The following is a 144179-nucleotide window of genomic DNA, read 5'->3' as shown; positions in this document are numbered from 1 at the left end:
ATACGCGGCGACGTCCTATACAAGGAGAACTTTCACCCTATGGCAACCGTTTTCCTGCTCGTTGTTCCCGCTCCTCTTCGCGACGACGTTCTACGTGCATGCCACGATGAACCAACGTCCTGGCATCCTGGTTTCAAGCGTGCTCAGGCAAGAATCAAGCAGAAGTACTACTGGCGAAAACTCACATAAACCGTGAAGCAGTACGCCAGAAGTTGTCGAGATTGCCAGCATCGAAAAGCTCCACCACTGAAACCAGCCTGTCTGCTTCAACCTGTACGACCTCTTTGCTCACCTTTTGAACAAGTCGGGCTGGATTTACTCCGCTCATTTCCCAAGTCTTCGGCGGATAACCGCAACTGATTATCGCCACTGATTACCTCACTCGATACTGCGAAACACAAGCCGTTCGGCGAGCTACTGCTTCAGACGTAGCCAACTTCTCTGTCAAAAATATATTCCTTCGAACGACAGAAAGCTGAGCTAGTTGGTAAGAATTCATTATGCAAAAAAGAGGTGAGGCGTGTAGACTTGTATTATTGAGTGTTGTCCACTTCTCTACTCTTGTGTCCTGTCATCACGCCTCCCCTCTTTTTCGCATAATATTCATTCGACGTGCTATTCCCGCTGTCATCATCACAGACAGTGGTACGGCCTTCACCGCCCAATTGGTCCGATATATTCTGCAGCTCAGTGGAACAACGCACCATACGGCAACTGCGTATCACCCGCAGACTAACGGGTTAACTGAGCGTCTCAACAAAACGATTGCGGATATTATTTATGTGTATGTCGCCACGGATCATAAAAATTGGGACGAAGTTCTCCCGCATGTGATATACACGTATAACACTGCGCTTCAAGAAACCGCCGGATTTCCTCCTTTTCATCTGGTCTACGGACGCGACGTCACCATTATGCTCGACGTGATGCGCCTACCAACTTCGTCTCAACCTACCACACCAGATACAGACGCCTTTCTTCAGCGTGCCGAAGCAGCGCGGCAGCTTGTACGGCAACGAATTCTATCACGACAAAGTCAAGATGCTTGTCGATACAACATGAGCCATCGAGACGTCACATACAATCCGGAAGATCTCGTGTGGGTTTGCACCCCTATACGTCAACGAGGCCACTCAGAAAAATTATTGCACGAATACTTCGGACCCTACATAGTTTTGCATCATCTAATTCCTGTCAACTGGAAGTTATTCCAGCCGAAACTTAGCAGTACTCCCGTAGACCGCGTTCCTCTGACATTGTTCACGTTACCAGGATGAAGTCCTACCACTCGCGCTGACTCCCGCCCACAAACTTTCGGGTGCGGCCCCTGCCGTCACGCCCGTTGTCTTTCTCATTTCTTTTCTTTTCTCCTTGTTGCATTTAAGATCTCCCCAACTTTTTTTTTGGGGGGGGGGGGGGGGGGGACGAGGGCTAATTTTTGTCTAGTCGCATGGAGAAGTAGTCTCTCTTCTTTTTGTTCTTTTTTCGGAGGGAGGGTTCATAGCACGCGCTAGTTACGCTAGATGCCGAGGAGGAAGATGTGTGCGTGGTAGCTGCTGCAGAAACGAACAGTAAACGGCCGTTCGCTTGGAGCTGGCTGCTTGCCTTTTCCTCTCGCGACAATATTCAATATTTATTGCATCTTCATGATTGACAGAGGCCTCCTAGTGTGACCTGCTCATGCAGTGAATCGACGTCCCACCGGCACAACCATATTCTAAATACAAATCATCTCGTCTAGCAAGAGACAGTCGTGGCGGCTCGCATGGTGACCTTTGCGGTCGACGTGTGTGACTATAAAATTCTGTTCAGCGCAAGCGCTGCTCTGTCAATTTCCCAACGCTGCATTTCGAACCGCTGTTGCCTCACTGAGAGCCATCTGCATTTCCACGAAAAGATATCTGAGTTCGGTAATGCTTTAGCCTATTGCTTCGCGATATTGCCATTAACCCTGGACTACGTCAATTGTCACTACGTCAACAGCATATTTGTTCCGCCTTCATCACATGCTGATCTTTTTCATGAAGGCAATGCTGTTTTCGAGGAATTGAGAACGTGGAAGGCTTATAACAGCCTAAGTATAAGTATGAAAATAATAAGTAAGGCTGTGATTTTTTATTCTATAGGTAGGCATGTTTCTGTAAAATGTAACGTTCATTCTCACTGCTCAGAAATAGATCCACTTAACTCTGCTCCGATTCTCGGTGGCCATTTTTCAGAATCATTCCAGTGAGATGACCGTTTCAATGCGATATTAACAAAGTTAGGTGCGATAATAAGACTTCTGAATCGAAACACCCCCCTAATTCTTAAGGAGGTAGAACAGTGGATCTATAATGCCTTGTTTGTTTTGTATCTAAACTACACATTTGGTCAGGGAGAATACTAAAGAATGTAACATCTCACTGCTATTGGCAATGCAAAAAAAATTGTGATGATACTTGAGAATGTGCAAATTCTAAATCCGACAGCCCAACTGTTTAGAAAATATAGAATAGTTATAGTACAAGGCACATAGGAGTGCTAATTGTTGCGTGACTATCACCTGACAAGTGATCCCCATAATTATCTCTTCATGGGGTTACTAAATCTCCATCCGACTGAAGTATGCTATCTTCCAAATTATTCCATTAATAGTGGCTAGCAAACGCTTCACAACAAACTTCGGTGTTTGCTGAACGACTACGATAATTAAACGAATAGGTAAATGCGAATATTATGCGACCTGTACGCCTTCTCTATCGACTGAGAGGGACCTGTAGAGTATATTTGGCTTGTGTATAAATACATTTTTTACGTGCCACTATGAAAACGCACACGTTGTAACGAAGAGCTGTGCTAACGTATGATGCTGATATCAACTCAGGCACGTACCCAGGGAAATTAAGCGGCATCCCTCCACCCTCTCCGCGCACGCCCCGCCTTTTCACACACAGTCCTAATGCGCCGACAAATCAATCTATTCGGTGGTCAACATTTTGCTGCTATTTAGAGCGAAAGCTGTATATCATATATCACCGTTACTTCTTCAGGCAGAGATGCTTGTCAGATATGTTTTCAAGCGAAGCATGTTTGCATGAAAAGAAATATTAATTCATATTGCTGAAAAAAACACCCCATATAGGCGTGAATTCACGTAATGTTTCCATTTCTTGTTGGTGCTAAAAATTTCCCTGCAAATAGAAGTAGAGTTATGTCATTCATGCCTTAAGAGATGACAGAGGTTTACGGGGCACACAAGGCAGCAATGCGCATGCATAAAGGCCTGGGTGGCCAATCTGCTGCCCCTTCGCTATTTATTCATACCTCTATCAGCATTTAAGAAATGTACAGCCTGTGGTCAAAGTCAACACAGGCATGCTTGCTCTCTCAGCAATGGCGACGATCAAGGATGACTACCTTGAGACCGTTTGCTGCTGTCAACATCATTTATGCATGCATTCTCTTTTTATTCTTTTCCCTGGATAAAGAAGAAGCTTGCACAGTCAGTGAGCTATAGCAAAGTAATGTTATTTGATTGCGTTGGGCATGGCCCAAATGTCATTCATGTAGTGACAACCTAGCTAGCTAATGCACAGCCACATTAAAAAGTAAGAGAAGTGCATAGGCTAACAAACAGGTGCACAGTACCTGTACTTCATCTCAAAGCAAACCAAGATTATCAAGCGACTATAGAAATCTAGATTAATATGACGCAAGCGTTGAGGCCCCCTAGTACTTGGAGCCTCAGCAATTGCATCCCCTTATTTAAACAGGCCGCCATTGGAATATGAACCTGGCAACGTTTAACGCTAGAACGTTATCTAGTGAGGCGAGTCTAGCAGTGCTATTGGAGGAATTAGAGGGCAGTAAATGGGATATAATAGGGCTCAGTGAAGTTAGGAGGCCAAAAGAAGCATATACAGTGCTAAAAAGCGGGCACGTCCTGTGCTACCGGGGCTTAGCAGAGAGACGAGAACTAGGAGTCGGATTCCTGATTAATAAGAACATAGCTGGTAACATACAGGAATTCTATAGCATTAACGAGAGGGTGGCATGTCTTGTTGTGAAACTTAATAAGAGGTACAAAATGAAGGTTGTACAGGTCTACGCCCCTACATCTAGTCATGATGACCAGGAAGTCGAAAGCTTCCATGAAGACGTGGAATCGGCGATGGGTAAAGTCAAAACAAAATACAGTATACTTATGGGCGATTTCAATGCCAGGGTAGGCAAGAAGCAGGCCGGAGACAAGTCAGTGGGGGAATATGGCATAGGCTCTAGGAATAGCAGAGGAGAGTTATAATAGAGTTTGCAGAACAGAATAATATGCGGATAATGACTACCTTTTTCCGCATGCGGGTTAGCCGAAAGTGGACGTGGAGGAGCCCGAATGGTGAGACTAGAAATGAAATCGACTTCATACTCTACGCGAACCCTGGCATCATACAAGATGTAGACGTGCTCGGCAAGGTGCGCTGCAGCGACCATAGGATGGTAAGAACTCGAATTAGCCTTGACTTGAGGAGGGAACGGAAGAAACTGGTACATAAGAAGCCAATCAATGAGTTAGCGGTAAGAGGGAAACTAGAGGAATTCCGGATCAAGCTACAGAACAGGTATTCGGCTTTAACCCAGGAAGAGGACCATAGTGTAGAAGCAATGAACGACAATATTATGGACATCATTAAGGAGTGCGCAATAGAAGTCGGTGGTAACGCCGTTAAACAGGAAACCAGTAAGCTATCGCAGGAGACGAAAGATCTGATCAAGAAACGCCAATGTATGAAAGCCTCTAATCATACAGATAGAATAGAGCTGGCAGAACTTTCTAAGTTAATCAACAAGCGTAAGACAGCGGACATAAGGAACTATAATATGGATAGAATGGAACAGGCTCTCAGGAACGGAGGAAGCCTAAAAGCAGTGAAGAAGAAACTAGGAATAGGCAAGAATCAGATGTGTGCGTTAAGAGACAAAGCCGGCAATATTGTTACTAATATGGATGAGATAGTTCAAGTGGCTGAAGAGTTTTATAGAGATTTATGCAGTACCAGTAAGACCCACGACGATAAGGTGAGAGAGAATAGGCTAGAGGAACTTGAAATCCCACAAGTAACACCGGAAGAGGTAAAGAATGCCTTGGGAGCTATGCAAAGGGGGAAGGCAGCTGGGCAGGATCTGGTAACAGCACATTTGTTGAAGGATGGTGGGAACACTGTCCTAGAAAGATTGGCCGCCCTATATACACAATGCCTCATGACCTCAAACGTACAGGAATCTTGCAAGAACGCTAACATAATCCTAATCCATAAGAAAGGGGACACCAAGGACTTGAAAAATTATAGACCGATCAGCTTACTGTCCGTTGCCTACAAAGTATTTACTAAGGTAATCGCAAATAGAATCAGGAATACCTTAGACTTCTTTCAACCAAAGGACCAGGCAGGATTCCGTAAAGGCTACTCAACAATAGACCATATTCACACTATCAATCAGGTGATAGAGAAATGTGCGGAATATAACCAACCCTTATATATAGCCTTCATTGATTACGAAAAAGCATTTGATTCAGTCGAAACCTCAGCAGTCATGAAGGCACTACGGAATCAGGGTGTAGATGAGCCATATGTAAAGATACTGGAAGATATCTATAGCGGTTCCACAGCCACCGTAATCCTCCACAAAGAAAGCAACAAAATCCCAATAAAGAAAGGCGTCAGACAGGGAGATACGATATCTCCAATGCTATTCACAGCATGTTTACAGGAGGTATTCAGAGACCTGGAGTGGGAAGAATTGGGGATAAAAGTTGATGGAGAATACCTTAGCAACTTGCGTTTCGCTGATGATATTGCCTTGCTTAGTAACTCAGGAGACCAATTGCAATGCATGCTCACTGACCTGGAGAGGCAAAATGTGCGTCTGAAAATATATCTACAGAAAACTAAAGTAATGTTTAACAGTCCCGGAAGAGAACAGCAGTTTACGATAGGTAGCGAGGCACTGGAAGTGGTAAGGGAATACATCTACTTAGGGCAGGTAGTGACCACGGACCCGGATCATGAGACTGAAATAACCAGAAGAATAAGAATGGGCTGGGATGCGTTTGGCAGGCATTCTCAAATCATGAACAGCAAGTCGCCACTATCCCTCAAGAGGAAAGTGTATAACAGCTGTGTCTTACCAGTACTCACCTACGGGGCAGAAACCTGGAGGCTTACGAAAAGGGTTCTGCTGAAATTGAGGACGACGCAACGAGCTATGGAAAGAAGAATGATAGGTGTAACGTTAAGGGATAAGAAAAGAGCAGATTGGGTGAGGGAACAAACGCGGGTAAATGACATCTTAGTTGAAATCAAGAAAAAGAAATGGGCATGGGCCGGACATGTAATGAGGAGGGAAGATAACCGATGGTCATTAAGGCTTACGGACTGGATTCCAAGGGAAGGGAAGCGTAGTAGGGGGCGGCAGAAAGTTAGGTGGGCGGATGACATTAAGACGTTTGCAGGGACAACATGGCCACAATTAGTACATGACCGGGGTAGCTGGAGAAGTATGGGAGAGGCCTTTGCCCTGCAGTGGGCGCAACTAGGCTGATGATGATGATGATGATTTAAACTTTTTAATAAGCTTTGCAATGATTGCAGGGATCTTGCATGGGAAGTGGTTGACACAGTAAGTCGTTTTATATTTGGCTTTCTGAATCAGTAACAGCCTAAACATGTACACGACAATGAAACGAAATGCTGGCTCATATGGTGCAAAACAGAAATTGCACAAAAATAGTAATTGTCAAATATTGAATAGTGACACGACGACGTGAGGACTTGTAGCAGCAATATTTATTTCCATATATTTAGGTACTACACTGTAAAAAAATTTTCCTTACTTTACAGAAAATTTGCTGGTAATTTGTGACCGAACACTCTTCCGTAAATTAAGAACGGTCATTTCCGTAGAACGGACAACTGTAAAAGAGAGACCGTAATACAAGATACGAGTGCTTCTGTATCTAGAAAACGGAAGACTCTGTATTCTGAATCTGTACTATAACCGTTAAAGTACGGTGCTTCTCGTATTCAGAAAACGGAACACACTGTATGCTGAATTTGTACTATAGCCGTTAAAATACAGGTGCTTGCCGTATTCAGAAAACGAAAGACTCCGTATGCTAAATCTGTACTATATCCGTTAAAGTACAGGTACTTCCCGTATTCCCGAGCATATCCATTGTTCGAAGAATGTGCCATCGGGGACAAAATTGCCCAGGACGTGCGAGAGTCGACCGAATTTTATGGTGCACTATTTGCTGGGATCAGCCGTGCTACCATCTGCGTTCGGAATGTGCATACGTGACCCACTGTTTTCAGCGGTCTTGAACAGAAATGCAATTTGGTCAACGCTCGCACTTCCAGGGTACTTTTGTCCACGATAGTACATCGCCTTTAATGCAAATGTCATGAAGGCAGCTCATAGACAAAGCAGCAGGTCACCATTGAGAAAATTGTCTAGCCAACACACTGACATGGCTGCAGAGATAAAACACTTTGCACTTTGTGATATGAATGCACTGCATAGCATATATACACAAAGGTGCAACATTTCAGTCCTCAAGTTCTTAGATCACAGAAGCAACTTTATTTTCTTCAATCACTCGTCTTGCACTTCTTCCTGGTGAAAGTTGTTCTTGACCCAAAATGCTTGCAAGGATAAACTTGCTGCTGTTAGGAGAAACAAATAGTATTCGTGAATATCCATCCTAAAGAAAGCGGCAAAAAAGTATAATCACAGAACATGACAAAGCAGTAACTTCTGTGTTAGAAAAACATGTAAGTAGACCAACATTGTTGGAACAAGGGATGTTGCTATAGCCAACATTTCGACATAGGTGCTTGTCATTAGGGTAGCAAATGTTTTCCTTGGCTGTGTTGTTTTGGATTGTGCATAGCTCAGTGGCCCCTAGCCTCATTGGGGGAGAAGAAACTGGTGCATATAATAGGTCAAGAGAAGCCAAAGTGTTAAAATAAAGGAAGGAAGGGTGTGCTTAGCAGTGGTGATTGTGATGGAGCGGGTATGACCACTACTGTCAGTTCTTGCAAAGAGTAGGGGTGACCAAAACAGAAAATGATGTACACATGTAAGCAGTCATTAATCCAGTAGACCTAATCTTCCGAGAAGACAAAATAGGTATCAAGATAAACAGTTTGCACTTTTGGAAAAGGAAAACGAAGAATTAAGGAAAATAAATTTGGTATCAAGATGCATCTGGTTAAGATCACTGTAAATGGTAAATGAAGGCACATTACGAATATATATTTTGTTAAAAGCCGATGAAGAAAAGATATATTAACGAAATATTAAAAAATAGGGACATTAAAATTAAACTGGGTATGACCATAAAACAGTAAAGAACAGCCTGTGGAAAAAAATGGGATGGACAATATGATAACCAGGTGCAAGATTGCAAAACGTCGAACGCTGTTTATATTCATGCTGCTGTTGACGGCTTCAAGTTTCTGTCTTCCTGTGGAACCTTTGTCTTACTTGAACAAGGAAATGGGTCATTTTTTAAACAAGTCAGTTGATATGCAGTTCAAAGCTTCATCATTATTATATTGAAAGAAAATATTATGGTCAGTTCCCCTGGGTGTGCTTTCATTCACCAGTTATTTCCACCGGTGTAAGCTCAAAATTTAATGGTCTAAATGGACCTTAGCTCCTCGCAAACCATTAGCTGGTCTTTTTTTCAACACAGATGCCTGCACATTATATGTGTTGGCAGGAGTGCTAGCGAACTACATTAAACTTGTTGCCACAACCAAAGTGAAACTTGGTAAGAGTGATTGAAAAAAAAAAAAAAAACAGCATTCCACAATATTGATTCAAGTCGTCTGGAAAAGTTGCTTAAGTTAATGTACACCCCCCACCCCACCAGACACAATTATACACCACACTCACTCTCATGGTGTCAACCATGCTATTATAGCACTAGGCATCAAGTAGGAGAATTAGAAGATAACAGGGCACAATGCTTTTTGTTAGAACATCAAATGTGCTTTACATAAATGCTACATTCCAACTAACAAAGGAGCAGCCGATAGTGACCAATGCATACGAAAGCTAATGACATTCTGTGCAGCACAATGTTGACGATGAGGTGTTATGCGCACAAGTGCACTCATTCACACAAAATGACATCCTGCAGACAAACCTTGTGCCAACATTACGGTTTGAAAAACACCACAGTGGAAAGCAAAGAGTGCTAAATTTGTTGAAAATTACTAAAAATTATTCGATTATTCATTATCCTTACTGTTCGTTAAAGATTCACAGATTGTTCCCTATGGGTGCTGTAAACTGCTTTTATAGTGGTAGCAACAATGATCTGTGGCACAGACAAGAATAAATGCTCATGAAGTTTATTCAAGAGTATACCCTACAAATTACACCCCATTTTACATTCCAATGTGGTAGAAGAGGAAGACGAAAAAAACTACTTTCTCGTGGAGGATGCATACCCCAGAACAGAAGAAACAAGTGTACCCTAACCATTGCTGCTGCCGATGCCTGTGCACTAGCAGTTGCATATAATATGGCGGTTACAATTGTTTTTCCACAAGCACTGCAAGCTGCTGCCAGTTTACCAGTACAGAGCTGTAATAAATTTAGGGCAAGTTAAAGCTCTCTAATGGATTCATCTGATATGACACAATTGGAATGCAATATTCTGCAAATAAGTGAAGAGCGATGTGCCATCCCATACAATGAAACACCTTTGAAGAATCTGAATCACCACCTGCACTCTTAGGCAGTTACACCCTTTGGAGTGCCCCTTCTGCCACACAACAATAATCATTATCTGCCTTGATGTGTTTCCTTTCTTTAAAACGCCACGCCCGCTACTTTTCTTTCGGGAATGCTATCATGCTGATAACGCGCATGCCGTTCGTTACTGGAAAGTACAGGGCTCGCAGCGTTAAAGAAAGGCAACGCAACAAGGCAGATGACGATTATCGTTGTCTGGCAGAAGGGGCACTCCAAAGGGTGTAACTTTGCCTAAGAGTGTGGGCAGTGATGAGGTAAAAGAGTGTGTTCTGTGTAAAGTAGTGCACCTGTATAACCTAAAGCTGTGGAGAATGCATTTAGTATCAGCTGTGAAGGTTTCTAATTTTAATTGCACACAGTAAAAACCTCCATGCAGTTTTGCAAAATGCAAACCCCCTATTTTTTTGTTGTTCAAAGGCAATGACACGTAGGGCCATAACACGTACATTATGAGTTTTGTTCCCAAACAATCAAAGTGAATAGCACCACCTTAAGTGTTATGTGCCTTCTGTCTCACATTTTCTGTCAAAAATTGGTAGTGTCAAATGCTGCGATCGGCAGAAAAACGGATTTCTGGAGCAATATAAAGTACTAAGTACCGTGATCTCAGTTCTTTCACTGCTGCTTAAGCATTATCGGGTCTTAAAGTAAAAAAACGAGGAATAAATACACGCATATTTTACGTCACAACCCTCATGAGGCATTTAGTAGTCTGGATTATAAAGGATTCCAGATTTACAACGCAGGACAGATTTTATTCCACTGAAAGAATGGCATCATGCCAATGATTCTGCATTTGGTGCTATATTTATTTGTATTTAGTTCCGTTGGAATGTGTGTGTACTGTCAGCGATATTGCTTGACATGTTTTAGATTGACTGTTTTCTAAATTTAGGCAAATTCGTACTCGCAAATAACCTTGTATGACACCAAGAACTTGCTTAGCAGGAGTATTTCTAACATTTGCAAGATATTAGGCTCTTGAATGCATATCTAAGCCTGGGGTGCACGCCGCCCCCTAATCTCATCAGCAAGTTTCTGGAACTCATCTACAAGGTATGTTATGATGAATGTAAAGTTGCTTGAACGGGAGAAATAGGGAATTTAAACAGGTGAATTATGCAGCATAAGAATGATGTCAGCAAGAAGCAAGCATCAAGAAGCACTGTCACTCAATCCGCATAGACTATCAAACGCAAGAATTATTTGGGATGATTTAAAATTCTGGCATTGGAACGAAATGTCTTTTAATCTATATATAAACTGATTATTCACTCTACTACCACTACCTTTACCAGAAACATTCATAATCATTATCCTATCTATGCCACATCATCCTAGCTAATATTCAAGCCTTCATAAGCTGCTTTTTTTACTGCTAATTCTCTGTGGGAAAGAGGTGTCCGTATGAAGACCATATCATATACTTATTACCCGTTTTTTGATAAATGATAAGGGAAAAACTTCACACCAAAAATGCGTTGAGCTTGAGCAAGTTCTACGTTTGAAGCTGTTGATTCTTTTTTCCCTTTGCCATCATTGACCCACCTGGTTAGCTAAGTAGACAGAAAAGCTGCAGGAGAAAGGTAGGGGTGCCAAATTAGACTTGTGCCCCAGGGGACCTTTTCACGGTCACTGGAGGAACTGCCTGTGGCCTCGGCATCTTCCTTGAGGGCCATGGCCATGTCTAAGAAACCTTGTCTCCACAGGCTGCATAAAGAAGGATAATTTTCTGAGCCAAGTCTTTTTCTTAAAAGAACCCATTTAAGGTGTATTCGTGGCTTTGCACCACAAAACTGACACATGACTGGCCACTCAAGACACTTTATGTGTATTCGCAGGCTTATTCCTTGGAAAAACACTTTTATGTAGCACACAATGAGTAACAGTAACAAAAAAGTGTATAAGGAGGCTTTCATATTGCTCTACAACTTTTCATTGACACATTTCATTTAATTATTTGAGATATTTATTAACTAATTAAGAATTATGTAATTAGGCAGAATGCAAAATATAATCAGAGTATCTCCAAGCGACGGCAAACAACATTACCTTCATTTTGTCTAGTTACATCGCATTTACATATTTCTAAATCTTGGTGCACGATAGTTAAGACACCCTGTAGATCAAAAAACAATATTACAATTTTCATAATCATCTCTTGCGTGTTATTGGTGGCTATGGCTGCTTCAAGTTATTCTTTCAGTACGGTACAAGCAGTTTTGAAGTGAAATTGTTTTGCATCGAGGGCGGTAATCTAGAAAATCAAGCAAAAGGTCAAGTTGTGTTCACTATTCAGATGTTTAACTAAGAAGCTGCAGGAAAAGGAAACAGAACACAACACCTAATAAACAATGCAAAATTTGAAAATTTGAACTGAACCACAAACCAGTTTTTGAAAACACAGAAAAAAGCCAGCAGCTTACGTCGAATACACCCTTGCTATGTACTCCAAGTGAAGTTGTTACCGCAATGCTTGGGCACCATACGAACGTAACAGTCAACAACTTTGAGCAGAATATTAACACCACTAAATGAACTGGCCTTTGAAGATTCTTGATCCGAAATCCTCAACGACTTGTTCTGGCGTTTAATCTGTCGAGCTCAATCTGTATTCTCAAAACCTGGCTCTCGACCATAATTTCTCTAAACGCAACATCAGCTTAAATCTCAAGATAGGGTTGACCTGTAAATAAAGTGGATAATGCATGGCAAACATCATGAACACTCATACATGTTAACCAGAGGGTTCACTCATGCAGCCATGAAATTGTGACGCAGACACGATATATTGAAGCTGGTTTTGTGGAGTGTTTCATGCTTCCAAGGCTTCTTCTCCAGTTGTGAAAGCTGTCTCCACTAGCTAAATAAGCGATGAGAATAAAAAAAGAACTTCAACATGCTCACAATACGTTGGCCATTTGCAAGTAAACAGCAGCCTTTTTTGGCGCACAGGTTGCCTGGTGCAAATCTACTATGCCACAGTACTTGCGTTACCCAGTACCAGCCACTTTAAAATGCAATGTGTTCAGAGCCCTTTCCCTCTGTTTTTTGCTTTGGAAACAGTTTACCATGTGTTCAGTAGGCGTCGAGAAAGGGGACAGAAAACACTGTGCACCAGTGATTTTTAATGTTTTGCTGGATGCAGCACACCGCACCGGATGCAGGTGAAGCCAGTGGAAATGCGGTGTCATGCAGGCGCTTGTCCTGGAAGCAGGGCATATGGTGGACTAACTAGTGCGTGCGATCAGATAATATTGCTGCCGAAAAACTTTTCTTTGTGGTTTTTCACATTTTAGGAGGTCTCTACATGTCTGGTAAGCGCTTTTATGACAATCTGAACCCGTATACGATAGTGTTCTCTTACATCAAGTTTTTTCTCATTTACCAGTGTTTCCATTGCACGCCACTTATGTTAGCTACACTGTAGACACTGCAATGGAAAAATTCTGGACACCTCGAAACACTGCTTGGGTAGTTTATGGCACATCAGGCAGGCATGTTAGGGGAAGAAATGCCACACACCCGTGCAAACGAAGTGCTGCCGCAAAGTTGTGAAGCACCAACTTCCGGGACAAGGTTGGCTTCAGTCGAGGGTGCTCGATGTGCTGTCCATGCCCTGTAGTAGAGATCAGTGGTGTGGACCCTTTTATACTGGCTGTCTTTTCTGGTCGGAACCTTGGCAACAGCTTCCACCATACTTTTTTGAACCTGCAACATGTGCAGAGAAAGTCACATCACTGTGCGTTGATTGTATGGCTTTATTGTTCTACACATTCTATCAAATCATTAAAAAATACAGTTCGCACATTTTTACTACTGTATATAGACAGTCTAGTTGCTAGACACGCGAAACATTACCATCCCTCTGACAGAATGCAACAATAGAAGCGTACACTGTAAAGCTACACTAAAATTTAAATTGATGTGACACCGTATGAGCATACAGTATGCTTACTGTATGCTCTAGCCCTGTGTCAAGTAAAAGTTAATCGTCAATCATTTATGGTGTATTTTTACTTATTCTGGGTCATCAAACTGTACAATCAATGTTCCAAGTTTACACATTGTTGGCTTTTGATTGCCTATGTGATCCGTTTCCTACTTACACATGCAGTAATCCCACTGTAATAAGGAAAAAGAGTTAGAAAAAGAAATGCCATGATAATCTTCCACATTTGCTGAGGGCAGGAACAATGGCCAATAGCATGTGGTTGAAGCTACATAAATACTCAGTTTTCACACAGCTTAATTGTTCAGCAAGTAATAAAGAGGTACACTGTGCGCCTCTGCATAACCAATAAAATCTGACTACTTGACACTGTACTAAGGCTGCTGCTTGATAGTGTTCGGCAGTTCGGCTTTGGTTTTCTGATATACAGAACTGTTTAGGTACCAGTAGTTTACTTTGCGATAAAATGGAACTTGGAGCACTGGTCATTTGCACATAAATAATGCGACAGCAAATATAACACAAGGATAGGAATATGGGTCTCTTAGAAAAAGTACATACACATTATGAATATAATGTGATGTGATGCCACAATGAAACAGAAAGCAACGCATAGAAGTGGACGGCACTTCCATGCCACCAAGGTTATTGGACAGACAGTACTTCAGAAGTGCCCGCAACACAGTCAAAGAAGGCAAAGCAGCATTTCTTTGCGTTCAACACAATGCATTGGCGGGCTAGTTGGTGCGAGTCCATAAATACTTTGTTTAGCGCAAAACAATGGACACAAGAAAGACGACCAGCACAAGGCGCTACTCTCAACTGACATCACTTTATTGCGTCACTCCTTTATAGACAGTAGAACCTAGAAGAACATGTGCAGTGAGCACCATGTGCAGGGACCACCAACAACCGATCACAAGAGCGCACTCATGCGACGGGATCCAAAAAACCATATTGAGCACCGCACAAGGTTAAAGAAGGCACACTAATGCACTGTGACCCCAATGACTGTATGAAGAAAGCTTCCGATAACTCTCGGGCGGTGGTATCACAGCACTTTTTCAAAATCATAGTATCACGAAACATGGCTTTGCACTTCCATATTTTACAATGTTGAGCCAAATGGGAACCTGTGCGTGTTGGTATGGATGGCTTATGTTTGCAATGTTTCGTGATACTACGATTTTGAAAAAGAGCCGTGATACCACCGCCAGAGAGTTATCGAAAGCTTTCTTCATACAGTCATTGGGGTCACAGTGCATTAGTGTGCTTTCTTTAACCTTGTACAGTGCTCAATATGGTTTTTTTGGATTCTGTCCTATGAGTGTGCTCTTGTGATCACATGTTGGTGGTTCCTGCACATGGTGTTCACAGCGCATATTCTTCTAGATTCTGCTGTCTACAAAGGAGGGACGCAATAAAGTGATGTCAGTTTAGAGTAGCGCCTTGTTCTGTCGTCTTTCTTGTGTCCATTGTTTTGCGCTAAAAAAGCAATTATGTATTCCTTGTGTGTGTTTGAAGACAGCTCCACACGCAGTAGCGATTCCAGTATTGCTGCCCAGTGGTTTAGCTCGCCGCAGCTTCAAGTGCCACAAAATATAAGGAGAGAAACCTGCATTATAGTTTTGTTGCAAACAAGAATATAACGTGAAGTGCATTCTGAGGCCAGAAACTATAGAAAAAAATTTCATGATGCACCACTGTGCAGGGTTTTATAGCAAAGTCAAATACATTTAGTGTAAATATCATACTCTGATGGTACACAATGGTGGTAATCTGTAATAATATAAAAGGTGCCTTAATGTTACAACAAAAGTTGACATTACTTAATAATAGCCCTGTAAAATTTAGCATGCAGGGGCACCACTTGGTTAAACAATAGTGATGTAATGTCTATGTACACAAGTATTGCCCATGCATTTCTGCCATTGTCCAAATGGCATAAATGAATGGGTAATACTTGTATACATAGATATTACATCTCTATTGTTAAACGAAGTGGGTAAACTATGTCTGCCTCATACAAGATTACAATTAAACCATAAATTATATATAGTCACCCTAACAGTAACACCTCATTTGAGCTTCACAGTAAGTAGACGTCACCTATTCAAAGTTTATATGTTGAATGTAACGAACCCTCATTACAGCAGCGCAGAGCATTCCTCACATTTCCTTACGTACTCAGAATTCAAGCCATCACCGCAACGCATATGCTACATCGTCACACAGTGCAACTCACGCTTACACTACAGAAATAAACCAAACATGTTTAGGCCACTTGTACTGCAGTATGAGCAATAGTGTCGGGATTATGAAATTCCCCACGAAGTCCTCCAGGTTGCCAAGAAACCAGAACGGTTGGCCCCGTGGTACGATTTCACGCAGTTGTGCGACTGGACATTAACACATTTAAGGAAAAGAGACACTCCTCACGACCACATTATACAAGAATTCCGTGCTCTTCAGGACCAATATCAAAATCAGATGCAATTCTACACTGATGGGTCCAAAACAAAACAACAAGTGGGTGTAGGGGCCGTAACAGAAAATTGGGAAAGAAGTATTCGTCTACCAAAACATGCCTCTGTTTTCACTGCTGAAGTTTACGCTTTATGGGTTGTAGTGAAAAAGATTATCACTGTCAAGCACAAAAACACAGTCATTTACACTGATTCCTTAAGTACACTGAAGGCTCTAAACCTAAAATCTGAGCGTAAACCCCTGTTAGGGGACATACTAAACATGGTCGCACTTAACAAATATGGGAGATCAATCCACTTCTGCTGGGTACCAAGTCATGTTGGGATACCGAGTAACGAAGCAGTCGATAGATATGCATCGATGGCAGCGAACAAAGAGATAACAAACACAACACTTCCATACAAAGATAGCATCCGCACAATTAGAAAAGCCTTAACGGCGAAATGGCAACGTGAATGGGACCACTGTGCTGACAACAAACTACATCTCACGAAACCCATAGTTGGCGAGTGGAAGTCATGCTACCATCAGGAGCGGTTCATCAATGTAGTTTTATGCCGACTACGCATTGGGCACACACACCTCACACACAATTACTTACTTACGAAAGAAGACACACCAACATGCGAGAAATGTCAACAGCCACAAACAGTTATGCACATATTACTCACATGTACGCAGACTGAAACACACAGACGAACACTTTTGCACAAATTATATCAACTACACATACCTTTACACCCTGCTCTAATTTTAGGTGATGATCCGCTAGTCCCATTATGTGACATTTGTAAATTTCTAGACGACACTGGATTTTTACATAAAATATAGATTATTAACAAAGCCTTTTCCTTCATTAACTGGATTTTAAAACACCTCATGTTTGGCGCAGCATAGCCTTAGCCGCCTTTGCGCCATTAAACCCCATTTAACTAACTAAGTAAGTAGACGCCTGTTGATGCCAGCCTCCCCCAATGCTAAACTGTGCTGCATGCTTTACAGAGAAATTATAGTGGTATCACTAAACTCTGAAGCTATTCAGGACTGCAGCATTGTAGAAGACATCTACAAATGTCCCATTTCATGTGTAACAGCCTGAATTGCTTCCACATCTTACCAAGTGCAAATTAAAATTACTTCTCCTTGTTTAGCATTTTTGCCTGCTAGACCACAATCCAATGTCATCAATATATTAACATATTACCTCACAGAACCTAATTTGGCTTATAGATTAACGCCTTCGCATACTGCCACAGCTACACTCTGTCATATGCATTGCAATCATGAAGGAGTGCTTGTCCACCAGCACTGCAATGTCACTAACAAAGATCACCTACACAGCTTGATTCAGGTGGCAGGTGGCAGTCATGATTCAGGTGGCAAATAGCTAAGAGAAAAAAAAAATCCACTCACTTTGAGAGCTACAATACTGCGATAACTTGAGAGAGATGGACCCATTGCAGGCAGCAGACCTCTTCTCAGCTCCAGCACAACAGCAACTTGCCTTTCAGTAAAAGAAAGGGATTGATTAGTAATAAGTTACCTTGTTTTTGCTGAGTATCAATACAATCTGACTTTCATGCATATCCACTCTCCGCTTTAGTAATACAACTGAATTATTCGTAAAATAAAAAAGTCAATGATGATACCATTCGCTTCTCTTGTATGTCCAATTTTTTTCGCACTGATACCCCGTTTACTGCTTGCTTACTGACACGAATGCCTTGACTGCCCAGACATCATTCGAAGCAACACGTCTTGCTGCACTGCAAAAAGTTGCACCGAGGAAACACAGCAGAGCAGCCAGAGGAAAGAACTTTTTTTTTCTGGTCACAATTAAAACGTGCACCCAAGCAAGAAAGTAACGATCACAGGTAGTGAGCGACTGCTATTGCCTCGAACGTTTATTTCCGTATTTTAACAGAAGTTCTTGTATCGGATACAGTATGCTCTCAAGCCAATACAAGCGTCAATACAAGTGCGCAACTGAAAGCAGTTTTATTCTACGCTTTTAACGCGAGTGAGCAAAAGGTTAGAAGTACCTCACGGAAATTGCGATCGAGCCGATCGCGCTACGACTGGAATCGATCTGAAAAGATAGGGTGATCCCTTTCCCCATTCATGCGTCAGTTTTGCCCTAAGAAGTTGCATAGTGGTCTTTTGAAACAATATTTCTGTTCGCGACACCGGCTTACCGCACATCACTTTAACACCTACGTTATGCAAACCAAATAAGATTAAAATGGGCTTACCTCATGAGCAAGTTACGAGTGCGCGTAGACTGTTGAACACCCTTGAGGGCAAGCAGGATATATCCGTGTCCAAGCGCATATGTGCACCCAAACACAGGACAACTTCTTCGATGCCGCAGCGTGCAGAGTTTTGTACACGAAGTGAAAGACATCCAGCGCAAATATCTCCGCGCGATGACGGCAAATGACGAGCGCACAAGCGTACAAAACACAGCGACAAATTCGGAACTTTGCCAATTCGAACGTGCCGAGACCCAAGCAGCGTAACCATCCATCGTTTCTGTTCTTCGCTCCCGATGCGTCAGTCTCTCTTCCTTGGAGTCTTGCTTCACTCTTGAGTACAAATCAAGAGATATTTACGGCAAATTAACAACTTTTACAACACGACACGAAAAATTCCGGCTGACTACACATGTGCAGCTCCGTCGGCCACTCCTAACGGACGCGCAGCGCGCGCTGCCCCCTGGTGCCGCACTCTGTGAGCGCGGATAACAGAATCGGTTTCGTTTTCGCATTTGTGCTCTAGTTACTGTATCGTATCAGTTCAACGAGCACAAGCTATCTTGGCACGCTGGAACGACACGTGCCTTTCCTTGCCCTCTATTTCCACTACCCCCTTTCCCTCGCTCTCGTATAAAATGCCCAGCGCAATAAACATAACAGTTCACTGTTGTCTTGAAACGCCTGCTGTTGGTTTCTTCGACCGGGACCCGGTCGATACAGTTACTGAAACTGCAATATAATTGCTTGACAAATAATTGAATTCTAAAAGAGGAGAACACTTTCTCTCCCACAAGTTAGTGAGTTTTATACAAAGGGAGAGAGAATGCAAGAAGCAGAAAGGCAGGGAGGTCAACCAAAGCGTTCGCTACTGGGGATAGCTAACCCCTGTGCTACAATGAAGTGCAAAGCAATGCACTGCGATGCGTCCATAATCTCTAGTATAGCGATAATTTGGGCTGGTTGGTGCATGTAATGAACGGGTAAATAATGAGTTGTGTCATAACATTACCCATATATAAAGCACATGGAACTAATGGTGTTGCATTCTAGGTCAAAAAGAAATAAAGCTTGAATCGTTACATCTCGGCACTGGGCATTCTTTCTTTCCGTATTATTTTTTTCTTCTCTTTGACAGTACACACAGTACTAGCACGGTAATAGGTCCTTCATCTTCAGTCACCTTCCAGTAGTTTACACACATGTCGGTGCATGTTCGCGTTCTTTATTCTACCGTACAAGAACGAGCGCGCTTACCGGTCTTGGTTCAAGATGAAGCGCCAAATGTTTGCGATTACATCTTATCGCAAGAATTAACACATGAACAGTGAAGATTATGCGTAATCGATGTGTCTCAATGAATGCGCAGTTATTGTCAGAGACGAGATACTTTGTAAATATTAGGGGAATGAGTTAAACCAACTACATTGCAGTTCAGGAATGCCCTTTGACACTTGGGTTAATTGCTTGCCGCATTCGAAAATTTCATCCGACCGTTGTATTTGGATCTATAGGCCGCCAGCCCCCTTCGAGACCATTTGTTGCAAAATGTAAATGCCGTTACAGTCATTATACCACTCCCTGCGTTTCGGTACTGATATAGAGTGCACACAATTTTTGGCGTATACAGAGCACCAATGTCATTCCCAGTGCACCAGCACCTGAATGCTGCAAGCTTGTTTACGCATGCACGTATGTCCACGGCTCTTCGTTCACTTAAACTACAACTATTAACTACAAAGCGCTTAATTTGAGAACATTGCGAGAACACGCATATATTTGCGCATATGATCAGCGAGGCCCATATGCGCGGCAAACTGCGACCGCAATAGAAGATGCGTATATATATTTATACGATCTGTTATTGCAGCTTTTGGTAGAAGGCTAGCTCTCACATTTTGTACGCATCTTCATAATGCGTACAGTTTGCGTGTTCAATAAAATATTGTTGGCTGAAACTTTACGAGTACGAGCGCTCATTCAGACAGCTTAAGTTTTCTCACAATAATAGGGATGTTCGCATAACAAAAATACGGAATTCTGTCTGTTTCGTCCAAAACAGTGTATAGCCGTACATATGATTACAGTGAAAATGTCCGTAAAGCTGAAAACGGAGAGCACTTTCCGTATATTAACGGCAGATTTTGCCGTATTTTTGAAATATGACATAGTGTCCGTATTTTTACCCTGCAGTTCTCCGTATAATGACGGAAATCCTCCGTATAATTACGGAAATTTTTTACAGTGTACATCTTAACCAACTAGTGCAAAAGAGAGCTAACTATTGGGGACAAAGGATAAGTTTTAAATGCAAGGCTACTGATTGTTATACTAAAAAAAGTACTTAAATAGTCTATCAACAACTTTAGAGCCTCGTTGCAAAGAAGCTTTCCAATAAATAATAGCTGCTGCATGAAGAGCTTCGAAAAATCCTGAATAAATTGTTTTCAAAAAAACATGAAAGTTGTAGAATAAATAAACATCATGAAGGCCCAATGTTTTGCGGACACATGTAAAAGGACTTCTTGCAGGGAAAACAGGACAGACTTCTCATATAAAAGATAAATCTGCTAGATCAAGATGTGTGGTTGGCTTTAGGCAAAAAAAAGCCTATGCGAATTTTATGCCAATATGGCTAAAAGATACATTCGTTACCGTGCTTGCCTTTGGGGGGCTGGATACGCTTGTTCACATGCAAGGACTTGTCACATATTCGTTGTTAAAAAACTTCCAATTTATATATTGACACAAAAGCCTCCTCTGACCACAGAAAAAGAATAGAATTGTCATATACTATGCACAACATTTAGAACATCAGGGTACTATTTTTCACATTACGCAAATACTCATGAAAGACAAAACTGCAAGAAACAGCATAACACTTTAGCATAATCCGTAACTGATTATAAATGAGTTTCCCACTTCATGTGGCAAAGTTGCATACGGCAGATGGTATGTGATATCTGTGATACAGAGATGCGTTATTGTATCTGGGCACAAGTATTATACAACTGATCATTGTGGGAGTAAAGAGAGAGAGAGAAAGAAAACATTTATTCGGACAATCGAGGTGGTTGCTCTTGAGGTCGAGTGGTTGGTGCCCTCATTCCAGGACTCCACTGGCCATGGCTGCCCGACGTACTTGCTGGACGAGAGCTTCTTGTCCCGCCAGAGTATCGCCGGTCAGCTGTACCTCCCACCGCTCAAATGACGTGCTAGGCGTCTTTAAGTGTTGAGGTTTGCCCCCGCAGCCCCACGAGATGTGAAAGAGCGTAGGGCATGTGTCGCCGCACCAGGGGCAGATGCCGCGATATGTATGTGGGAGCATTTTACTGTATCTGTGTAGGTTTGGAAATGTGTTGGTCGGAATAAGTCGAGAGCTATTGCATCTTCACTGCTAAGCTTTCTGTGAGGCGGAGGACAAATCCTGCGGTTGAGTCGCTGGATCTCGAGTCGATCGCAGTAATTGGACGGCAGGGGTATGAAGGTAAAGAGCGGGGATTGATGAGACGATTGATCTTGCCCCGCTCGGTTGATTAGCACTCGAGCTAGGGCGTTCGCCCTTTCGTTCCCCTCCAGACCCGCATGGCCCGCGTCCACGTGATTTGATGGTATTCTTGCAGCCTCGGGCCTAGAATCTGAGCCGCCAGCAGTGGTGCTCGTCCGTTGGTAAAGTTACGGCAGGCCTGTTGCGAGTCGGTAACGACATGGGCTTCCCTGCCTACCCTGTCTTCTTGCTTTATTACCTGCGCCGCGGCTATAGACTCAGCCGCGGCTGGGGTCTCTGCCGTTACGGAGGCCGCGAGGGTCAAGGAGTTGTCTCTCCCGTTCACGGCGGCTACCGCGAAGAGGCCCCCTACAGGGTACGCCGCCACGTCCACGTACGTTACGTACGGGTCATCCTTGAATTGTCGGCGCTGTCTGTCGACGCGAGCCTTGCGTCGTCATTCATGGAGTTCATGACTCAAGTGCTTCGGTATCGGATTCGCCTGCATCTTGCCTCTGACCTCCGGCGGGAGTGGTCGTTGCCCATCGAGGGCACGGAGCTCCGTTGCCGTTCCGGTCCGGTGGGGGATGGCTCTGCCCGCCGCCGTGTTCTGTAGTCTGGCCTTTTGCGAAGCCACAACCGCGTCCGACAGCTCAGCGAAGGTGTTGTGGATCCCTAGGTCCGCTAACTTCTCGTTTGAGGTGGTGACAGGGAGACCCAGGGCCGTTTTGTACGCGCCTCTGATGATGGCATCGACTTGTTCTTGGTCGCGTTTGTTTAGCGAGTGGTAATGATACGGCATGCTATACGTTATTCTGCTGATCACCAGATCCTGGACGAGGCGAAGCGTGTCCTCTTCTCGCATGCCCTTGCGGCTTCTGGTAATTCGTTTTATAATCCGCGAGATCTGGTTGGTGGCAGACCTTAGGGTTTGGATGGTGTGGGAGGCTTTCAGGTTGCTATGGATTCAAAAACCCAGAATCCTAGTCTCATTGCCTTCCGTGATCTTCTGGCCCTCAAGGTAGAGGTCGATAGGGCCGGCGGACTTGTAGATTCCTCCTCCGTGCACCCGTATCACCTCGGACTTCTCGGGCGCGCAACGCATCCCGCTCACTGCCGCAAATCTCTCCACGGCCGTCGCGGCCTCTTGAAGGGTCGCCTCTTTTCGCGCTAGGGAGCCCTTGGTGGCCCAGAGCGTGATATCGTCTGCGTACAGGGCGTAACCTAGGTCGGGGATCTTCCACAGCTCTTTGGTCAGCGCTAGCATCCCGACGTTGAAGAGAATCGGGGAGATTATCCCCCCTTGCGGTGTTCCTTTGTTCGGCACGTCGATCGCATCCGATCGAGTCTGGCCAATTCCGATGGTTGCCGTCCAGCCCGTCAGGAACGATTTAACGTAATTAAAGATGCGCTTACCGCAGCTGATGTCGTTCAGTTCTTGAGAATGGCCTCGTGAGAGATGTTATTGAAGGCCCCTTTTAGGTCGAGTGCGAGCAGGAGGTGTTCTCCTCCCTTCGGGATGCCCTTGAGAACTTCTTCCCTAAGGATTAGGAACGCATCTTGCGCAGACAGTCCCGGCCTGAAGCCAAGCATGGTGCGTGGGAAGAGGTCAGCGTCCTCTATGTAATGTTGGAGGCGGGTTTCGATTACCCTTTCGTACAGCTTGCCGAGGCACGAAGTCAGCGAGATGAGACGCAGGGCGTCGATAGCGGGCTTCTTGCCGGGCTTGGGAATGGTCACGATTTCCGCGTGTTTCCACTCGTTTGGTACACGACCCTTGCTCCAGAGTTTCTCGTTTTCTCAACCTTTCGAGCTCGGTAAGAAGGAGCTTGAGTAGCCCATCTAGTCCCCAGGAAGATACAGATTTGTCTGCGGTGCCATTCTCAGTTTCTGTGGAGCAGGAATGAAGATATTTAAATACGATCGCTTGTAGTAGTTCCCGGAGAAGGATGTCGCGGAGCATCAACGAAATCGGCGTATTTTGCACCCCCGCGGACTCCACGCCTCGTAAATTGACGAGTAAGTGCTTGTAGAGTTGTCTGAGGGCTTTTGTTTCGCTAGATGAACGAACTAGAGTCAGCAGGCGCAACATTCCTACTCCCGGCGCGTCTTGTCCCCGAAGCGTTTCTGCAGCATGCCAATGGGGTCCTGGTAATATCCCTTTGTCTTCGGAATATCCGCCACCGCTGAAACCCCGTGTCCTTTAAGAATCAGTTGCAAATATGAAATTGCTCCACAGCGATAGGACTTCCATTGTTATGGACGATGTGAGCAAATTGGTCGCAAAATTTGTTCCACTTGCCGACGTTTCCGGAAAAGAAAACAAGTGTCAGTTTCAGCAGCTTGGCTCCCATCCTTTCCGATGGTGTGGCGACCGTATGGGTACGAACCCTCCGCTGGGAAGGTAGTCGTACTTCAAGTATTGTCCCGCCTACTAATAAGTTTAGCAAGTACACGAGGAGAGTTGTCTCCATAATCTAAGACTGCTTCGTACTTGGTTTGGAAGTCTTCGTCCCTGATAAGACTCTCTGGTTCCGCATTTATTTTGTTGAAGTCAACATTATTTACCTTAAGCCTTCCATAGACGGAGTCAAGCTGTTCTTGCGTTGCAGAGTGGTTGCAAAGCAGGGAATTCGCCTCATTCATGATCCGACCGTTCAGGAATCGCCATGATGTCCGCTTCTCCTTGAGCTTATAATTATAAACCAGGCAGCCCGTAGCTGTTCGTAAGTCACCCTGGATTTCAACAGCAAATCTGTGGAAGACAGCGTATTAGCAGCCTCACAAAGACTCGATCCTGCCGATAAGGTAAAGAAATGGCATTCTAATGCCACTGACTTGAGTGGCGAAGCCCTGGTAGTATTCAACAGTACTTGTTCTCTCGTGCTCACCCACGTGCTTCTTCGTATGTTGACCTGCACGCACGACGCTTGCAATAAAAACAAGACGATAGGGAGTGCTGCTACCTTGATACTTACTATGCAGGTATCCATTTGCCTTCCCACAAGTTGCTTCAGGAATTTCAGATTTATCGAAGACCGCGTCATGTATAGTCAATTTGACTGCAAGTATAGCCTAGAACGAAGCATTGAGATGACGAACCACTTACAGCTCTTTTCTCTGTTTCGATCTCCCGAGGTTTATATGCGATTCTGCTTGCAACAAAATGATACAGTGTACCCGTTCATAACATTTCTTTTATCCTTCAGTTCTTCTTCGAAGTGGAAAGCAAAAAGTGACAAAAAGCAAAGCGCATGTGCCCATAGTGATTTTGTTTGCCTGCGAGCGTGTGCAGAGAGATATGGTAGACGGCATAGCCATGTACCTAGCGCTGCTACCGCCCATCTCGCCAGGCTTTACCAACGAAGGGATGTTCCTATTGTATGGCACCAATGTGCGATGTTGGGAAAGAATAAAAGATAAGCTTTATTACCGCCAGAATATTTCTCCCAGTGTTTTAATTCGAATAGTTCAAACAGAGAGTTTTGAAACTGACTTTTTGTATGGTTCAACGGTTCTTTATTTCTCACTGAAATATCGCCTTGAAGGAAACGTGCAAGCAAGAGGAAACAGACCTAGGGTGTTATGACGTAAAGCTATTGCAAGATTTTCTGTTCCAATTCTGTAATCAGCAATCCATGATTGTTCACAATTTTATTGGGTCACCCCCCCTTCGCCTGTTTGTCATGGGAAGCCACGTAAACCGCGAGAAGACCTCTCAGATATTATTATTATACTTGCACAGTTATTGTGGGTGATTAGATCGAACGAAACAAAAACAATTATATCTGATTCTCCGCCTTTTTTACCATTAGCGCTTTGCTGTTAGTCAAACGTTTTCGGGCGGCGCCCACTTCGCCTGCCTGCTACGTGACGTGGCAAAATCGCGAGAACTCACCGCGTCCAAGTGACATGTACGTGTTAAGGAGGCAACAATATGCCGAAGAAAAATCAATCTTTCTCTCAGTGACCGGAGAGTGCCCCGTTCCGAAAGCAACAGAATATGGCTGGCCGCTGATCGCTCTGGCACTGGCCAGTTGGAGCTGCTCGGGAGCATGGAATCATTTACGTGTAATAAAAATTATTGCGTGGCAGTATAACATTACCGAGCCCTTTGGGCACGTATGCGACGTCGCTCTGCCAACTCCTCGCTGCTGTGGAACCATTCCTGGGGCATTTTTAACCTTTCGTTGCACGCCGCCGCGGTTTTCGAGTGCTTCTCGCCTCTTATCAGCCAATATTATAAGAAAAACTGCCCAATGCAGGCAATGTTGCTCGCTTTAAAAGCAAAATAAGCTCCATTCCTATAGACAAGGAGCGCGTTTGATTCGGCTTTTTAACAACGCCGCGGGTTACCGCCCGATGCTCGAGTCGGTGGTTACTTAAATTTGACGTTAGGAGATTTAAATATAGATAGCTCCGAGTGGTTTCAAGTTATGGGGCCCCTACTTTGAAAACGATGCAGTTTACGCTAGTCTGGTGTTCTGTGCTCGATGTATAGCGGATAAAACTGGATTGCCAGACCAGTTGTGATTCTCGAATTGTTGTTGCAGACCGTGGTGATAAGATTGCTACTGCTATCCCTAGGCGCAAGCCAAAGCTCCCTTTGTAATTCTGGATTATAGGTTTATAGCCACGTGGTCGCGGGTCATTTTGAAGCGTTAGTTCGATAAGCGCTTTATTCTTTGCCCAATGTACGGCCCTTCGTCCAAGCCCACCTACATTCGGAGATGGAGTAGACTTACTCCGAACACAATATCTGGCTATGCCGTGGCAACCCACTAAAATAAACAGCTCTCCGAAAGTCTTTTTACCAAAATATGTACCTTTTCTTTCTATCTTCAAGTTGATTTGTATAGTTTAAATTAGATGTATTACGTTTCGTCAGAAAGAGTATGTCTTCATATTTGTCTCTATCTTGGCGCACACGGAATCTTGTTGTAACCACATGCTCTAATGCCCTTGGTCGAAATGTAGCAACAAACAAATGAATAAATGGGCTCTACAAAGCCTAATGAGAGACTGCCATACAAGGTTGAATGGGAATCAGGTACAAAGTAGAATAGTTATCCTGAACTCAACGCTGTTTTCGTCGAGCGCTACTCTATTATGTGCCCGAACACTGTGGTGGCATGGCAAAATGTGCCGTCGGGCAAAATGAAGCGCGATAAATATGCGCTTCACGAGGGCGCAAATTAATTGCTGTCATGCGAGTCTTTCCTACAAAGTAAGCACCAAAGCCCTTGAGTAGGAATCCGTGGCGGCACCAGCTGAATTCAACTGTCGTGAAATAACATTGAGTCCTAATGGTGAATTTCTGTGGAATTGCAAATTTCACGGTGAAAGTATAGTTTGTGGCAGAGATCGCCTCATTGTTTTAAAGCGGTTGACTGCATATGTAAGGGCTGGTGTATTTTCGCTTTGAAACAGCCGGAGGTGTTTAATAAGGGTGATGCCGCGGTGAATCAGGCTGCGCTGAGTCGCAGACGGCGCGTATCTGGGTCAAAAATACTATTTTTGGCACATTTCTGTCCATGCGAACTGCGAGCCCCATATTTTCCTTTATTGGTACTGCAGTATGTGCTGACATCGCATAGTGTCAGAGGATACTTTTTCAGGGGTACTAATTCCACAATTTTCTTCAAATCTGCAATGTGTTGTCGCATGCAGCCAATATAGTTAGTCCAAGTAAATTCCTCTTTTTCAGAAACTCAGGCATACGACTGCACTCGGAAGGCACTCCAAAGGCATTTAGATGCACACCGAATGCGTTCAATGGCATCAAATTAGTAGCGCCGTCTATTGTGCGCTCCCATAGGTAAAAATTCATAGGAAATTCAGGAATACGACTGCACTCGGAAGGCACTCCAAAGGCACTTAGATGCACACAGAATGCGTCCAATGGCATCGAAATTAGTAGCGCCGTCTATTGTGCGCTCCCATAGGTAACCGCTGTAAACGTTGCGCGTTATACAAAGTGTACACAGAACAATACCTATCCAGTGCAGAATATATTCATTTTCATCGCAAAGTGATGCAATTTGCATTACCTGAACAGTCACAGGTGAGTTCTGCCCCAGTGTTATGTGAAGCTCTTTGCATGCTTGCAGTTTATGCTGTAAACGCTAAGGGTTATGCACATTTGTAAAAAAATAATGGCGATTTTGCCCGCAACTAACCAATCACAGTGACGACAAAGCTTAGCGTCCTAGTCTAGCTTCGTCCACGGTGTTCTTAGAGTACGCGGAGTTGACATGGTGTGACGCAGCGCACGAGACGGCTGCTGCTGCGTAGTAGGGAAGGGGGCCTGTCGTGTCGCGACGCTGGCACTATGAGGAAGGTAGGAAACGGTGCTGCCGGCGTTGCGCCTCGATGGCGAACGAGATTAGACCAATGAAAAATTGCGAAAGCCGCCGACGTTTGTCAGCGCTAGAGTTACCTTGAAATTTATTATCCCGTTCCGCTCAGACCAGCTGAAGATACAAATCCGCACATTCTAACTTGAACACGAAAAACATGAGGGTGCGAAATGCAATATCGCACCAACTCTGCCGAGCACACTACGAAGTCCTTGTAACGTGTACATTAAAGGCTCACGAAGTACATTGAATGCTGGTAAGATGGTAGCCCATCTATGCGTATTATAGTCACCGTAAACCAGTCATCTATGTGGTGTAGTGAATAAAATCATGGCATAATTGCTATAAATAAGCGCGCATCGAGAGCGGTAACACAGCGTCATTGCAAAAGCGCTTCTAGTATGTTTTTTTACTTGCACGAGAAGAAACATCAATTTTGAAGAAAGAAAGTAATTCTAACAACAGAGACTTAAAGCACTTTTCTTTTATTTTCTTGGCTAAAGTAATTAGGAGCCACTTTTTCCAACTTGTCATTTCAGCTTCGCACAGAATGCTTTGCAGAACCCCTACGTACACTAGAAGTCTCAACATAGTGCCAGCAGTTCACAGGCCCGTGTCTGGCACTGGCCCGCAGCTTCAAGCCCGAACCCGGCCCAGGCTCGAGAATACCCAGGGCCCACTAAATATCACTTTACATGGACTGGGCCGGGCCCGGGCTTTCGGGTAACCCAAGTCCCGTGCAGTGCCCTTCAGTTTCGGACATCTAAGCGGGCGAAATACATCGTACGCCACTGGTAAACATATGGCTAATGCCATAATAGGATGTTCTCGAAACATGCATAAACAATGTCATAATTTTAAGTAAGAGATAAACAAATATATTACCTTTGCCTGTTTTAAACTGTAATAAATGCAATTTACAGAATGAAGATATAAGTTCCTTTCCTATAAATAAACAATATTTTATGACTTTCGCCAGGCTTTGCGAAGAAATGGGCACCCTAAAAATATTGCTTCTGACAATCATTACAACAAATTTGTTTCCATTAAACGCAGTAAATGTTACACAACTTAATTTAACAGCTGCATAAAATCAAAATTTTTCATTTCAGGTGTACTGTACAACCGCATTCTTTCCAATATGATTCCATTTCATTCGTATCTTTTTTTCCTTTCAGATTGACATACTATATTCGAGCTTAATTTTGTCTTAATTTACCAGCACTTGGCACTAATGTAAAGCAGACATAGGAAACAGGGCCCGCATTTGTAGTCAGTTCTGTGATAAAAAAATCTAAGTTTCTATTTTGCTATGTTGACATCATGTTACAACGTGCATTTCGTGTCCTTACGCCTCGGGATTTGTCTGAAGCAAAAAAAAGAAAGTGGTCTTTCTAGATAGCACTGCATAGTGTTAGAAACTAACGTTTCTAATGTAGTCACCTCCTTATGTGACTGTTCATCTCCTCATCACACTGGCCACAAACTTTAAGTGTCACGCCAACGTGCTCTACTGCTGAATTCTCCTTCTGCCTTTATTCCGCGCACAGCATCAGAATGTAACGGCTTGTCCAACCAAATCGCTTCAATCACCTGTACATGAAGTTTCCTGACTGCCATCGCATTACAATTTTCCAAGTTTTATAACGAACCCCTTATATATAACCCCTAAAGGTGGAGGTGTAAGCACGGCAAGCAATAGTGCACAACTGGAACAATTTCTGTATTTTTGTTGAACTTACGCCTGTGGCAGTCTTCAGTGTCAGTATGGCACAACAGCTGCTGACTAAAGCAGCTTTAGCGTTTTGGCAGCCTTACAAGGGTATAGTGAGACATTCCATGATGTTTCATTTAACGAGGGGGCACACAGAAAAAAACGTAATAGTGTAAAATAAACGAAAGTATTTAAAACAGTTTCTGATAATTAGGTGAAGGTATGAGGTACATAACATCAACACAGCAAGCAATTTCAACCCAGATCACCCAACTAGTGTTACGCAATCTGTATTAGCGTGCTAAACAGAGCATATTTTTGCTGACCCTTTATTTTTTTTAACGGGTTTTCCAAATTCAAATCAGTCGCCTTCATTAGTGCATTTACAAGCAGTGATCACGCGCGAGATTGATTTACTTTCACCTATTTGGTTCACGCACGAACTTTCTCAAATAAAAATGACTATATATAGTTACCAATCCACAGGAAAAAAACCTAGCAACATCACTCGATCGTTCTATCGCAGATATTTTACCCATCGCGTTTCTCCGCCTTCCCTGCACGCCACGAATTGCGCTTCTGGTGCAAAATTCACGAGACAAAGTTTCGCAGCTGCAAAATGAGAGCTAAGTTCGTGAAATGCGTGAACGCGTAGAACACATGTTTTCGTATTGCTGCGCACGTGAGCCAAAATATATCCAAGCGATTGTGATCACAGCGGATAGATCCGAGTCACATACAATTCGAAGAGAGAGATGTGAAAATATAAAATTGTAACTTCACTCGACTCGCCGCCGCACGGAGAGAGCGACACTTGCCTCAGAGCCCGCTTGCCTAATACCATCGCTTGTCGAAAAATACCCTTAAAAGCATCCGGGTCCCTGTACAGATAGAAAGCCAACAAGGTAGGTTCCGACTTTACGATAGACTTTGCTGTGACCTTATATGTTCCTCAACCTCTCATGGCCAATTTCCTTGCTCTATGAATTATGTCGGCTAAGAAAGTATTTTGTGAGGCAAAAACAAGCGAAATTTCTTTCGCGGCATTCCCAGTTTTCCGGAGAAATATGTACGGTTCTTGCACAAAAAAAATTCTTGTTTTCCTCAAGGTGAGGCACTGGTAGCAATAGCAAGGTTTATCGGGCCTTTGATAACTTATACTTTCGAGGCCTGGTTGCTCTGTCACATTTTATCTTCCTTGCATAAACAGGCTCCGAAAATATAGACTAGCTGTAGAAAACCTTACGCAAGTTGACACATATTGTGCGCAATATTTTTAGACTTTCATATTCACCAGCTCTCATTCTGTCCAATGGCATGCCGAAATGCTATGACCATATGAGTGCGATAAGTATTTCCTAACCTCTGCCGCATGCATCCTCAATAAACTTATATTTGATTTAAGAAAACGTCACGTTATTGTCAAAAGCCAATGAAAAAATTTTGCTGCATGTCTTTAGATTCGGCACTGCGCCACACATCTACATAATGCCACGTGACATGTTGTGTGAGATGTGCAGCTATTTAAAACGATCTAATTAGCCTTTATCCTTATTTTCGGACAAAAACTGGCCCCAGTAGAAATGTTTTGAAACAAGCGTCCCGACTTCCGTCTGTGCTATATATATATATATATATATATATATATATATATATATATGCGTGTGAGTGTGTGTGTGTCATTGAAGAACGCGATGACTGGAGAAGTGGACGACGAAGAAGCAGGCGTGCTTTAGAATAAAAGTCACAGCATGTCTCTTCCTTCTGACATTTGCACAAGTCGACAGAATCAACACTATCACCCTATCATGGCTGTCCCGTAGCCTCTGCTCAACATTTCGAAGTGCAAATGAATGCCAGATGTCCCCGTCGAAAAGTGGCTTCTTCTTTTCTAAATTAATGCGGCTGAAGCATCTCTCCGACGCAGCGCAATATGGTCAGGCGCTTCAACGAGTAGATCGAAGGGGAAGCGTCCAGGTAGTACCTGACAGAGATATTAGGCAGCGGTGAGTCATGCGAAGACATCATGAGAGACATGCAATACCACTTTGTGACTACCAATGGAGATGCGTTCCGGCTTTTCATTCACTGCCGGCTGAAAGGAGGACAGACCATCAACGAGTACTATGACTAGAAAAGACAACTCGGTGCCTTGGCTGACTATAGATAGTGCCACATGATCTCTGGGTTAGCTGACGGTGTTCCTTCTGGCGTGGAACTAGTGCTAGCCGGACTGTATTTCCCCTCACCATCAGAGCGGCTCACCGCTGCCAAAAAGGTCGAGATTTACATGAAACCAGTGAGGGGGACTTTCCTTTAGTTGACCTCTCAGCACAATTCCAAGAGAGCCACTTCTCTGCAGAAGACCGCCACCCTCATCTTTGACATCTAGCCAGCGTGTTCCAAAATACGAATGTAGATACTGCTCACCTGCTGCGTTCCCTCGACGTTTTCATAGGCACAATGAATGTCCCCGCCGCAGCAACGTGTCTGCTATTGAGACTGCATCAGGAAACAGGGAGAGTGGCCCAGAGTTTCACTGTCATGAATGGGAAACCAGTGACTGCTACTCTTGATACAGGAGTAATGATCACTTGTATCACTGAGGCTGTGTACCGAAAGCTCAGACTTCAGTTGATGAGAGACTCTAGCATCACCGTTCAACAAGTTACATCAAGCATCTCCGACTTTGGTTCGTGTAATTATTCAGTTGCAGATTGAAAACATCACGAAGAAAGCAGATATGCACGTGCTACAAGGCACAAGAACACAGTTGATTCTCGGCCTAGACAGTGCCTTGTACTTTAAGCTTTCTGTAAGCTTGGAAAGCAAGACAGTTACACGGGCACGTGATATTTTGAACGTACACGACCAGAACCATGAGGAAAGCACTAAAGCGTCTCTAATCATGACCCTGAAAAAGGAGAATATGGCAGAACGGCAAGACGGTATGCTCGAATGTTTTTAAATAAATATGAAGGTGTCTTCTCGAAGTTTCAGACGTATATTGGGTGCATCTCCACTGAACAACGTGGGATCGCACTTACCAATGCTGTTCCAATTCATCGAGTGCCATACAGATGTTCGTAAACAGGCAAGGCAGAAATAGAAAAAGAAGTTGACACCCTTGTTAAACAAGGTGTTCTGAGGCCTTCATTCTCCCGCGACGCCGCGCCTGTCATTCTAGTGAAAAAGAAAGGTAAGGGACGCAGTCGTTTGTGTATTAACTAACTTCAGCTGAAATCGGTAAGGGTGCCCAACTATCAGCCAATTCCGCGGATTGACTATGTCCTTGACCACTTCAGAAATGCAAAGTTTTTTTACTACATCGGATGTAAATTGCGGACACTGGTATGTCTGAATTCATCCTGACGACGTTCACAAAACTGCATTTGCCACGACTAATGACCATAATGAATGGTTCAGGTTAAAGAAAGCTCCTGTTACATTTTAAAGAGCCATGAAGTCAATAATAGCAACACATCGGTTCACTAAGGTAATTAACTACTTTGGCGATGTTGTCGTATACTCAGAGACCTTTGACAACCATTTGAGACATGTCGTGGGAGAACTGAAAGCTTTTAAAGCCGTGAATGTAAAACTGGAACGAAAAAAGTGCGACTTGCTACGTCCAGCATCGAGCATTCGAGCCACAAAATTTCACAAGGAACTGTGACTCCTAAGCAAAGCAAATTTGCTGCGTTACTCAATTCTAGAATACATAAACGACAGAAACACCTCCATCGTTTTCTCGGCACTATAAACACTTACCGTCAATACATCTCTAATTTCAGTGATATCACTCTCCCTCTCACAAACCTGCTCCACAAAGACACTAAATGGACGTGGACGAGCTTTTCTAGAACTCAAGAAGCGCATAACTGAAGAACCAGTGCTTCACATATACGACTCTCCAAGACTGTGTACTGCGACGCACCTGGTGAAGGAATTTCTGCCCTGCAGAAGGACTCTGATGACAGAGGTAATGAATATTCCGTTGCCTATTATTCCTGTAAACTACTCAAGCAGAAACTACGCTATCGCAGAGAGAGAATGTCTTGCCATCGTGGATGCGATTGATAAATGGCATTGTTAGCTTCATGGGAAGCTTTTCACTCTTATAACCGATCATTCTGCGCTACAGTGGGTGAAGAACGTCAAGAATCCTCAAAGTCGGCTTTTCGGTTGTCGTTAAAGTTGCCCAATGTATCGCGTGAACATTATACATCAGGCAGGCATACGCAATGTTGAAGCTGACAACCTTTCCATAGTCCCTGTAGTGCAGCTTCTCTGACCGAGCGATCTTCAAAAATGTAGCAACGAGCGCCCCATAAGAACGGACTCGCTACAAAACGACATAGCCATCGTCAGAAATAAAGGCCTAAGGAAGATACGCGTGCCTTATAAACTGCGCCCATTCATTCTTAGGAATGCTCATCAACATTTTGGGCATGTCGGCATGAAGAACGCATTGTCACTCCTGTCTCTACAATACTATTGACCAGATATAGTAACCGATATTCTGATAACAACCGATTGTAGATAATAATAGATATTGTAGCAAATACCAGAAATGCAAGACCGAAGCAAATAGGTATTGATCACTTGAGTTACTGCCTCCAGTTGAAGAACCCTTTGATCTCCTTGCAATGGTCACCATTGGAGGATTTTCTGCATACGGCTCATCAAAAAGGTTCATCTACTTGGCCTTTCACAATGACCCTCGCTATGTATGGGCGTTCGCTCACAAAAATGAAAATAGCGACAGGTACATTTCAGGCTTAAAAAGCACATTTCTGCTGGCAAAGCACGAAAGTTCCTTTCAGATAGTGAAACAGGATTAACAGCAGGTAAATTTAAGCAGTTCCTAAAGCATAACCGAATCTATCAAGTCTTCAGGTCGTCTCATAATCCCTAATGCAACGGTATGAACGATCGGTCAACTCAAACCATAGTCACCAGAGTTAAATATAAGATCATCGATGAGCCACAGAAGCCTTGTGCTAAGTTGCTATTGGATGTCATCGACGAATACAATAGAACACCTCACGAAGTTACTGGTTACAAACCTTCGTACGTGATGTATGGAATTTCATCTTATCTAGCCATATTGAAGCACCGAGATGAAACTGTTGAGTAAGCAAGGACAACTGCGGTTAAAACTCGCTCGCCTACCACAATAAGAACAAACCGATATATAACAGGAAGTTTTTCCCGTTGACCTTCAAGTCGGTGACTCAGTACTTTACGAGACACCATGACATCCCCAAAACGGCAATCTGAGTTCCGTCATGGAGGGTCCTTAGGAGATCTTACACAAGGTATCGCCAGTGAACTATGAGATCAACCGCGCAGTGATGCGTTTAGACAGAGACGGCGACATTGTTCACGTCAGCAAATTGTGACGTTATTTTGCACATTCTGAACTGAGACTTTGTCGAGAAGAGTTGGAAAACGTAACGATTGAAGAACTCGATGGCTGGAGAAGCGGTCGACGAAGTGCGCGTGCTTTAGAATAAAAATATGGCGTCTCAACCACATCACGTCCCTTGCTTCTGACAGCATATATATATATATATATATATATATATATATATATATCAGTGGAATATGCTTCCTCGTAAACGAAGATGACGGCGCATGCGAACTGCAGCTATCTCGAATACTGCCATATATAAGACGGCCACGGTCTTGTTAAATATGATAAGGAAACTTATATGATGCTTGATAGCGATGTCACATCCGCACCACTTATTTTTGACAGAAGCCTACATAAGCCGATTTAGGTGACACATAGTGCACTAAAGCCATAACTATGGGCGCAATGACCATGAAAGGCGCAAGAAACCCAGGCGGGAAGACCATGAAGAGCTGGTTCTTCTGTACGTATTGCACAAGACTTTGTGACATCACCATGTTTCTCACCTTTAACGCTTGCAGCTTAACATCACCGTTCGTTCTTCAAAAAAAAAAGCAGCAACTGTCGCATGTGGGCTCAATATTCACGACGAGTGTACTAAAAGTCGATATGTGCTAACCTTACTTCGCGAGTTTGCTGAAGAATAACTTCATGCACTTTTCCTTAAAAAAATGCATTTATGTTTTCATTTCAAAGAAGAGTGAATTACGGATGCAGCAAACGGCGCGAGTTTGAATCTTAGTTGAAAGGACTCAGGCGGTACTTCTGAATAAAGGAAATAGACGGACTTTCGCCTTCACAACAAAGCGCACTAGAAAATACGTTCGCGTAAAGTGTGTCTGCCTGCGTAAAGTGTGTCTGTCTGCATAATGCACGAATATTTTTGCTTTTAGGAAACGTCGCAGATGTCTTGCTAGGCTCTGCCCCATCCTACCACTGCGAATGGCTTGTGAAATTTTCGTCAAGGGAGGCGGCCAGCTTCACGGTGCATTTGTTCACATTACTTTTCCAGAACTAACGAGCCAGCATGCAGATGTCGGGATTCTCTGTGCTCTTCCTGCTCGCCCTGTGTAAGTTGCCGGTTTTCAACCAATTTCTGAAGGCCCTCCCGAGAAGCATCTGGCCCCGTTTCCTACCCAACTCTTCCCTCGCGTTTGTATGGCTAGACACACGAAGACTAATGATAAGACAACTCATATTGTGTACATCTCGTCTACCATTTCTTCGAGGTAAGAGGGAGCACCCCACAAGTATGGTCATTTTATATGTTACGCACTTCCTCATTAACATCTGGTCAACACCACGCATTTGAATTTCTCTGCCGTTTTCACTGCGGAGAGGGATTATGAACCAAAAGAAGGGCTTAATGTGTCCGTCTGTTCAAAGCACATCGAAAGACATAGCGAATTCCGCGGGTGTGTGGTACATATAATCACGTTTTATGGCTACTGCCAAAATTTGTCTGCAAGATATTTTGGAAAGGAACGATCTTCCGTTACTTGAGTACCCAAACCTGTCAAATTTCTCTAAACTATTTCCCAAAATGTGGAATGCCAACTTGACGTAAAGCATGACGTAAGGTATAAAGGCTTGAAATATCTGGTTCGCCTAGACCAAGATGTCAGTTTAGGCTCAACTGTCCTTCTTGAAGCCCTTCGGTCCAGGGCTATCAGCGGGAACGTAAACATGTCTGCAGTAGAGATTAGTAAAAGGCGATCGGTGGTTTGGTGACAGAAAAGTAGGGAGGCCACAAACAGAAGCGCACAAAAACAAATTCCCAGAAGTGGTTCATAAATTTTCACGGTGTGAATTCTTTGTGTGTTTTTTTACAATATCGGAAGAACATTAGGTAAAAAATAATAAGTGCTTGGTGGCGAAACCCACCGCCCCGTTTCAAATGGGACGCCTATAGCATCCACCCATCCACAACCTTGTAGGCCCCTTCTACGCGGCTTACTGATGGCAAGTATATATTCCGACAAGACTGAGTATATATGACGCGAGGCCGATTCCGCCAACTACAAGAAAGAATTTAATGGATAACTTTTTTTTTTCAACGAAGAGCGGTACATACGCAGTGGCCCAAGTTGGCCCAAACGAGGTTCATTGAAAGGCGGTACATAACCAGTGGCACACATCTAGCCACTCAAGGAGGCTTAAAAGAGGTTAAAATAATGGTAAGAGCGGAGAACATAGGCAACTGGTAGGGTGCAGGTAGGCAGGAAAAGTGGACTCGAATGATGGGAAGCTCCGGCGGCGTTGTCAATGGCGTGATATACGATGGTTGATCCAGAAATAAGGTTCCCATCAATTTTAGAAATAGACTACCTTGTTTATTCTTGTAGAAATTTACAGCATTGGAAAAATGAAACATTGCTATACTTTTCTACAAAATCGCCATCTTTTTCTGCGCATTTTTGCAGATAGTGCTCTAATTTCTGTATCCCAATGTCATAGAACTGTGCCACCAACCGTTGAGGAAGCGTTTCACCTCTTATCTGACTTCATCATCGCTCCGGAAGCGTTAGCCACTGAAATCTTCCTTTAACTTGTGGAACAAGTGATAATCACTAGGCGCGAGGTATGTACTGTACGGTGGGCGGGACAGTCCGCCCAAAGTTTGCCAAAAGTTCCTGGGTTTGACGGAAGACGGGAGGTCGGGCGTTGTCGTGAAGCAGCGTTACACCGGCTGCCAGTCGCCCTCGCCGGCGGTTCTGGATAACTAGCCTGAGTTTTCTTCGTGTTGCACAATAACTCTCTGAGTTGATTGTTGTCCCACGTTTCATGAAATCGATCAGCAGCATCCCCTTACGATCCCAAAAATACTAACTATGACTTTGCCAGCAAAAAGAGATTGTTTAAACTTCTTTGCGACTGGTGACTCTGGGTGACGCTACTGTTTGGATTGTTGTTTCGTTTCGGGAGTGAAACTCCCACGTTTCATCTCCCGTAACAATCCTTCCTTATCTTCTTGACACTTTTGAAGAAACTGACGAGAACAGTCAAGGCTTTTCTTCTAGTGGTCTGATGTCAATAGCCGCGGTACCCATCGAGCACAACACTTGTGATACCCCAATTTTTCAGCCAAAGCTCTTTCACTGTACCGTAAGAACTCCCAGGAATCTGAGCAATAAGTTCACGGACGGTGATCCTCACGGACGGTGATCCTCCCGTTTTGAAGCAATTCGCGTTGGACCATCTCGATAACCGCCTCCGTAATTGACGATCTTCCACTCCGTTCTTCATCGTGGACTTCCTTCGGACCGGCACTAAACTCCCTACACCAGTTTCGGACGTGTTGAACGGACCTACACTTGTCGCCATACACCTCTTTCAAGTGACGATGAATATCCACGGGTGGAGTCCCTTTGCCGTGCAAAAAGCGAATTACAGAACAAATCTCGCACTTGGGGGATCAACAATGGGAACCTCCATATCAGACGGCTGCTGAGGCAAAAATGAGCGACTCAGCAAAGCTCGGCCGCGGGGAACTGAGAGTGGGGGAACAGCCGCGCGCAGCAGTGTGGCTGAATTTCGCCTCGCACCTTCCCGTGTTGCTAGAGCTCTTTGAGAACCCTATTTCTGGATCAACCCTCGTACGTCTGACGAGGTGACAATAAAAATAGGTAGGTTGACCTTCGGGCGTTCTCCATTCTGAAGGGTTCTGAAAGTACAGACGAAGGGTCTGAGTACCATGAAAGGTGTATGACCGAGCATCCGGACGACTTACTGAGCACACAGATGAGAGGCCGACATTCGAGAACTCTTGTCTTTCTACCGCCTGAATCAGGGATACTGATGGCATCAATGGGTCGTAGGTGTGTGATGGAAAACGGGTGATTGAATGGGTGCGGGAGAGGCAACTTCAAGCTCGCGACGGACAATGCGCGTGACGTTGCCACAGGTGAGCCGCTGGCAGGGGGAATTGCATTATAAAATTGCGGCTGGTTCTCGAAGCCGGGCGAACTGCTGCGTTATTTGGTGGCTTTTGGCTCGCTCATATCGCAGACATTCTTTAATTATGGTATCGACAACGTAGACGTTTGCGTAAACAAACAGGTTGTACGCGTTGTCTACAACGCCATTTAACACGTGCGCAACTTCGTCCGACTCAGACATGTGGTGCATGCAGCAAAGAGCCATGACATCCTGAATGTAAGCGACGTACGCTTTGTAGACATGTGAGTTCCAGTAACCAGTTGTTTTTATTGCGCAACTATACGGACACTCCAAGGGCAATTTTTGCCGTCGACGTCGCCATGAGTTCCGCATATATTTCGGTATATGTATGCTGTAGGCCATTCCCTGCGATAATGCCTGCGGTATAGGCAGGTTATATTGCCACACCGTTCCGTCACTAAAGTTTGTCATGCATTCGTCACAAAATTATTCGCCAAAATTTGTAAAATGGTTACCCACAAACAAATGTCATGAAAGAAAACACCGACCGGGCATGCCTCTAACCTTAAGTAACAATCATCGAAACCATAACTGAGCTCAAACTTTAGAATGGTGTGCTTTAATTGACGCGGCTATTCACTACCTCCAGGATGGGGCCACGAAAGAAATTTGAAACACCCGATACGGAAAAGTGGTGGGAAAGTCGCTAAGAACGACGTTGGTCTTAATAAACATAAATGAACGTGTCCGATAGCATGATTCAAACAGAGGGCCCCTAACACAACAGCTCGTTTTTTTTTTACTTAGCTTACGTTTGCTTCAGTTCATCCCACCCCTAAAGCTACAAGTCTTGCACTTCGCGTAATAATCTAACATGTTGCTATCACTTTCGTTGCTTCGCCCGCATGGCAAACCTGATTTTTCTGGCATCAAGCTTGCAACTATAGATGTTGCTGAATAGGTAACGGATCTGCTGCTCGAAAGTGCCCCAGCTGTTAATGTCAGCTTTGTGCGTCTTGAACCATACCCGTGGTGTACCACCGAGATAGAAGAGAACATTGGCGAGCATGAGGGTCAAGTCCCACTCGCAGTTTATGCGGACACGTTCATAAAGGTTGATCCAGTTGTCAATGCCAAGGTCACGCAGTGATCCCGAGCAGGAGTCAGAGTTATGTAGGTGGGAGCCACGGGAGGTGTATTCGGTGGAGACGCTGTTGCTTCGTCGGAAGACGTGGTCGCAAGTGCGATGAAGTGGCAGCTGGAGAGCTCCGTACTGGAGCAGGATACAAAGCGGACCTTCACCAAAAATGTAACTAAAGCAAACGGAGGGTCTAATTATGTACAGGGTGTATATACACTGAGAATCAAGACTCGCAACAAAATGGCGGACACCAGCACCGGTTGTCTCCTTTGACGTTCAGTAAGTGTGTATCAATATAAAGGAAGCTTACGACAACGTTGAAAGGGAAATGCTATGCGATGTTCTCGAGCACGAGGTCATAAGTGGAAATTTTGTGGAGGTGCAGAAGGAGATACATGGACAGAATTGAGTGCAAATCATATGGGAAGGCCGGAAATGCAAAGGACTACTGGAGATCAAGAAGGACTGCAGCAGGAATGCCCTCTCTCTCGATCTCCCTTCATTGTTGTTCACGCTTTAAGTAAAATGCATAGAAAGACGATTGGAAACATTGAATTAGTTTTTTATTTACCTTATATCTGTAATGGGCAAAGGGTGAAACAAAGAGATACATGCAGACTATGTTGCCTTTAGCGGACAATGAAAGGAATTTACACAAACTTGCGAATATATGTACCAATGCAGCGACAAATCTAGGCCTTTAGTTTAGCACAGAGAATTCAGGAATTGTAATCTTTAATGAAGAGACGAGTGATACGGAGTATCAGTTCAACAACAAGTCGTACCCACAGTCAAACAATATAAATACCTGGATGCAAACACAAACGAAGAAAATACTCAAACATCCACCGAGACACTCTGAATATGAAATGTAAGTGTAATGCAGCAATAATGAAACATATAGTACTTGAGGCTACCATAAATATGGGGTGGCGCGCGGAATCTGGAAACCAGTAATGGTGCCAGAGCTAACCTTTGCGAATGCCATTCTGCGGTTAAATTTAGAGATGGTTGGAGTCTTATAACTTAAGGCTGTTAGACCGATTGGCACGTCCATCATCCATATATACCAATTGGTATCGGACATGCCCACTGTGAAACTACAAATGAGGCAATGCAAGGTCACATGGGTTGGGCCTATTTTGCGCAAAGGGAATCGCCCAGAAAAATTTGTTCTGAGAAAAGACCCAGGAACATAGATGAAAAAAAATGGGTGGCTAAAATGTACACATTTATGTACTTCAAGAAACGGGGACATGAAAGGGAGGACATGAAACGCGTCATCGAAAACAAAGTCAGGGAAACAGGGACGGTAAACTGGATGCAAAGGACGTAGACAACGAAAACAATGAATGTAGCCAATACGAATAAAAATTAGGAGGGAAAATTTGTACAACGCAGAGGGCCGTGCCTTGCTATTCCAGGCCCATGCCGGCTGCCTGAGGACTCATTAATCACACATGTTGTGCAGTGTTGATATTCTCAACCTGTGTTTACGTCGGGCAGGCGTCTGAGCAATTCGATAAATGTAGCACGGCGCTGCGTGCGTGGTGGCCGAATTCATTCATGAGCGCTCTGAGGAGTTTTTCCGCTACAGTTAGTCTTGCTAATTTAGAGCTATCGCAATCAAAGTGCAATTAGGGGCTAATAATCACCGCTCGCGGTACACCAGTCTAGAAAATTAAGGTTTCCAACGGCTGTTTCTTTTTTTTTAAGGGATACTTTCGCAACCTACTGTCCAGACTTGTCTTTCAGTGCTGTTTCCATGACAAACATGTTTACTACTAAGGGATAAAACAGTGAAAGTGAGAGCACCTGTGTTGTGCGAAGTAGAACAATAAAGCGTGACAAACAAGTCATGTACATATAATCTCGGCTCATAGGAATTTTTAAAGCACGCAGACCTCTGACTGAAAGGGCGCATTATCAAACTACCTTGATTTCGTTTAATTCCTTATATTTGGCCCACGAAGATTGTTTCAATGGGCATGTACCCGTTCTTCACCAATCCTCAAAAATGTGTATGTGCCACTGTGACACACAGGTGCAGAAACCCTCAATGTTTTTACATGTGGCGTAGTTTTTTGTTCAAGCACTTCAGCATCCATTCCTCTACAAACATCATACGCAGCCTCAGCCCTTTTGACGTTGCTGCGTCGACGTTAAATAGAATTGTAAACGTCGCACTTACATGTATAGCTTTTAACATCGCTTCACCTGTGTTCCAATATGTGCATTTGATCTGCATTATCTTTTCTTCCTCCTATTCCACGCAGTGAGCTTCGTGGCCTGCACGGCCATTGACCAGGCTGGCCAAATCATCAGCGGATTAACCACTGCTCTTGCAAACGCGGTGCGTGGTCTCGCCGGCACTGGCGGCAAGTCGGAGGAGTGACTAAAATGCGATGTTCATCGACCAAAGAAAATAAACCGCATTGCCTGATCAATCTCACTTTATCGTCTTATGTATCGCTACTTAACGCAAGCCTGCCACCTTGTTAGAAAAGAACGCTTTATGGAGGTATGCTATTTTGCAAGAAAACCGCATTGAAAAAATATATATAACCAAACACCGCACACTGCGGGAATGGACGTTATGAGAAGCATTTCGCAGGTAGCTGACTCTCTAGCATCTTCAGGGTTCTGCAAAGTGTTACCAGATGACGTAACGTGTTCCTGTAGGGCGAGCATGCGAATCAGCGTTAATGTGATGGACACGGCAAGGCGACGGCTTGACAACGGCAATGAGAATGGCACGACCACTGATTTATTGTATACTCCGGCAACGGGGCCTTTACGACATGGGTAGGTAAACTGGACCGATCCTGAAGGCGACGCAATGCCACACGTCGTTCTAAGGCGCTAGCAAATTAAGCATAGGGAAGGAAGGAAAAATCGCGCGCTCTGATACGAGCGTAGTATGTTTCTGATTGGCGACTCCAACTAAACACTCGCCCCCTAGCAGCCGCCCGAGAACTAGCCGACCTAGGTTCCACCGCAGGTTCTAAAATTACAGAGTGCACTGCAACGTTGCCTCATAGTTGTCCAATCGTCGTGATGCCGCCACGCTCAAGCCTGAAAAAGAAGAAAATCTGATGTCGAAAGAATGTTGCTGTGTACCATTATGGCGATCATAGCGGTGGAAATACAGCAATTCATCATTTCATCGTTTCCCGAAAGTTGCGAACGACGCGCAATGGAGAGTGACATGGATAAGAAACTTGCACATTGGGAAAGAGGTGACTGAAATTGTTGTGGTTTGTTCGAAACACTTCAATCGAAACGACTTTGTTCCCGCCGAGTAAATTATTGCATTCTTTTTATATATTTTAAATATGCTGCTGGAGTTTCAAATCGCGGAGTGTACTTTGTTTAGGCAGGCACGTTAATAAGCTAGTGATATACGCTTAAACTACATTCGGTTTGGTTGGTTTAATTTTCGGCCGCCGCATTGGTACTAATAATGCTATAAGCAGCAGGAATATTCTCGCTAATGCACTTTTCTCCGCAGGCACCGATAGTAGGAACAGTAACTATCTCAGAAGGCCTGAATTTGATCATGACAGATTTTATGCCACGAGGCGACATGTCGCTCAGATGGCAAGCTTTAGTTTAGAATGTAAGCAGAAGGTGCTGTTTTCTCATTCAGCGCGGTGAGTTGTCAGTTTATTTGTTCGCAAAAAATATAAAAGCAACCGCAAGCAGCGTTCGTTCCAGATTTGGAGCACTCGGCCTAGCCACAGTGCTGCTAGTGTGCTTTCCGATACTGTGCACGCAGTCAAATTTAATTACAACTGGTTCACTTCGTTTGCATGTCATGCATTTACACTTGTAAAAGTGACATCGCTCAAACCAAAACTCTCGCTAAATTTCATACACTTATTGGCAGAAATGCAACGTGGTCCGATTTGTTATTTAACTTTCACGTTTGACGGGTATTTGAGAATTCCTACAGGCAGCGGGTGTCTGCTACGCTCAAGCCTGGGCCCTACCTCAAACACTGCGCACTGCGAACGGGAACAGTCATTAGACTCAGACTTCCTTATCACGCTGATGAGATAAAGATAAAGAGAAAGTACACCCTCACTCACGAACGGAATTCTCATTTGTTTTTATCCCAAAGCGCACTGACCAGGTAACTTAAAGCTTTTAGCCTTGTTTTATCAGTGCACAATATCTGTACTTGCCTTCTGGAAGCACAACAGACGTTACTACCTATAAATTGTGGAAAGCTATGTGATATACTGCAACAGGAGTCACAATGCGGAGTTGGCTATGTAGGTCGGAAACAGCCAAGTATCGTACCTGTAGTGGTACAGCAACGCCGCGAAAGAATGCTTGCACTTTTCGGAGGCCCGCTACCCACAACCACTTCCCTTTTTTACCCTCCGACTCACTTCAAAGGCTCTTTGCCTTTAAACAAGACTGATGTGGCTCGTAGGTAGGCCAGACGTTTGCACGCACACCGCAACGATTTCCGCTGTTTCGCCGCTGAAATCCTCGAGACAGATCAAAATAAGGTAATCGGCGGCAAGAGACCTTTCGGCTTCGATGAATCACCTCGATTCTACACCGAAAATCCCAAGCACCAAGCGAAAGATTCGCCATGAACATGGATATCGTAGCAATGTTTCTTTATTTGGACATCTTTTCCAGCACAAGTAACCGATTCTGGATTTTCCCATACTCTTATGGGCCTAATGCGCACGACATTGGGCAGTTGCAACCAAGTAGCCTGACACGAATAGCACCATTCAACATGTAGTCTTCACTGAAGAGGCCAGAAACGAGGCGAGATAGCAACTTATACCTACCCCGACGTTTCTGGTACGTAAGAGCTATCAATGCTTCGAATTAAAATAATATTGAAACGGGTATGATGAAATGGTATAGCGAGACCATACATCACACGCACCGAACTATAGTGACAGCGTGGGTGTCTCAAGTGTAAACAAATCAAGACCCACGGCACTCAGACTATAGTCTGGTGAAAAGGGGCAGGATTTATACTGTCGTTCGTAACTCGTTTGTCATTTACGGGAGATATGCGGTCTCCTTAGTGTACACGTTCTGAACAACGTTCAGCAAATCTGCCGTAACAATCGAACGGCGCGAACCACGGAAGAGGATGACGGCGCTTCGTCAACGCCTTCATCTTTGTCATAATCATCCTGGCGAGTGCCACTTCATCAACTACTCTGATTCATTTTAGCTGTAACTGGAGAGCCGAGAACGAACTCTGGAGGACCAACCGGACGGCTCCAGCGTTGACACCTCCCAAATATAACACAAGAACGCCGCAACGACAGAATGCCCATACCTCGTCCGCAGCAGCATTGCATGGCACTGCATCAGGCACGGAGTGCAAACTCTGTGACTCAAAGGTCCACGCATGCAAGGAGCGCGACACCAAATTGGATTTAAAGAAGAAAGCTATCCTTACGTCAAAGGGAACTTGTTTTCGCTGCACGAAGCATGGATATATTTCAAAGCCTTGCAGAGTCAAGGTTATCAGCAAGAGATGTAAGCGGATACATGAAACTAGTGTGAAATGTTTCATACAACAGTGCCGCACAGGCACAAGTAACTATCGAAAAGAACGCAGAACAGATCACTTTGCATGCCTCCGAAACTGCACAAAATCCCCCGACTCGAATAGTCCTGATGCTAACCGTCACAGCAGTGACCAAAAGAACGAATAAAAGGAAAGTTTCAAGGATACTGTCCGACAGCGGTAGCCAACGGACATTCATATCCGAAGAATGCTTCAGAATGCTCGAATGCAATGTATTCGGCACTGAAGCACTGTCAGTCAGAGTTCTTGGCGGAACGTATACCAGTAAAAAAAATTGAATTGGTCCAAGTAGTCACACCATTTGAAATCAATTGGACCAAAATGGAATGAATTGGAAGCCGATCGGAGTGCTGCACTTGAATTGGAAAAACCAATTGGACTTCACAGTTTCAGTCGGTCATTCCAATTGCTTCACCAGATGCCATGGCACTGTCCGATGACAGGATGTTGCACAATGAGAATATAACAAATGTTAAGAGCCTACCCAGTCGCTCCGATGCGCATCGATCGTTCGGTATACCGAAGCAAGTAAGGTTCTTCCTATCAAAATTTAACCATCGCTTATACAATCCTCCGAGCTAGGTAGGCCGTTGCGATTCTTACACACTAACGGGAAAATTAAATTAGGATTCTGCAAAATCCAAACCTCCACTATTACTGCGAGGGAAACACTGCGATTGTTCCTCACTATTAAGCTGCAACCTTGGGATTAAGGCTGCGCGCCTTACGCTACACACTACACTTAAAACAGTTGCACCCTTTGAGGTGTACACTTGTCCCACAACAATAAACGTCATTTGCCCTGCTTCAGTTTCCTTTCTTATAAGCTTGGCGCTCGCTACGTTCCTGTCGAACATGCTGTCACGCCGATAACGCGCATACCGTTCGTGACTTGGAAGTACCAGGCTCGTAGCGTTAAAGAAAGGAAATGAGGGCAAGCCAGATGACGATTATTGTTGCGGGACAAGTCCCAAAGGGTGTACATTTTATACACTGTTAAGCAAATTGACACCCTTCGGGGTGTATAGTTCCCACACAACAATAATTGTCATCTGCCTTGCTTGCATTTACTTCCTTGAAAACGCTGCGCTCGCTACTTTCCTGTCGAGAATGCTCTATCATGCTGATAACGGGCATGCCGTTCGTGACTTGGAAGTACCGGGCTCGCCGCGTTAAAGAAAGAAAACGCGGACAAGACAGATGACAATTATTGTTGTGGAAAAAGGGTGTAATATTGCCTACACTCTAAAAACAGTTGCACCCTCTGGGGTGTACATTTGCCACGGAACAACAATCGTCATCTTTCTTGCTTGCGTTTCGTTTCCTAAAAACGCTGCGCTCGTTACTTTCCTGTCGGGAATGCTATGTCATGCTATGTCATGCTATGCTATGTCATGCTATGTCATGCAGAAGTGCGGACAAGACAGATGACGATAATTGTTGTGGCAAAAGGGTGCAATTTTGCTTAAGAGTGTAAGAAAATGGTACATTGGATGTAAAACACCCTTTTTGCACCCTCACTTAAATGGGTGTGCCTGTTAGCAGAACACCCTTACTGCACCCTTTCATTACTTTCCGGGTAATAGAAGGGCGTTTTTTGCGTAACATACGCCTTACATAAATTAAGGGTGCTCGGGTATTTCAACATTCCAAGCAACTAAAAAGAAGTTATACTGACGTTTCACTTTGTGAACGCGCGTTACGCGCAAGCGTATGAATGCCAGTCCTATATAATTGCGGCAGCAATTATTTGGACACTCCAGGCGCATTTCTGCCGTCGTCGTCGCCTCAATGTTCTGTATGAAGTCCAAGGGCGATAATAACGTCCCCGCGTGCCATATGCTGTATGTGCGAGTGAAAGCGTGCGACGGTGAGCCGACGATCGCGGCTCAATCTCGCGTGCGGAAACGAGGAAAGCGGGGAGGGAGCGCGCTGTCTTCGGTCGCGCGCATGGTCCCGGAGGGGGAGGGGCGCGTTTTACTACGCCAGCAACTGCTAATTCGGAGGCCGCGCGCGCATTATCTTTCACGCGCTTTATTTTTGGAAAAACGTCTCGGAATCGTAAAGCACTTCGGCGTTACCTCGGTGGACATCTTTAAGACTATTGTAGTGACATAATAAAATATACTGATGTAAAAAGAAAACGCAGTGTGCATTTCGGCCAAAGACTCATAGCGGGAAAGGTGCGATTCTACTCAGTCGTGTGGGTAATACGTGTCGCTAAAACAAATTTTTGCAGGGGTGTAACGGGATGAGTTACAGACAGAAGAAAACACTCCCAAGGGTGCAATTTTTCCGAGTGCAGCGACTGGTCCCGACGCTGACAGATGAATTAACATGCATTGCTGGTTTTCTGAAGCAGAGATGACAATATTTCCATATATGGAAATATTGTTATAATATAATTTAATATTGTCATAAAAATAATAAAAAATCAGCTGCATAAAAAGTTCCTGTATGTCGAAAACGTTCTTTTTTTGCGCCATCTCAGAATAAAAGCAGTCTAAGGTTTTATACATACTTCTACACATGTTTTAATAATCGCGCGTTTTTTTTTTTCTCAGAAATCGTTTTTTTTTTTTTTGGTGCGAACTTCATGCATTTTCATTGACTTGCATAAATTTCGCAAATTCTCTTGCGCTTGGCGAAAATATTAAGTGCAAAAATTTTCCCCCACCACTAGCGTAAAGTGCGGGCAAGGAGTGTGGAATCAATTTCCTCGAGTAACATACCCTTTTGCGACGACTGGATTACATCACCCTGCCTCAGCATGAAAGCCAGAGTGTACAGCCATTACAGGCCCATTATTTAAAATGACTGGCTTGGCCACCACGAACCACCCAAATCCCGCCCAAATAACTATCTCAATCATTACAACTTCAGCAGCTCTTTGAGACGACTACTACGTGCGTCCCGTCGCTAATTAGCACTTGCGACAGCATTTTCGAGCGCGTCAGTTTTCCTTAGGTCCCACGCTAGGTCACAACCTTTCGCGTTCGTAATTCTATCCGCATACACGTCTATCCTCGCTATTGATAGCTCGATAAATATCAGACGTGGCCTACTTCTTCGTGACATATCAGTGCGTCCACGTTCCACGTCTCCCATTGTGCATTTGCTTAAACTGCTGTTTGCGTTTCGGCATAGCTCGTGAACAGTGCAGTGCATAACGAAAACGCCCATTGCGATGGCCCAGTGGCTATGGCGTTGCTCTATTGAGCGTGAGCCACCAAGTCTGATCCCGGCCACGGCGGCCGCTATCCGATGGGGGTACAATGAAAAAAACGCTCGTGTGTGCTGCGCGTTGAGTGAAGTGAAAGAAAAACTAAGTTGTCAAAATTTATATTGAGCCTTCATGACCCACTGTGCAGGTAGGACGTTAAAGTTCACAATTTCATAAACAAAAGACTGAATAACAATAGACACTTGCGGTGCATAATTTAGCATTGCCTGAAATCACAATGTTTCATTGCATAACAATAACACATTTACTTTTCAAGCGTATCTAATTACCCGCGTGACCAATGCATCGATTCGCACGTAGATTTGTATTGGCATGTGCGTCGGATCTGTATCATTCCTGTGCTTGATCTGTGCAGGGGCGGGAAACTACTTTTCTTTGGGACTACGCAACCCGTGTACATTTAAGTGTCCACCTGGTGGGCATGTCCATTTTGTCAGCTGCTGAAGTTAACTGAATGGACTGAGGTACACATCATGAGACAGGGGCCCCCAACCAATCAGCTTGGAATTGAATAATCCCCTACGCCCCCCCCCCCCTCCCAGCTGATGTCTGAGAAGCGAGGTGTTCTTTCCCACCGTACCCGAGGCAAAGAGGCCTCGATCGTATGCTGTAACCGCTCACGAGGTCAGTGGCTCTAGGTTGCCTGCACCAGGCAGATTTCTTATTGACATTCGATGTAAGCCCTCTGCCATTTGCTCACTTTATATCTTACCTGTATTTTTTAAAGGAAACAAACCAGCGGAGTCCCGGAGCAAGAGCGTTTATGTAAAAAAAAACAAACAAGGAAGCAATGAAACATATCAAAAACATCAAGGTGTGTGCAGAGTCGTTTAAAGGGACATAAAATAGAAACACAGTCAGATTATGCGGGTAAAGCGGACTCTCAAAGCTGTATTCTCGATTTCCTGGTAAGAAGTCAATTATATTACAAAAGAAAAATAAAGGTCAGTTTCCTTTTCTCTTTCTTAATTTCGCGCCGAAATACCAGCGCCAGCACGTCAGTGTGACGTCACCGATTTCAAACGATTTTCTCGTATTCGCGCCATCGTGGTCTCAGCGAAAGTTCTTGAAACTTGGGAATTTTTGTCTTTGACGCTTTTACAAAACGATGCAGTTTATCTTTATTGATAACAATTCGGCCCGAGCAGCCGCGCTAAAGATACACGGAGCCGCAGCGAGCTCGCGCGGGAAACTCAGTGACATCGCACATCCCCCTTCCTTCACTCCGTCTTTCGTTTTTGTCTTTTCTGGCTGACGAAGCCTCCTCTCACAGTCAGAGTGATTGTCGCGGAACTGTAGAAAGCTGATTATTACAGCTCAGCTTACGTTTCCTCTTTAGTGTCCCTGTAACACAACTCGTAGATTACTACCTTAACTTTTGCAATTTTTGTTTACACTAGAAGCAAATGTGCCTCACTGCTTATATTGAGCTGAACTTCTTGTTGGCGGATTTTTAGCAGACTCACAAAAAAAAATGTTTCACAGATTCCGGTGAACTTGGAATTGTAATTTGGCAGAACATATGAAAGAAAATATGACAACTGTTTTCAAACCCAGCACTTGCGCTATATGGCTGCAGTTATCACATGAAAGAATCAGTAAGACCACGACTGGGTAATTAAAGTCGCATCCGACACAGACATACCTTTGCTATATGCAATATTCGTTATAAACATGTATGAATTACATGATGTCGGCAAGAAACATTTTAAATTTACTTTATGTTACTTTTTATATATGCTTTCGGTACATCGAGGTGCAAATCAATTACCTTTCATCTGCATTGAACAATCTTGAATTCCATTATATGCGGAAAAGGCGCAAACTAACACAAGGTGTTTATTTTGAAGTCAATTCACTTGCACACAGTCAACCCAGTAAAGTATCAAATAATATATACCACGCAAATGATTGACTTATCATATACAGAACACAGATGTTCGAATGTTGAGCATGAAATGCTTTTAGCTCCAACGTACTGTTTAAGCGCTGAACTTGCAACTCCAGCTCGCGTTGTCGGTGACCTTCGAGTGACCTTGAGGCAAATGCCAGAGCCGTTATCCCGACACTCAAACGAGAACGTCCGGGCCACCAGTCAAAACTTAACGAAATGGGGTCTCTTTCCCCCAGCCCTTTGTACAGGACCGCATTACTAGGATAGTTACTGCCCAAACAAGTTACAAAAAGATGCTGCTTCCGATATTTTCCTGCTCACAATATCACTCGAGCTGTAACGTCTAGTACGCTGTTTTATTTCTCATTTCCAATAGCGACGTTCAAAAGGCAGATATCGGGCACCATATACTTCACTGTCATATTTTAACGCCAGCGGTCCGCGAGTTCCGCGGCGCGGGTTTTGCGCCGCCTCGCGCAAACCACGCGGCACCACGCTGCATGGCGCCTCGTTGAGGCGCTTCTAACCACCGCGGTGACTTTGCGGTTACGGTTTCGCGCTTCTAATCACGAAGTCGCGGGATCGAATCCCGGCTGCATTTCGATGGAGGCGAAATGCAAAGACGCCCGTATCCTGTACACTGGGGCCACGTTAAACATCCCCTGGTGGTCATAATTAATCCGGAGTCCACCACTACGGCGTGCCTCATAATCAAGTCGTGGTTCTGGCATGTAAAACAGCAGAATTCATTGTTCTAGCTGGGCAGTGCGCTGTCTGCATGGCGTCTTTCGCTGCCTGCCATGCGGCCTTCAGCCCGTTTTCTTCTAGCTGGCCAGCGTCCACATGCATGGACCAGTACGCAGTGTAGCGTGATGCGGTGTTGTGCGGTGGGGGTGAATATGCACTACACCCACTTTAACATTGTGGCTAGTATCATCACCAACCAATCTGCTTTGCCGGTTGCCATTTCATGCTTACACCTACTCTCGATAATGGGAGAGTCAGAAATTTAATTGCATTTAGGTTAATTTATCAGACATGATACAACTGATTTGAACATATTTTACTTCAGGTTGAGGCTGTGCGATAGTACAGCGGCCACAAAGTGCCCTGCCATGATACAGAAAACAAAATGCTGCTCACAACTGCAACATATTACATTGCTCAAAAGATGTGTTAAGTGTGCAATACGTGGAACTTGTCATGACAGCTAGTACCCCATAAGACGTACCATTTAAAGGCAAACCATTTACTGCTGCTTTGTTACAAGCAGCTAGCATCGGTGCTGAATTGTACATTAGCACAACAGAAAACATATGAAAAGAGCAATTTGAAAAGGCTACAACACATTCCATACAGTTTGCAAGCTATAATACATTTAATTCGTGTTCATTCAACAACAGGGCTAGTTTCAGAAGTAGGTAGACTAGCAGAGGGTTGCTTTGGTGGACACTGTACAATCAGTTATTGTGGATTCCACTGACTGTTCGGAATGCAATCGAATCCATGAAACAATAAACCACTAAGATTTTATAGATCCTAATGTATAACCATCCAAAAACAAACTGCTAACTAATCTACGCCAATTATGTTCAGTCAACAAGACAGCAGAGTAAGAACACAGTTGCTACGTCTGTAATAAACAGCATCTAAAATAATTATTAAACTCTTTATCATCAGAAAATGCAGCCACATGCAGAACTGTGAAAATTAATTTTTTTTAAATGCACAATGTTTTGCGCTCTTTACCATCAAACAATAACCGGCACACAAACCTCCGCAAAGAATGAAAGAGTGAAAGATCACAAGCCGAGGGACAGTATCATATATACAATTTCCACATTTATTTCTGGTGGCACTGGACACCTGTTATATCGTGTTCAGTGTTGTGCAGTGGTGCATTGCTACTTAGCCAAACACCCACAGCTTTAAGTACCAGCATGTGCATCATTTCATTTGGTGCCTGCCAAATGCAGTTTTCACGCTCGATTTTGTAGGCATCCCTGCTGCTGAATAATGAAAATCAGAATCTCAGACTTGGGCTGCTATAACGTATGGATTCCTTTTGCTCACAATTCTATTCCTTTCTTATCCTCCACTATTCATGACCAGACGATCCTGGTGATAGGGTTGGAGCACTGCTTCAACCATTGGCAATTTGTGAAAACATCCCAGTAGCAATAGGACTGCTACATTACCCTGACCCTGCATATAAAGTTTTCAGAACTAGCGGAAGGCACGACTAGGAAACGTTTCTGGGCTTTAGGCTCAGTCGAGTCACTCCTTGCTACTCACACTTCAAATGACTGGTCTTCAGAGCTATGAGAGACATCATATTTGACAGTTGTGGGTTAATATTAAACTTCTGGGGTTATCAATTTTATATGCACTCAATGCATGGTACAGGCGTTTTCACATTCCACAATCAAGATGTAGTCATGGCGGCTAGGAACAGGACCTGCCATTTCATGTTCCACGGCAGAATGGAAAGGTTGACTAAGTCCGGCATCTATCACCCTATTATTGCTATATTAACAATAACATATTTATTTATGTACCATGCTTATAAACAGCCAGGGGTCTCGGTAATGGTGCGCTTCAGAAAAAAGAGGCAAGAAATAAAGCACTCGAAAAAAGGTGGGCTGTCATTTTTAAGCAAGCAGTGAGTTATGAGGCGTTTGATCAATTAATTTGTATGTTTTGCCTAGTTTGTTACAATATGCAAATGTCAGTCACATGAGCATGTGTGTATACTAAGATATGCAGTTATGATTGCAGCACTTGTAGTGTTTCTTAATCTTTCTTTTCTGTACAGTTGCCTTCACTGCACCTTTTCAAAATGAACTTAATTTTTGTTAAGCCTATGTAGCAAGCATGAAACTTGTTACAGATTTTGTTGTCAACGCCGGTGATTCAAACACGACATCAAACTTAACAGGCCGCAGAAGTTGGTGGCATTTAAGTGATAGTCATTCATGAATACTGCATAGGCTCGTCATGCCTTGTGGTGACATCCAGGAACTGCAAAATTACTGGCTTATTTAGGAATGAAATATGAAATAAAAAAGGAGATGATTTAAGATATTTTATTTTAAATGAATAGATTCAGCAGGTGATAAGACGAAAGTTAACTGGCAACATAAATTTAACTTCCAGTTCAAAGCTAATTTCTCATTTACATCGTTCTGTTTACTGTGCTATATGATTATACAAAGGACAAAGATAGGCTGACACACGTGAGCAAACTGCAAACTTAAGTCCCTTGTCAAATAACGCGTGCACAAATCCTGAAACATACACGTTGGCGAAGTTTATCAAAGTCTGGTTGCTCACTTTTTCAGAGAAAAAGGGAGCTAAGTCTACAATTTGTGCACATGTATGTCAGTCTCTCTCTTTTGTCCTTTGTACAACAATATAATGCAGTAAACAGAACGATGCCATACTAAGTAGCCCCAGTAGAAGCATTATTTCCAATTTACATTCGCTTGATTATTATGTGTTTGTACAGAAGTACTTAAAATTTAGGTTAGTCCTCAGCACAAGCATCTATTTCAGTGCAGTTCTCCATAACTTCATTTTTTATTCTTAACATGAAAGGCAAACCATAAATACAATAGATGTTTAACTACAGTCAGTAACTCGTATGAGTAAAGATTGACAAACAAATAAAAAAAGTTGGAAAATTTTGCAGGTCACTTCCAGAACAAATATCCAGATTAATGGCTTAATGAGAATGCAATGTATATGATAATGTAAAGTGTTAGCTTATAGCTACGTTATTTATCTGAAAAGTAAATTATGTGGTTTTATGCGCCAGAACCATGACCTGATTATGAGGCACGCCATAGCAGGGGACTCCGGATTAATTTTCGCCCGCTGGGATTTTTTCATGTGCGCCTAAATCTAAGTACATGTGTGTTTTTGCATTTCGCCCCCATCGAAACGTGGCCACCGTGGCCTGAATTTGATCCCACGACCTCCTGCTTAGCAGCGCAACACCAAAGCCACCAAGCAACTACGGTGGATGTGTTATTTATCTAACTTTAAAAAAACTGTGGCATTTTACGTTCCAAAACCATGATCTCATTATGAGGCACACAATAGTGGGGGACTTTGGGTTGATTTTGACCAGATGGTTGTTCATCGTGCAGCTAAATCTCTGTTCGCAAGCACTTTTACATTTTGCCCCATTAAAATGTGGCCACTGTGGTCAGGATCATATCTGCGACCTCGAGCTCCACAGCGCATTGTCGAAAGTTTTGCACTGTAGTGACTTTTTCGCTAGTTCTAGTGAATTTGAGGTGTGTTTAGCTTCTAGAGGATGGTCAATTTTCAACAAATTGTCTTTAGCAGACTTCAAGCTGCTTCACAAAATTATTCAGAAGATCACAGCATACTTTACTGTTGTTTCCACTGTCTGCTTAGAGAATGAAAATTGGCAAGATGATTTTGAGCACCTGCTGTTCTGATTTAGCCCCCCCCCCCCCCTCCACTACAACAAAATACTTGCTCGTATAACTTTCCTTACACATATAGTTTTTTTACACAAAAAGGTCTTTTTTAGGAACGTTAAAAACCCATTTTCTCAATGTAAACAAATGTGAACCAACAAAAAACTGGGAACCTTATTGGTGCCGCTTTAGCTGTTTGATTCGATGTTATATTTGTTCAATACTTCGACATACCTGTAACGCTGCTTCATACTACTTCTGAGAAGTCTCGTAGTAGATGTTTAGCACATTCATAAAAATATTCAGCGGATTCTAGCAGATCCCGACAGTTCTTTTAAAGAAATCTTTGGTATAAGATAATGACAACCCTGTTTATACGAGATGTGCATAGTTGCAAGCAAGAGTGTAAAGATTTTCTCTGTTGTTTTGAGGCCAGGCACACAAGGCGCATGGATACAGACACTATTGCAGGAAGACTAGTCAAACACGCATTTACGCCATTTTTGTTCCAGACAACCGGCAAGAAGCCACAAAGAGAAAATAAAACACGACAACGAACACAGAAGGCATCCCATTTCTTCACAATACTTCGACAATATTGCGCAATGATGCGTTAAGGAAATAAAAAAAATAGAGTGCAGTGTGAGTGTGTTGCCTGCTCTCACATCAAGAAAGGGCAATCCTGGCAAGGGCTTGAAAATTAAGGGGGAAAAGCATAAACTTCGAAAGACAAGAGGGTACGAGATATTACAGATGAGCCTCGTTATAACAAAGTCGCATCTCGCACAATAACTTCATTATAGTCAATATTCGCTATGAGCATATATTTGTTCCATGACACTATTGGCTAGGAACCTATTTACTTCGTTATATCCGATATTTCGTTATATCAAGGTTCAACTGTTTAGCAAAAGTTATTACAAAGAGGAAAATAAAAAAGCATAAAAAATAGAAACAGACCACTGGGACAAAAATGAGCAAAAAAGAGATTGGGATGGTGAAATAAAGTAAATCTGATGTGCAAGTCACTACTATGATAAAGTTCTGTGCAATACTTGCAATGCATGAGCAGCTACACTTCTTCCAAGCATTGCAACCTGAAAAGCTTGATAGTAGCATGTAACAATGTCTACAATATATGTCCAGACAAGGTTCTATTCATTGCAGCTGAACACTGCTCCGCCAGCAAGAATCAGTTTTTCACAAAGTGTACAAAAACTACAATTTCGCATACCTCGGATGCTTTTAAAAATATACTACAGCCGACTTCTATACTAATTGCACAAAAATTTGTTTCAAGTACCACACGTTCAAACTGAAAAGAAACTAAAGAGAAAAATAGGTTCAGTGGTGCAAATTGCGCTTCATCAAAACCACAAAAGCATTCATGTGACAGGAAGCTTGAAAAGTAGAGAAGCTGCAAAAATGAGACAGATGGTGCAGCCACCTTCAAGTCACGCTATCTGGCCATGACGTTTTGAATTTTGATGATGTTAGCTGAAGTTGGCTAAACATTTATCAGTAACAATGAAACACATTGTACTCTAAAGAAGCCAAACACTTGGCAAGTTTTGCAAATTTTTACTGCCGAACAATGGCCCAAATAGGAGAAAATACCTTGAAATCCACGTTGTCAAACTGACATACCGGCACTGGTGTTTCTGCATGTAATTTAAAAAACGCAACTCTAGCCTTCATTTTTCTTTCAATAATCAACCAAGCGCTGCGAAATCAAGAAAAAGAGTTTTCAAGAAATAATTATTGTTTCTCTTTAGTGTCTCATTATCATGCATGGGTGCACCTAGAAACTTTTAACATAGTCAAGTTTGAAGGTGAGGAGTATAATTTGCAGATCTTGAATTTATGAAAGTCTATTGTAAAACCATTGCTTTTGCAGTCAGGCTCAAGTAAACCCAAAGAATGTCAGTCACAAAAACAGCACTTCATGCTCTTTACATTGTTACATCCTATAAAACTAATGTAAGCCTAAGTACACAAGCACTTTTGCATTGTGCTATCTCTGGAATAAGGCTTGAGTGGCTGAGACTTGACAATGCAGCTGTATTCAGCAGCAGAACACTAATACCACCTGAGCCACTAGGGAACACGACGACAGCCATAGCCACCTGTAGCTTTTCAATGCCCGACCAGTGACTGGGAGTCACATAAAGGGCACCACTTTCCTGATGGCTGGTTCCAGTTTACAGGGGCACTGTTAGAACCATGTCAACTCTCCCTCAGTGCACATCATGCTGAAGCAAAGGCATGGCAGCAGTGTCTGTACTCTAATGACTGGTACAAAATGCCTGGTAACTTGATGCCACTACTGTAGGCCACTAGCTTCCATGCATTGTGCAGTGATTTAGCAGGCACTATGAAAATACAGGCTGCTACGTTACAGAAAACACAGCGTTACTTCCAGCGTTCCCATTGGTTCTTATTTTAAAAAATACTAAAGAGCCTTTAAAGGCTTCTTTGGTCCAGACGAAGCGTTAGTATTAAGGACAGCAGCAATACAGTCGAACCGACTTATAACGATCTATCGGTTTTAATGACCACATCCAAGTGCATTTACGATTTTCCGACCCTGCCTATTGAGACTGCTTCCAGATGCCATGAACATTCTTCAAATCGCCATACTGTTGCAACGAACGCTTCGAACCCAGTCACGGTAAAAAGAATGCGCACACGAAATACAAAGACACGATAGCGTGCCCCACACCAGTCAAACCACGACGATGATACTTTCAGCCTTCGAAAGGAGTGAACGATTGCCACGCATGGGTTTCAAAAGCTGTGAAGAATTAGGTCACTCGCTTTTCAGCACGTCTCTAGGGAGGAGGAGGTGTACAGCATAAACAGTACGGCACGTGTGACGGTGCGATATCGGATGCCACGATGGCGGTTTCTGCGCGTCTGTGCAGCACCACATTCATTACGCCTATTTCAACGATTTTCAACGACCATCTATGTCCTCCCACCATGGGAACAACGGCCGCTCAAGCGTTACGCGTTGCCGAGTGCTGATAACGGTTCGGGGTGACGTTGTAAATTTCGAACATAGCATTTTCCTCGTCCGAAGCGACCTAGATAACGTTACTTAACAGCTCTTGTGTGGCTAACGTGCAGTCGTAGGGCCGAGACCACGATGTCCGAGACCTTAGCAGAATGGCGGCATGTCGCAGTAGTTTCCGAAGTTTACGTTCTGGCCAACTAGAATGCTTCAATTTCTTATGCAGAATATGGTCATGTCCCGCTGGTAGTAAAAGAGATCACAAGCTCTCGAATAAAAAATGGCGGCTGTGCTTTTTGCAGTTTCGAAATTACAGGTGATCGGAAGTGGGCGCCATTTCGAAAGAGCTATAGGACGCTGCATTTCAAGCTTTAAATGGACATTTCTAACGGAAATTTGCAGCTAGGCGCAGGAACACACCGGGAACAAAAGAAGTGGCAGTTTCGCCCAAAAGGCGAAGCATCGATTGTGATAGCGAATTAGTGGACAACTATACGAAGCAAGGATAGTAGTTTTATCGGCTGTGTAAGCTTGTAAACATAGGCACACTAATTAAATTGACAAGCATGGTGTCACGCGCACACAATCAAGCATAAAGACATCTCACTCGATCACCGCAGAAACTGCCTATCAAAACACTGGCGTGAGGAAACGCGGCAGCAACAGCAAGCGAAGTGACATTCGTGCTTTCTATCGCTTCAACGCAAAGTGAGCGCCGAGAACACACATTGCGGACAAAGCCACACGACACCGACGCACCTAGACTCTGCCCCCAACGCAGGTCGCTCTCAAGATATGGCTGCACGACTGCGCGTAGCCGCCATGTGCGCAGTTGCAGCTGGAATAGAACGCCGCCCCTCCCCCGGTTTTTCACAACGTTGGGTGCCTTGCGTGCGATGGAAGAGTGCACGCTTCTTCACTTTCGTCTCTTTCGCATGGGTGAAATTGAGCGGCGATCGTCGGTCCCCCTCACACCCTTTCACTCGCACATACAGCGTAGGGCACGCGCCGACGGTTATCATCCATGGACTTTATAACGAGCCTCACGGCGACGCCTACGGCAGAAAAGCGCTCGCAGTGTCCATATAATTGCTATCGCAATTAAATGACACTGAAAATTTGGTTTTCAGGCCAAAGTGCAGCCGAATTGTAATTGATGATGCCAGCTTCAGTGCGGTCACTTTTTGAGCGTTTTCAAGGCCGGATCCATATATAAGTAACTACGGATACAACAACCACTTCTCGCGGAACTATCGAGCTCGTTATAAACGAATTCAACTGTATTGCAGTTCACAGCTTCAAAGAAGATATACTGTCTTCAACTTTTTTCCTATAGCACTACAAAAAAAAAAAGACACAAAGAAATAGCATAACATGTGAACCACCACAAGTTTGCTAAATGTGCAGGGCTGGCTTAAGCTCTCATACTGAACAAAATTTACAATCAAATGTCCAAACAAAATCAGCTGGCTTGAAATATAATTCAGCAATATTTAAGCTACATTGAAAGACACAAGGGCCTTAGAAAGGGTGTTCTGATATTCAAGAGTTTCAAAGGTTACAGAATAAAATACACAAGACCAGAGAGCAGTGGGAGACCGCATTGCTCAGCTGTGCACCGGAAGACCGACTTAGGCAATCCAGCAGGCCGAAGATGCCGCCAGGGCCCAAGGGCTCGAGGCCGTCATCTAGGTAGAGAGGCCTAGGTCTCAAATCTGCTGTCTTAAAATAAAATTTATTTCTCCTCCTCAAGGGTTACTATGCATTCTATGTTTCTCATCACTGTAACAGTAAATTCACCACTTGACACCAGGTCTACTCCCCACCAGAGACCAGTGTGCATTTCTAGTGGCAAAATTAAAACAAGCGTGCACATAACAAAAGATACATCTCGCTAGTAGCATTCTCATCTTTTCTTATGTCATGCGCAGGTGCATACACAATCTCTATCATCCATCCCTTATAAGACCTGAGTCAACATTTTAACACAGTTTCACAGTCATGTTAGCTCAGGAAGTATGACTAGACAGACACATGCAAACAATGTACAGTTTTGCCCAGCAATTCAATAAGATAAATGCCAAGGGCCCAAGAAAATATGCTAAATATAACGGGATTTGTTGTTTTTCAACACAATAACATCAACACTCAAGGCCACCCAGCAACATATAAAATATAATGAAAAACACTTGTTAACCCGGCCGATGTTTAATTGCTGCTGGAATGACTGTGCACCGCAGATACGAGAAGATGGGTAGGCCTGTGTGAACATGGAATGTATCAGACATCACTGGGCCTGGTGAAAATTCACTGCAGTGGTAAAATTTATAACACATCCTCAGGCTCCAGATGGAAAGTCTTGACTAGGCAGCACTGAAAACAGCGCACAAAAATGACTAGTCACGAATGTCTCCTCGAAGCTGCTCAGCATACATGCTTGGAGCATCCAGGCCGAGACGGTGAGTCCTAGATCCTGCAATATTTCAAAAATGAAATGGCACTAATGTCACAATTACTGTAAAATGCCACATATAGCGACATCATAAACGTAAAGTCAGAGGCAATTTTGGTTGGCAAAATAGGGAACATGCAAAAACACACATACATATGCGCATGCATGCACACATAGCTTTGGTCATATCTTCTAAGAAATAAGCAGAACCAGTACATGGACCAGTGCACTGGCACATCAATTAAAGATGATACGAAAATTTGACACCTGAAAATTTTGAACAAAGAGTCGCAGTTATATTAAAGCCTTGTTATGATTATGCAACATCCAACACGAAAATACCTTTATTACATTCAATAACACACATGCATATGCGCATGCATGCACACGTAGCTTTGGTCATATCTTCTAAGAAGTAAGCAGAACCAGTACATGGACCAGTGCTCTGGCACATCAACTAAAGATGATACGAAAATTTGACACCTGAAAATTTTGAACATAGAGTCGCAGTTATAGTAAAACCTTGTTGTGATTATGCAACATCCAACATGGAAATACCTTTATTAGATCCAATACTCAATACAAGCATACTAAATTTTTTACACGCTGCTGATGACAGTTTATATGCTCTTTGTTATATCTGATAATTTCTTACACACTTGGCAATTATATCGAGTCTTGACTGTATAAGTGCTATCTTACAGCGCATGCTGCACATACAGTCAAACACGCCCAAATAAGATGACCTGTATAACAAAGGATTATGTCCAGGCTGAATTTACATCTCACGTGTTGTAAATTTGGAAAAAAATTGGAAATGACGAAACTAGCATTTCAATGGGCGAACCTATGCCTTCAAAAACAGGCTACACTCAAAGAATGGCGATAGCGGCGAACACAGTTGGTGACCGGCGAAAATCTGATCAGCGGGTCAAGCGTGTCGGCTTTTACACATGGGTAATTGAAGGTTCTAAAGTAATCACTGGTGCCCACGTGGCTTACAAAATATTCTACACAGTTCATGTTGCACATGCAATCAGATTACACAAGCTTCAGTGACAACAAACAATGGGCAGAAACATCGATACCATTTGAGAAACTTCCGATACATGCAGGCGCATCCTGCGCTGAGCGATAACATTGGTTAGACGGTGAAAAGCGGTCACCCAAAAAAGATAAACAAGTACACGTGTCAGTATGGTGAATGCCTCTAGAACAAGAATCAGTACAATGAATCTGCCTGTACATAGAAGAAATTTAAGTGCCCCGAAGGCTGATTCGTTGCTTTACAATGAACTCCACCAAGCAGTGTGCCTGTGCCTTCCGAAGACATCACTGAGCTGCGCTTCACGCTACTGGCAGCACTAGCAATGCACTTGTAAAGCGTGCCGACATCATCAAATTTTACACTTCTGCAGTACTGCTCAGGAATTGCTCAACTCGTACGCTGCTTGTAGTGATACAGCAGTGGGTGCAGTGTAGTCGAGGAGGTAATAATATTGCACTGACGACTGATGACGTCTTTAAAGCCTTCTTCATGGAAAGGATACACGAAGGCAACAGTGATGAATCATTAAACAAAGAATTTTGACAGCAACGAAGGTCATAGCTGCATTTGACAATCTGCAGCTTTACCTGGTGTGCTTCCACATTTTGCTGCTGAACCTGCCATTAACCTCAGCGCAATGAGGCCAGCTGCTGTCGCACATTCTACTTGACAAAGTATTAAAAAAATATAAGGACTTAGTTTACTATATCTCTTGAATTCCTGATAAATAAAGGTTTTCTTTTCTTGAACATGTTTAGCCTGCTCTATTCTGGGCAGTACAATGCACAATATTTACAACGAAGTCATGTGTATAACAAAGGATTTTGGAGGCCCTAAGCACTTCATTATAAAGACATTAGACAGCACACGTATATTGTAAATGTACACATTGATTGTACTCAATTTTAGCATACAACATTGTGGCCGTTTATATGGATACACATAAAACTCCTACTGTCAGGCTATGCGCGTGTTCTTAATGAGACCTTAAGAAGGGTGTTCCAGAAGGCAAATGGATGGCCATGATGATAATGATGACATTTTTTAATGGCCATCCCCTTCGAATCGAAGGGCAAGATACGTAGTCACCAAGCCTTTGTAATCTATTCCTGCATTGCCATACCGCAATCTAGAACTTTGCCTATCTGCTTTATTTTGTAAAGCCACCTATGATTAAGACGATTCTGCCCCCATGTCATCCTTGCTATCAGAGCACAGCTATTTGGCACTCGTTCCTGCGGCGACCATCGGCGGCGGCGTAAATGAGTACAGCGAAACATGAAAGAGCGAACACTGAGAGGGATATGAAAGACGCAAGCCGCAAACGGTGGAGACCAATCAGAGCAGCCCCTTCGGTGACGTGCGCACGGGAAACTGATGTCATGCAGACCCGCCCAACCACTCGATGCGTACTTGTAGCTGGTCTAAGCCAGACCGCTTGTTTCGTACAATCGTCTGCTCGCATCAGCTCTCACTCGCACTTGTTTGGTTTTCTTGGTTTGGTCTCGTTTGCTCTTCTTTAGATTGCCATGGTTTGCAATTGCTTTGTAATCTGACTGTAAGTGCGATGCGACTTGTGTAGCACTTTCTGGAAGCCACAGGGCACCAGTGATTACAGTGAAACCTTCGACTAGCCATGTTTAAAAGCCGATGCGCGTGACTCTCAGATCAGATTTTCGACAATCACCGACTCCGCTATATGTTTCACTCAAATTCTTTTCCTCAATATATCACGCAATAAAACACATAAGTATTGTACCATATTTACTTGAATCTAGGCCGGCCCCGATTCTAAGCCAACCCCCGAATATCCGAAGCCAGAAAAAATGAAAAAACTTAACTCGAATGTAGGCCGAACAAAAGAAAGTGAGGACAGCATTCACAAAATGACAACAGCATTTATTTAATTTGAACAAGCCCAGCTCACTCTACGTCGTCACCACCATTAGCCTTGTCCCTATAGCCCAGACCACACGTACACTTGCGGACATATGCAAGCTCGCGTCCGCGAACCCACACATGTGCAGACAGTGCAGATTCGCACGCGTCAAAACTCAGCACAATGTAGGTGAAGAGCTCCTCTCTCTTATTGCGTGCTTAACTTCCTTATCACTGTCATCTCCTCGTTGCGGCACACACAAAAGCGTCTCTGGTTGCCCCTTCCAACGACGGACATTTTTTTCATCAATGCTGAAGTCCCGCTTGGCTTACTGTGCCTCTGCGGCTAGCACAACTTTTTGTTTGAAAGTGGCACTATAGTGTGCCACATTAACACCATGCTGCATGCCGATACCATAGAACCAACTCTGATACGACACAGGTCAAAGCACCGACATCGCTCGTGTACTTCAGCTGGCTAATGGCCCGGCTATTAGTGGTTGCGATACTGACTTTTCTAGATGGTGCTAGCTATGTACCATATTTATCATTTTCAGTTATAAACAGGCGCATCTTTTAAAATCCTTGAACCTAAGCCGACCCTAGAGCTTTGTATATTATTTGTAAAAACTATCGATTCGAATAAATACGGTAACTGAAGGTGAATTTCTTTCCAGTAATACTGTAAATATATCTTGCTTATCTTCCAACCACTGGCCAGTGAACACTCTCAACAGGTTTGAAGTGCAGCCACTGTGGAAGATGGATGTTTTCTACCATTTTTTGCTGGGTGCATGTCTTGGCATACCATTACAACATGATAAGTTGTCACCGAAATTTCCCTGTGAGGGTCAGTGAGGGTCGAATGAAACTGAAGCAGCATGCCTTCCCATTCAAACTAAACGAGTTTCTTTCGACTGCCAATATATGGGTTCTCACCAGGAGTTTCCAGTGCATTTGTGTGAAGTGAAAGCCAAACTGACTGAGGACAAGTTAATCGGAGTTGACTAATATAGATCAGAGCACGTTCGTGGCAATGGTACCATATTTTGTTAAGCCTGGCTGCAGCAAAACAGGTAACTGATATCAATAATGCTGATGAACCATTGCAAATACTTTGTGTTAAAAGACAGATGAGAATAGCCAAAAGCCGATTGTACCATTTATGTTGTGCTGTGACAACAGCAAGTGCAAGACCAAAGTAGGATCGAAATGAATGGCGTGGGAGCCGCAATGTTGTTACAATAGCTACACAAGCCATGCAAAGCTTGCAACGCTAAATCCAAATGTTAGCATGTATACAAAACCAATAAACCTCTTCATTCTGCACATGTACATTTTGGACACATTATTTCATAATGCATGCAGGGCTTTGCACACAATATACTAAAATGTTTAGCAGTGACAGTCTTATGACCACAACCTACAAATATTTTGTGAAATGAAAGCTACTTGAAGTATTTTTACTGAAGTGTAACACGTAGTATGCTAATTGTGCTTCCATTCGCATTTCCACTGCTTACCCCAGCATCTGAGGTGTTTATTGAACTCTCAGCAAAGACGATGTCATGGGCTAAGTACAGCAGGCAATGAGGATCGTACACAAAGTTTGTCAGGCAACAGAATTTAGCAAGGTGTATGAAAGTAACTGTGTAATCAAATCACATTAAAAAAAAAGAAACAATGCAAATCATTCAGACGAGTCACACTCATATGCCTCCGTCGGCAGTAAACAGTCAAATAAAATTGAGCATAAATTCTGGTTCCTACACAAATTGAAATTCTGTAGTGCTGTGAGATCAAAATGAAGGAGGTAGTTAATATTTTTTGGTGTTAAGTTTGTGGTTGTAAGCAGAGTGAAGAAAATGGACAATTATACTGGCTAAAATGCAACTACCTAGCTCCAAGTGCTCCACAAAGGTGAACAGGCTCTGCTGGGCAGCATCCCACACAAGAGCCTGTTTGTGTGCATGTGTCTGCATGCATGCACGCATGTGTATGCACTAACTCCCTAAAACATCTAAGTGATCATGGTACACACTAACAGATAGGCGTATGATGAGCCACTACAGCGTAAGTGGTAAGCCAATACATTAGGCTCCATCGGGAATGGGTCGGGGATTTGTCAGAACTACGTTTTCATTATTACCACATTTTAAGCGGGCACATATTGAGGCTCTACTGCACTTTTTCCTGTGAGTCACACCCGTGAACACCTTTCCGGTAGATCTCTCCTAGACCAAAGGCCTTTGAAGTTCCCATGTGTCAAGCATATAAAGGACGTTCAAGGTCTTTTCCGGTTTCCCTTATGGGGAGTCTACTGTAAAAGCTAAGTGGCAAGGATGTTGAGAAGCTCACCATATCCAGAGAAACAGCCCCCACTAGTCGTTGAGAAGCAGGGACTTCTCGACAGCAGTGGCAACTAAGGTGGCAGAGCTGGCGGCACTGGCGCCATTGTCGTCAGCTGTGGAGGGTCCCGAGCCGGCTGAGAGCAGTTCGTCATCCTCTTCGTCTTCTTCTTCCTCATCCTGGTAGGGGCTGACAGAGGGGTCTGGGTAGTGGAAGGTGGAGCGTGACAGGTCCACCTCGATGGGGAAGATGCAACTGCCCTTCATCACGCCGTGGCAGTCGCTGTGGTACTGGGACAGTGCAGACACCAGCCGCTGCAGCTGGAACACTATGTCCTGCACTGTGGACAGTGGGAAGCAAAGACAAGCAGGAAGAACAACAGCTTTTAAAGCAAACAGCTGACAGCGGCAACAACAGCTTCTACAGCAATAGCTGACAGCAGAAACGGCTCAACAGTTAACAGCAGGAACAATGGCTTTTACTGCAGCAGCTGAAAGCAGGAACAGCCTTCACAGCAATAGCTGATTGCAGGAACAGCTTTCACAGCAATAGCTGACAGCAGGAACAATGGCTTATATACCAATAGCTGACAGCAGAAGCAACAGGTTTTACAGCAGCAGCAGCAGGAAGAACAGCTTTTATGCCACACAGATTAATTTAAGACCAGATTTTTTATCCAGCTAGGGTTATTTAACTAGCACCCAATGCATGGCACATGAGCATTTTTGCATTCGCCCCCATCGAAATGCGGCTGCATGGCTGGGATTTGATCCCGCGACCTCAGGCCATAGACACCAAGCCACCATGGCAAGTAGCTGACAGCGGGAACGTCTTTTGCACGAATAGCTCCTGCGGTCTAATCCCTCAAAAAAATTCTGCAGTTTTATGTGCCACAACTGCGATATGTTTATGAGGCACGCCATCGTGGAGAAACGCTGGATTAATTTTGACCGCCCAAGGTTCTTTAATGTGCACCCAATGCACGGTACATAGGTGTTGCACGGTACATAGGTATAGCACGGTACATAGGTATAGCGCCGACTCCTTCGTGTCATGCTCGATAGCACGAACGATGTCTAATTTTCTTCTGTGCTGAGGGCGTCTTTTTTACCCGAGCTTCAGCAATAACACGAGTCCTTGCTTGCACGACGCTGCAATACTCTCTCACACGGCGCTGAAATGATGTTGATGTTGAGGTGGCTTCACACACAAACGCACAGGGCGCATGGAGGTCGTTGTTCTGATCTGTGAGGCCTGTTGAACTGCAGAGCCACCTGATGGAGATGACATACTGCCGTGTTTGCGCTACGAAAAGTGGAAACACTACGTGATAACCGATACATATGCAATAAGCTGGTACGGTTTATGTGGATACAAAACACATTATGTTCAATGGCCGCTGAGTCGGGGATTTGACTTTACTACTTTTAAAACAGAACTACTGTTTTAGCGGATATGGTTTAACGAGGTTTTACTGTATTTAGATAGGAGCTCCCGAGCTAAAGCTTCCTTCTTAAGGCTAGTTGTATTCCTTCATGGAGGAACACAGCAACAAATCAATTCATGCTGCGTTCACCATAAGCACATTAGTGCACTGGAGCTCGCCATCTCCGTATGAGAAAGCAGATGAACGGCAGGGTCTGTATTTATTACCAGCCTTGGTCTCCTCACCATTCCTAACAACCAAATGCACCCTACAACAGATGGAAGGAAAGTGAGCACGAACACGTCAAGACTAGATGACAGACTTTCTGGCTGTTGCTGTGAAAGCTGCAGCTGCTGCTGTGAACATAGTGCAGACTCTGTAAGAGTGGCAGTTTCTTGTCACAGCTCAGTGGCTGAACAGTATAAATGAAAAGATTTTCCGAACTCCAACACCATGATGAAATTCGGCGGTTCTGAGCACATCTCTCGAATTCCTGTAAAAAAAAAGAAAAGAAAGCAGAGGCATTCACCTACCATGCTTCTGGTCGAGCAGCTCGAGCTTGACGAGCACATCTGAGCGCAGCTTGGCGAAGCGCACGCGGGCATCCTGACGGCAGCGCAGGATAAGGCGGTACTCGTAGTTGCCTGTCTCCACCCGGTAGAGCGGCTCCTGCAACGCCTGGTAGGCGTACTCTTCATCGTCCATCTCCTTGACCTTCAAGCAGTACGACTGCACAGCAGAAAGAGGTGTGGAAGGGGGAATTACACAATAGTTCACACGCCATCAACTTCATCTTCAGCACTTAACCAAACTCCCGAAAGAAGCCCTGTCACAACAATTTCAGCTTATCCCGTAAGTGCATTGAAGGAAAGCCCAAACACCCTGAGCCATAGAAAAAAAAAGAATACTGGCAAGCATCTTAGCAACCTGAATAACTTAGAATAGTACTTGTTTCTGTGAAACAGCTTCAGTACACAGGTGGTGGATGAAATCATGGTGTCGTGATACATCGGTTTGCACTGTTCCGAAGGTTGCTGCAAGGGCTACGTGTGAGTGCAGCCAGACGAAACGTGCACGGCCTTTTCGCCTATATCTCACGAGCAGCACCATCACAGCTAGACTTATTGCAACATGATTTTCACTTTTCATTTCAACAACAGTGGTAAGGTCCCAGTCAGGATTTGGTAATGCCTGCCATATGCACTCCAACCCATTCTTATTCTTTAAATTTACTCTCATGATCAGGATACCCTGCAAGTAATTGACCCAGATAAACATGCTCCTGTAGAGACTATAGAGGCTGACCGACTGGCCCTAAATATACTGTTCGTCTGTTACAATCACAAAAATAGATGTATATACGGTCGCCCACTGTGGTGGGCATGATGAGAACTAGTGGAATCGATAAGAACTACTGGCAGCTAAACACGAGGTCGTGGAATCAAATCCTGGCAGCAGCAGCTGCATCTCAGTGGGAATGAAAAGGGGCGACGAATGACGCAAACAAAAGACTTGTGCACCATACATTGAGCAAATGTTACCGAACCCAAAGTGGTCAAAACTAATCCAGAGAACCCCACCATGGCCTCATACAGTTGGCTGGAGCTCGGAAAAAGTATGTACTAAACAGTAGTACTGTTTAACCGAAATAGCATGAGAATGACCACTTACATGTCAAAAACTGAACTCAGAGAGAGTGCGATGAAAGGGGAAAAAACATGCAGTATTTATTCACTTCACGGGACAAAAATGTTATTTTTGTTTGATGCCTTGGAGGCCTAACAGCGACAACAGCGGCCTCAAACTTACTGAAGCTGAGCTTTTCAGCCAGCCCCCCTCTTCTCGGCAAACGCTCGCATGGCAGATTCCTCTTTGGCATTACGTATTCTCCGTGCATGCGCGCGGTAGCACTGCACAAGTCGCGGGGCGCCTTTTTCATTGCGGGCTGCTGTTCTCGTCTCAACGATTGCATTCAGGAGGCTGGCCCAGCTTCTGCCACTGTCGGGCTTGAATCGCCCGTGCTGCCGCTTTCCGTGTCGTCCTCATCACTGTTGCTAGCCGACACTTCGGTAATAACAGAGGCAATGATGGTGAAAAGTCGGAAACGCTTAGCTGACATCTCTTCGCGGTCGCAGCAGTGCTGCAGAGCAACTTCTTCACATTCCAAATGCCATACACTGCACTCAACAGCAGATCCCTGTCCCGTGCCAGCGCTGACTTCCTCGTGTCACGTTCGATAGCACGAACAATGTCTAATTTTTCTTCTATGCTGAGCATCCAGCGTCTTTTTTATCCGAGTTTCGGCATGACGCGAGTCCTCGCTTACGCAATGCCACAATGCTCTCTGGCATGCCGCTGAAATGATGTTGATGTGGCTTCACACATGAACGCACAGGGCGCTTGGAGGCTTGTTGTTCTGATCTCCGAGGCTTGTTGTTCTGCTGGGCCGCCTGATGGAGATGACGCACAGCCGTGTTTGCGCGACGAGAAGTGGAAACACTTCGTGTTAACCGATACGTACTCAATAAGCTGGTACGGTTTATGCGGATACAAAACACATTATGTTCAATGGTCGCTGAGTCGGGGATTTGACTTTACTACTTTTAAAACGAAACTACTGTTTAACGGGTACGGTTTAATGAGGTTTTACTGTAATAATATTCTCTTTTTGGCACATAAAGCCCCAGAACATTTAGGTGTATATGAATTATGTACTATATCAAAAAGATATACAGTTAAACCTCGATATAACGAAGTCAGTAAAACCGACAATTTGCTACACTATATCAAAATATTATATTGAAATTCAACCTTTTATGCAAATAAGTACACACGCCGATCGATTTTTTTACAAGGAAAGGGGCCGCAGATTCTTACAAATTATCAGGCAATCAAAAAAAGCAAACTTGAACGAAAAAACAGTTCATTTTGATTAATTTTGGAGTCGGCAAAGAATGATACTGTTTCATGTTACGTCGACGCTATCTTCACGTCAGCGGCATGAATTAAGCGAAGCCAGCCACATTTCCACGTGCACTCCACCCCCATGGCTGATAGCGTCACCCACAATGGGACGATGCTATCATGAAAAGCGCCGGCAGTGGGGAGCGAATGCTTCGCTTACCTCTCGCTCCAATGGGTGGCCGAAACTCGAGATTATGCAATCTCCAATACTATACGCGCAGGAAGACAGCTTACATGATGCCACACCGTTTCGGCACGCCCACTCTTTGCACACGCAGCAGATTACCTTTACAGCAGGGTGCGCGGCTGCGTGTGCATTCAGCCGCGTTTACAGCCACGTGCAGCCAAGGCTGAAACGCGCGCCAGAAATTAGGACGTGTGCAAGCTTATCCCTCCCCTCTCCCCGCGATCTCACGTGTGCTTGATCGAGTTACTGCGAGTTCGCACCTTTCCACCTCTTTCCCTTTGCTCACGCAGAAAGACTATGCTTTTTTGTCTTACTCTCACACACTTTCTCTAGCACCTAAAGCACACAGTGCATGGGGTGCGATAGGATCTTATCGCATTTATCTTATCAACTTTACACGGAACATGATGCGGCTCCACTTCAGCGGTCGCTCTTGTTGTGCGGGGCATGATTTGAGAGGTGCATATGCAGGCAGCCACTTCTTATTCAATCGCTTGACCATCTGCATCCACGGAAATTTAAATTTGTCTTGGTATTCTTTTGCGGCTGCAGTGAAGTTTCGTTGTATTGAAATCGCATACAAACACGCTTCATTATGTTGAGGTTCTAAATACATGGTGCTCTATGGAGAAGAGGTTATGAAAAGCAAAATACTTTGTTATATCGAGAATTTCATTATACTGAAGTTCGTTATATCGAGGTTTAACAGTATAAACATAAGCACTTAATGTCTAAAAACTTCTCTCTATGTAAGGCAAGTCATACACTGCACTAGATGAAGAAGAATTGAGCAGCAGCTCTTAATGCCTATAAAGGTCATTTAAAGGTGCTTCCAGAAGAGAGAGAAAGAGAGAGATTTATTATAGATAAAAAGCTGAAAGGCCAAACTTCCAAGATAGGCGTGCAAATCTGCAAGCCTGCCATGTTCAGACGATCGAGGCGTAGCTGAAGAATGCTGATTGTGGGAGGGAGGTAACAAATATACAGTACAGCCTCATTTATACGTCATGGGAAGAAATGCGTGAAAAAGACTTACTAACCGAGAAAACATATCATCAGAAGTCACTAAAAAAAACTGACAAGCTCAACTGTAGGTGACATCAACGTAATGTGAAGTGTTGTGCGAGTTGTTGCAGCACGAGACACCGACGTGCGCCAAGAGCTGGTAGGGCACAAGTGGCCCGAGAGGCACATTGTCGTTTTTATGGCTTCTCCGACCTTATGTTTGTGCTTCTAGAATTCGACCTAGGTTAGGAGTTTCTTTAGGCGGAGCATTTTGGCGGGAAGTTTTGATGTTCCAAATCAGTGCGAATCACTGCGGCATGGGAACGTCAACACATGTCGACCTGGTAGGGCCCAAGCAACTCGAGAAGCTTGTTGTCGTTTTCCTATTCTGTAGTGTTTTAAGACTGCAATTGGAAACCCAAACAAAATCCATCTGGTGGGCGACAACAGAATACAATGCATACAATGCCACCAGCGCGTTACATGACGCTCAAGTAGTGCCGCCTGCAGCAGGGAACGGTCGTGCATTTGGGTTATCGTCTATTAAAAGCGTGCAGTACACTTCCGATGACATTACAGACCACACACTTTGAAACAAATAGATGAAGATGCTTATTGCAATAGGGTTGGCGGCAATAGCCATGAATGTGGTGTGCAACGACCCAGGAGGAGATTTGCTGGTACCGGAATAACAAACTTAGTGGGCACCAGTATTTTCAAGTGAGATGTGCAGGCAAGTATTACTTGGGAGCTGCTGCAGCAGGCGGCTATATCCTCGATTGTACGCACCTTGCGCTTTTTCTTGTTTACGTGGGATCTAGCAGCCAGAAAACTTATCATATGATCGCAGCTTGGTTACCTACCGTTTGTTGGTGCTGAAAAATTGCGCTTTCCAAGAACGTATAAATCGATAAACAATAACCATAACTGTATTGATCATTTTTGGTGTTCTCAATGGTGAACATAGTCACCGGGAAGTTGCATGCAACGAGATTGAATCAACAAGGTTCTACTGTACATGTTTGCATCCCTTTGAGCACTGTAGTCCTTGCCAAATATAAGTACTCATGGCTGAATAATGCAACTTGTTACATGTAATTGGTTACTGAGAAACGTAATTGAATTACAGCAAGCTTAGTGAGTAAGCAAATTATTCATTAAATTACAAAGTTATCAATAAACGTAACTGATTACAAGTAATTGATTATAGTATGTCATTCAGTATGTACAAGTCTACATATCCCACACCATGGACAAGGCATTCAGCAAGCAGCAGTGAGGTTAAAAAAGTTAAATATATATGCAGCTGTTTGCCAAGTATAACGATCATCTGTAGCTGCTAAAAGTTCTATATGTGTGTCCAAACTTGTCTCTCCTTTCGCAAATGTTGCAATTGTGAGCACGCATTATACTAAAGGCAGGTTTATGCGCAAAAATACTTCTTAGCCTTCGAAGGGAGTTTACGTGGAGCCACTGACCAGGTATTCAAACTTTGCATCTGCATACTTCTTGATGGTCAATTTGGTGTCGGGTACAGCCTTGTTCAGGTACGTGTTCAGGTCACTCAGCATCTGTGGGGAAAGCAGCAAAGATAACAAGAACATGTCACAATGAATGGATAAAAATGTACACATGCAATACAAAAACTGAGCCTGCCATAAACATTATTAATTCTTTTTTAATCAAACAGGTAGGCACATTGTTATTTCATTTGCTTAGCAACTGAAACAATGAGTGGTAAGAATCAGTAATGCAAGAGGCTTTATTTTGAGTTTACATATAGCAACTAGGAGTGTGCAAGGAGTGGGCATGGCATCTGGTGCGCGGTCTATGTGCACGTTTAGTATTGGACGTTGTGTAATATCGAGTTTCGCAGACATGCTGAAACGACAGGCAGATGATGATTTGCTTGCCGCTGCCGGTGCTTTTCATGGTAGCATCCCCTCCCCCCCTGCTGGTGACACTATCAGATGCAGGGGCGGAGTTGATGCGAAGTTGATGCAAAAGCATGGTTGGCTTCGCATCGTACTACTGATAAAGACACTGTAACCCCACACGCAACTGTATTTTTCGTCATCCACTCTCAAATTGAACAAAATACCTTTTTTTTCTCACTCAAATTTGCTTTTTCCCATTGCTCAATAATTTGGAAAATTTTGCAGCGCTTTCTGTGTAAAAGAAATCCTTTGGCCAGTGAAGTTACTTCAGTCAAAGGTTGAATTTCAATATTTGATTAAATTTAGACATAAAGAAGCAAACTGCCAATTTTAATGACTTCACTATATTGAGCTGTACCTGTAATGTTGCTTCGTTTGTTAGTACATGTATGACACATATTATGTATATTACATAATAGTTCTGCGGAAACCCGCAAGGTGGAGATAATTAATAAAGGAAAAATCAGACTCCACCATTCATAGCAATTGCTACAAAGGAAACCCATACATGTTCCTCGAAAGAAAAGCCTCGCAGTTGAAGAAAAATTTGTCCTGGTCCGAGACTCGAACCCGGGACCACCGCCTTTCTGGGCAGCCGCTCTACCATCTGAGCTAATGAGGTGGCTAGCAGATGGCAGGGCGAAGTCAAATTTGTCAACAACTCGAAGCAAAGACAAGAGTTTGAGTTTAACATAATAGTTCTGCAGAAACCCACAAGGTGGAGAGAAGTAATTAATAAAGGGAAAATCAGACATCCACCTGTTCATAGTAGTTGCTACAAAAGAAACCCATATGGATTCCTCAAAAGGAACCCATATGGGTTTCCTTTGCAGCAATTGCTACGAACATAAGTCATCTTTTTTCCATTTACACTTCGCTTTTCCTGAACATTTCCACATCGCAATTCCAAACACAGTTAATTTCCCCTATAATTTCCACAGTTATACACTCGAGCACCTTTACAACGAATGCCTCTACAATGAAATCACCTGTATATAAAGAAGGAATAATTCTGTCCCCGTTCTCTTGTGAGCGGTACAATGCGCGAGCTTTACAATGAAATGACCTGTACAACGAATGATTTTGGAGGTCCCAAGGACTTCTTTATAAAGGTGCTCGACGGTATTGTCGGTCGACTTCAAAGGATTGCTAGTAAAGCAAGAAGTGGTGATGTTGATGCACCTTCCAAATAGGCAACATTAAACCCACTTTCCAAAAACGCAACTGCAAAACTTCTGGGCACCAAAGTGACGGTGTACATGGCACTCACCGGTCGCACAGTCTTGAGCAGTTTGATGCCATACTTCTCAATGCTGCGGTGGGCCTCGCCAAAGCGGGTAAAGGCTTCGCTCGCCCTCGGCTGGGGCTCGCGGACTCCGATCTCGGCAAAAACGTCACCGAATACTGCGAGCAGCCAGTGCAACAAAAACTTAGGTCCAATGCGACGCTGCAAGACAGGGTGTATTTCATTGTTCAGTGAAGGTATCTTAGGTTTTACGCTGTCCATTGCCTTCAACCATCAGAGCTGATCCCAAACGCGATAAATAGTTGTCAAGCTGTCACGGATAACTTTTAAATCATTAAATGAATCCTAAACACGTTATCCATTGTAAAATCCTGGCCAAGATTGTTCGGTAAAACTAACCACAAGACTCACTTTCACAGCCAAGAAGCCAATATATACACTACATTGGCAGACAGCATAGAAAACAACCTTGCAGCACTGCAACGGAATGTTGTCAATGTTGTTGTTGCTGTTGTGTGATTTGTGTGTTTATTTATTCATCAAAAACATACACTGTGTGGCGACACACTCCGCGCATATTTCTGCGAACCCTCCATCTTCTTATCATCGGGCCCAGCATAACATAGCTGCACGCTGGACTGCGTGGCCAATAAAACATAGCGCCACCGCCACCTCACTCGAGGTATACGTCACCAACGGGGGCTATAAGAACAGGCTGCCTGGCAGAGAAGGACCGCTTTCTACCTTCTGCTACTGGGACGAACGTAGTGTTGGTATGCCCGTCCGCTGCCATCGTTAGTCGAATAAAGAGTCGTTACGTTCTTATGTTGAGATTCGTCCTTCAGCAGACACGACATCCCACATCTGGTGACCCGGACATGATGTGGGATGTGGGAAACCACACTGACACGGATCAAGCAGTTCATTAGATTTAAAAAAATGTACATGTTGATTAACCATTTTTTGAAAAGCTTACAGAGGCAACTCGTAAGCAGTACTGGGTGGTAGCTTGGCAGCAGGATGGATCTTTACATTGCTTCAGAATTGAAAAAACAGCTTCTTTCAATGCAGCTGGAACATACCTAGGCATCAAAACATTACTAAAAAGTACTAGAAGTGTCCTCAGTGCTTGTGTGTGGTGTTTTATTTATTATATCACACATTATTCTGTCGGCTCCCAATGCAGAAGCTCTTACATGTGTTCAAGGGAGCTCTTAGCTCAGCAATACTAAAAGTTATAAGGTTTATTTTGTGTGCATTTACCATCAAATTCCTTTCGCTCGGCTATTTATTGGTGCTCACGAAATAATACTGGATTGAGCTAGACAGACGCTTGAAGTGTTCACCAAGAGTGTTGGCCTGGTCTTCTAAGAGGCTTCCTTTTTTATTGACCAAGGGCAATGGGTGGGTTTCCTGCCCCTTTAGCCTTCTTAAGCCATTCCGTACTATGTACTCCTGTGTTTAAGATGTTATGGCTAAGAGAAACATCTCCCAGCTTGTTCCTCGTCCAGTCTACCTTTCCAGTGATTTTACAAGTTTAAATTCAACAAGATTTTCTGACATCAGAGAGTGACGCAGTAAGCCCCACACTTTGTTTTGTTTCTTTCGCCCCAGTCTGCAGTCCTCATTCCACCAGTCATTTACATGAGAGACCACCTGTTTGTGGAATAAATCTTTCAGCTGCGTCTAGAACAAAAGCGGTGAAATGTGCTATTGCACCATCAATACTAAAATCATTGATAAAATCTCGTGTTAAGTAGGTTGACTCTTTAAAACGCTTCCAGTCATCTGATGTTATGTGCCAACAGGGGGCTTGGGGTGGACTGTCACGTTGCTCTACTAGGTTCAGCATTAGAGTGAAGTGGCAACTCCCAAATGGATTCTTGAAAACTTTCCATTCTATGTCTTGACAACACTCCATTATATGTAAGGCAGGAGGGCTGCAATGCCAATCACTATATCTATGGAAGAATATTAATTGTGTTGGATATTGTAGTAGGTGGGCTGTTTTTTATGAAAGAGGCACACACCAGAGGTTATTGGAAAGATTTCCCAAAAGTCACTCCCTCACATTACTCTCTGGCTGGGAGTGGGGCTCTCTCAAGAGGAAGGGGTGCACGGGCTTCTGTTTCAAATTTTATCCGTTATTGCGCCGTGCAACTGTTTGATAACTTTGCAGGCAGAAAAATCAGCATGTGACCTATGCACCATGATCTGTTTGCAATGCCCAAACCTGGTGAGGGGCCCTTTAACACATGCGACGGAACGTCCATCCTGCCACCTCCAACCTGGTTAAGCAGCACTCACTGCGATATATGTGGCACATGTCGAAGAAGGCCTTGAGCATGTGGTGGGTGTGCTCCATGAGGCCCTTGTATATCTGCTCGTTCCTCGACAGCTCTTCCAGCTTCTTGACCAGGCTGTCTGCAAAAGTGCCACAGGGAGAAGATATCGCATGATCAACTCTCATTCATTCTAACTCCTAAAATTCACTGGTGGTGTTTTCAGTTATCATTAACCTAAAGTGCAATAAAATTTTATACGTAACAGAGTTATGCTGACAGATATACTGCATGTGAATATGCCACAACGAAATGCAACACGCAACGCCACTCCTCTTCAAAATCAGCGTGAATGAATCGGTGCCTTAGCCAGAAGAGTAGTTTATGCCTGTACTTATCGTGGCTAAACAGTGCAAGGGAAACACATTGCCCGGGGATAACTGAGGCTTATGAAATTATCAAAGCGATTGATGAGTGCGTAAACAGGGCTTCGACCATGCTGTCACCAAGGGGGGCGGCTTTGCTGGATGGGTCATGCTATGCAGTATATTTTGTTTGTTTTCGCATGTTTTTGTGTGACAATGGTGATACCCCACTTGTATATTATTTGTGAACGTCCAGAAACTTCAGACATAAGCCAGTGCCTTGTCGCATCCCTTCTGCCCCATGTAGGCGATTTCTTGCACTGTTGAGCCACAATTAATTTGTACCAGCTAGCTCAACTCTCAGTGCTGCTATTGTACCTTTATCCTTTATGTAATATTTGAAATGAAGCACAGTTTTTACCATCTTGGACTCACTGACAGGGAGCGACGATGAGATAGCCTACACCATGTCTAAAGAGTACAGTGACAGGAGTCACGTCAATGCATGCTCGAATGCGTTTGTCAAAGTTGGTGAATACATTGTATACAAGGTGAAACTTGCTTAAAAGAAGGCACAGTACATGAGCTAATGCAAACCCCTTGTCTTTCAATAAAATACAGTCGAACCAAGCCATAACAACAAAGATTTTTAACGATATAACAGTCAAACCTTGATATAACGATATATAAGGTGCTATCAAACCTCAATATAATGAAGTTGTGCTTGCAGTGAAAAACTACATTAAATAGAGAATTTCTTTAATTTGACGTTTTACAGTTTCAGCAGTAAAATCACCCTCACAAGTTCCCAGAATATTCCTGGTAGATAGCATCTGTTATTGAGTATTTGTAAACAAATCACAAGTAGGCTGGGCCACTATCGTACTAGCACACATATGAGTGCCAGCTCATGCGGCGCAGATCGTGCCTAGAACAATGCATCAACATGGCTCATGGAATCCGAGATTTGTCTGTGTTGCATCATGCCGTAAATCTTGGACGCCATGGCTGACCCCGCTCAGTGCCCGCCGCCAGCACCCACAAATTAAAAGCAAAAGTGTAAGAAGATAGACATTTCTGCTGAACAAAAAAAAAAAAAGAAGTCCAGTTTTGGCACAAAAGCAGAGCATTGATGGCTTTCGCCATCAATGCTCTGTCTTTTGCGCAGCAGTGTTTCCTGCCTGCCGCATCCTGGCGCACGTGCACTGATAAAATCTTTGCAGCACAAACTTAGCATGCGGAAGGATGCTTGAAATAACTTTTGCCTCTACCAACATTTTGATGGTTCTTTTTGCTTCGTTTACTAGCCATACAGGCTTCAAGTACAAATACACCTCGATATAATAAAGCAGGTATAATCGCCAATTTGCTTCGTTATATAGAAATTTCATTGTACAGTAAAACCTCGCTAAACCATACCCGCTTAAACAGTAGTTTCGTTTTAAAAGTAGTAAAGTCAAATCCCCGACTCAGTGGCCATTGAACATAATGCGTTTTATATCCGCATAAACCGTACCAGCTTATTGCATACGAATCGGTTAACGCATAGTGTTTCCTGTTTTCGTCGCACAAACACGGCGGTGCATCATCTCCATTGGGTCGCCAGGCAGAACAAGCCTGAGATTGAAAGCATGGATCAGAAAAACAGCCTCCAAGCGCCCTGTGCATTTGTGTGTGTAGCCACATCAGCATCAACACCATTTCGGCGCCGTGCCAGAGAGCGTTGTGGCATCGTGCAAACAAGGACTCGTGTCATGCCGAAGCTTGGATAAAAAAGCTCAGCATAGAAGAAAAATTAGACATCGTTCGTGCTGTCGAACGTGACACGAAGTAGTCGGAGTGGCACGCAACAGGGATCTACTGTTGACTATGGTGTGTGGCATTTGGAATGTGAAGAAGTTGCTTGGTAGCGCTGATGCGACCGTGAAGAGATGCCGGCTACGAGGTTCGACTTTTCGCCATCGTTGCCTCTGTTGTTGCCGAAGTGCCACCTAACGACAGTGATGAGGACAACACTGAAAGCGACAGCACGAGTGATTCAGGCTCAACAGTGGCAGAAGCTGCACATTCCGTCAGCCTCACGAATGCAATCGTCTAGGCGAGAACAGCACCCTGCAATAAAAAAAAGCGCCCAGCGACTTCTGCAGTGCTACAGCGCCCGTTCACGGAGGATATGCAATCCCAACGAGGAATCTGCCATGCAAGTGTTTGCCGAGAAGACGGGGCTGGCTGAAAATTTGGCTCGCAGCTTCAGTAGGTTTGAGGCCGCTGTCATCGCTGCTAGGTCACCGCGCATCAAACAAAAATAACACTTTTGCTGAGCGAAGTGAATAAATACTGCATGTTTTTCCCCTTTCATCGCATTCTCTCTGAGTTCCGTTTTTGACCGGTAAGTGGGCGACCTCATGCTATTTCGGTTAAGCAGTACTACAGTTTAGCACATACTTTTTCTGAGATCCAGCCAACTACGGTTTATTAACGAGGTTTCACTGTAATGCAATAAGTGGGTTTGATCTACTGTAGTACTTCTGAATATTGTTATAAGTGAGTTCAGCTGTACTGTTATTAGAGTTGACTAATGTGGATGAAAGCTATAAAAAACTAGCAATTCTATAAATCTGCCAAGACAATCGTTTCCTCATAGTGAAACACCAGATAGTAACTGCATTTGGGTGTTAAAATCAGGCAAAGCAGCCTTTCAGCAGAAAATGAAAGGCTCTAAGTATACGTTCCAGACCCAAGGGTAACCAATTATAAGTATGGTCTTCGTATGGACATTTCATACGAAGAATGTGCAAGACTGGCCTCTATGAAGTTATACATAATGACAATGACCAAGTTTCCTGACATGTTCAGTACCATATTAAATATAGCGCACTGCACAGCCACTGTAAACTAATATAAGTTTGCACCCTTCGAGGCTTATCTTCTCCCCGAACAATCATTATCATCTATCGTGCATGGCTTTCCTCAATGCTGCACGCCTGGTACTTCCAGGTCATGAATGGCAAGTGCATTATCAGAGTGACATCAAATTCTTGACAGGAAAGCAGTGAGCATAGAGTTTCCAAGGGAACACAAGCAAGACTCGATTATTATTGCTTAGGAACAAGATACACCCCAAAAGGTGTAAGCTTTTTTTTTTAGAATGTAGTATCAGTAAAGTGATGTTAAATCAGCTTTATTTTAATACAGCTAGGTCTGCAGATGAAATGTGACAACTGCTTAGCATCAAACATAAAGTCTTTGTTTTTTTCTAAGAGCATAGTTTAAAATATACACGGAGAAACTATGTGCATTGTCAGTACTGTACACCTTTGTCTGGATAAGGATATTAATTTTATTATATCAGAATGCAAATTTTCCATAAGAGTGCACCCAATCCCAACCTCTATCATGCTACACCGTCCACTCACCATTGCAGAGGATGGCCCGACTCAGGCCAAGAGCGTCTGCAGTGGTAGAACTCATGTTTTCCACGATGCGGTGCTTGGCTTTCTTCAGAACTGGAATGGCGAGGACATGACTGTCTTAAAGCAAGCTCACTGAAACAATTCCTGCAGTGTTGATAGGCTACTGAACACAACACCAGAGTGTCTTTTAATAATTGTGAAGCTAACTTTCCTCTGAGACAGTTCGCCCAACTAGAGGTGGCGTAGACATTTTTTGCAAACAGCAAGCACAAGCACAGTTTGCCTGTGTCATGACATGGAAAATGTTGACGTGGCTCTCGTGATGAGACCACGTACAAGAGACAAATGCCAGCAGGTGCAGCCGGCACTTTGTCTTGATTTCAACGATCACTAGTGCAACTAGTCAGTGAGACAAGTGTGCCGCGCATAGAGACGAACTTGCAAATTATGAAAGGTATCTATTAAGAATCCGACAATTGTGGCACTACTTCTAGTTGTAATGTGTGTAAAAGAAGTGGCAGTCCCCACAGTGTGACATGCACAACACAGCGCAACTATGACAAACCCACAAGGCACGTGTTTTGCTAGAATGCCCGACTAATAACTCTGAGTATCTGAAAGCCTGCCACCAACAAACACTTTCAGAACTAGTGAACAGTGGAGAAAAAGCCAAGAGCTCTTCCCCACAACCAAGCTGTGACATAATAACCTAGGTACTTTTCCATACTATCTGGGTAGGCGCCTACCGTATTTGTTCTATTACAGGGCAGTCAAGATCATAAGGTGAGGGTGCAGTTGGGAGACCCAAGAATGAGAACTTAACTATGCACAATAAAATGCGGCGATATGGAGTAGCCGATAGATTATTCAGACTCAGCTGGGATCGCCAAAATACCAAACAGTCAGAATAATCGGCGCAGGCTACATGCACAAAAGGACAGTGCTGCCTCACCTGCCAAGGCTTATTAGTTGCTAAAATTTACACTGTCATTTCAAATCTGGACTACCAAGAACGTAGTGTTGCTGTCACCCTACTGAAATATGAGAATGAATCAGACAGTCTTCGCCCTCATTTTTTTATTAGCAAAAATGAGGTACAGTGCAATCCACTTATAGCGATACCACATATAACGATATATCGGTTATAACAATGGATCAGGTCAAAGTAACAATTTTATTTTCTGCATTAGGTCTATGGGGGAAAAAACCATATATAACGATATGCTATTCACCACTTATCAAATATAACAATCAAAATACTGCCATCAGGACAGCGTTTGCCATGCAAAATAATCCTGACATAAGCATTGCTTGGTTTCCCTGAAACGAATGATGCTGAGACGAGGCGATGCTCACCGACGCGAGTTCGTATCTGCCGCCATTATCGCGCAGCGCATCTCGCCCCGCCCGTATCGCCCACACACCAGAGAGAATCGTGAGTTGGTGCAACGTGCCACAAGATGGTGCCAGCTGCTTCACGTTATTGCGCCTCATGCGTCGCTCACAATCACACCGAAAGAGAGAGAGAAAAGGGGAAAAAAAAAAGGTGAACAACAAAGCAGCGCGGTGAAAAACTTCACTTTTCTTCTGGGACAGCCAAATTTTGAGCCTGGAGGAGGCTGGATTCAGCGTTTTAAAGAGCGGCATTGCATCGTTTATGAAAACGTGGTAGGGGAAGTGGCATCCTTGGACATGCAGGCGAAGCAGCAGTGGCTATTGACAAAGCTGCCCGGCGTGCTAGGGCGTTATGCGGTCAAGGATATTTACAACTGTGACAAAACTGCTCTTTTTTTTTCAAATGTTGCCGTCGAAGACGCACGCTTTTAAAGGAGATACATGCCCTGGCAGGAAGCCGTCTAAACTTAGGGTGACTGTGTTCCAGTGCGTTAGCATAGACAGGAGCCACTGTCTCAAGCCTTTCATTATCAGGTGATCCAAGAAGCCAGCATGCTTCAAGAATCAGCACATCCCCGTCCGCTATTGCAGCAATAAAAATGTGTGGATGACCCGCGACTTGTTCGAGGAGTGGCTGCTAGAGTTGGACAGCATAACTGAAAGTCAAGGACGAAGAGTAGTGTTGCTACTGGACAAGTGTAGTGTACACAGCATTAACCCGAAGCTGACATCAGTCGAATTGATGTTTCTGCCTCCCAAGACAACGGCAAGCTTGCAGCCGTTGGACGTCGGTGTGATAGCCAACTTTAAGGCTTTATATCGGCGGCGCATGCTGGAGTGGCTAATCTTAGTCACTGACCGCACAGCTCCTGGCACGTTGGGCCATGCAGACAGGCCCCCTGACCTGAAAATCAGCCTTTTCAAGGCTCTTCGCTTCACCTATGGTGTGTGGTAAGCAGTCCACCATATAAAACTGCTTCAAAAAGGCGGGCTGTGTGTGCCAGGACGAACCTGCACCCTCTCCCCCCCTCCCCCCCCCCCCCCTTCGCTACTGATAGTGAGACCAACACGGTGGATGCTGCCGACTTAACCGAGCTCTGGGAGCATGTTGCTACTAGTGACACAGGTGGTGCATCGATGGCGGAGTTTTTGACTGCAGACAGTGCTGCCTCGTTTTGCGATGAGATCATCGACGAAGCGATCGCTGAAGGTGTGCTGTCACGACAGATGGAAACGTGCGACGGTGGAGACGGCAGTGACGGCAGCAGCAACAGTGACAACGAGATTGACAGTGGCTCCTTGGCCCCGACCTCGATGTCCATGCAAAGTGCACTGTTGTCGATCGACTCCTTAATTCATTTTATGCATTCGGAAGGATTGCCACCAGTGTTCGTGCAGCAGCTGGAAGCTATGCATACCGCGGTTGTGAAGGTGAAACTGCCGCGAAAGCAAGTGCAGATTTCAGATTATTTCAGCGCACCTAATGCTTGACAGGATCTTTGGTGCTATAAAGTTTTGTTTTTCACAGCCTACTTTCTACAACATCCATTCTTTAGTGCAACTGGCAAATTTGGAGCTACAAAGGTACGTTCGGCGGCTTTTTTTTACGGCAGTCCAGATACAGTGATCATCGGTTATAACGATCATACTTTTCATACTTATTGATATCGTTATAAGTGGACTGCACTGTACATACAGGTAATTACAAATATACGTACCGTTCTACGTACTTTACACTGTTTTTCCACATAGCCCTCACACCAGTTCAGATATTAGTCCCATCGCAGCACTAAATTTAATATGCCCCTGTGCCATGTCGTCGTCCATCAGCAATGCACATGGCCTCCATGAAGGCTCACTGTCATGCGAGTCTTCGCGGCCTTTTGCGAACTCACACCACCACTTCACACTTCTCCCAGCGAGACACCTTTCCCCATATGTGGGCTGCGCTTCCCTGTGGATTTCGATGGGCGTTCATCCCTTGCTCCATAGAAATCGAATCACACTTCGTTGCTCGTACGCCATGGACGTGTGAAGCACAACCACCATCTTCAATAACTGACAGCAGCGTCGTGCCACGAAGCTACCAGCAGATAAGGCCGGGCTGGTCCAAGAAAAGTCCACCGCTGGGAATGGACATGTTGACGTCGCACTTACAGCACACACTTTGGCTAAAAAGATAGGGGCAAAGACTTCCTGATTTGCCCTCGTAGCAACTGAATTTACCAGCCTCGCATATAAGGTGGGGGGTGACTTCGAGACTAAGGATAGTGGAAAAAAGAAAGCTTCACTTTATATTCGAATAAATATGCTACTTATCTGTCCTGCCATGTTCCACTTGTTTAGAAACAAGCAGCTTACCTGTAAACCTGCTCTACTACTACAAGAATTCAATGAGATAAGTGTCTACCATTGCCTCTGCCAGTAGTGACAAGCCCCCAACAAGTTTGAGCAGCGGTGCGAATTTCATGCATATCCTAGCTTCTCATCGGAATTAAACTACAGTGGACACCAAATGAAGTGGCTCTGATAGAAAGAATGGCAGGTGCTTTATTTCTGCTTGTGCATCACCATGCTAGCAATGTCGCAGTGCCCGCGTTGATGTTACCATAAAACCAAGGGTGCACAGGGACACTGTAGGTGCCTTATTGGCAAAACATGCGTGGTGCTGTGCGCTGTACGCACTGCGAGTTGGGTTGCCACTGTCCGAAATTTAGCGGGCCCCACCTGACCTTTGAGTAAAAGTCCCAGTTACCAAATCGACCCAGTCAGTATGGCTAAAAGCCCCAACTCTTGCTTTTTTTTTTGTTGTTGCTATATGAAAACCAAGCAACCAAATTTCCTTTTTATGATGCATAACACATTCGTTTCTCAATCTTCTCTTGTCTTGTGTTGCCCTGTCATAAACATAAAGGCGATTTAGATTTTGCTGTGGGTTTAGTTTGTCGTAGACCATAACTGTTCTCAGAACGTCTACCTGTATTTGTGGCCTCTCGAGCCAGGCGACTACTGCACCTTCTTGATTTTAATCGTGACATAGCAGGACTAACAATTGTCCAACCTTGTCGTACACACAGTCTGGCGGCTCCCGTCAGTGACAGCATTAGTTGTAGCCAATCTCCCCCCCACCCCTCTGTGTTGGCTTTATCCACTTGGGAGTTGGCAATGTTCAAGCGGACAAAAACTGCGAGTGTTAATTTTTTCTGCACTAAACACAACACAGACGCGTGCATAACCAAATTTCAGCATGTGCTCCACATGCATGTTTGTACTTGTAGTACTACAAAAAGAAAACGAACAGGTACCAACTAACCTACTTGCCAGATTTTGCTGATCACATTCTTGCCAATGATAAAATTTCACTACAATTTGGGCATCCTTAGTACGTTTGTAATGTGTGCTCATCTGTAATTATGATGAATGCACAAGACGCATTGTGTGGTCACTGATCAGAAACCCTGTTGAACAGTCAAACATGTTGCTATGTTGCGACCAAGCCAGGTGCTTCCAAACTCATCAATGTTAAAGCAATGTGAAAATGCTGTGGGCCGAGACGCGACCCAAGTGCAAGTGGCCTAGGACAAGCCGTTCCCGTGCCCCTAATTTCACCACAGGCTCGCAGCAACTTGCTCAGTTGTGACCTCCTTGCCAACTCACCGATGTCGAGTGTCTTGCCCTGCTTGGGGTCCGCGTGGAGCTTGTTGTAGTTGATGGTCACTTCTTTCTGCTGGAGTGAACGTGCAGGGGGAGAAAGAGAGAGAACCCCCCAAGCAGGTGACCCCAATACCGCCAGGGAAAGAAAAAAAATGGAAAGGGAAAAAGAAAGGAGGGCAGGCCAGGGTGCAGGGCAAGGATGGGTGGGGAGTGCACAAGACCAGTTTGATCACCAAAGAACGCATGCACGGTGCAGTACCTGTCGACACTGCATCATTACAGTACATCAACTTACTCGCGACGGAAGTGGCAATGTGCAATTCCTGACCAGAAGCGAAACATGAGTGAGATAACCATGGGCATTCCTTAGCTGCCTCCTTTCCTAGAGTCATTCCATGCTGTGCACTGCTAAAAGATGCGCTGCCACCAGATTCATTACAGTAGAACCTTGTTCATACGTACCTAAAAAAAAGAAAGATGCAAGAAAACGTACTAACCGATAGAACGTATCATCCGAAGCCACTAAAAAATTCAGAAGACTCTACTGTAGTTGACATCTATGCAATACAAAGCGTTCCATGAAGTCTTGCAACACGAGGCGCCGATGCATGTTGATCTGGTGGGGCCCGTGCAGCTGTAAAGGTCTACCGTCGTTTTTGTAGCCTCGGAAAGCTTATGTTCACGCTCCTCAAATTTGGCCTGCGTCAGCAACTTCTTCGGATGGAGCATTTTGGCAGGAAGTTTTGACGTGCTCACTTGGTGAGAATCATTGCAGCACGAGACACCAAAACACGTCGAGCTCGTGGGGCTCGACGAGCACACTGTCGTTTAAAACGGCGACGAGAAACAATGAAATCCAGCTGGTGGGCATGGCAGGAATACGATGCAGCCAGTGCGAAACGCGATGCTCATTTTGCACTGCCTACTGCGACGAACGGCAGCAGGTTTGGTTTATGGCCTACTAAAACTGTGCAGTACACTTTCAACGGTAGTATGACAAACATGCTGTGGAACAGACAGGTGAAGGCGCTTATCGCAATGCATTGGCAGCAATAAGCTTCTTGTGGAAATTCGGTGCCATGCGATGACCTGCGAGGAGATTTGCTGGTACCGGAAGAGGGAATTGAGTGTGTGGCGGAATTTCCGCATCAAATGGGCAGGCAAGTACTGCAGGAAAGCTGCTGTTGCGCGCACCTACTGCCCTCGATCACATGTGCCTCGAACTTTCATGCTTACACGGGATCTAGAGGCAGGAAAACGTCTCATAGGATCACAATTTGGCAATCTACTAAAATCTGGAGCAGAAAGAGTGTGTTTGGGAGTGTATTTGGGAGTATATTATTATTATTACTATCGGGAGTACATCTGTGCTGGGTAATTTTTTTCAGTTCTCTAAAGCGAATGTTGGTGCCGGAAAATCGTACGAAACGGGATAGCATCAACAAGGTTCTACTGTACATTGTCTAAATACAAAAATACAAAGTACCGCATTTCCATGAGCACACCACTATAATGTAACGAAGGCTATCAACAACTCACAAAATTTTATGAAGGTCAGAAAGTTTGTTGTGGAAACTTCAAAGGAAAATGTGGCAATATAGTATGCACGGGTTTATAATAATGCCCTTCGGTTATCCACTATTGCAAGGCATGCTTGCGAAGGGCCATCTCCCCATGCACTGGCATTCTAACAGGCTGCAGCAAGGAAACTGTGCAAACGTTGTAAGGCTGTGTGGACATACACCTCCTCGTAATAGACCATTGTGCAAGTAGACTTAGCTCATAGATAAACCGTCCCTACTGTACTGCCTCACTGTACCCAACTCTCTAGATTAGAGTTATCTGTTAACTCTCTATTAAAATTATCTCATTGTTCCTCAACTTGCACCTCCTGCAATTCAGATGCTGGCTTTCTTTTTTTTTAAAGCACAAAACTTGCAAAAAGAAGAATGAAGTCTGGCACTATTAGAGCATGGTTTTGAATATAACGCACAGCACTTTCTTAGACTGGTAACAATAAAAGAAGAGAGACAAGAATGCAAATATTGCTTGAAATTTATGAATATACAGTACTTTTCAAAAATAGAAAGAGATTTATAATACATGTATAAAACATGCTTAACATAGCATTGCAGCTCTAAATCTTACAAAAGAATGCTCACCCCCCCATGCATGCATTCGTCGTAAGATATACTCTTTATGATGCCATTTTCAAAGCAGCATTGGCTTATTACTGCACAGTACTGAGAGCAGTATCCTCTACGTTTCCCTATACTGCAATCCCATAACCATTTCACCTCAGCTTCCTTTCGTTTGACAATTTCATTACCTGCGAAAACAAGATTACCAGGTGGAATTGTCATACCACAGTTCTAGTTCTGTGCATACCACATGTTAAAACAAACTTCACGCATGCACAAACTAATTAAGGGTGCCCCACAATTCTTAAACAGTGCAGCCCTATTCCTGCTGCATCAAAGTGCAATTATGACATCAGATACCTTGAAACCTAGCAATAAAATGCAGCATGTGCTTGCAGGTCTCAAAGTCATTATGCCACAGAGTGCAGTGTGCATGAGTTTGTTTGCATGAGTGTATAACCTTTGGCAAGAGAAACAACGCCACAAGGAACATGAATGCTGCCAAGTCATGCCAACACTAGTGGTGCCATGCCAACAGCCCTCTGAGCATTAAAAATGAGGCCTACATGAATATTAAAAATCTTTAATGCGATTAAAAAAAATATATATATATATATATAGGTTATTGTTTTTTTCAAGGTCCTATCGGTCGTGAAATGTAATCCACAGTGAAAATTCAATGGCCCTGTCTTGCGCTGTTTCTCTAGTATGCCAGTCGATCGCGCGAGGTCGCGGTTGTCAATTCTGAGCGCGCAATAAGCACATAAACATGCCTCGAACAATACAGTCTCCCACTACGTGTGAAGCGTGCCACCATTCGATTTCTGCATACTGAGGGGTGCTATGCAGCCAAAATTCATCCGACGAATCAGTATGTGTATGGCACAACGTTCATGAGTGACAGCAAAGTGCGGCAATGGTGCAAGAACTTTGAAGCAGGACATACAGACATTCATGACGCAGGCGGGCAGGGAAGGAAGCGAGGGTCAACCGACGATCCTGCTTAGCGAGTGGATCTGGCAATTAGAGAAAATTGTTGGTTTACAATTTCTATGTTGAGTGATTCATTTCGTGAAATTTCACGGTCAGCCCTCAATGCCATTGTGAGACAATACAGTACCGCAAACTCTGTTCGAGGTGGGTCCCCAAGGTGCTGACCAACCATCGCAAAACACAGCTAATGGGTGCAGCCTTAACATTTCTCCAGCGCTACCATGATGAAAAAAACTTTTTTTTAAAACAAAAATCATCACAGAGGAAGAGACATGGGTCCATTTCGAAAGTGAAGACATAAAAGAGCAATCCAAACAGTGGATGCATTCTGACTTTCTGAAAGCAAAGAAGTTTAGGCAAACCATCTCCAGCAGAAAGCTGCTGTGTTCTGGGACAGCAATGGTGTTCTGGTGAAATTCATGGGGACATGGCACGATGATCACTGCAGCCTCATACAGCATAACTCTTGAACATCAATGAAAGGCAATTCAGAACAAGCGAAGTGAAATGCTGTCATCAGGCATTGTCCTTCTTCATGACAATGTGCAGCCACACAGTGGTACTGTGACGGAGAAGCTCCTGCATCGTTTTCAATGGGAAGTGTTCGATCAGCCACCACATAGCCCTGACCCGACTCCCTGTTTACCATCTCTTTGCTCACATGAAACACTGGCTAGGGAGACAGGAGTTCGACTCAGACAACAAGCTGGAGACCAGCATACAGAGAGAGAGAGAGAGAGAAAACAAGGGTAGGAAAGGCAGGGAGGTCAACCAGAACAGCATCCGGTTTGCTACCCTACACTGGGGGTGGGGGAAAGGGGAATAGAAAGAGGAAGAAAGGGAGAGAGGAAGCACTGAGTACGTGTGGGAGCGACACCATACACAAGGACACTATAAACGGTCTGTTAAGCCCGTGCACTTCAAGTACCGCACTAGTGCACGAATCGCTTTTCGAGCCAGTGACGGGTGTGGCCACGGTCCAGCATACAGAATTTGCTGAAAGCACAGCCGGCTGCCTTCTATGATGAGGGTACGGGAAAGCTGGAACAACGCTGTGACAAATGACTCAATCCTAGTGGCGACTATGTAGAAAAGTAGCTGGAAAGTGTATCTAAATGTTTCAAATAAAAAAGTTTTGATTTTCACTGTGCTCTTTATCTTATGATCGATCAGCCCTTGAAAAAAAAATAAGCCTTTGTACAATCGAAGCTGCTTATTACAGCATGACTTGTTTTAACAATACTTGGATGTAGTAATGAGCAGCTGCTACACTGCTGAACTTCTGTGCTTGTTCCATGATAAAATAGACCACTTACTACAACAATGTTCCCATGCCGCATTACTGGGTCTTACAATTAAATCTGGGTAGTATGGATACACAAGCATTCCCCTCTTCTGTCGTCCCTACGCCTCTCCAATCATGATGGTATCAAGTACCAAGGAGTATTCCCGACAGGTTTGTCCCATCAACAACAACATGTCGGCACCTGCACAACTCGCCAGCTAACCAAGTTTTCTAAACCACAATGTATCACCAACTTGAGTTTCAATGCTCAATTAACAGGCAACCTCCCTTCTTTAGCTTTTTTCCAAAATGCTGTTCGACACAGCACGCTAATTCTTCACAGCAAGTCTCTGCCTGCACACTAATACTATATAGGCCACATGCAAAAGGAACCACAAAATGCTGACCCATAAGGTGTGGAATAGAAAACTGCACCATGATCCATCATAGCTTTGTTTTCAGTTGTCTCCAGTGCAGCATAAGCATGCCTGCAGCAACAGCCTTCATGTAATGCAAGGTGGTTCTTGGCATTTAAACATGTGAGTTTTTCAAGAAGTTACAGATCAACCTAAGCGCTGCCAGGAGAGTTGCACATCATAGAACCATAAAATTTGATGATGTTAAAATTAATGGCATTAAGCAAGGAGTTGTTATTTCATTTTTAAGAGCCAAGGCTGGGCAAAGGACTGCACTGTGTGAGAGTGAAGTTTCATATGAATGAGCACTACATCCCCTGCACCAAGACATTTTTTCCTGCCACTTGCCTTGACACCCTGGATCATCTTGGCAACCTCGACCTTGGTCTTGCCCTTGACGGCAGTCCCGTTGACGCCCACAATCTCATCGCCAGACTGCAGTGTTCCGTCCCGGGCAGCCGGCGTGTTGTCAAACACCTGTGCCAATGGAAAAAATCAGTTCAGGCCAGGTGATTTCCAGGTTCAGGCCAGGCCAAGCACAAAGTGTTTTGAGTGATTTACTATATCTGATTTATCGATTCCTAGACTCTTATGGTAAAAGGTCACTGTGGCCAAGTTAAGAGAGTGTAGCAGGAAGAAAGATAACTGATGATATAGTATTTGCAATTTTCTTGAGTATTTTATATCTGGGATGCTATCAGTCATCTTTACATAGCAAAGCAGAAGCTGGTGCTTCTGCAAAATGCTTCTAAGTATGTACTTAGCTTTTGCCTTAAACACTTCCTTTGCACCTCAAGTAAAGTTAATATTAACACTCTGCTAGATCATGAGGAGAAAACTTGTTATTTACTTATTTATTAAATTGTTATGCATGCCTACATTGCCCATAACGTGTTATTGTAGGGAAGTTTAGTTACAACCTAATACTAGCACACTTAAAGTACTAACATAAACAGAAATGAAACATCACCAGACCTACGCATGGGCTGGGTGCTTAGGTGTACACGGCGACTGTCGGTTTTATACTGCAATCATATGCCGCCATCCAAGAGGTTCACCGGACCAAAAAAAAGGGCTAATGGCTCGCTGCTTTACAATAACTCGGGTGATGCTCCACATGTGATCTCCCCTCTGCCCCCAACTGCTCACCTGCACAACGTAGAGGCAAGGGCAGAGGGGGGCACCTCCCCCGATGCTGATGCCAATGAGGTTGCTGTCGTCCTTCTGGATGACCACGCTGCCAGAAGTCACTGTCATGCCCCTGGATTGTGCAGGACGTCGTACATGAATATACACAACTGACTGATCTCCAAATGCACTGGTCATAACTTCCCAATCGCTGATAGCCGTCAATGCAGCCATCTGCTTAGACATGCTCATAAAGCTTGTTGGGAGTTTACTTTTTCATCGGGTATCAAGACTGCATATTGGAACGCAGCTATCAGCAATTAGTGAGGTACAGTATGGGTCGATAGGGAGCATGTTGAATTCAGGGCAGTAGTGGAAGATAGACCACAATATGAATAAGGTCTTTTGTTGTCGAGTAAAGCTCGGCAATACCCACTTTTGCACACCAAAGAAGATTTATCAAAACTGAGTTAGAGCTTATCTGTCCCCGAAGATTGCCTCTTTCGTAAAGGATATTAAATGCATGTGACATAAAACTAATGAATGCTGCCCACCTTGTGTGAGCAAGTGGCCAAGATATATTAGATTAGTTATATTATTCATATATGAATATGAACTCTTTCTTTTCTCTGAGCACTCAAGCACAAACTGGCATATATAATATATTCAGCACCTGCTGGCCGCCAGAGAAACAGAGCTTGTCTCGTTTTTTTTACTCGCCGTTATGCGAGTACGACCAATGGCCCGTGATATCGCACTTCCTGCATGTCACACGCACATAAATTGTGGTACTGCACTAGGAAGTGAACACGATGCTGACATTGCTCTGCAATGCAAATAGCAATTGTAACACTGAAAGCACATTTACTCAACCAGGTTATGTTCAAACAAGGGTGGAAGATCAGATTAGTTGCTGTCCCACTGATTTTGTTGCGAGAGTATATGGCATAAAACAGTAAAGAAAGGACAACAGACAAAGAGATGAAACACCCGACCGGTATAGGATACAGAGAAATGCTTAAAATGCACATGACAATGTATGTCAACAAGGGCTTGCAGGACGACGAAAAGAAGTTCAAGTCTTGTGAAGCATGCTCATGTGCATTAATATACTTTTCTACTCGTTACAAAAAGTGTGCAGAGCAAAGTATAGAAGAGTGCCAAACATGTCTCTATTTGTTGATTTTGTTTACGTTGTTTCTTTCAAAAGTATAACTAATGCCAGCCAACAAGGATTTACACAAATTAATTTGTCACATAACTTCTGAACAGCTCTCTATTATATATGCCTGTGAGTGATTTAGCTTGTTTAGATAGGTTTGTGTCTGAAAAGAAGCCATTGGCTGTCTAATTCGTTTTAAAAAGTTACCAGGAGAATACCAAACTTTGGGCTTACGGAACACAACATGCAGACTTGACCCCCAGTTTCCTTTTTAATAATAACACCCAATACTTCCTCCACACCATCTCCTCGAGTTTCAAAAAATATGAAAGATGAAAATGAAGGACTCCACGTGTGAACGGCCAGCTGAATGAAAACAGGGGTGGCTGATATTCTAGTCGAGGCTAAGAGGAAGGAATGGAAGAGACCAAATGACTGCTGGCCCATTAAAGTAGCAAAATGGGTGCCAAGGAAAGGAAAATGCGCCCCGCACCCTACGAAATGAACTTTAACTGTGGGGTTTAATGTCCTGAAGCAACACACAGGCTATGAGGAGCACTGTGGTGGGGCCTCCGGATTAATTGGGACCACCCGGGTTTCTTTAACGTGCACCTAAATCTGATAGTACAAGCATTCTTGCATTACACCCCTAACGGAATGCAGCCACCACAGCCTAGAGTCGAGCCCATGACCTTGTGCTCAGAAGCAAAAGAGCCACCGCCACTGCTGTGGTAGAAAATGCAGCCAGGAAAAAGTGAAGATTAGATGTAGTTGGCTGACACACAACAAGGGTAACTCGAAGGAAATCATTTGGAGAAGCCTTCAGTGAGTTTGAACAGCCTGTTCATGATAATGAGGGAGAGACGCAAGGGTTAACTGCAAGACAGCCACGCATGCACGGGCCGTACCGGCATGCTTGATCCCAAACACCTAGCGATGTTTGCCATACAGAAAAAACAAAACAAGCACCGCAATATTTAAAGGCAATGAGCTTGCAATCCTGGAATCTTTTATAGTGGCACCTACTTATCAAAGCCATTTCATCTAAAAACCAGAAAACACGATCACAGTGATGAGTCAACTCTATAATGTTTCAGAAACATTTCAAATGTCACAGGTTTTGGGACTGTTTCGAGATAGTAAAAACAGTGCATTCAAAAGACAAAGCCTCTCTCACCCCGCAACACAGGCATGCAAAAACGCAAATGAAGTATGCAACAACCCTCATACAGCTTTGAAAACATTGTCGGGCAATTAGGTTGCCCATGTAATACCCAGTAAGGACGCCGCCTTCTTTTCAACATGCATTCCCGAAGGACCATATCCACTTAGGATCTTCACACAGAAAGCAGCAATGAGTTGTCAGTTCCAAGAGCAAGGCAAGTCTCGCATTTGATGTGGCTTTGCACAGGAAGCACAAAAAAAAAAGTCCTAGCTTGTACTGCGTCCAAAACAGCCCCTCACCAGGTTTGAGCATCGAAAATAGCCAAGCATGGTGCACAGATCACACGCTGACAATCGTGTCTGCAAAGCATCAAACAGCTGCATGCCACAAGAACAACTGCAGTTTCAAGCAAAATCCCATGCATCCTTCCTCTTAGGGGAACCCCACTTCCTGCTAGAGAATGAAGGTCGCACATATAAATGCCTCTACGTAAAGTGCGCTGCTGTAAACGTCACTGATTATAGCACTTGACTTCGCAAAATGTGAAATGAAAAACAGAAAAAAGAAAGATGAGGCAGAGCTCGTGATGTTAACATGGCACGGCTTCTCGGCTCTGGTATCGGAGAAGGCAGGTAAGGAATGTCACCTACAAACTAGTCGAGGCAGAGGGAGAGCTGTATTAATAACCGAAATTTCTCATGAGGCTTGGTGAGGAACTGTTTAAACACTTTCCTTCACTCTGCACCTGAAAAGGAACTAAAGGCTTGATATGGTTTGCAGCAAATGAAGGAGTAAACGAGGCCACTCTTTACTTTTCTTGAAGAGGACATGAAAGCACACATTCGCTTATATCGAAATCAAATCAAACTATGGGATTTGTGATGAGCCAAAACGGAAGGCGGCTGTGAGGGACACTGTAGTAGAGGTTGCGGGGCCTTTTAACTATCTTTAACCACCTGGATTTCTATAACTAGCCCTCAACTATACAAACGTCCTTGCATTGTGTCCCCGTTGGAATGTGGAGAATGAAACCTTGTGCTCTGCAACATAACGACATAGCCATCGAGTTAAAGCAGCAGTCTATACTTAAGAATAATTATTTGCATGCATTTTTACAATTCACGAGCACCTAGATAACAAATATAACGTGCTGGTGCAGGCTTGCTGTAACCGGGATTCGGTGTTTTCGGTTTACATAAGAAAAGATGAAACGAAATAAGTGGTACTTCTTTTTCCAGAATTAAGTTTTCGTCGAAAAGGGCCAGTGAAAGCATATTCAGCCGAACTAACACGGCAATTTGGCACATGGCTGCCAGCCCCCGTATGCTATGATGCAATGAGCCAGGCAATGTCAAGGTCACGTGCCATTCTGCCACAAAAGCAACGTTTACTTCTTTTTCTTATTTGCATCAATTTTACTTGTCACTGTGACAAAATGCGGAGTGAGGCAGGGGGGTGTATACAGAGTGGGCATTGAAGCCCTAAATTGTGTCCTTGCAGTCTTTGCACTGCAGCCATTGCAGTGGATGAATTGGAAAAATTCACTTACGGTAATGCAGTGTCGCACCTACCTAGTCATTTCTCTTTCTGTATTATGCGCTGAAGCTCTGTGCCTGCATAATATTACAAATAAAGCCTCATGATTCTTGCATAATCCCATCGCCATACAGTCTTGTGCTCCTGCTGGACAGCTTCTCTAAAACTTTCTTGTTCTGTCAATTTGATGCAACTGCAGCTATACAGCTTGTTTCGGTGTCACGAAAACTAATGAATAAGGTATTCACCAAAGAAAGAAATGGAAAAAGGCGGTGAAAGTTCAGGATAAAACATATGCGCAGAAAAACAAATATTTCTGATGGAAATATCAGTGGAGAAAAGAATGCTGAATTTCGGGAAAATAAAAGCTAGAGAGAAGGGAAACACAGTCGAGGTTGGCAGAAGACTAGGTGGGGTGATGAAATCAAGAATTTCGCAGGCACAGCACAGAGGCAACTAGAGATTGGACGGAGAAGCCTTTGCCTTGCAGTGGACTTTACATAGGTTGATGACGACAATAATGACAATGAACCCTAGATATAAGGCATTAGTGAGGATGAATGTTTATGGAGCACAGGCACTGAGTAAAAAGCAAAATTTCCTTGCCACCTAGGGATGTGGCCTGAGGCAAAACAGCACTACTGTGCTGTTTTGTGCGCACGTGACAACACATGCATGCACGGGTTGATTCTGCGCTGCTCTCCTAGGCAGCAAGGATATTCAGCTTTGTTTTTTGTTTTTTTTTACCACTGCTCACAAACTTTCGTACCCCACAGATGACTGGCAAGTACTCTGGAATTTAGGCTTTGTGACACCTGTTCTATGCCTTTTTTCTGTGTTGATTCTGTTTCTCTACATGCTTGCAAATCACATCTCACAGGCAAGCTAGCCCAAATTAACCCTTTAACTCCCAAGCTATTTTGCAAAACTGTACAAAATTCCCTCCTTTTTTTTATGCAAGCAAATTCTTCTGCATTACATTCACACTCGAGAAGTATACAAAATTCTAAATTTACCTGTTACATTCACCCGCAATATAAATGAAACACCTGTTCAAGAAGAAGAGGCTTTCATTCAACACACACGTATCACTCAAGTGTAACTATCTAAACAGATGACAGCAGAAGCAATCAAAGCATAGAAGAATATTTTAAAGCGGCAAAGCTCAAATGCACAGAAAGAACCCGGTAGACAAGCGCAACTATGGCAAGCAAAGCAGAAGAAGCTGTAGCCTGGACAAGTACAGCTCGGGCTTGGCTATAAAGGGTTAACCGATATGCTCAACCTCGCGGCAAGTGGTGCTTACAGTAAAATTAGATTTGGCGACTACCAGTCTAAGTATGTTCCCAGGTTTATTGCTTTTGCAATTGCCCTTGTGCACACAAATATACACACAGATCACAGAGTAAGTGCAAAATATCACCATAGCTTCCAAGCCGTCACCACATCCATTAACTGCTCCATCTCCGAACACTCTAGGCAGCCGACACACCAAGTCAGACACCTAGCCAAGGAGCTCCTATCAGTTTAGTTCGGAATGCCTCGGTTTGTTATGCCCACATGCGCATCAGACAACTCTTCCAACCAGCCGTGAAATCACGTCAACAGCTGCCGAAGCTACAATGTACGAGGAGCACCTCAGTTAACTGACAACAATAGCTTTGCAGTTTTACAACTAGAAGCAGCACCTGGGCTATGGGAGACTGAATAATGGAGGGCTCCAAGTTTACCAAGACTCCCCGTGGTTCTTTAGCAAGAAAATGAATGTTTGCAAAAGATCATTTCTGCACGGTGATACCATACATATGAACTGCCAACCAGGGTATTTAGATGAACAAAAAAAAGGTATCCAATCCAGACAACCGAGGTAAACAAGAAAGCAGCCTAGTCACAAATAAATTATCACGTCAACTACCTGATGCTCAGCACTAACAAAGAACTTCGCTGACAACACATAAGTGGAAGTGTTACAGAGAGAGAGCAAAACATTTCATTCTGGCCCCCTGTCTGGGGCTACAACAGGAGGCAACAAATAACTAATAACTACAGGAGGCCTTTTGGGCAAGAAAGGGTAGAAAGACAATTCAAATATGTATACATGTTGCAACACTGCCTCAAATTTCCATCGCCACATTTCTGTGAACAGACAACAAAGGTGTGGAAACCATAAAAGAAATTAAGAATTCTATATATTTTTAATGTGGAAATAATAAGAAAAAGGGAAATGAAAGTGGATAAAACAACTCAGTGCCGATTAAGTGGTAAATGTGAGAGAATATGTCACACCTATTTGAGGTCCCGGATCCATGATCTAAACCACGTACGCCACATTGCAAAGTGTTGTTCAGAAGCTCACACAACACACGTCCTGCCTTCTCAAGGAGCAAAGTGCAACTGACGGTGGTCAGTTGCACCGTTCAAATGGGCACAAGTGCCTGGCATTCAGCTTCCTTCAGGGGCGACACGCTTGGGAAAGAAGTGGCGCCCTAAATTCCTGTTGCAACCCTCGCGAGCACAACAAAAAGGAGCTTTGGCCCACTCCCATGGCAACAATTTCCCATGTGGTGCCCCAAATGCACCTACTGAGGTGGGGACACCCCCAGGTTGGGGACAAACGCCCCTTTCCAAAGGGAAAACAGCCTTGTTGAAGAGCATCCGCCACGGCTGTGAGAGGCAAGTGCTGGGGACCAACCGGTAAAATAGACACAGGCATGCTCCCAGCCTGGTGCTCGGCCATTATAGGACCTCAATGCTTGGATAGGGGTACCCCAACCTGAAGGCTTCCTTCCCCACCTCAATAGGTGCATTTGGGGCACCGCAAGGGAAATTGTTGCCGTAGCGGCAGCCTAAACCTCCTTTTCCCTAGACACGGCTAAGCCACGCACGGTTAAATGCGGGAGCATCCAACCCCCCTTGTGCTTGGGTCCATGGTGTAGTAGCACACCAAATGCCTGCTGCTGCAGATGCTCCTGCCAATCCCTTCTCCTCCATATAATGCATGCAGTGTACTACCATTCATCAACTGCAGCAGCCATCCTCCCATCCATTTTCTTGGGCATTTCTGCATGCATACCGGATAGAGCCCTGGATGTTAGCCAGCACGGCTCATGGCTAGGGCAACGGATGTGCAACGTCCTTTCAATCCCGGGCGCATGGAGTACACGGACACATTGATGTGTCCCTGCACATCATTTGTGCGTCTTTATGTCCTGTCTACTTGCACTGTGAAAATCGTTTTTTAAAGATTAGGAAAAGGGCCTCGACATGGATGTCAGACCATTCGGGGCGGCACTTGGTTCATGGTATAGCTTTTAGTGATGACCACATTACGACCAACCTGTGCCAAGCTTCCTGCCACACACTTTCCCACTAAAATCGCAAGAGGAAAACCTGGTTCTGCAGTTATTCGGCCACAATAGAAACAGTGGGCAGTGCAAAAATGTTACCACAACTTAGCATAGGTTCATTAAGAAAGCAAGCTCCAACTTATTTTACTGTTATTTGTGGGTCAGCTATGTTGTGAGATAACCCGCTGCGGTTGCTCAGTGGCTATGGTGTTAGGCTGCTGAGCACGAGGTTGCGGGATCGAATCCCGGCCGCGGCAGCAGCATTTGGATGGGGGCGAAATGCGAAAACACCTGTGTACTTAGATTTAGGTGCACGTTAAAGAACCCCAGGTGGTCGAAATTTCCAGAGTCCTCCACTACGGCGTGCCTCATAATCAGAAAGTGGTTTTGGCACGTAAAACCCCATAATTTTTTTTTTTATGTTGTGAGATAATTGCACATGTATTTAGAGCAATGGAGTGTTTTCTGTTGACAGCTGCTCCATTCTGTTATATAATTTCAAATGCTTAAGTACTAATTAGGTATGAATACTTTAAAGATTTGGGTGGCTTTTGGGCAGTGGCACTCAACATGGGTTACTGCTTTAAATAGGTGAAAGAATTCTTTTTTTACTTGTAATGTTCTGAAACCAATACAATGGCTGTATTTAGAGAGCAAATCATGATCATTACCATAGAGCAAACATGATACTATAACAACATTAGGTACAGAACAAGAAACAAGAAGGACGAAGATTAGACAAATACATGTACTGCCCATGATTCCCAGGCTTGTTGAACAGCCATATTGATCTAGTGGCTGCACCAGTTTTCTTTCTAGCAGCATCATTATGAAATTTTATGCTTCCCGAATAGAGTAAGTAGTGCATGTTTCCTTACACCACTAGATTATGCAACCTGCCACAAGACTGGGGTAACTGGAGATCACTGGGAGAGGTTTTTGTCCTGCACTGAACATGAATAGGCTAATGATGACGATGATGAATGCTTTCTTCCACTCTCAGCACTCTCACTAATGTGTGAAATAGCTGAAAACTATCGCTTCTGTATTCTACATGATGGGCACTATTCTTCCAGGAAAATTCTTTAATGATCTTTCACTATGCTTAAATGTCATGTGACATACCATCTTAGATTTTTTTTTTACCCTGTGCGTTTGTGACCTGAATACTTTGTGCACAACAAGATGGTGATTTTGGCTTGTTGGTCAATGTTCAAAGTGAAAGTCTTTCAAACATAGCCACAGAAAACAGAGGGTTGAATACGCAAATAAAACTAAGCTTGATGGAACCAAGGTAATCTTCAAAATGTCCTGCTTTCCCATAACCACCTCCTGCATCATGATATCCAAACACAGCAAAAACTAAACCGAAACTGGCTGTAATAAAGCTACAATATTAAATTATTTAGGGCACTCTGAGGTTTGCCAGTATATTTTCTAAGATATAGAGGTACCAGACCTTCATTTAATCTAAAAAAAAATGAACAGTCTGAAATATTATGTGACTACGCTGTTAAAAGATGTGAGTATCCTTAAAAATTCGGTTTTCAATAACTTGTGCACATGACGTCATGGCTGCCATATCGCTCAGCTATGTAGTCAAGAGTTCAGTGGAGTGCCGTCTACTCAGGTACAACTATTATGAACAAAGCAGGTAAACAAAATATTTCAGATCTGTACGGATCCATTGTCCATAATACCGGTGATTGTGAATAGTGGATTCGATCAAATCTCAAAATGTCATTTTTAAAATTTTTTTACTATGGTCAGTGACCTACTTCATTCCTAACAATAAGGGAATCATTCATAGACTTTACACACTGCCAAAGATAAACCCAACAGGAACGAATCAAATAAATGTGCAACCTTTTCCCGTGCTAGTAGTTCGCTAGCCCCACAAGGACTTAAGTGCAAACAAACTACAGCAGTGTCATGCTGTGGGGTTGCTGTTCGTTTGCCTGTAATTGTTCATGGGGGTCTTCAATGCAAATGTACAGTCTTTGTCAAATATCCTAAAATCACTGTGCCTGTGGCAGTACCTGCCGCACAGCCACCTAGCTGGGAGCCTCTGTGGAAGAAAAATTTTACTGCTCCAAAGCCCTAATTTTTGCGAACAGCACACCTAACATTCTTCTAAAACACCAGGTGCACCACTACAGAAGCCCTGCAGATGGAACTGCTCACAGACCTCGTTACTATTCAGAAGTGTCCTTAAACTTTCAAAAAAGACTGTACATGACTGCACTGCACATTTATCCCTTAATTCATTGCGCCAAATATGGCACGAAGAAATGCCCATTGCCTGCCCTTGAACTGCTGCACCACATACAAGAGAGAAGCACAAGAAGCACGGCACCATATCAAGGCCACATGTAAGAACCCATGAAAAAGCACTAAAGCTTTATAATCAGCTCCTCCACCCTCTTAAACTTGGCCACAATGTATTCCATGGAGAAAGTGCAATTCACGGCAATATCTATACTTAGAAATGGCTAAGAACAATGGAGATAATGCAGCACATGCTGGAGGCTAGCGTTCCGTAGGTACCGTGGAAGATTACTAGCCCACTAACCTACATCATGGCATGTAGTGAGTAGAATTAAAGAATCAGAAAGAAAAAAAAGGGCAGCATAGAACTCTTAAGCTGCCCACATCTGGAACCTCACTGCACAAAATCCAAACTAACTTAAGCACAGCAAAAGCGAAGCGACTGTTCAGTTCCAAGAGTTGTAGCCCTCCATGTGTCAGTGAGACAGGCATCAATACCGACATGGGCCCCTTGAGATACTTGGACGAGATGAAATATCTAACCCAATGCATCCTACAGCCATAATACATTTCGCTGCCTAATGTAAGCACTGCTTCAATATCAGTGGACATGGCTGGGTTAATTTCAACAGACAGATAGTAAAGCATGCCTCTTCTGTTTGTCAATGCAGAAAAATACACAAGCAGGCTTCCCTTTGTGATCATCTTCAGTATTTCGATCATGTCAGTTGAGTTGTATGCACTGATATGTTCTTTGCTGACAAGCAAACAACGTATTACATGCAATGCGGAGAGGCAAGCAGCAACGAACAAAAGGTGGACAGGTGTCCCAAAGCATCTTCCGCAATCTAAGCAAATGCATCTCAGCAGATAGCCAAACAAGCATACAAAGATGTTTCTATTACAGTCAAGGTAAAGATAGCAGGGTCATCAACAGACATACATGCGGTCCTCCATTGTGAAGAAGAAGGTATCCGTCGAGTCGTCGGGGTCCTCTTGGGGTACTAGCTGGTAGCCACACGCCACATCAGACATAGCATGCGCCTGCTGCGCCGCCACTACGTGCCAGCAAACAAGAGAAAAATAACAAAACAAAAGAGGGAGGGGGGACGGGTGGAGGGCAAGGATGCAAAAACATGTCCGTGCACGTAACAAGAAAGCACACACGCTTTACGTTACCCTCGAGGGGGCAGACGGCAAAAACAAAGCGTAAACTGCAAAAGAATGGGATACAGGGCATGCACTAGTGAACAAGAACAAGCAGGAGTATGTTGGTCAACCTTAGAGAGGCGAGAGATCTGTGCAGCACAGTCAAGTTGAGAGCCCGACCTTTCTTTGGAAAGCAAAGTGAGAAGTGAAAGAAGGCCCTTACTGGCCATGTTCAACAGAGTTTCACATGACAGCATGCTCCTTAAGCCAAAAATGGGCATGCAGTTGAGGCACACCCACAATACGTAGAGGCCTACATGCATTAAAGGTAAAAATTAGATTTTTTAGTTTCTTGGGAAGATTATAGCACACAATAATATTTGCCAAATGGTGTATATGCTGCCACAGAAAAGCGATTAATGAATTTCATGTGTAATGATTTTACGCCAAATGCCTCATCCATTCAATGTGAACCGCCCAACGACAAAAGTATGTTACAAGCTTTGTGACGACAAGTCGGTGGCTTGCTGCCTTGTGATAAGCCATCAAAGCTCATCTGTCATTAACCTTGGCTTGCCTGATGAGGTAAGCCTGTCAAATTATTCTTGCTCGGTGCAGTTTGTAAACCAACAGCACAGTCGCACTGCTATGTCAACACAGTATGCTCATCGTTAAAGGTCCACTTCTACAGATGCAGTGGGATAACATAGCTAGCAGTATTATGCAGTCGCCTTCCCAGCAATACAAGCGAGTAGTGCGGGAAAGAAGTCTTTGGCCACCTACCCAAACGCATTTTTGATCCTCGATTTATCACGTTTTTTCATGCCTAGTCCGAAAGCTCAGTTATTTGAGACTCGGCATGTCATAAGTACGCACTTACAATGTGACGCGCAGTTCCTTTACTTCCGTTTCACAACGGGCAACAACAACCAACAACTGTGCTGTAGTGACTCATGTTCGAACGTGACTACTGCTCGCGAAGCAAGATTATATACTACCTGAGTGCGGGCGTTCCCGAGTCGATCAACCACGGTAGCGGCGTACGTAGCCCGCAGCAAGCGAGGTGCCAACTCGACACATATACATCGCGTGTACGCGGCAGCAACGGCTCCAACACGCGCGCCTGACAGTGGCCACGGGTGTAGTATCGCCGCCGACATCTGAACTTTGCGGGCGAGGCGGCCGAAGCAAAAAGCAAGAGCAACAAAACATCGCCAGCAGCCGCACATGAAACACAGCCGCAGCTGCCTCGATGAGAAGGAGGCAGCTGTCCAAGCTCGACACGCCGCAAAGCGGAAACGTCACGAGTTGGGCTAGCATAAGGTGCCGTACTCGTTACGTACATTTTGTCCTCCTCGAAGTAGCAGTTTTCTTCAAGATCCAGCATGTTTGCGATGAGGTTCGACTCCGCGAACGAGCCGACAACGAGAAGAGAGAGTTTCAAGACAGCCGCACCATTCGCGCAGCAACCTTCGGCATGGAACACACCGCGCCGTTCCTCCTTGCACCGCCAGCACCTACGTGCGCGTACGCAGCGCAAGTAGCGCAAGACCGCTCGGGAAAGGAGGGCGTGAATTTTTTTTTTAGTTCATCTCTCTAGTGCAAAGGAAAATCGAAACTAACTTTTGTTTACTTTCGTTAGCTTTAAACTTCAACATCAATTGTTTAATAAAGTGCTTATCCGCCGATACCTTCTTATGTACAATTTTATTTTGGCAGTTTGATGAATATACTGTTGGCAATAATACTGAGAAGAGAATCAAATAGACATTTGTTGCGCATTTTTGCATGCCAAAAAAATCTGCTATTTACTTCTTTTACAAATGTTGCTTTTTATGCTCTCTCACGTGGAGGAAGGAAATGCTCTCTAATCTTAATGGCCCACTCAATTGTCCAATCTTTAAATTGTCCACTGCTGTCCATTCATCCAGCTGGTCCATCATTCGCATCTCTATAATTCGTATATTGCTTTTGTCACGTGACCTCCAAGCAGCGAAAGAAAGATGGCAGCGAAAGCGGGCGCTTCGAAACAAACGTCGAAAGAGCCAGTAGGCGACGATCATGTTGAAGTGTTGGATGACAACGCTGAAATAGACTCCGATCCTCTAATCACGCGGACGACGACGTTTAAAGTGGTAAGCCGTACCCGTTCTTCCAGCTTGGTTTGTTTATCCTCTCGAATGACTTGCAAAGGTTTCTGTGAGCCATTGCGACTTCCAAATTATAGAACAAGTACACATGTCATGTTCTTTAGATAGGTAGTGAATAACAACCTCGTCGCTGACAGTGGATGGTGCTACTGAAATACTGACGAGTTGTTTCCGTCATTGACGATTTGCGGTACAAATGCTGCCTTGCAAGTATCCGCTGTAAACCAAAACTCTTGCCCACAGGTTCTTTTACTTCTATGTTCAAACGAGAAAGGCCATTGCCATCTCGCCCCCGCACATTGGTTATCGTTCTCAACGCTTTGAGCTTTCAATAAAATTAATTCGCTGGTGCGTCTGGCAGTAGTGTATCAAAAGGGAGCTGCAGTTGCCGTTTCGTTTTGCAACTGAAGTTCCTTCCCGAGATGTCAGTGTAACACTTCGTGTAAACCCAATACACAAAAAAGCCAGTTAAGCCAGCGATGGTATCCTGCATGCGTGGCCACTTGCTGCAGATGTTGTGTTATGTTTCGTTTTTATTTGTGGGATATGAGAAACCCAAACGACACCTCAGCAATCTTATGTTTTTGACCTTCACGCTCCATCTGTAAAGCAAATGAGGTCACGTTCATATTGTGACTTTCGTATGAGTGGCCAGATTTGTCCACTCTTATGCACGAAAACTTGCCAGGTTAAATCGATGCTCCCTTTCCCATTCATTTTCCTTGCTTTTGAGCACTTATGAAGAAAGCTAACCAATTATAGTGTATTAATTTTTTTATTGCCGTCCTGTTCACTACACTACATTTTAAAATTAGCAGGCAATGCTAGGAAAGCTATGGAGATTTCTTATCCAAACTCACATTCGCGACCAAAAAATTGTGTGTCGTAAATGAAAAGAAATGATGCTATGTGCACTACTCTCATAAAACAGTTGCACTCATTGGGGTGCATATTTGTCCCACAACAATAATCATCTGCCTTGCTTATGTTTCCTTTCTTGAAAAGTCAGCACTCACTACTTTCCTGTCGAGAATGCTGTGTCATGCTAATAGTGCACAAGCCGTTCATGACTTGGAAGTACCGGGCTCGCAGTGTTAAAGAAAGAAAATACGGGCAAGGCAGATGACAATTATTGTTACGGGACAAGATAAGCCCTAAAGGGGGTAAACTTTTTTTAAGAGTGTACGGAGTGTGCCCATGCCGGAAATGGCTGGGATGGATAAATGGATGGATGGATGGAGGATGCATGTTACGAGCGTCCCCTTTGTAACGGGGCGGTGAGTTGTGCCACCAAGCTCTTGCTATTATACTGCCTAATGTCCTACGTGGGCTAAAAAAAGAAAAAGACGCACAATGAATTCCCATAACCAAATTTTCTGACACCCTATTGCGAACTTTGTTTTTGTACGTCTCAGTTTCTTGTCGTTTCCCTACTTTTCTTCCACCAATCTTCCAATCGCCTCTTACTAATTTCTACTGCGGACATGCTTACTTTCTCCCTGCTCTCGCTGAACCCAAGGGCTTCAAGGAGTCCAGTGGTGCCTAAGTCAACCGCTGGGCAGATATATTCACATTCTAATTAAACATGCTCCATCGTTTCCCTAGCTTTATCGCAGCCAGCACATGCTTCTTCTTCCTTCTTATATCTCGCTTTATAGGTGCATGTTCTAAGGCATACAGATCTTGCTTCGAAAGGTAATGAGCTTCCCATTGAGTTATCATAATGCAATATGAGGACTTATTATAAGACACTAGGCACAGTCTAGTTGCACCGGCAGTGCACAAATGCTGATCGTGTGCACAGCCGACGCAAGAGCGTTTTCTTCGTCCTCCTCTTCACTACAATGGCTCCCCGGGAGAGAAGAGGAGCAATCCTGGTGACTTACGGCGTAGGTAGGATGAGGGGGTCATAGTACGGCTTAAGTCAGTTTACATGAACCATGTCACGCCTGCGATGCCTAAGGTCGGGTGGTGTGAGATGTGTGTGAGGTGTGAGATGACGTGCTTGATAATAGAAGCCAGACACATCTCAACATTCGGCTCTGCATGGGTCAGTAAACCTTCCATTTCATTATCCTCAATAGAGCTCAATTATCGTGGTTTGCGCTGAACGTGTACATGTCTGTGAATATGTGAGTCAAGAAACTGCTTACATGTGGTTCCCAGGTTAAATTTGTTTGTTCATTTTTTACCGAAATTTTACACGTGATGTATGACAGTTCGAGGGTGTATATATAGTGACGAGAACGGGAAAATAGATCTGTTGTAGAAAGTTAGCGCTGTGTGTGTCAGATGTGCCTTTCCGTTGTCCTTGTTCAGCTTGCACTGCAACGAAATAAGAAGTTGGATGGTTGAGAGGGAAAGAAAGGGGGGATGGGCAGCTGTAGAGACGGCAGTAATAAATAGACTTAAAAAAAAAAGGCCGCATAAGGATGCGTGAGGTAGACAAATGATGGTGGAATAAGCAGGGGGAAAAAGTACAAGATTTGGAAAAAGTCCCAAGCTGCACTGCCGCTGTAAAGAAGGATATAGCAAGCACTCCTCCATGTGGAGGGTCAGCAGGTCGAAGGATGTGCACTCGGGCGGGAGGTATTTGAGTAACGGACCAACTGTCCAGTCTTTTCCTCTCTCTTTTACGTGGGAAGCCACGCGCTGTCTTACTTTCACAGGTGCATGGGGGAGAGGGAGAGTGGAAGGCCTGGCAAACAGAGTGTGTGAGCAGGCCTCGTTCGCAAGGCTGGAGCTTTTGGATGAACGTGTTGATTGTCGGGCTTGTGGATTGTTACCAAAAGCCGCAGTTTTTGACGACCTTGAGCAGTGGTTGTATGGGTTCACATGAGCTACCTACAGTCCTCGGTGTATTTGGCGGCTTCAGACACAGGCATGCATTCGGAAGCGTTGGGTCGGTATGGGAGCAGTGTGTCCATAGTATACGAGGGCTCTCATCCATACAGCAGAAAAAAGGGCAAGAAGCCAGTGGTAGCTTGTGTGGCTGTATTATAGGCACACATGATGAACGGCAAAACAGTGACCCAGAGACAGTGGTCCGAGGCGACGTACATAGTCAACATGTCTCCGACTGTGTGGTTGAACCTCTCAGTCTGCGTTTATCCGTTAACCGTTTATCTGCAGGTGGTGGGCAGTAGACTTGCAGTGAATGATGCTGCATGCAGCGAGAAGTGCTTGGATTACTTCGGACAAGAAGACACGCCCCCCGTCGCTGAGCAGTTCGCATGGTGCGCCATGTCAAAGAACGAAGTTCTGCAAGATGAAAAACGCAACTTCACGCGCCTAGGCTGCTCGGAGTGCGGCAGTCTCAGCGTAGCGCGTCAAGTGGTCGACACCTACAATTATCCATCGGTTACCCGAGCAGCTGCAGGGAAGTGGCCCAAATAGATCTATGCTGGCGCGATCGAACGGCCAAGCCGGACAGGGCAGCGGCTGTAGCTCACCAGGAGGGCACTGTGGAGTTTTACGCCGTTGGCACACCGTGCAAGCGCATACGTACTGGCGCACGAAGTGATACATGCCATGCCAGTAGAAATGCTGCCTTAGCCGAGTGTACGTTTTCAGAATGCCGACGTGGCCATTGTGAGGAGCAGCATGAAAATAAGTGCATATATGTTGCAACTCATGTGTCGTGGTATCACAAGGAGCCATTTGCGACCATCAGGCAAATAATTTCTGTGGTAAAGGACGTCGCGTACAGCAAAGTAAGCGGCTTGGGGATGAAGTGTTCTAGAAGAGGGCATGATGGATGGGTCGTGGAGGAAACTCAGCATAGTTGAAAGCAGGGGATCCTTATGCTGCTCGTCCAGCATATCAGCGACGTTGAAGGCTGACATGGATGCAAAGAGCGGAGACACTGAAACCATATCAGAAGGTATCGGTGATCGGAAAAGCGCATCAGCGTCAGAGTGCTTTGTGCCCGATCGGTAGACAACGTGGATGTCATATTCTTGTAAGCGAAGTGCCTATCGGCCTAGGCAACTTGACGGATCCTTCAACGAGGACAGCCAGCAAAGGGAATGGTGGTCGGTGGCAATGTGAAAAGGGCGACCATATAGGTATGGATGAAATTTGACGAGAGCCCAAATTATGGCCAAACACTCCTTTTCTGTTACAGAGTAGTTGGCTTCTGCCTTCTTTAAAGTGCGACACGGATATGCGAAGACATACTCGTCATAGCCGTCTTTCCTTGTGCGAGAACTGCACTAAGTCCGATGCCGCTGGTGCCCATGTGTACCTCTGTAGGCGCTGTGAGATCGTAGTGTCGAAGAATCGGTGGCGAAGTAAGCAGGCGACATAGTAGCGTTTTCTTCGTCCTCCTCTTCACTACAATAAATTGTTTCTTTCCTGATTTTGTCTTCCTGTGAGTGCCCAATGCGAGGCATCCCACTGTCCTTTGGTTGCTATCGAGTCCTGATTGTACCCCTGATTTCAAGCAAACAACCGCATTTCCAAAAGTAAGTGCTGGAACCATTACACCTTTCCACATACCCCAGAACACCTCGTACCTATTGTATCTCCATAGTGCTCTATGCTTCATTATTGCTGCATTTCTCTTCCCCTTTGCTGTTATTGGTTTTTCGTGTGTTTCCATATATCTGTTGCCTTTGTTTATACATATACCAAGATATTTATATTCTTTTATCCAAGGTATTTCCTGGCCCTGTATTGCCACTGTCTGTTCACTGTTTTCATTGAATACCATTACACCTGATTTTCTAATGCTAAATTTCAGACTTACACTCTCGTCTTCCTGTCCACAGACGTTGCAAATCACTTTGCTTGTTAGCTAGCAACACAATGTCGTCCGCATAAAATAAACCTGCAAGCTGCTGCTCTACTACTGTACCTGTCTGTTTGTACGAGAAATTAAACCCAATATTACTTCTTTCTACCGCCCTCTCCATCTTCACCATGTACATCATAAACAGAAGTGGGGATATAGGGCACCCCTGCCTCAGTCTCTTGTTGATATAAACTTCCTCCTCGCTCCTCATCCCTTCCCATTCAACGCAAACGGTATTTTCTAGGTAAATCTCTCTCAAAAGCTGTACACAATCGTCGCCTAAGCCTTCCCCTTCCTGAATATACCACAAAATGTTGCGGTCTACATTGTCATACACTCCTATAATGTCTAAAAAGGCCACATTTAGCGGTCTGCATTCTGCTTTTGATATTTCAATACACCGAGTAAGAACAAATAAGTTATCAACTAAACGCCTACCTATTCTGAAGCCATTCTGAAGCTCTCCCAAAATGCCATTATTCTCTGCCCAAGCTTGAAGCTTTGATTTGCCTGCATTGCTAGCCTGTATATTACCGATGTAATGGTCGACGGTCTATACAAGTGAATTCTATCCTTCTCCCCCTTGCCTTTATAAATTAAATTCATTCTACTTTGTCGCCAACTGTCTGGTATTCGTCTATCTTTTAAAGTTTTTTCCACTGCTTTCACCAGAGCTTCCTTACTTTTTGGTGCTAGTTCATTAATCAGCCTAACGGGAACGTCGTCAAGCCCTGTGGCTGTGCGCTTAGGAATTTTCTCTTCGGCTTTCTTCCAGTTGAAATTTGTCAGCACCAGCTCCTTTTCCACCTGGGTCTCTTTCATGCTAATTTTTTTTTTAAATACAACCTTGTCATTGCCTTGGAAAGATTCAGCTGTTATTTTTCGGATGTTATTTAATGCCGCTTCCCTTTCCAGTTTGTTTCCTTCTTCAGCTAGGATATGTTGAATTGTTGTTGACTTCCTGCCTTGTAATTTTATGTGGCTCCAAAATATTCTAGGTGCGGCCTTCTTTTTCTCACGTATTTCTGACAACCAGCGTTCATGTTCACCTTCTATCTTTGCTTGCACCAGTATTTGAACCATAGACTTTTTCTCCCGGTATATTTCCTATTTACTGGCCACTTCATCCTGCGGCAACTGTGCCTTCTTTGCCTGCCTGTGCTTTCGGAATGCTCTCTGTCATTCGGCGATCGCTTCTCGTATCTCCCTGTTCCACCAGCGTTTCGGTTTCTTTATTCCTTTCCAACGAACATGTTGTTTCTCGTTCTGTATTTCTGTCGTTATTACACTTAGAAGCTCACTGTATTCCCACTCTTTATTTGGCCATTTGCCAAGTTCTTGCTCGACTCTTGTGACTATATTTGTTATTTGTTCAGCGTTCAAATTTGGGCTGGCCATTTTGCACACCTTTCTCTCTTTCCCAACTACATATCCCATTTTCAATATGAATGTGTTTATGGTCACTCCCTATGCTCCTATACCCTTCCTTGTCAATGAGCATTTCTGTCAACTTATCATGAATTCCTTCTGTTATCAAACAGTAATCAATGGTCGATTGCCGGTTTTCCACTTCCCATGTGATCTTCACGACGATGCAGCGCCATCTACAAAATGGCAATTCTCGCATTGGTAAAACTTACTATCGTTTTTAACGCATGTGAGTATGGGGATTAAGGTTGATGCAAGTTTAGGTTAGGTTAAAAACAAGTTGGGGATAGTTTGGCTTTAACAAAATATTACTGAAGCTCCCGGCTTGGGTGCGCGAATGTAAATGTCTGAACTAGGCTTGGGATTCCCGGTGAGTGTACGTTTCGATTGTCAAATTTCTGTGCTGCTGAAACAAGCCTTACACGCAATGTGGCAGCATCGCTGTGTGGAATCTGTGCATCGTGCACGCAACCATTTTCGTCAGGAGCGCACTCCGTGGCGCGCATAGCATTGTTCATGAAAGAATTATACATTTGCATCACATAATGTTATGTAGCATTATGTTTCGAGGTTTTATGCCACAAGATATGATGTATTTATTACATAGAAGGCATCTCGAATGTGACCCCATTTATGACCGAGCAAATGCAGTAACACACATCTGCGACCAGCTGCTACAGTGCTCATGACCAAAACATAGTATGTCTCATACTGGAAGCACAAAAGTGTTCAAATAATGTGCACCTTTGCATAGGCTTACGTCCTCGAGTTGTAGTTTTGGTACAGCCAAACCCGGATAGAGCGCATTTTCAATATTGGACATGCGGAACTTACCAACCCGATATTCCTGTAAATAACTTCTTCATGATAGCGAACTGGACACTGGATGTATTGAACTGAGGGGTCGCTGTTAGGTGTGAAGAGCCACCCCTACCGACACTTCATGATCCACTTTTGCAATGGATGCGCTGTGTCAGTACTGTGGGGGCATTGGAAGCGAACAGGAGCAGGTCTGTGCAATCTCTCGCATCAAGAGTTCCATTCTTAGTGGTCCACAGAAACAAGGCTCAGGGAAAAATTGCTGCCTACTATGCATACTTTTGTTTTTAGTGTATGGATTCCTTCCTTCCTTCTTTTCTGCACCGGAGATAACAAATCCACATGTAATGAATGCATCACCAAAGTTCGTGTAAGTTTGTTGTAGGTGAGTTTGGACATACTGAATGTCCTGATATATTGGAACTGTGTATAGTGCACAAGCCAGTTCGTTATAACCGGGTCCAAGTGTATATGAAGTAATTGTTCCATAAAAAGCATTATAGATCAGAGACATTGGTACTGTGGAGCATGCATACATGCATACATATTGGGCCAACTATCTTTATATTATTTTTACTATGTGTCAGTAAAGCTGTTTTTAACTTCAACTTGCATAGCTTACACATGATTGCTTACTAAGTATGAAAGTGAGTGTAGGGCGAAGCACACTCTTTACAGATATATGACGTTACTGAAAGTTCATGTTTTGCCCCCTTTCTGACTTACTGAGACCTGCACTCATGGCAAGACTGTCATAACAAAAAGTACAAGAGCTGTTAATCTATTAGGATAGGCTGTCTAAAAATTTCTCTTTGTCTTTCCATTAAAGGAATTCAGTAGCACAAAGGAAGAAAATATCACAATAATTATACGCTGCCATTCAACAAAATCTCACTTTGCAGGATTCTTTTGCTGCTCTTTCCCAGAAGAAGTTAAAGTGGCATTGTCCTTTGGTGGCCTCTGTGATCCCCTCCAACGTGTTAATTGGTGGCTGGTCACTTGAGAATGTGCAGCATGTTAAATGCTCACATGTATTTTGTACTTGCGGGTCAGTACGCATGTCAGCCTAGTGTAGTGATCGCAGGGCGCATCATGACCCTCTTACCAAAAGCAGAGGGTATACATAGCGGGATAATGAGGGAGAGAAGGCAAAATAATGTGTGGAGTCCTCGAGTTTCATGAGAAGTGGCAGTAGATGACCAGTTTATCTCACCTTGAAGGCGGAGAAATGCAGAGTGGAGGTATGGATAGTCGCTGTGGCCCTGGAGGACTAGCTCCATGCCCACGACCGAAATGAGGGGATGACGCTCACAGCTGGAGTTGCCGTTTAAGCTGTTTGGAGAAAGGAAAAAGGTGATCACGTGAACGTGTTACTGCTTAAGATAGTCTGAGGGTTTAATTATGATGATAATGATCATTAATGGCATCCCCTCTGATGTGAGGTGGTGGCACATAGTCACCTAGCTTGTGAGACCTAATTAGGTTTAAGTATTTATTTGAATTCAGCATTCTGCCAATCTCTGCTTTAATTTGTAAAGTCACCTGCACCTGTGACAACCTACTTGGAGTGTGCTAGAGTTACTGTATGTGGCTCCCGTAGAGCTTCTGGTTGAGCGACACCCTATCTGCATCACACTTAGGCTCACCTGGAGCAGAATAGCACGTCCTCAGAGATTGTTGGCAAATGCACTGCTCCTGTGATGCACCGACGACTTCGGAGGCTACGGCCAGCAAAGACGACACGTGTTCAAATATTAACGAGCAATTTGTATTCAGCAAATGGTGTACTTTGTCATCAGTAGGTATTGTTTTCTCTATGCTAAGTTACCAAACCTGGAAGCAAAAGAAAAACAACAATTTTGGGGCGAGCATTTCACTTTAGGCAAGCTTGATGTTTGCTTTTAATGTCCCCTTAAAACAAACTAATTTCTTGCCATATATGAATCCAATGCAGAAAACCATCCAAGAGCTGATGAAGCTAAACTTTGAAGATGACAAGACAAGGAGTAAGTAGTATGCAGATGTTGCCTAAATATGAAATTATTTCCTGCTTCTTTAGTTTATTTTGTTTCAATAATTTCAATAGTTGCTCTGACTGTGACTTCGGAGTTGTTGAGAACTTGCCTTTGTTCTGTGGCAAAGCATATAGTATATATAGGACAGGTGGAACACTGCTTGAAATGTCATTTCTTAAAAAAGATTTTTGAAAAAGTATTTTAGATTCTCACCTGTTAGGTCATTATCATTCGTGTCATAGCATGTTGTCTTTTGGCAGCACATTGCTAATGACAAGGCATCATGTTCACCACTTGCCTGAAATAGCTGGACATAGGGGCTATCCTAACTAAAGGTCGCCAAGAAATAACAAAAATAACAGAGGGCTTATGCAAATGGGTTGTGCTGTACTTTGATATGCACAGTTCATGCATTGAGTATTAATTTTTTACTGTGTGTGAAAATAACTATTTAAATTAGTTTAATTAGCTAACTTTTACTCAAATTACTTAATTGATGTGGTGTCAATGCAGAAGTTGTTGATGAATGTTAAGGTATGTCTGACAACAGCATTTAAATCCCAGCACGTGTCATTGCGTTCACACACCAGCAAAAGCAGAATTATCAAACGTAAGCTCTGCGATACTTTTGGCAGCCCCATTCAGGGCTTTCTTGAACTTTGAGACAGAAAACCCCATCAATTATCATTTGGAACATAGTAGCGCAATATTGCATCAATTAATCAATAAATCACAGTATCACTCATGGGCCTTTTTATGCCACACAGCATTTCTGTTCACTCTAGTCGGAAACCAGGTCCTTCATTAGTATGTGTTACTGTTGTTTCTCATTCCATCCTTGTAGTAAGTGCTGATGCAGTCAAGCTGCTTGCAGAGTTCTTCCGGGTGTTTACAATGGGTGAGTCTCGCTTTCTTCACCTTATACTTATAGCAGTAACCAGTTCTGGGCCCTTTCATCTCTCAATGTCTTTGCAAGTCGATCCATTGCCTGTACTACAAAACTAACCACCTTCATCACTTTCGTAGTTGCATAAAATATATGCACGCAGGATGTCAATAAATGTTTCATAAATGCTTTAACATCTTCAAAGAAGCACCAAGAGTAGCAATAATTCTAACCTGCTAGCTGTTTTGTTATGGCTAGAAATGTGCTCACTGTCAGTGCTTTTATGTTTGAACGTTTTATTTTAAGTGACCCATAGTGACACACACAAAACCATTCTATTAATTTTACTTAATAACGGTGCATGTCACACTGACAAAAAAGGTTGAAAGAAGCATGACAAAGCCAGGGGAATTCCCCGCTTGAAGTGTCTTTATGAAAAAACACTGAAGCGTGAGAGCCCATAGGAGTCACTGAAAGAAATAATAAACAGCACATTGTCAAAAACAACTCTCATCCAAATACAGAGAAATGACAAACGAAAGAGTTTACGTCACGTACATGGGAGCACTGAAGCACAAAATTACCTCTTGCATGAAGCACCAAAGCAATTGACTACTGGTTATCGAATGTTGCTCTTTCTGGCAAAATCAATCTAGTCAATGTTTTTTTTTTTCTTTTTTTTTCGTAACGAATGCTTTTCACCTTCTTAGCGGTGACATGATTCAGAAAAATATTAAGTATAGCTGCATCTAGCTTAGAGGCCGACACAGCGCTATGTTTGCCACCGGCCAGTGCTAAAACGTCGGACTGCTTGGACATTCGCAACAACTTTCCATGTTTCGGGATAGCGTGTGTTGTATGCAGGGGAATTTTTTTGCGACTGCGCCACTGATTTCAGAAGCAAAGTTTTCTTGTTTGTTTAGAGTTTATGTTGTTGAAGTAGTCAGAAATTGTACATAGATTGTACTGATACAAGCTTAAGCTTGTTAAACATGTCCTGTGTGTGACTTAGGTAAGGAGCTTTAAAAACAAGACATATTGCACGCTTCTGAAGTGAAAGAAGTTTCTTTATATTTTCTTTAGTTGTTCCCCAAACTAGCACACCATAGTTTAGCATAGAAGAAAATAGTGCATTGTACAAAATATTGTTAATAGAAAGAGGGAATGAAAAGCAATGTCGACGCATGAGACCAATTACTTTGCACAGTTTTTTTCGTTAGGTAATTGATGTGAGCATCCCAGGACAAATTATTGGAGAAAATCACACCAAGCGTTTTAAAACGTTCTACAACTTCTATTTCGAAATCGTTTAGCAGTAGTCGTGGGATTTCGCAGAATTTCTTTTGTGGATGAAACAAAACTGCTTTGGTTTTACCAATGTTTAGCTTTAATTTATTATTTGTAGCCCACTCATTCTTCGTATTATCTTCATGCACACAATATGTTCCGTAAAGTGGACATAGATGAGGACATTATGCATATGATCGTTTATTTAGAGAACGCGTAGTTTTCTCGCGGGAACGCCGATGCCAGTATGGACACCATTGGCAGCTGAACGAGGCGGTTGTTTACGCTGGTGTATCGAGGGGCCTACGCTTGCGGCCCGTTTGGGATACGAGGCAAGCGGTGCACTTCGGAAGTTAAATAATGAGTCTGCACGACAATACGTAAAAATACACCCATGTTCTTAGGTGCATCTAATTTAAGTAATTACCGATGAGTGCGGCGGGCAGCTTTCTGTCGAAAACAGCAACGTACCGATGTCGATACTGCTCCGTGTCGTCGCCTCTGGCTTTTTGTGTGTACACTGCATGAAATGAGGAATGGTTTATTTCAAATTCGTATGATCAAAACTAAACTACAGAAAATGTCTTTTTTTTTTTTTCATCCTGTTGGCTTAATTAGCTTCATGTCAGTCACTCAGATTCGCGAGGTGCAGACGTATAAACCACACGACTGTGACTTATAGGCTTAAGCTTGGCTGAACGCAATTGGCATCGGCTTAAACTGTTTGCGGATGGCGAAGGCTGAAGTTCGTGCAGCCTACATCTACAGGGAACACAGCTTCTCGCTACAGCAACTTCTCATGCCATGCACCAGCTCACAATTGTCGATTCCTCGATGCTCTCTTCACTGTTGTCTGCATAATCCCGGCATGCTCTGCATGGAACACTCCTGACATCATACACAATGTAGCTTGTAACTGAAGAGGAAGCAGGTAGGGTGTTCGAGGCAATTAAATTAATTTGTAAGAAATCTGTGCAAGTCTTAAACCTGCTTTTTCGAGGACGGGACAGAAGTGTTCAGAGGAACGTATCCAGTGAATTTCATCGACATCCACTGACATTGAAAGATCACTGGAGTTGCCCTTTAAGAGCAAACAAAGGTGTTTGTTGCCTTCCTTCCAGCTGGCCTCATCAGTCCAGACAGCCATGTGACCTGGCTGCCTGCCTTACCTTGTTAATCAGCTGATGCTGGTCATCGGGGTCGAAGCTGGCGAACAGCATGTGTGTTAAAAAAAATATATATTAAAAATTATGTTGTAAAGGGCCACCAAAGCAGCTTTTTGCTGCCGTTAACAGAGGGAGCCATTTCCTTGCATGGCGTGATCTGGCTGAAGCTAAGCATATGATTACTGTATCAACAAAATAATTTGAACACACAATACGAATGATAGCAGTGAGCCATAAGATGTCGGAAAGGCCTGCTTGGGAAAAGCTATAAACAGTGGCATCGACGATCTGCCATGGTATACCTTCTCAAATGAATTTTATTGGGAACAATACAATTGACGCACACACATGCAGATGTCTGTATGTATTCAAACACTTTCTGGGAGCTATCAAAATTTATAAAATTTCTCGTTATTTATTCTAATGGTACTCAAATATTTTCCAGTACTAGTTGCTGTACAGAAGGTCAGTTATCACGTGAATTAAAAAGATAACCCAAGAACAATTTGATGGAGCAACATCCGAAGGTCATATTTTTGCACAACAGAACTATTTACTCCTATAGATAATATAAATGTTTTATAATACTTTTTAGCACATCTGTTGGCACACATGTGAAGTACTTGGCAACTCAATTGTCTCTTTGCTCTTATTCATGCAGAAGCGGTAGAAAGGGCCACTGAGCAAGCAAAGGTACGAGCTTCAAACTTGCATATTGTGGTACTCATTGGGTGCTGTGATTGTACGGTGACACTGCGTAACACTAGGAAGGCCTTTGCAGGCTGTGTGACAGTGCCCACAGAAACAGTTCATGTGTATGTGTGTGTGTGTGTGTGTGTTTTCCTTTTTTTATCCTTTTCTCTCTCTCACCTATCGCATCCCTCTGTCCCTGCCCCAGTACAGGGTAGCCAACCGGAGATAATCTCTGGTTAACCTCCCTCTCTTTCCTTTGCCTTTTTCTCTCTCTCTCTCTGTGCTTTCTGTCCCTCCACATTGGTGTAGATCTTCACCTGGTCTCTGCATTAAGTAAAAGCACTAGAATGCCCTTCATTTATGCATATAACGAAGTCTAATTTTAGCAGTGGTTCGCTATTTGTTAGCCTTTTAACAAAAACTGCTGCAGTTGTGCACTGGAGAAGCTTAGTGGCTTTGATTCATAACTGTTCTGCATGACTGCAGATCCAGATATTTTTTTCCTAGCAGCCTTTCTGCCTTGGCTGACTTTGAACCATACATCCTTGTCCAGGGTGCCCCATTATTTAATGGTACAGTGGTCTGAACTTTCGATGGCCTGTTATTCTGTCTGTAGTGCTATAAGTATACTGTCTTGTATTTTGTACCCCTCTAATTGTGCTGGACTACACCAAGTTACCTTATTTTGCATTATTGCATTTCTCCTCTGAATGGCTGATCTTAGTTTAGTAAACTGTTGTATAATCTGTATTTTCGGCTGTTGTTACTGCAACATGCATTGCTTATACCAGCATTTTATGCGAATGGTGAATGGGTGTTTACATATGTATTGCTGTAACCTCTCTTCTGCTATGCTCTCTTTTGATATAAGCAGTATTCTTAAATGATTAACAAAAGATGCCTGCTGTGTCTTCAATGAAAAATTGATGTTCTTAAAGGAGTGCTGGCCGAAAATTTTCATCTCATTTTTTTTGCTTTATTGGATGTAAGCCCATTATGGAGCTAAAACACTATGAAACCTCAATTCACTGACAGCGCGAAGACTAATGAATTATGCTACCTTTTAATGCGGCCAGTTCAAAACACATGCCAAGCACCAAAGGAGTCTCCAAAAGATTCTGAAAGAAGTTTCATCACGTCATCAAAATGTGCTGTGGCAGACCCATGGTACCAGATACCATTGACGCATGCGCAGACACTATGACCATGTTGCTGAAAGCCGAGCCCATTTGGCACTTAGCAGGACATGAGGGGACAGTGTGTCCCTCTGCGTTTCGAAGACAAGTGAGCCGTTGGAAGGGCCAATTTCGCAGCTTTCAGTGACATGCTCATGGTATGGCCTTCAACCATGGCAATGGGTTGACTCACATACCTTTTAGTTTATGATATCGCGTTACTGCCACATCTGGTTTTGGTGACGTGGTGAGTCTCCTTTTCCATGTCTGAAGCCACGCTGTGCTTGACACACATTTTGAATGGGTCGTGTAAAAGTGGCGGTGTTGTAGTTAAATGTATGTGGTGCTCATAAGGAATTGAGGATTCGTACAGTAATAATGGAGTCGGCAGCTATCTACAAAAGTAAGAAAACGTGAAACACAATTTTTATGTCAGTACTACATCAAGAAAAGGGCAAGAGTGGAAGCTTTCCTGTGTACTTCGTACTGGTGGAGACTAAACCTCTACACTAGGGAACCCCCATGGTGCTCCACTGTCGGGGTGTTCTACCGCCGAACACAATGTTTCAAGCTTGACTACCAGTTGTGGTGGCTGCATATATATAGGGGGGTAGAATGTGAAAATCTTTGTTTAGCAATCTTTTAAATGCTAACAATTGAGTTAGCTAGTTGAATTCAAACTGTAGCCATCTACACTGGCATCTTTTGTAGTGCTGGCAGTGCTTTGTAATGCTGAACCCTCGTCAATTAAATAAGCAAATCAGCATAGCCTCTTCACGGTTTCAGGTTCAGTGCGACAATGTGGTTACGACGGAGCACCTAGAGAAAATTCTGCCGCAGTTGGTGAGTATCGTGCTGACACACACTTTACCACAGAATGAATGCGAATTGTTTGGAGATCATTTACGAAATTAGTCTCAACCTGTTTCCAAGGAGGTCCAGAGTAGTTTTGTGGAATGTCAAAACTTGTCTGGCTAGTAACGGTTTGTTATTAGTACATAGTAAACCACCAAAAATTGTAAAATGGGATCTGTTTTGATGTGGAGCACTGCATATTGTATTGCTAGCACCTTAATCCAGAAAGACTATTTTTCAAATTGTGGAGCAAGTGGTTCGTGCTTCAGATTGCAGGATTCAAAGGAACTATAAATAGCTTGAAGTAATGTCTTGCACTTTCTCACAATTTTGTATGACTATGGATTCATGGACCAGCATTAGCATATGTAATATTCTGGTAAACGCTCCAGCAGACTCTGAACCCAGCAACCTGTTACAGTGCATTTTGTGTCCTGGAAAGCAAGACTCGGGTTGAGCGCAGGCTGCAGTGGTAGCAACATCTAAAGCAAACCACCAAACTTACAAAATGCAGAAAGGGTTCAAAGTTAGCCTCAGCCATTTTCTAAAACAAGAGTCAATCACTTTGAAAGGTTGGCACGCTAGGTTAGCAGGTACACAGCTCACTGAGTGAAAGCCGGCACTTGAAGCACATGGATACTGCCACTTCTTGCACTACCAGTGGCCGCTGGGGTCACTGAGCTCATACCTCATGGTTTATGATGAACACCACAGCCTTTGTGACACATTGTGACTGCGTTTCGTTCCCAGTGATCACCCAGTGCTTATTGGGACTGAAAAGCGCTGGCCACCACGCAGTCATACTGTCTGTCGCACTTCAATCGTAGAGCACTATACATACCTGCCTACTATTACAATTTTATTGTAAAGTGGCCTATCTTTAAAGCTTTGATTGTTCTAATAATACCAGTAATCTTGAAATTTGCTATTTGCCTCCTGTTTTGGATAAAAAGATTTCAAGAGATTACAAATACAGTCACCAGCCGATTGTTCAGAAGCTGATTTATCAGATCTCTTTGAAAGTTTGAACTTACACGCAGCACCGCCACCCACTCCAGATAGTGTATATAACAGCAACCAAAATTTCAGTTGCTGTTACATGAATATCTCATAAGCTTTGTGAATATTGCCGCTTGTCTGTGTGCAGATCATTCTATAGCTATAGGGCAGAGCACCTGTTCACAGCACCTCTGCAGAACTGAGTGTGTGAATTTTACTGTGAAGCTATTAAAGGGAGCTCCGCAACAGTTTGCGTGTGGCAGTGAAGGCCGGCATGTGACGGCATGGTCATATCAAATGCAACGTATCTCAGAGTCCCGAATTTGCTTTGAAACATGTAATGATCAATGATTGTAAAAAATAAGTTACTTTGTGTGTATCTCATTCGAGTAGACCACAACTTATAGGTGTTGTCTTTTTTTTAACCAGGTTTTCGTAATTATTGTTTTTAAATCGTGTTATACTGGTTTCACATTGGTGGTTAGCTAGGTATTTGTATGGCTGTGGCAGTTGACGCTGTAGGGCAATAGCAGCAACTGCTGCTGCATTTGAGCAAGGCCGTGTGCCAGCAAATAGACCCCTAGTGCTTCTAAAGGCTGTGAAAACAGGCCTAGTACAGCTTAGCTAGCTAGCTTTGATGTGTAAGTTGTCAGATTGGCAGACTTCTGTGAAGTGTTTTTTTTTTTTTTTTGATAATCTTTGAACATCTTGAATAAAAATATTAATAGTATTTGTCAGGAATATTTATGTTCAGCTTAAGCTCTGATAAACCTAATATCATAAGTAACAAAAATTTTACTATTTGTCAGGAAAGTTTAATTGTGGCTTGGACTGTGGTATATTTAATGTTTGAGGGCTGGCAAGGTCTGCATGTTAATACAGCGTAGTGAATATGAAGGCAAAGAAACAGTGATATTACTCCATGTTAGGCTAGAATGCAGATCATATTACATGCTCAGTGACCTGAACATATGGGCCCGTTGGAACACTGGGCAGTGCCATTAAACAGATGAAACTTGCTGCTTTGTTGTGTTGCCCATCTCCGTGCTAGATGTTTATTGTCCAAGGTAGATTCTTGGGCAGAACCTTGAATGTGAAGTAGTCTTTACTGAGTCGGCCATTGTATTCCATTCGAACATAACTAGCAGTTTCATACAAGGCACTTATTTCTTCCTCCAGAATATGGCTTTCATTTTAAAAAAAGTCTCTAAATCCCTGCATCTCTCTTCAAGTATTGTTTATTTGGCATACTCTCCTGTATGTGTTTCTCAATTGAAACGTTAATTAAACAAGAGCCAAGTAAGCTACACTGGATGGCAGATCATAGTTCTTGATTCTCATCCTAGTCGGGTGTTTTTCTTTAATTTAGAAATTTTCATGTTAAAGTATGAGGACTGTACATGTTCTAGCTTGAGTATGTATGTTTGAGGGAAATCAATGACCTCTAACTTGTCTGTGATGCTTTGTTTGTGATACTAACTTTATGCATTAGCTGTTGTAGTAAATGCAAGGCATTGCATTTTCTTTTTGTCTTTTAGTTGCTTGACTTTCCTTGAAGATTGTGCCAAGCCAGTTCTGCTTCCACTTGTGCTGGACAGCCGGTGTTAACAATGTAGTTGAAGTTTCCAATGCTGGTGATGCAGCAATATTGAGTACAAGTCGTCATTGTCATCATGTACGTATTTGTGTTCACAGTCTGAACTACTGAAATAAAATCCCTTTGTAACCGATCGTCTTGTAGTTCTTTTGTGTCTGAGATATTAATTATAATGGTGGAGAAGCTGTGCTAATTGTGATAATCTGCCCCATTTCATTAATGTTGCAAATGAGAGAAACTGTGCCAAGAGGAGCTGCGGTCAAGAAAGGTGGCAAGAGGATATGCGAGCATTGTGCCATCTCATGCCATTCACAAGCTGAAGGGCCCTAACTGACATAAGTGCACTTCTTTACATACTGATTCATATTTAGTTGTCTGCCTTACTTCAGGGGACTAGTATATGTCGGATATTGCTGCCAGGGACTTTTTTCTTTATCATTACACTTGTCGTTTAAAATCTCAATTTGCTCAAGTATCTTAGTATGTATTCTCTATTTCAGACATAGCGGGCAGCGCTATGAAGGCTAGATACTTCCTATATTGCTCGCATTTGCAACCAAAAATGAGTCATACATGAAAGATTTATCATGTAATTGGATGTAATAATAAGTCTCATATTTGTAAAACATGATTTTAGGGCACTAAAAAGAAGCGTGCAAGTCAGAAACACAACGCCACACAGTCATACGTAGTGCTCTGTGTGTTTCTCCCTTGTGTGTGTTTATTTAGCGACCTAAAGTTATGCTTGCCGGGTCACACCACCAGCTTGCCCAAGAAGACGATTTATGAAGTCTCATGCTTTAGGTGGCCTAATGTAAAAATAAATGGAATGTGTCATAGAACTGAATCTTTTACAACCATGCAAACAAAGTGACATATTTCTGCTACCAGCTGCCACAGCACACCTTTCATGCATGCCGAGCTTAGAAAAAGAAATCTCCCTGGTGGCTCAGCTGGAAGTCTAGTCCAGGGACCACGTTAACAGGAAGATTTAGGATGGTCTTCAAATGGTCCAGCATCCTGGTGGTGTTTACCAGCCAGGTCATGCCGCTCGTGTTGGCTTGTTAACATGGCGCTGAATCTCGGTGCTGTCCTGCCTGGTGCTAGTACTCTTGACCAGTCCTTCGTAGCTCGGTGACATGATGTCCCAACTGGCATGATAGTCTCGGGTGATGAAGCGACATTATGGAGTTCCTGAGCGCTCACGGCCTCTGTGCCTTTGCCCAGTCGTGTTTATTAACATCCATTAATGGCTGCCAACTTCGTGCACACTAAAATGCAAAGCTAACAGCACTAGAATGCAAGATGCATAATGTACTCATACAATTAGCCCAATTCAAACCCCAAACATTACTTAGGTGTTCTGCGTGAAAGTCGTATTTCCGCACAGTTTTTGTGTGGTGTCATAATAGAGGTATTATGTGTTTCTCCTTATCCTGGGCCAATACATTGCATACTGTAAGGACAAAATTAGGGGGCACAAATATGTGATATATCCTAACCTTACATCCACAAGGTATAGTAGTTTTAATTGTAGTTCCTAGTTACACTCGAAAGCGTAGCGTAGCGCATCAAAAGCAACTGCACTAGCTACAAAAGGAGCTAGTGATGGAGACTTTTATGGTCGCACTAGTACTTGTGTAACTTTCGAAGTGTTTCCTGCTAACTGTGAAACCTATGAAAGTGAGTACAGCAGCACCGCCGCCTATTAAGATCTGTATAATCACATCTAAGAGTGAACGAAACTTCGAAATTAAGCCGTACTGTGTTGCTGGGATTTTTGTGAAATGACCCGAGCGCGTAATGGGAAAAAAATGGCTGCGGTCGTGAGCAGCGTCGTCACTATATTAATGTTAAGGCGAAAACGTGGTGCTACAAGCGGAAAATCCAGCAGAGTTTCCAAATATGGTACAAAAAGTCATATGGTCGCAGCAGATCAATGAGAGGTGCGTACCGCGTGGGCGCTGGGTTCCTTAAAGCACCACCATATCTCGCCGTAGTGGCGGTGCCGGCCATGAGGGGGCAAGAAGTAAAAAGTCGCAGTTTCGCCTAAGAGGCGAAGCATCGATTGCCATAGCAAATTAGTGGACAGCTTTAGGAAGTAAGGATAGTAGGTTTATCGTCCGTATAAACTTGTAAACATAGAACACTAACGAAATTAACAAGCATGGTGTCACGCGCGCACAAGCGAACGTGAGTGCATATCTCATTTGATTGCCGCTGAAACTCTGTGAAAACGCTGTAGCGAGGAAACGCTGCAGCAGCAACGAGCAAATTGACCTTCGTGCTGTCGCTCGAATCAACGCAAACTAAGCCGCGAAAACAGCTCAGCACAGACTCTGTACCCGTCTCGGATGGCTTTCCAGGTACAGCTGCCAAGCGTAGGTATATCTAAGTGCCCTTGATTTTACCCTTTCACTTGTTCGTTAGGCACTTGGCTTTCATCACGCCCTTGGATACTGTGAAAGCAGTGAAAGTATGGTTTGTCGACTCGGTAGCCGAAACTTTGGGTCGCCGAATACGTACAAAACAGGGCACGTTAGGCCTAGTGATGTAGCGCAAGTGCAAAAATAATCGCAGGCCGGCATGGCGACGGGCTAGCAATGAGTCGCGGGAAAGTTGCTGCTACTGTATTTGCTATGAGGGGGGGAGGAGAGCGCCCCCACGGGAATGACTGGCGCTGCAGTCGGCCTGACGTACGTGGCATGAGCGATCATGCGGGCACAGCTGCCGCGTCAAACTTACCACGAAGGTTTCAATAACGCCTGGAAAGCCTGGGCCGCGCTGTGATCCATAAGTTCACCTATGATAGATAAGATAGTTCTAAAAGAATTAAGAAAAATTGATTGATTTCTTGTGAATGGACATCCACTGTCCCCGTGGGCGACCAAGTCTCTAGCTACTTAAACCAGCTCCGAAAGCTTTCGCGCAACAATATTTGCTTCTGTCCTGTCATATGATCATATGCTGCTACCGAAGTCTCCCGGCATGGTGTAAATACGTGTCGCCTATTGGTATACCACGTTTGTAAAGAAAAAGAGAAACGGGGAAATGAGACAAGAATGGAGAGAACAGCCTTGTCCTGTCTGCTCTTTATTGTCCTACTTACCTCGGTGTTTTTCTGGAATAGCCGTATATATCGCGCTTAAACTCAAGCGCATTTGCAATACGCCGTGTTTTTAATTTCTTTTAGATAACTTTTATTCACATTGAAAGTGCAATGAGGATGTGTAGATTGATGTTTTTGGAGACGGGGATACGCATAACTTACACAGAAGATCACGGTGTCCAAGTAGGTATAATTGGAAAGGTTCTTCAATTTTTTATTCGTTCACATTGTTACATGCTGAAATTGTTAAATTAGACAGTTATGAATTGGTGCTTACATGGGGGTAATCCTAAGGCCACCTGTGTCTCCAAGATGCGATACGAAAGATCACATTTCGTATATACTGCAGTTATTTTTTTTTTTATTTCCCCAAGATTGTCCTAATAAGAGTTCGAAGAATAACAACTGCAACGTCAATGCACATCTTACCATATTCTATGGTCGGACAATCCGGAATTAATGCTACAGCCACAGAATTTCTGCTAAGCAGATATGGCTTCACTATGTCTCCGTTTCTATTCGCAATTTCAACAAGTAAATAAATAAAAAAGAATGTTTCGACCTTTAGGCGAAGCGTCGATTGCGAGAGTAATTAGACAACTATACGGAGTAAGCTTGGTCGTTTTATCAGCTGCGTAAATAGCTGTAAACATTTGCTTACTAAATTAACGAGCACGTTGTCACGCGCACACAGACAAACACGAACGCATCTCACTCGATGACCGCGGACACTGTCAGAACGCTGGCGACGCTGGTGCGATGAAGAGTGGCAGCAGCGCCGAGCTTAAAGTGCATGCGAACTGTTAATATTCGCATTTCCTTTTTACAGTTTTGTTCTGTTTACTGCTGGTGGCTTTGCAATGACGCAGTGAGTGCGACAACCGTCAACGAACTTCCTGCTCTTGCGTGACGTAGCGTAGGCGTGAAGTGCGAGATAATGCAGCAGGCAGTGGCGGTGGAGTGCCGGTATCAGCGGCGTTGCCAGAAATTTCGATCGAGGGTCAGGAGGTGATAGGGTTGGCCCTACCGCCAAAGAAGAAAAGAAACGATAAAGGTGATATTGGACCACGTGACAAGACGTCTTTGCCTGGCAAGAACGTTTTTTGATTGGATAATATAAAAAAAAATAATGCAACTAAAGGAATGCAGTGTGGACCACAAGAGGGAGAGAAAGAAAGGAGAAGAATGGCAGGGGGGTCAACCAGGCGAGCGTCCGGTTTGCTACCCTGCACTAGGGGAAGGGAACGGTGGAGTGGAAAGCGTGAGAAACGGAACACTGTGCACGCAGCAAAGCGCCTTGAAATCCGTCAAATCCAAGAAAGTGCCCCGCCGATACAGTGCGAGCGCCTACTTTGGGCGTCTGGTGCCCCGGCCGAATGACCTACTGAAAAAAAAAATTGCTAGGCTTCGTCCACAGACCATCATGCTTATACTGCCCGACATCATACACCGGCGAGACGAAAAAATTGCCGGCATCCCATCTTACGATGAGTGTCGATGGTAATGCGTTAACATTGAATCAATATAGCGACACAACGTATTGCCACCGTCGAAACGAATTATGCATGAGACTGCAGCGAGACTCCTCTTTCACGTTTCCCGAAAACGCCCGGCACCATCTAGGGCTGCCGCCGCGGCTAAGCCTTGCGTGGCCTCCTAAATGCATGGCGCCTCGAGGCTTGCAAAAGCTGAGAAATTCGTCAGGCGGCAACCGATCTCCTCTCGGGCTCTTCTCTCTGGACACGATCGATGCACCATTTATTGGCACTGGCAAGTCCGCGCGTGGCCTCCGAGACGAGAAGCGTGCATGGCGCACCGGTGCCTGCGAACGCTGAGAATTGTTCGCTCGGTTACCGTACACTCAGTGACCCAAGTTAGCATTCATGGCGCAGCTTGCTGTAGCGTTGGCGTGAGAGAGAGAGAGAGAAGTCCTAAGGGAAAGGCAGGGAAGTTAACCATGGCTGAGCCCGGTAGGCTGCCCTGCACTGAGGAAGGGGGAAAGGGTGTGAGAGACGTTCATTGAAAAGTGGCGCATACCCAGTGAATTTGTGGCCCAGCCTGCTAATGGGTCGGGGTACTGTCCTTAAGGAACCCTTGTGACGTGATTTCAATTCAGCTTAGCGGTGGCCGCACGACCACGCTTATGTGCAGGTGCAGCGTGTGGGCCAGGCATAACGTCTCTGGCTAGAAGGAGCGGCGATGCGTTTCCGAGCAGTTTGTGTCTGTGCGCTGTGATAGGGTCAGTAACTTAACGTTGCCGCCATCCTTCGAACAAAGGTGGCGAACTGTTTCTGCAAGGTGAACCAAATGCACAATTGCAGGATGGTTTACGGCGCAGTGGTTATCTTGGTCGCCATGCTCGACATCGCGGCAAAAGCCACCCACTCCTCCACTGGATGCGCCCTTGGCCGGTATATGCTGGGGACAAGACATTTTTGCAGCAGCAATGGCATTATTAAGCGCCGTTTACTTTTTTTTCTGGAGGACCATTGGCAATTTCGTGCCTCGTCGTGTATCTCAGACGAATTATAAGGGCAAGTAGGTGTCAGTCTCTATAGCTGTTCCCGGTGATCTGAAGCGCCATGAAAGAAGTTCTTTCAGATTTGAAAGTACGAAAGGTGCTTTATTTCATTTGTTTTAGAGTCGCCACCTAATCTGCACGAGATAATTATATCAGCCTGTTGATGTATGACAGGAAGCATATAATACTAGTTTATTCGTAAGTAAGAGCCTAACCAGTTTGAGGTGCGTTTTCTACACCGGTGGCTGGATTGCATGGTGCGACTGAAGGGTATATAAGGAGCTACATGTGAAGTCATATTTGTTTTTTATTGATTAAGTTATTGTTTGGACACCAAATTGGCCAGTGAGAAGCTCCATGGACCTTGGCATACGTTATGGTGCCGTGCTTTATGTCGTTGCAATGAAAGGACATTTAAAACTTTACCTTTCTTTATTCATTATGCCTTGGGGCAAATTCTCCAGAATAATAATAATAACAGAAAAGCTATACTCACAGTCGAGTTGAAACGTAGCAAAACCTGTGCAGGGGCCGTTTTGAGTCAGCCTGTCTGCCCATCTATCTATCTATCTATCTATCTATCTATCTATCTATCTATCTATCTATCTATCTATCTATCTATCTATCTATCTATCTATCTATCTATCTATCTATCTATCTATCTATCTATCTATCTATCTATCTATCTATCTATCTATCTATTATTCCGGAGTCCCCCACTACGACGTGCCTCATAATCACATCGTGGTTTTGGCACGTAAAACTCCGTGATTTATTTCTTTTGTCGTGGTGTCGTCGTCACGCATTTTACTCCTATCCAGTAGTCCATGTTCTCTTATAACTTGGGCCACTACCGTAAAGACTCGTGTAAGGGCCGAACCTCCAACATGGCAGCCCGAAAGTTCGGGGAAAATTTCTGTCGAGAAGCAATCGCGTTCGGTGTTCCGATGCCGCGCGCGTTGCACACTTATGCGTGCCCCTACTTGATGGAGAGAGTTGAGCGTTAACATCTGATACAATGGCATATTCGGGGATCCGGGGTGTGCAGTGGTCGCCGCCATTTTGTCCAAAAGGCACGGCCCTGTGTAACGGCCGCACCTCATCAAAACTGCGAAAAATAAGTGCGGCCCTTACACGAGTCTATACGGTAGGTATGTGTTCGGGGCCGTGATGCCACTGGAGTCGTTGCATAGTCGTCATTCCAGGTTTGTCATCCGACTCTTGTCATGCCGTCGTCGTCACGGCTTCGTCTTTGCAGAGTCTTTAAGTTTACGGACATAATCAGCCGTGCATGCGTAGCAACCGTCCGTCAATATACGTAGTCCCTCGCTTCAGGGAAATTAAGTTACCTCGCCTGGAATCCACGTGGGGGTCATTGCCCCCTGCTATTTCTTGGAAGTGACGTGGCTGCCCCACAGGGGCGCCACCAGAGCCACTCGGAAAACCTGCTTTTACTGTGGAATAAAGCCAGTCGACTCTCCGTTCTGAACCTGTCAAAACGTGTCTTACTTGCATCCACTAACCCGAGCTCCCAAACATGCATTGAACGCAACCACGTTGGAACCCGGCCGCCACCAGCATGACATTCGCGCAGGTTGTTTATTCTTTCGCAGCCGACGGTCGTTTGTGTGCTTAGAACTGTGCTGGGGAAGGCGAAATTTTGCAGCGGTGCCCAAGATATATGGACATCTAACGGAGAAGTTTACGTAACGGGAGACCAAGCACCCGGCTCACTGCGCGCGCGTCACTCAGCGGCATATAGGCGCGTTCTTGTAGGGTAACACAAGTACGGACACTGCCGGAAGTGGCGGCATTCCCGTTGCGTTGTGAGAGATACACAGTTGCATATGCATACGTATGTAACGGGATACCTGGAGGTCACGTCGCGCGCGAGTACGATTCTGCAGCTTGTCCTGGCTTACTGGCTCGCGGGGCGATTTATGTGTTCGCGGTGCATGCCATTGCACCGAGCCGGCTGCACTGAGGCGTGTGAACCTTGAGCAGGAGGATCACGTGGCGTTCGTTTAGGTGATTTTGGTCGGTGTCTTCTAAAAACCTGATTGGAAAAGGGAGGCGGTCACAGTGCGCATTGTTAATGGTCCCGCCTACTTTAAAAAAAAAAATACTGGTAGAATGCGAGCGAGGATACTTAAAATAAGGGTACCGCCCCAATACGCAAGGGCACTTATATGAGTGTGTAGACTCGAGAAGTGGGGGAGTGAGCGAGCCGATAACCGGCCTCCGCTAAGCGACATATGCTGCAATGTACTAATAAACCTATCCATTCCTATGTTGGCCTCCCTAAGTGCAAAGTGTCGCCGGACGGCGACGACGACTCTAGACAATCATTTGTCTGGAAGACCTGGGAGGAGGTAAACGGTCGTCGTCGTGCCGTCGTAGTCGCGCTGTCGTTTTACATTGTCTTAACGTCATCCAGTTGTCGTCAAGTGGTCGTTGTCATAGCGCCTTTTTTGTTAAATAGACGTCAAACTTTCTTCGTCATTGTATTGTAATCATACTGTCGTCATTCAATCATGATTATACCACCCTTGTTATCCAGGAAGTAGCTATCATACCTCCACTGTCAGACCGTCGTCGTAACGCCGTCGTGGCCATGCCATCAACGTCACTCCAGCTTCGTCATCCGATTCTCGTCATGCCATCGTCATCACACCATCGTCGTCATGCAGCTTTCGTGATACAGTCAGTGTCACGACACTGTTATCTTACAATCGTCGTCATTGTATTGTTCTCATGTCATTGTTATGCCATCATCGTCACTGCACCGTCGTCATGCATTCGCTGTCATACCGCTTTCGAGATACCGTCCTGGTCGTTCAATTGTCATCATTGTAACATCGACATCTGACTCGTCATGGCGTCATACGTCGTCATGTCATGGTTGCCATGCCGTCGTCTTCATACCACCTTCGTCGATCTATCGACGTCATTCCTTGTTGGTCATGCTATTGTATTTATGCTGTCGTCATTCAATCGTGATCACACCGCTGTTCTCATGCCGTCGTCGTCAGATATCATGGATACGCTGTCTTACCGCCGTCTTCATGACATCTTGGTCGTGTGATCGTGGTCATTCCCGCTTCATTTGGTTGTCCTCATACCGTCGACGTCACGTCATCGTCGTCATCTTATTATCCGCGTGTTGTCGTCGTCACGTGGTCTTTGTTATAACATCGTAATTATTTAAGAATCGACGTCTTATTGTAATCATGCCGTCGTCATTACACGGGTTTGTCGATCGATCGCTATATCATTCCTTCTTTGTTATTCCATCGTCACTGTGTTGGCATCATGAAGTCCTCGTTATGTCTCCACGCTCACGACGACAACATGCAGAACTTATTTGCTGCTTTGCTCATTTCTGTATCTGCTTGCTGCTAGAGAGCGAATCCCGAAAGGGGAAACAAATGCTAACCGAATGGAGACGGCAAGTGATTTGGTTTTGGCGCTTGTTCGCGCACCTTCCCTGAGTTCCAAAATTTATATTTCCAGACTGCGCATCCCCGGACCAATTAGTAGAACGGTCTGCCTCGAGACCCTAGTAGCAAGGATGTACCCTAGTAGTAAGGACTCTATACAGCAAGGATGGGGCCACACACCCAATTTAGGATTTGGCAGTGGAACTGCCGGGGACTCCACCATAAAAGATGCACCCTGCAGCAGTTTGTTCGCACTCACAAAGAGAAGCCACATGTTATATTATTGCAAGAAACGATGACTTATCAGGCTTCACTCCAGGGATACAAAGCTCTTGCTCTCCGTGGGGATGGCAGAGGAATCTGCACATTAGTCAGTAGCAAGTTTACTTTCGTCGCAAACGATCGGGGTCCGGCCTAGCAAGACGGAGATCTCCCTAGTAGAAGTCATCCCAAGTCAATCCAACATCTCCAGCATTTTTATACTTAACGTATACAGTAGCCCGAGCGATCACAGACAATGTTTAAAAACCATCATCACTAGGGCAAGGAAACTCGCCGGAAACTCTCGACTGGTTGTGGCCGGCAATTTGAACGCCCCCTTTCACGCGTCGAACTACACACACGACACGCTCAAGGGCAGAAGCCTGTGGCGGGAGATGCGAGACTCTCTCTATTGACGGACCCAGCCTTTCCCACCAGACGCGGCACCTCCTCGACCAGGGACACTATCCCGGATCTCGCCTTTGTTAAAAACGCTGGCTCAGCTGTGTGGTCGAATCTGATCATAGACCTCGGTAGTGATCATTACATCACGGCCACCAGCTTACAAGTGGAGCAGAAAAGAAAGAAGGCCTTCTCGGTCCCTGACTGGGACAAATTCCGTGAGGCTCGCAAGGCCCGCGCTGCCCGCGGAGAAAAGCCGGAGAGTCCCGTCCAGTGGTCCTAATTCTGCAATATGTCTGCTCCACCACCAAAACCGTAGAGCCGGATCTACAGACATACAAAATGGATAGCAGGCTAGCACACCTTCCCGAGGCCAAGCAATCACTTCTCGAGAGGTGGAAAAGCCAACGCTTGAATCGCCAGCTCAGAAAAAAAGATAGCCGAGATCAACAAGCAGATTGACGAGCACTACCAAGCCCTGTGTAGGCAGCAAGGGGACGAAATTTGCAATTCAATCGACAGGCAAATGCGCACGGGAGGCAAGTGGAATCTTCTCAAACACTTGCTCGACGACTCCGGCATCAAGTCAAACCAAAGAAGTGTCTTCGCTAAAGCACTCCACGAAGCCAAGAAGTCGTCTTCGGAGAGGACGTGCTGGAGATGCTAGCTAAGAAGTACCTGCCGCTGAAAACTGAGGCTGATAAGGCGGCATACCCTGTATACAAAGGGAAGTCAAGCTGTGCGCTGGACGAGCCTCTCAAAGTCAGTGAAATCCGCCGCGACCCTACAGGACCTCAATGGTAGGTCAGCACCCTGCGCGGATCACATTAGCAACAAGGCTCTCAGAAACCTAGAGGACACATCGATCGAGTTTCTCACAGATGAGATCATTCGGATTTGGGAGGAGGGGATTGTACCGGAGCAATGAAAGTTGGCTAAGGTCATACTCATCCCAAAGCCCGGTAAACCACCGAGCTTGGACAACCTCCGCCCCATCTCACTCACGTCGTGTGTGGGGAAGGTGGCCGAGCACGCCATCCACGACAGAACTGCCGAGTATATCGAGACCAACGACGTTTTCCCTCAAAACGTGATAGGTTTCAGGCCAGGCCTCTCCACCTTGGACGCCATGAAGCTTATCAAGATCCAAATCCTGGAACCCTGCACTCGGGACACGAGAGCCATCCTTGATTTGGACCTGGAGAAGGCCTTTGAAAACATCCGTCAGGAGTTCGTTCTCGACGCCATCTCCAAACTCGACCTATAGGCTCGTCCTTCCATGCCTTCGTCAGGTCTCTCTTGAGCAAACGATGAGCCATCCTCAAGGCTGAAGATTTGGAATCATAGAAAATGGAACTGAGCAGAAGAGGCACCCCCAGGGGTCAGTTATGTCACCGCTCCTCTTCAACATCGCAATGTTCGACCACTCGAGATACCTAGGCAAGGTCCAGGGCTTCGGTCACGCGATCTATGTGGACGACGTCAGTGTCTGGTGCGTGGGTCGCGGGTGGCAGTGATGGACAAGTCGGAGCCGCTCTCCAGGAAGCTGTCGACACTACAGAGCGCTTTCTAACAGACACGGAACTCCGGTGCTCCCCAAAGAAATCGGAGCTCCTTCTCTACAGCCCAACTAGAAAGGGCCGCAAGCCACAGAACTGGAAACACCCCACTGCAATCGACATTAATCTCTACACCAAGTGCGGGGATCCGATTCCCAAAGTCGCGTCCATTCGAATCTTGGGAATGACACTCGAAGGGGCGGGCACAAATAGCATCACCATTCACAAACTAGCAAAGAAGACGGATAGCGTCATCGGTCTAATCAAGCGGGTAGCTAACAGAAGGAGAGTCCTGAGCGAAGCGAATCTGATAAGGCCAGTCCACGCTTTCTTGTTACGCCGTTTCACGTACGTATAGCGGCCATGCACGTCTGGAAGAGGGCCGAGCGAGACACGCTAAATGCCATGATAAGGAGGGGGATCAAGAGCGCGCTCGGACTACCAAACTACACACGCACCGACCGACTCCTCCAGTTGGGTATTTATAATACACTGGAAGAAATTGCAGAAGCTCAAGAAAGGTCACAGATTCTCAGACTCTCCGGCACCAGGGCGGGCAGGCGACTCCTAACAGAGATCGGCGTCCCCAAAGCCACTGCCGAAGACGCCTACCAGGGCCTTTCGAAAGAGCAGAAAGACATCATATCCCCAGCCCCGCGCAATATGTATCGCCAGCGCAACGCAGAAAGATGGAAGGCCAGGGTAGTGGCGCTCCTACGCCGCGCGACAGAACTCCCTGGCGGCTGCTGCTTCGTTGACGCGGCCCAGTATGGCAACAGCAACAATTTCACGGTAGTGTCGATCAACCACAGGGGTTCGACCGTTAACGCCGCTTCGGTACGAAGCACGTCGTCGCGTGCGGCCGAGCAAGTGGCCGTTGCCTCGGTCCTCCTGGACGACAAACATGCCAATATCTTCAGCAACTCCAGGGCAGTCATCCACGCCTTCAGCGTTGGCGCCATGTGTAAGGAAGCCTGCGGCATCCTCGACGGCAAAAGCATCGCCTCCCACATTCTCACGTGGTTCCCCGCTCACATGGGATTCATCACGGGAGGCCCCACCATGCAACCTCAACCAGCTGGCCCACTCCAAGGCGCGAGGTCCCACTTTCCGCGACCATGGAGAACTCCACCGCAAGCCCGCAGTGGTGGAGAACAGAGATCAACCGACCACATGCAATGAAATTACGCAGCACTTTTATATCGGCAGGAGAGACATTCACCTTACCCACAAGAAGTTAAACACAGCGCAGGCATTGACCCTCAGATTACTGCAAACAGGCTCGTATACCAGCCCGGCTTTATTCCACAAGCTTTATCCCGACACTTATGCCAACAGTTCTTGCAGGCACTGCAATGACCTCGCTAGCCTAGATCCTATGCTTTGGCGTTGCCCCTCGTTACGAGGCGCAGAACAAATCAGTGAGGACAAGTGGCTCTCCGCTATAGTTGCGCCCCGATGCCGGGGCGCAACTATGGGCTGTTTAGAGGGCCCACGATGTGGCGGTCGGGCATGGCTTGAATGTCCCAACGTGGAAGCGGCCCGCAGCGCGATGAGTCGCGTACCTCAGGACCTTCATTAAAGTTTTGCATCCATACATTCATCCACATGATGATGATGATGATGTCCTTGATTCAGCTGGTTCTGCTACCTCGTTCTTCTTTACTTCTGTGTAGTCGACATCTCCATACCCATTCGGGTGGTAGTGGCCAAGAATGCTCGCTTACCCCTGTGACTCAAGTCTTCCAAAAGAGCAGACACCCAGGGCCAAATATCCAGTGACCCAAGTTGTATATTCGGCAAGACAGCCGATTATGTCTCCGTCCCCACTTAGCCAGGGGGGTCGGGGACGCAAACAAAGGTTCGCTTTATAAAATGATGTCCGAGGTCTCGTCACTCATAGAAATGGTAATAACTAGATAAACAGGAAAGAGAGGCACGCTACAAAGCCGACAAGTTTGTTATAATAATAACGTTCTTCTTTGCCGTATCCCCTCAGTGCAGGTATGCGCCGTCTGTTAATGTGGCAGCAGAAGAAGAAGCCTGGCGGTGTGGTCTACCGGCGTGCCCTGCTGAGTGGGGAGGAGGCGGTGCGCGTCGACCCATTGTATTCATGGCGGACGCGTCAACTCGGCAGAGGGAGTCGGCCGCTTCGGGCAGCGTCACCCAACATTTGAATCCTGACCAGGCGGCGCCGGCTGAGAAGCCGCTCAAGATCACCAAGAAGAAATCGAAACAAGGACTCAGAAGGTAAGAAGTATTCTCTGGTCATATATCCCCCGTGTATTTTTACAATGCATGGGTCCGCATGACCATGGATCCGCATGACCATGACCAACAATGGGTCCGCATGACCATTCCACTCCTGATCGTTTTACACGTGTGGCGCTTTTCATGGTGCGCTACCTCCTCCTTCTCTTCTTTCGCACACAACTGCGACAGATGTCAAAGCAAAGATGTCATCACACCAAATCCGCCTCATAAAAGGCCAACTGGAACGAAATTTTGGCCCGCCTAAGCCTATTTTAAGATAATGTCGATAACAATTAAGGAGCCTCCGTGTGATATTCGATGTTTGAAATACGAGCGGAAGGGCCACAAATAATTCACAGAAATCGCCTTATCGCAAAATTAGCCATTTTTATACCGGAACGTAAAAGAGTGTCCCCATTACCGCACACCGGATGTGACGAGTGACTTTGAACGAACGGCTTCTCGGAATGACTAGAGATAAGGCGGCTCCTGCGGCTATCGGTGGCGCTATGAACAATCGCGGAGGGGGCGAGCCAGGATTTACGTCATAGCGACAACCTCTAGATGCACGCGTCGTCTGCTTAGGTGCTGTTTGAAGGTTACAAACAAGAAAATTACAATTACCAGCCCTGTGGCTTGGTCAAGAATCCTTCAGTGGTATATACTATTAATTTATACGAGATTTATACGAAATTTATACGAAATTTCTTTGCAGTTGGGCTTTAAAGAGGAACTAAACATTAATATAATGTTAAAGCAGGATTCTATCATTTTCTGCTTGTCATTTTTTTTTTTTGTTCTCGCATTGAATGAAACTTCAAGCACTTCCGACCTTTAAAATATACTGTCAAACATCAGAGCAGCCCAAATCTTCATATTTATTACACGTTTCTCGGAAACAGTTTCGCTTTAGTCGGAGTAGGGAAGCAAAGCAAGGATACCTCATCCATCATGGGAAGAACGGCGCCAGAAGGCAAAGACGTGAAAGAAGGCGACGAAAACCGCTGACTTGCAAATGAAGTCTTATTTCGGAAACAAGCGGGTTAATTAGGGAAAGCAGGAATTACACAACTTAAAAGAATTACGGCACGAAACCACCCTCGATGATTATTTAAACCAGTGCGAAGCATTTATTCCTTGCACGTGGCGTACAGCCTAAACGAACTCAAGTCCTCCCGGAGAAACGCTCGCTACTTTCGCTCGATACCGATTGTTGCATGTGTAAGTAGAGGCCCACGCGCAACATACTGCACCTAGCACGATCAAGCCACGTCTATTTGTGGCGCGTACACCCTTACCGGCGAGTGGAGGAAGGAGGCGCCAAGCTAGTAGCCGCATGCGAGCGCGCATCGGCGACAACTGCGACCTTGGGCAGCCTCGCTTTCTACCTTGGCTCTGAATGGGCATAGAAATGCTTCGAATTAAAAAAAAATCTATGATATGAGCCACCTCACACGTATTTTATAACAAGAGCGACATAGCTGCGGTCACTTAATTCGATGCGAAGCGGACTAGTCAAGATGGAAACCTAAACACTTCCAGATATACGTCTCTTCGCCTTGCGATTAGGTGATCGATGCTTGACTGACACAATTTGTGCGTTCAACTGACATGAAAAACGCGTCCAATATCGCTCTTGGAAGTTGGGCCTTATGTCGATGCAACATCTTAATCCAATCAGATAGGGAAGTACAACGACACATGTGACAATGAACCACCCAGTGCGAGCCTGTTCCATTTCTGACCATGAGCTCATGCTCTTTAATCACGCTTCTGATGCTTTTTCATTGGTGCCCTTGCAATTGGACTGATACGCAGGCACACAAAAAATATTAAGCATTGCCGCCGTCATGATGCATCGCTCCTACCCCACGGAGATATTCGTACAGTTCTAAAAATATTTAATGTCGATTTAGCGGTGAACGCGAGGGAAAGGCGCTAGTACTTTGTCTCACCTTTTCGAGCTACCGCATCCATGACTTAAACCGCGTTTACCAGATTTCAAAGTGTTGTCCAGGAGCTCACTCGACACACGCCCTGCCTCTTTGAGGAGCAAATGCAGCTGACGGTGGATTGGAACAGACCACCGTAAGTCGAAAAAAGAAAGCGATATATATATATATATATATATATATATATATATGAGACCGGGCTGTCGTGCGTCCCAACCCGGGAAGCGAGTGGCGTCGCATCTGCCGCAAACGGTCGCCGGCGAAAGTTCACCAGTGCGATCCGAAATGGATGTTGTGCGGTGGCCCGCACCCCACAGCGTCCAAGGAGTGCAGGGACAAATTTCAAGTTTCCTATATCGTATATATATATATATATATATACGCAGACAAATAAATGATCTTTTAAGCTACTCGTGCCCTCTCTTCCCACGCAGACGCACACGTCTCCACATGTCCGGCTCCTCACACTTCACACTCATACGATTTTTCCCACTTTGGCGCTTCTAGTGGCAACGCATTAAAACTGAAACTCGAACAGCAATGAACGCCTTCTGCGCGTAATCATATCGAATGCGACATGTAACCGCTCTGTAGCTGGTTTTTAGACATAGCGTACTATTTAGTGTACGTCTAGAAGTCGGGATTAACACGCTGTTGCAAATTCAGGCGATCTAGAAACGAAGTAGCGCATTGCGATAGTTTCCAAATTGATGGCGTTTCAATTTTTGAGCACTGAAAATAGACTTAACGACAAATAGCAGGTTGCGCATGTTCACGTGCCACTAATGGCACTCGACCCTCGCGCGGTAGGCGGCATACGCAGAACGCCTATGCCGACCGACCGGCGTCAGCTCAGTTGTCTTCCAATCGGTGGCAGCGTCGCTGTGTGTCCACTGTGGGCGCTATATGAAACTGCTCCCATAGCATTACATGGAGCTTCATCAGCAAAATAACAGTATTGAAGGACCCTGGTCGTATTCTGTTATGTCTATGCCCTATTACAAGGAAATCTGCTGCCAGTTCTTTTTGCCCGTGTGTTCCTGATTGCAATTGCGTTTCGTTAACATAATTTCTACCTTCTCAGTAACGATTTTTAGGCTTTTTCCTTGGTGTCAACCTGTGTTCTGTTAACTAATGCTCCCCTGCGGCAATTAACTCGCATGCAGGGTTGTGTCCTGGACGACCGAGACCGTTGACAACGAGAACCTGAACCGAAAAAGTTCAAAGTGCTGCTGCATCTACGTCAAACCGACCAAGTTCGGGGAGGACTCGGAGGAAGACGTCGACGAAGGGGATTGCGAAAACTGCCGCGGCCACTTCCCCAAGGGCCGCAGATTCCACAAAGATGTCCACAAAGACAATCCGCACGCTGGGAATGCAGACTCTGTCCAACGGCAGCCCCAAAATGCGCCACTCCCTGCGGGGTTGGGTCCGGAACATCCACCTCGGTAACATCAGCTTCCTCCCCACTCATTTGAGTGCATACGACACACCGCTATCCAGGCGCTTTGCCTAGTGGCGAGTGCGTCGGGGAGTTGCTGCGACGGCTTCAAATTCTATATGCGCAACCGCTATGAAATTGTGCTGTCTGGGCTTCAGAAGCAGCATCTTCCATAGTAAGAGTCACAGAGGTCGCCGCCACCGAGAAGCATTAGAAGGTGACTCTGGCAGACCAAAGCACGGCGAATTGGGCATTCAGGTGCAGTGATATTTGACGAGCGTGGTGGGAGCCCAATGTAGTCGTCGTGAATTAGTGACCTGATGCGATGAAATTGCCGCATCTTGCTATCTCTGCTGGGCCGCACAGATATAACTACAAAGGAGCAAATCCAGGCCTTCTGCATACAAGTGCGTATCATGACTGAGTGCACCTACATGACGTTGTTATAAGGCAGCAACACTTTTGGGGTTACGCGGTAGGCTCCATTCACTACAAGGAAGAACTCTTCTCGCGCTAAACATAGGACACTGGGGAGCATCAGGACAAGTTTTCGGTTGGCTGCATACAAATAAACATGGTAGCGCCAGGACTCTGAGCGATATGCTCTAGAAAATTTCATTTAGAACGTAGGTAATTGACGTTCTATAGCGATATGAGGATGCGTACCTGAATACATGCACTGTGGCTCCATGTATGTTCAAAGCGACGATCGAGTTCCTTTTAGAAATTGTGTATTTATGTGACAGCATGTTTCTCTGCCACTGATCGTGCATTTACAGTGACCCTGCTTTCTGCTTAAGGAATTTATTAAAGCACTTGATTATGGGTTATGCAATTTGCACTGAATAAGTACTGTAGTGCGTTTGAAGAATGTTTGGCAGTGGGACATATCCGAACTCTTACAGCGACGCTGTACCTCTAGCTTTACCTACCGTCCAAGAAAATTCTCGTGTCGTTGTGGCAAAACACTCCCCATATGTGGGCCGATGCCGAAGATAGTGCAATACCACCCCGACCCGCGGCGGTGGTGAAGCAGGTGTCAAGCACTCCCCGTACGTGGGCTGATCCCGAAGATAGTGAAATACCTACGCGACGCACGGCGGAGGTAAAGCAGGCGTTAAGCACTCCAGATACGTGGGCCGATCCCGAAGATAGTGCAATACCTTCGCGACGCACGGCGGAGGTAAAGCAGGCGTTAAGCACTCCCCATACGTGGGCCTATCCCGAATATAGTGCAATACCTACGCGATGCACGGCGGAGGTAAAGCAGGCGTTAAGCACTCCAGATACGTGGGCCGATCCCGAAGATAGTGCAATACCTTCGCGACGCACGGCGGAGGTAAAGCAGGCGTTAAGCACTCCCCATACGTGGGCCTATCCCGAATATAGTGCAATACCTACGCGATGCACGGCGGAGGTAAAGCAGGCGTTAAGCACTCCAGATACGTGGGCCGATCCCGAAGATAGTGCAATACCTTCGCGACGCACGGCGGAGGTAAAGCAGGCGTTAAGCACTCCCCATACGTGGGCCTATCCCGAATATAGTGCAATACCTACGCGATGCACGGCGGAGGTAAAGCAGGCGTTAAGCACTCCCTATACGTGGACCGATCCCGAAGATAGTGCAAGACCGGCCCGACCCTCGGAGGAGGAGAAGCAGGCGTTAAGCACTTCCGATACATGGGCCGATCCCGAAGATAGTGCAATCCGGCGGGACTCGCGCTGGAGGTGAAGCAGTCGTTAAGCACTCCCCATATGTGGGCCGATACCGAAGACAGTGCAATGCCGGCCCCACCCGCGGCGGAGGTGAAGCAGGCGTTAAGCATTCCCGATACATGGGCCGATCCCGAAGATAGTGCAATCCGGATGGACCCGCGCTGGAGGTGAAGCAGGCGTTAAACACTCCCGATACATGAGCCGATCCCGAAGATAGTGCAATGCCGGGACGACCCGCGGCGGAGGTGCAGTTCGCCATTAAGGGGCCCACATACAGAGCTTCGCTGGTCATCCTTCTTCACAGAGTGGAAGGGCACTGAGATTTTTTTGCGTAGGGTGACCGCAGATGATTGGGATTAAATGCGAAGTACCTTCAGTGGGGCAGTACATCAGCTTGCAGTACTTGATAACGTCTGCACGTTCCAGGGCGGGCATTCACAGCGCCCTACGGGTATACGCCCAACAACGCTGACTTTGAAATTCATTAAGGAATTAACATGTAGGAGGCACTCATGCGCCAGCTTCGGATTAGAGGCGTTCACGGGTGATAGCTTACCCAGAGAAATTGGGCGCTGATTTAGAGCCGTTCGTGCAGTGGTCCTGTTCCCCAAAGTTCACTTTGTAGGTAGTCTTTCTTCTTTTTTTTCTGTGACATAAGTTCGTCACGGTGTACCACTTTGTTGTCTGATGTTCTCGTTCATTTGGGAGTTCTGATCACCAATATGTCGGTCTGCGATCGGGCCCTTTTTGTTGACTAGGATACTAGTAACGCCTACAATTTAACGCATGATCACACGTGCACGCTATAGACCGGTGCAGGGAACTCGCTGTTGCAATGTATAGACAAGTGGGATTGCGTAGTTGAGTATAAAGAACAGAAATGTTTACCTGTGCTGGCGCACAACAGATCGCACCTAGTGCTGAGACACCAAGCTATGACGTATCCCAGTGGCTAGGGCCGCTGAGCTCGAGGTCGCGGGTTTGACCCCAGCGGTGGCGGCCACATTCCAATGAGGGCGGAATACGAAAACGCTCATGTGCTCTGGACTGAGTTCCCGTTGAAGAAACTGCCTTGTACCGCTACATTTGCATCTGCTACCTGGCGTTCTACCGGGTGTAATATTATGCGAGTGCAATGCAAGACGTGCACGTATCGAAGCTACGCAGCGCGCATGTCACATTGCTTGTCTCCTCGCGCGCTAGGATGCGTTCATGGGGCATTTTACAGGAGCATGCTGGCAAGTGCGGGCGTGACTCAAGTTGTTATCCAATAAGATCCGCGTACTTGCTATGCAGTTGACGTAGCTTTCTTTTGTTCTGACAAGAAAAGTGTAGGGAATGTCCTTATCGTAACGCAACCGTTTTGCTCAACTTCTGGTGCAACAGTAAACTTTGAGTAGAGTTCAGGGTTTTGGTTCGGTCTATGGTGTACGATGCGACCCCACTTCGCCGGTATCCAGTGGAGGCAAGACTTTAAGTACGTACGTGCAACTCTCTCTCACTATCGCAATAATAATAAAGTCTGGTCTGCGGAAGTTGCAGAAGTAGAACGTAAGGTTAACTGGCAGGGACGGCAGTTGCCCAAGTTTAGCCGAGCTGAAGCTTGCAATGTGTTCCTAGCAGCTGGACTTATGTATGTCCTGCAGGTATTACATTGTTCGCGGCTTAGGTTGCAAGCTTTCCATCGTGTGTTTGCTACCTATGCATGGAGCTCACGTGTTGAGGCCATGCGACGTGATAACCAGTTTTTTTTCTCTTGAGAGTGGAGGGTTTGACCTAGTTCACCTTTTTGTTAGACAGCTTGTCTCCCGGTTATTCTTCTTTTGTGATTTAAGCGGTCCACTTCTAAGAGAGATGTTGCAACTTCGATTAATCAATAACCTTCAAAAAATAGTTGTCGCGTCATCTGTCAGATGCACCACGGGCTTCTTGGGGCTTCGTGAAGGAGGTTGTCGAAAGCTTTCACTTTCTCAAGGCTCGCTTTAGTATGGATTACATTTCCACTACCTCCCGCAAAGAAATTTCTGCTGCACTCATAGACACATTGTTTCCTGTTCCCCATTATTGTGCACCTTATTTGGAATGTCATTATCTAGATTTACTTAAGTGTATCCGTCGAATCATGATTCCTCTAGGTATTGAAACTTCTTTCTTTAAGTTCTGTTCGAGAATCCTTCCTGTCAAAACCTGCTTAGAAAAAAATCACTAGCCCTTCCCCTACCGGGAACTGAAGCTAAGCGAAGCTTGTCCTGCATGCACCTGGCCTTCGTCACGGTTAAGTATCCCACATATAACGGTGCCGGATGGCTTCGGCCTCCCACTCCCTCAGCGCGGGATCTTCTTCTCGTTGCTGTCGGATTGCCTGGGCTCAGGCGACTCCACGGGCGAGTTCTCATCACCGCTCGTCGAACGTTGCCTGTTCCTTGGAGGAGCGCAGAGCGCGTGGCGTCGCCTCCGTTTTCCGAGACTAAGCTGAACGGAAACGAAGCCGCCGCACTGAGCGCGAAATACTTTGCTGCCCTTTCCCTCCCTGGTGGAAGCGAAACGGCTGTGATTGGTGGCGCGTGTGGTGTCAGCGCGCGCATCTGCTGCTGTAATGCTTGCTAGTGATTCACGTTCAGGCGCCAGCGCAGCTGTAAACTCATCAAACCGCCATTTATGAGCCAATACAAGCTTCGCTTGAAAGAGGGGTTTTCGTGCCTTGGTTGGAAAATTACAGCTTGTGTCCACAGGCTGAAGCGATTGATCCCTGTTTTGTAGATTGTAGGGATGCC

General features: G+C 44.6%; 4 protein-coding genes across 7 annotated transcripts; 2 read left to right on the top strand and 2 right to left on the bottom strand.

Annotated features, from left to right (window-relative positions):
- Positions 1–7597: 7597 nt before the first annotated feature.
- Positions 7598–18939, bottom strand: LOC140219837 (uncharacterized). Of its 2 annotated transcripts, none has more exons than XM_072289813.1 (5): positions 18499–18939; positions 17660–17750; positions 13333–13518; positions 11356–11517; positions 7598–7703 (listed from the first exon to the last, which is right to left on the bottom strand). In XM_072289813.1, the coding sequence occupies exons 1-4, from the start codon at positions 18771–18773 to the stop codon at positions 11440–11442; spliced, it is 630 nt and encodes a 209-aa protein (XP_072145914.1). In that variant the 5' UTR covers positions 18774–18939; the 3' UTR covers positions 7598–7703; positions 11356–11439. The 2 variants fall into 2 exon arrangements, with proteins under 2 accessions (XP_072145914.1, XP_072145915.1); XM_072289814.1 differs by having other exon boundaries at positions 7598–7700.
- A 33336-nt stretch (positions 18940–52275) lies between these two features.
- Positions 52276–104612, bottom strand: PICK1 (protein interacting with PRKCA 1). 3 transcript variants are annotated; one of them, XM_050185416.3, is made up of 12 exons: positions 104230–104612; positions 102681–102795; positions 92281–92392; positions 91480–91608; positions 86300–86369; positions 81251–81340; positions 77495–77611; positions 75212–75345; positions 73483–73575; positions 68382–68577; positions 66432–66762; positions 52276–61168 (listed from the first exon to the last, which is right to left on the bottom strand). In XM_050185416.3, exons 2-11 carry the CDS (start codon positions 102770–102772, stop codon positions 66455–66457), a joined length of 1341 nt encoding a protein of 446 aa, XP_050041373.2. In that variant the 5' UTR covers positions 102773–102795; positions 104230–104612; the 3' UTR covers positions 52276–61168; positions 66432–66454. The 3 variants fall into 3 exon arrangements, with proteins under 3 accessions (XP_050041373.2, XP_050041374.2, XP_050041376.2); XM_050185417.3 differs by lacking the exon at positions 104230–104612 and adding an exon at positions 103885–104143; XM_050185419.3 differs by lacking the exon at positions 102681–102795.
- Positions 104613–104834: 222 nt separating this feature from the next.
- On the top strand, positions 104835–122885 carry LOC126538708 (centromere protein X-like). Its single transcript, XM_050185429.3, has 6 exons — positions 104835–105021; positions 114033–114084; positions 114938–114991; positions 118094–118125; positions 120087–120143; positions 122693–122885. The coding sequence occupies exons 1-6, from the start codon at positions 104890–104892 to the stop codon at positions 122708–122710; spliced, it is 345 nt and encodes a 114-aa protein (XP_050041386.1). The 5' UTR covers positions 104835–104889; the 3' UTR covers positions 122711–122885.
- A 13138-nt stretch (positions 122886–136023) lies between these two features.
- Positions 136024–140496, top strand: LOC126538706 (E3 ubiquitin-protein ligase PPP1R11-like). The gene is made up of 2 exons (XM_050185427.3): positions 136024–136293; positions 139415–140496. Exons 1-2 carry the CDS (start codon positions 136157–136159, stop codon positions 139698–139700), a joined length of 423 nt encoding a protein of 140 aa, XP_050041384.1. The 5' UTR covers positions 136024–136156; the 3' UTR covers positions 139701–140496.
- Positions 140497–144179: the final 3683 nt, after the last annotated feature.

This window comes from Dermacentor andersoni, chromosome 8 (genome assembly GCF_023375885.2).
Source record: "Dermacentor andersoni chromosome 8, qqDerAnde1_hic_scaffold, whole genome shotgun sequence".
In the NCBI taxonomy this organism is placed as follows: Eukaryota; Metazoa; Arthropoda; class Arachnida; order Ixodida; family Ixodidae; genus Dermacentor; species Dermacentor andersoni.
Note: the sequence above shows the minus strand (reverse complement) of the source record. Positions and strands in the feature narration are given on the sequence as shown.

Excerpts from the sequence above, each read along its gene's own strand:
- LOC126538708 (XM_050185429.3), top strand. The coding sequence starts at position 104,890 with ATGGCAGCGAAAGCGGGCGCTTCGAAACAAACGTCGAAAGAGCCAGTA. Across the intron at positions 114,992-118,093 it reads CTTCCGGGTGTTTACAATGG|AAGCGGTAGAAAGGGCCACT; the intron begins GTGAGTCTCGCT and ends TTATTCATGCAG. Across the intron at positions 118,126-120,086 it reads GGGCCACTGAGCAAGCAAAG|GTTCAGTGCGACAATGTGGT; the intron begins GTACGAGCTTCA and ends TCACGGTTTCAG.
- LOC140219837 (XM_072289813.1), bottom strand. The coding sequence starts at position 18,773 with ATGGATGGTTACGCTGCTTGGGTCTCGGCACGTTCGAATTGGCAAAGT. Across the intron at positions 13,519-17,659 it reads GCAGTATTGTAGCTCTCAAA|GTTCAAAAAAGTATGGTGGA; the intron begins GTGAGTGGATTT and ends CACATGTTGCAG. Across the intron at positions 11,518-13,332 it reads GCAGCACTTCGTTTGCACGG|CCTGTGGAGACAAGGTTTCT; the intron begins GTGTGTGGCATT and ends TTCTTTATGCAG.
- PICK1 (XM_050185416.3), bottom strand. The coding sequence starts at position 102,772 with ATGTCTGATGTGGCGTGTGGCTACCAGCTAGTACCCCAAGAGGACCCC. Across the intron at positions 86,370-91,479 it reads AGATGATCCAGGGTGTCAAG|CAGAAAGAAGTGACCATCAA; the intron begins GCAAGTGGCAGG and ends CGTTCACTCCAG. Across the intron at positions 68,578-73,482 it reads ATGCAAAGTTTGAATACCTG|TCGTACTGCTTGAAGGTCAA; the intron begins GTCAGTGGCTCC and ends TCTGCTGTGCAG.
- LOC126538706 (XM_050185427.3), top strand. The coding sequence starts at position 136,157 with ATGGCGGACGCGTCAACTCGGCAGAGGGAGTCGGCCGCTTCGGGCAGC. Across the intron at positions 136,294-139,414 it reads TCGAAACAAGGACTCAGAAG|GGTTGTGTCCTGGACGACCG; the intron begins GTAAGAAGTATT and ends ACTCGCATGCAG.